Source organism: Cetorhinus maximus, chromosome 21 (assembly GCF_964194155.1).
Source record: "Cetorhinus maximus chromosome 21, sCetMax3.hap1.1, whole genome shotgun sequence".
Lineage (NCBI taxonomy): Eukaryota > Metazoa > Chordata > Chondrichthyes > Lamniformes > Cetorhinidae > Cetorhinus > Cetorhinus maximus.
Window position 1 is genome coordinate 40,605,590 of NC_135899.1, and position 123,358 is coordinate 40,728,947.

Consider the following 123,358-nt stretch of genomic DNA (forward strand, 5'->3'; position numbering starts at 1 on the left):
AGCGTTAAAGTATTGCGGGATAGTCAGAGAACTCAGTGAGCAGGCACAACACTAGTTCTGTAGGCAGGCAGAGGAGCAGCTACTTCACTGTTTTGGAGCTGACCAAAGGACAAGAAGATGAATGAAGTGGCTTTGAGGGCTGGCTAACCTGGCAACCCTAGCCCCTTTGATAGAGGACTGCATGACACAATGTCAGCATGGCCTGTAAAAAATCTCCAAATTCCCCTCTGCAGGCACAGTGAGGCCTTCACGTTCAGCAGCCATCCACCTCCCTGGCTCTGAAAACAGAGTGTGTCAAACCAAACCAATTGACTTGTGGACCTGTGTAAGGGCAGTGCAAGATCCTGTGGAGAAATGGAATAATTTAATCAAGGCCGAATTTGACAAATCCAGAGCATTGATTCATTTACATATTTTTCTACTTGTTCATTGGATGTGGGCATCGCTGGCAAGGCAAGCATTTGTTGCCCATCCCTAATTGCCATTGGGAAGGGGTGATGAACCAGTGTTGTCCATATTCCAGGATTTTGACCCAGTAACAGCGAAGGAATGCCAATATAGTTCCAAGGCAGGATTGTGAGTGCATCTGCTTGCCCTTGTTCCTTTAGGGTGGTAGAGGTTGTGGGCTTGTAAGGTTCTGTGAAAGAACCTTGACGAGTTGTTGCAGTTCATCTTGTAGATGGTGCACACTGCTGCCACTGTGCATCAGTGGCAAAGGGACTGAATATTGAAGATGATGCCAATCAAGCAGGCTGCTTTGTCCTGGGTGTTGTCAAGCTTCATGAGCGTTGTGGGAGCTGCATGCCAGGCAAGTGGGGAGTATTCCATCACACTCCTGATTCTTTCATAGGACATGTCCAACATTTAATGTCCATCCCTAACTGCCCTTGAACTGAGTGGTTTGCTAGGCTATTTCAGAGTGCAGTTAAGAGTCAACCACATTGCTGTGGGCCTGGACTCACATATAGACTTGACCAGGTAAGGATGGCAGGTTTCCTTCCCTAAAGGGCAATAGTGAACCAGATGGGTTTTGACAACAATCAATGATAATTATCATGGTCACCAGTAGTGAGACTAGCTTTATATTGTAGATTTGCTAATTGAATTTAAATTCCACAAGCTGCCATGGTGGGATTTGAACCCTTAGTTGCCAGAGCATTAGCCTGAGCGTCTGGATTACAAGCCCAATGATATTACCACTATGCCACTGTCTCCCTTTAATTAGTTGTGCCTTGTAGAAGGTAGATAGGCTTTGGGGAGCCAGGAGGTGAGTTATTCATCACAGGATTCCCAGCCTCTGATCTGCTCTTGTAGCCACAGTATTTATGTCTAGTCCAGTTCAGTTTCTGGCCAATGGTAACTCTCAGAATGTTCATTGCGGGGGATTCTGCGATGGTAATGTCATTGAATGTCAAGGGCCGAGGGTTAGGTTCTCTCTTGTTGGAGATGGTCGTTGCCTGGCACTTGTGTGATATGAACGTTACTTGCCACTTATCAGCCCAAACTTGGATATTGTCCGGCTCTTGTTGTGTGCGGTGTTATGATCCTTAGCCAGACCCTGGGTTGTGGGGAGATCCGGTTAGGGACCAATAATGTTTTGTTTAAAGTAGACAAAGTTTGAGATTTAAGACACCTGCTAATAGAATAAAGACACAAGATTCCATGAGTTTGGAACAAACAAAAATAAATTTTACTGTACAAGTTTAGAAAGATTAAAAAATGTACAAATCTATTTTATACTCTAACATTCAGGGTAATCCATGTGAATTAACAGGCAAACTGTGATCAGACAACCACACTACAGAATAAATGACAGATGTAACCAAAATGGATTCCAGGGATTTCTCAACAACCCACCCCGATGTTGGTCACACTGTGAGCCAACCAATTTCACTGAAACTTTGCCTCACGGGGGTTTCCAGTCTCCACGTTTGAAGATCTTGCCTTGGAATTCTCTCCAAATGTCACTCCAACTCAGACAGCTTCAATGATGTCCCACCTCACAGGGTTTCATTCTTGCCATCCGAGATTCCATTCCCCTGGATTCCCGAGTACACTCAAACATCAACTTGCAAACGCAAGTCGGATCTTCCGCCATGCCAAGCAGAACACCACTGCTCCAAAGGGGTAACTTTACCCAAAGGCCCTCTTTACTAAAAATCTGCTCCCCGCAATCTTTTCTCTAACTTGGAGCCTGATTCTCTACTGATTTCTTTTTACTTAACTGGGACATGTTGCTGCCCCCTGTCTTTGTTCGTCATCTAGGACACTTGCTGGCTGACAGACTGACTCAAACTGACTGCTCACTGACCCTTGAATTTCTGTGGCCTACCAAAACATACCAACAGGATCCCGCTCTTGTTACTGAACAGGAACAAATATAATAAGCAGTGCAACATCCTGTACCTTAAATGTTACAACCTCCACAGACTACAAGCTTACATAGCACACAGAGCCGCAGAATGAATGGATTTCACAACAGTGGGCACAAACTGCTTCAGTGTCTGAGGAGTCGCAAATGGTGCTGAATATTGTGCAATCATCAGTGAAAATCCCCACTTCTGGCTTTATGATGGAAGGAAGGTCATTGATGAAGCAGCTGAAGATGTTTGGGCCGAGGACACGAGTCTGAGGAACTCCTGCAGTGATGCCCTGGTGCTAAGATGACTGACCTCCAACAACCACAACCTTTGTGCAAGGTATGACTCCAACCAGTGGAGAGTTTTCCCCCTGATCCCCACTGAATCCGGATTTGCCAGCTTGGCTATGGACAAGGCTTGTTCTGGAGCACACATCTGGACTTCTGGAGTACTATTGCTAGAATATTGTCAGGGTCCATAGCCTTTGCAGTATCCAGTGCCTTCAGCTGTCTCTTGATATCACTTGGAGTGAATCGAATTGGCTGAAGACTGGCATCTATGATGCTGAGAGCCTCCGGAGGACGCCGAGATGGATCATCCACTCAGCACTTCTGGCTGAAGACAGTTGTGAATGTTTCAGCCTTATCCTTTGCACTGATGTGCTGGGCTCCCCCACAACTGAGGATGGGGATATTTGTGAAACTTCCTCTGGTTAATTGTTCAATTGTCCATCACCATTCATAATGCAATGTGGCATAGCTGCAGAGCTTAGATTTGGACTCTTGGTGTGGAATCACTTTGCTCTGATTATAGCATGCTGTTTTCACTGTTCAGTATGAACGTAGTCCTGTGTTGTAGCTTTAGCAGGTCGGCACCTCATTTTTGGTTATGCCTGATACTGCACTCCTCATTGAACCAATGCTTACCCCTGGCACACTTGACAGGGTGGACGCTGAAAGGATCCACTTGGAGGCAAGACTAGAACTAGGGGGACACAGTTTAAAAGTAAGGGGCTTCCTATTTAAGTCAGAGATGAGAGTTTTATTCTCAGAGGGTCGTGAGTCTGGAGAACTCTCATCCCCAGAGAGCGGTGGAAGCAGCGTCAATGAATATTTTTAAGGCTGAGTTAGATAGATTCTTGACTAACAAAGGAGTCAAAGGGTGTTGGGAATAGGCAGGAAAGTGGAGTTGAGGCCATAATCAGATCAGCCAAGATCTTATTTAATGGTGGTGCAAGCTTGAGGGGCCAAATGGACTACTCCTGCTCTTAATTCATATGGCTGGATGGTAATGGTAGAGTGGGGCATATGCCTGGCCATGAGGCTACAGATTGTGGTTGAGTACAATTCTGCTGCTGCTGATGGCCCACAGCACCTCATATTGAGCTGCTAGATCTGTTTTGAAGATATCCCATTTAGTAGGGTGGTAGTGCAATACAACGTCATGGAGGGTAGCCTGAGTTGTGAAGATAGGACTGTGTGGTGGTCAATCTTTTCAGCACTGCATTTGCAACAGGTACATTAATGAGGGCAAGTTCAAATAGCTTTTGCCCTTTTATTCATTCCACCTGCCACAAGTCCAGTTTTGCAGTTATGTCCTTCAGGATGCACTGCAGGAGCTCACCAAGGCTCCTTAGACAGCACCTTCCAAACTCACGACCACTACCATCTAGAAGGTCAAGGGCAGCAGATGGATGGGAACACCACCACCTGGAAGTTCCCCTCCAAGTCACTCACCATCCTGACTTGGAAATATATCGCCGTTCCTTCACTGTCGCTGGGTCAAAATCCTGGAACTCTCTCTCTAACAGCACTGTGGGTGTACCTACACCACATGGACTGCAGCAGTTCAAGAAGGCAGCTTACCACCACCTTCTCAAGGGCAATTAGCAATGGGCAATAAATGCTGGCCCAGCCAGCAAAGCCCTGTGAATGAATTTTGAAAAGATGGACTTAGCCAGCTCAGTCAGTAGTGGTGCTACTGAGCCACTCTTGGTGATGGGCACTGAAGTCCCCCACCCAGAGTACATTCTTCACCTCAGTGCTTCCTCCAAGTGGTGTTCAACATGGAGGACCACTGATACATCAGCTGAGGGAGGGCGGTACGTGGTAATCAGCAGGAGGTTTCCTTACCCATGTTTGACCTGATGCATTAAAACTTCACCTGGCCGGGAGTCGATGTTGTGGATTCTTAGGTAACTCCCTCCCGACTGTATACCACTGTGCTGCCACCTCCGCTGGTCCTGTCCTGCCAGTGGGAAAGGACATACCCAAGGATGGTGATGGTGATGTCTAGGCCATTATCTGTAAGATATGATTCCGTGAGGATGACTATGTCAGGCTGTTGCTTGACTGATCTGAGACAGCTCTCCCAATGGTGGCACAAGCTCCCGGATGTTAGTAAGGAGGACTTTGCAGGGTTGACAGGGCCGAGTTTGCTATTGTCTCTGGTCCCTTGATTAAGTCAGATGGTCCATCCAATTTTATTCTTTTTCAAGTTTTCTGTCGTGTTTTGGCACAACTGTGTGGCTTGCTTGGCCATTTCAGAGGGCAGTAAAGAGCCAGTCTCATTGTGGACAGTGTCAGTCAGTCTAACATGTCTCCTAAACTTTGGGATCCATTCTGCAGCTGATTTACACCAACAAGGCAAAATGTCACAGCTAAACATGGTGCCTCTTCATATATGGTCCATAACAGATGAGCTCAAATGTGACACAACAGGGCAACTTTGACAGTTTAGATTCTGTGTGAGATTTGCATTTGATGCAAACTGAGGATACAAGATAAATACTATCAGTGTGATAAGACTGTAAGATCAGTAAACAGTGCATTGCACCATTCAAACTTAAAACATGCTGTAACCTATTGTATTCTAACACACCTTCTCATTCCCTGACCCTTTCACATTGAAACAGGTTTCAAAGTCTGACATAGAGGCAATCAGCATGATATATATTAATGATCTAGAACTTGGTGTGCAGGGGACAATTTCAATGTTTGCGGATGATACGAAGCTTGGGAGTGTTGTGAACTGCAAGGAGGATGGTGTAGAACTTTAAAAGGACATAGACAAGTTGGTGGAGTGGGCAGATAGGTGGCAGATGAAGTTCAATGCAGAGAGGTGTGAGGTGATGTATTTTGGTAGGAAGAACATGGGCAGACAATATAAAATAAGGGGTGAAATTTTGAAGGGTGTACAGGAACAGAAGGATCTGGGTGTATATGTGCATAGATCATTGAAGGTTGCAGGACAGGTGGAGGCAGTTAATAAAGCAAACAGTATCTTGGGCTTTATTAATAGGGGCATAAAGTACAAGAGCAGGGAGGTTATGTTGAATCTGCATAAGACACCTGTTAGTCCTCACCTGGAGTATTGTGTACTGCTCCGGATGTCACACTAAAGGAAAGATGTGAACACATTGGAGAGAGTGCAGAAGAGGTTTACAAGAATTGTTCCAGGGATGAGAAACTTCAGCTATGAGGATAGATTGGAGAGGTTGGGATTGTTTTCCTTGGAAAGGAGAAGTCTAAGACGCGATTTCATAGAGATGTTCAAAATTAAGAGGGGGCTGGACAGAGTAGATAGGGAGAAATTGTTCCCACTTGTAAAAGGATCAAGAGCGAGAGGGCACAGGTTTAAAGTGATTTGCAAAAGAAGCAAATGTGATGTGAGAAAAAACCTTTTCACACAGAGAGTGGTTTGGGTCTGGAATGCACTGATGGAAGTGTGGTGGAGGCAGGTTCAATCGAGGCATTCAAGAGGGCATTAGATGATTATTTAAATAGAAACAAGGTGCAGGGGTACATGGAAAAGGCAGGACAATGGCACTAGGGCATAATGCTCTTTTGAAGAACCAGTGCTGACACGATGGGCTGAATGGCCTCCTCCTGTGCCGTTAAGATTCTGTGATTCTGTGGTTCTGTGATCAGCCGTGCTATTGCCAACACTATCTGAGTATGAGGCTCAGTTCCAATGAGTCACAGAATTGTTTACAGTACAGAAGGGGGCCTCTCGAATCCAGCTCTCTGCAGAGCAATCCAGTGAGTCCCCCTGCCTGCTCTATAAGTTTCTTTCCCTCAAGTGTCCATCCAATTTCCTTCCACTGATCACTGCCACTTCCAGCACCTTCGAGGTGAGTGAGTTCCAGGTTATGAACACTCACTGTTAAAAAAGCTTTTCTGCACATTTCTTGCCCAAAACCTTAAATCAGTGTCCCCTTGTACCACAGCTAATGGGAAGAGTTTGTCCTTGTTTACTTTATACAAACCTATCATAATCTTGTACACTTCTCACAACTCTCCCCTCAAGGTCCTTTGCTCCAAGGAGAACAACCCTAGCTTCTCGAACCTAATCTTGAAACTAAAATCCCCCATCCCTGGAATCATTCTTGTAAATCTCCTCTGCAGCCTCTCAAGAACCCTCGCATCCTTCCTAAAGTGTAGTGACCAGAACTAGACACAATACTCTAGTTGGGATCTGACCAGAGCTTTATAAAGCTTCAGTATAACTTCTCTGTTTTGTACAAAATGCCTCTATTTATGAAACCCAAGATCCCAAATGCTTTGTTAACCGCTCTCTCAGTATGTCCTGCCATTTTCAAAGATCTCTATAAATGAACCCCCAAGTACCTCTATCCCTGGACACACTTTAGAACTGTGCTGTTAAGTCTATATTGCCTCTCTCTTTTCTTTTTGCCAAAATGCTCCTCCTGCATGTTGAACACCACTTGGAGGAAGCACTGAGGGTGGCAGAATGTACTCTGGGTGGGGACTTCAATGTCATCACCAAGAGTGGCTCGGTAGCACCACTACTGACCAAGTTGGCCGAGTCCTAAAGGACATAACTGTTAGACTGGGACAGGTGGTGAGGGAACCAGCGAGAGGGAAAAACATACTTGACCTCATCCTCACCAACCTTCCTGTTGCAGATGCATCTGTCCATGACAGTATCGGTAGCAGTGACCACACACAGTCATTGTGGAGACAAAGTCCCGCCTTCACATTGAGGATACCCTCCATCATGTTGTGTGGCACTACCACAGTGCTAAATGGGATAGATTTCAAACAGATCTAGCAACTCAAGACTGGGAATCCATGAGGCGCTGTGGGCCATCAGCAGCAGCAGAATTGTACTCGAACACAATCTGTAACCTCATGGCCCGGCATATCCCCCACACTACCATTACTATCAAGCCAGGGAATCAATCCTGATTCAATGAAGAGTGCAGGAGGGCACGCCAGGAGCAGCACCAGGCATGCCTAAAAATGAGGTGAAATGGTGAAGCTGCAACACAGGACTACTTGTGTACCAAACAGAATAAGCAGCAAGTGATAGACAGGGCTAGGCGATTCCACAATCAACGGGTCAGATCTAAGCTCTGCAGCCCTCTCACATCCAGTTGTGAATGGTGATGGGCAATTAAACAATTAACTGGAGGAGACTCCACAAAAATCCCCATCCTCAATGATGGAGGAGCCCAGCACGTCAGTGCAAAAGATAAGGCTGAAGCATTTGCTACAATGTTCAGCCAGAAGTGCTGAGTGGATGATCCATCTCAGCCTCCTCTGGAGGTCCCCAGTATCACAGCCTTCAGCCAATTTAATTCACTCCACGTGATATCAAGAAACGGTTGAAGGCATTGGATACTGCAAGGGCTATGGGCCCTGACAATATTCCGGTAATAGTACTGAAGACTTGTGCTCCAGAACTTGCCAAGCCCCTAGCCAAGCTGTTTCAGTACAGCTACAACACTGGCATCTACTCAGCTATGTGGAAAATTGCCCAGGTATGTCCTGTACACAAAAAGCAGGACGAATCCAACCTGGCCAACTACCAGTCTACTCTCAATCATCAGTAAAGTAATGGAAGGGGTCATCAACAGTGCTATCAAGTGGCACTTGCTTAACAATAACCTAGCATAAAGGAATATGGTTGTGGTTGTTGGAGGTCAGTCATCTCAGCTCCAGGACATCACTGCAGGAGTTCCTCAGGATAGTGTCCTCGGCCCAAACATCATCAGCTGCTTCATCAATTATCTTCCTTTCATCATAGGGTCAGAAGTGGGGATGTTTGCTGATGATTGTATAATATTCAGCACCATTTGAGACTTCTCAGATACTGAAGCAGTCTATGTTCAAATGCAGCAAGACTTGGAAATATCCGGGCATGGGCTGATAAGTGGCAAGCAACATTCGTGCCACACAAGTGCCAGGCAATGATCATCTCCAACGAGAGACTATCCAGCCATCATCCCTTGATGTTCAATGGCATTACCATCACTGAATCTCCCACTATCAACATCCTGCGGGTTACCATTGACCAGAAACTGAACTGGACTAGCCATATAAATACAGTAGCTACAAGAGCAGGTCAGAGGCTGGGAATCCTGTGGTGAGTAACTCGCCTCCTGACTCCCCAAAGCCTGCCCACCATCTACAAGGCACAAGTCAGGAGTGTGATGGAATACTCCCCACTTGCCTGGATGAGTGCAGCTCCCACAACACTCAAGAAATTTGACATTGTCCAGGAAAAAGCAGCCCATTTGATTGGCACCACATCCACAGACATTCACCCCCTCCACCACCAACGCACAGTGGCAGCAGTGTGTATCATCTACAAGATGCACTGAAGGAACTCACCAAGGCTCCTTCGACAGAACCTTCCAAACCCACAACCGCCACCATCTAGAAGGACAAGGGCAGCAGATAGTTGGGAACACCACCACCTGGAAGTTCCCCTCCAAGCCACTCACCATCCTGACTTGGAAATACATCACCGTTCCTTCACTGTCGCTGGGTCAAGACCCTGGAACTACCTCCCTAACAGCACTGTGGGTGTACCTACACCACATGGACTGCAGCAGTTCAAGAAGGCAGCTCACCACCACCTTCTCAAGGGCAATTAGGGATGGGCAATAAATGCTGGCAGGGCACCCACATCCCATGAATGAAAAAAAAAACATCTGCGGCTTGTCTGCCCATTCTGCCCTGTTTATGCCCTGTCGCATGATTAGTATCATCCTCACTGTTTGCTACTCCTCCAAGTTTGGTATCGTCATCAAATTTGGAAATTTTACCTTGTATTTCAAGATCCAACTCATTTAGAGAGCAACAAAGAAAGCTCTGACCATGACACTGACCCTTGGGAAACACCCGTGTTTACTATCAATCAATCTGAAAAATAACTTTTTACTCCAACTTCATGTTTTCTGTTCTTACGCCATTTTTTTTTAACCCAGCTATCCATGATAGTAGGCACTCTTTAAATGTTCACTATCCATTTATACTTGTCTTTAATACTGTTTTAGAATTTTACTACCCATAATGCTTGAAGACAAATGACTGTCCAGAAGAAAGTGAGGCACATTCAGCTAAAAAAAGGTCACTGAGCTTGAAATCAAAATTTTTACATTTATATAGCGCCTTTTGCATCCTTAGGATGTCGCAAAGTGCTTATACAGCCAAACAAATGCGTTTTAAAGTGTAGTTGTGAATATAGGAAATACGGCATCCAATTTACACATAGTTTGTCCCACCAGCCTTTGTCCCACCAGTCTTCAACTCCCTTGGGTCTGTGATCCCATCTAAAGATCGATAATCAATACTAAGCCTTCGCCAAATAGAAAATATTCCACTGCGAACTAAATTGCATCCATGGTGTGCTGCTGACCACTGCTCAGATTCAAAGTCAAGATAGTAGAAAGGAAAGGCGAGTGAACTGAGGATCACATTGGAATAAGAGCTCTTTCTCCGAACACAGGAGAGCACGCCTGGTGCGTACACTATGGTAAAACAACTTATTTACTTGTATCATGTAACAGCTCAGCCCAGAAAGTACAGCACAGGCAGCTGTTAGCAGCTAGAAGCTGGGTCTGAGGAAAGAAGACTGAAGCTGAGTGGTTGTTGGTTTTATTGTGCTTCCTGTGGGGTGATTGCAACGGCAAGACTCTGCAGCACACTAAGAGCAGTGTTCAGGGAAAGCAGAGGTATGGAGCAAGCTGGTGGTGTACTGTTTATTCTATACTGCTCACTCTAATGTCCTCTTAACTGTTCATTCTATACTGCTCACTCTAACGTCCTCTTTACTGTCCACTCTATACTACTCACTATAAAGCCCTTTTTACTGTCCACACTGTACTGCTCACTCTAATGTCCTCTTTACAGTCCACTCTATACTACTCACTCTAATCTCCTCTTTACAGTCCACACTATACTGCTCACTCTAATGTCCTCTTTACTTTCTACTATATACTGCTCACTGTAATGTCCCTTTTACTGTTCACTCTATACTTCTCATTTTAATGTCCTCTTTACTGTCCACTCTTTCCTTCTCACTCTTATGTCCACTTTACTGTTCACTCTATACTGCTCGGACTTATGTCCTATTTACTCTCCACTCTATACTGCTGTCATGAAGCTATTAATGTATATAATATTTTGGAAAATATTTTTCTTTTAAAATAGAGGTTTAGTCTGTGGGTGTGTCTTAATTGGATTAAAGCCAGCTAGTCTGGGTGCTTTGATGGGTACTAGTTTTGATATGGAAGAGAGATAGCGTGCATTTTCATTTTTTGAATAGAGCATTCAAGAAGTGGAGTGAAAATTTGATGCCTTTCTAACAGCTACCAAGCAACATGTTTATATTACTAATAAAATTGGTACAATGAATGTGGTTTCATTATTAAAAAGTAAAGTTCAAAGAGGCTGGTGAGACAATGAGAATTTGAATTCAATGGGGCTGGTAGGTATAACTTCAGTAGTTTTCAGGTGTGCAGGCAGAGGCAATATAAGATCAAAAGGCAGCTGCGAGCCTCCAACTGGTTCCACAGTGAAAAGACCCTCATTTTGAATTTGTAAGGTGAAAACACTTTGCCTGGTGTTTTGGTTAAGCCTATGGGTTGCTGTTGTCTTAATGGAGATTAGTTTGGGAATTTATTATAAGTTATGATAGTAGTAATTTGTAGCCATGTGTACATATATTTTAACCTGTATAAATTAATAAAATGTTTCATTTAGTTTAATGTAAAACCTCAAGAACTAGTGATCTGATTCCTGAGTTTAGAGTCGCATCTCAAACATAACACTTAAAATTATAGGTTATGACAGTTGTTTCAAGATTCCCTCTGGGATTTATTAAAATTACACCACTTCACCAACTGCATCAGTCATAACAACTGTTCCCTCTAATGTCCTCCATATTATTCTATAGTATTAGTAGGGAAATGGTGTTGGGGAAATTGATGGGATTGAAGGCCAATAAACCCCGGGGCCTGATAATCTACATCCCGGAGTACTTAAGGAAGTGGCCCTAGAAATAATGGATGCATTAGTGGTAAGCTTCCGAGATTCTATAGACTCTGGAACAGTTCCTACAGATTGGAGGGTAGCTAATGGAACCCCACTATTTAAAAAGGGAGGCAGAGAGAAAACAGGGAATTATAGACCAGTCAGCCTGTTGTCGGTAGTGGGGAAAATTCTAGAGTCCATTATAAAAGATTTAATAGCTGAGCACGTGGAAAACAGTGGCAAAATTGGACAGAGTCAGCATGGATTTATGAAAGGGAAATCATGCTTGACAAATCTGCTGGAATTTTTCAAGGATGTAGCTAGTAGAGTTGATGAGGGGGAGCCAGTGGATGTGGTTTATTTGGACTTTCAGAAGGCTTTTGACAAAGTCCCACATAAGAGATTAGCGTGCAAAATTAAAGCTCATGGGATTGGGGGTAGTGTACTGAGATGGATAGAAAACTGGTTGGCAGACAGGAAACAAAGGGCAGGAATAAACGGGTCTTTTTCCGAATGGCAGGCAGTGACTAGTGGGGTACCGCAGGATCAGTGCTGGGACCTCAGTTATTCACAATATATATTAATAATTTAGATGAGGGAATTAAATGTAATATCTCCACATTTGCAGATGACACAAAGCTGGGTGGGAGGGTGAGCTGTGAGGAGGATGCAGTGATGCTTCGGTGTGATTTGGACAAGCTGTGTGAGTGCGCAAATGCATGGCAGATGCAGTATAATGTGGATAAATGTGAGGATATCCATTTTGGTAGCAAAAACAGGAAGGCAGGTTATTATCTGAATGGCTTTAAATTGAGAGAGGGGAATGTGCAACAAGAGCTGGGTGTCCTTGTACAGCAGTCGCTGAAGGTAAGCATGCATGTGTAGCAAATGGTAAAGAAGGCAAATGGCATGTTGGCCTTCATAGCCAGAGTACAGGAACAGGGATGTCTTGCTTCAATTGTACAGAGCCTTGGTGAGACCACATCTGGAATATTGTGTGCAATTTTGGTCTCCTTATCTGAGGAGGGATGTACTTGCTATAGACGGAGTGCAGTGAAGGTTTACCCGACTGATTTCTGGGATGTCGGACTGACATATGAGGAGAGATTGAGTCAATTAGGATTATATTCGCTGGAGTTTAGAAGAATGAGGTGGGATCTCATAGAAACCTATAAAATTCTAACAGGTCTAGACAGGGTAGATGCAGGAAGGATGTTCCCAATGGTGGGGGAGTCCAGAACCAGGGTCACAGTGAGGATATGGGGTAGACCATTTAGGACTGAGATGAGGAGAAATTTCTTCACCCAGAGAGTGGTGAGCCTGTGGAATTCGTTACCACAGAAAGTAGTTGAGGCCAAAACATTGTATGTTTTCAAGAAGGAGTTAGATATAGCTCTTGGGGTGAAAGGGATCAAAAGATATGGGGAGAAAGCGGGAGCAGGCTATTGAGTTGGATGATCAGCCACAATCATAATGAATAGCGGAGCAGGCTCGAAGGGCCGAATGGCCCACTCCTGCTCCTAGTTTCTATGTTTCTATGTTCACCCTATACTGCTCACTCTAATGTCTAAATTCCTGTTCACTCTATACTGCTCAGTCTAGTGTCCTCTTTACTGTCTAATGCTCACTCTCATGTTTCCTTTACTGTTCAATCTATACTTCTCGCTTTTATGTCCACTTTACTATTCACTCTATAATGCTCACTCTAATGTCCACTTTACAATTTAGACTCTACTGCTCACTCTAATGTCCTCTTTACTGTTCACCCTATACTGCTCACTCTAAAGTCCTCTTGACTTTTCACTCCATACAGCTCGTCCTAAGGACCTCTTTACTTTTCAGTCTAAAGTGCTCACTATAAAACCCTTTTTACTGTCCACATTGTACTGCTCACTCTAATGTCCTCCTTACTGTCCACTCTATACTACTCACTCTAATCTCCACTTTACTTTTCACTCCTTCCTGTACACTCTAATGTCCCCTTTACTGTTCAATCTATACAGGTCACTCTAATGTTCACTTTACTGTTCACCCTACACTGCTCACTCTAATGTCTGCTTTACTGTTCACTTTATAATGCTCGCTCTAATATCCACTTCACAATTTAGACTCTACTGTTCACTCTGATATCCACTTTACTGCTCATCCAAACTGCTCACTCTAATGTCCTCTTTACTGTCCTCTTCACTGTCACACTTACTGCTCACTCCAATGTCCTCTTTAATGTCTACTCTATTCTGCTCGCACTAATGTCCTCTTTACTGTCCACTTCCTGAAGCTCACTGTAATGTTCTCTTTATTGTTCACTATATACTGCTCACTAATTTCCTCTTAATTGTGGACTCTATACTTCTCACTCTAATGTCCTCTTTCCTTGTCACCTTATACTGCTCGCTCTAATGTCCTCTTTATGTTCACTCTATACTGCTCACTCTAATGTCCACTTTACTGCTCACTCTATTGTGCTTTTTATTGTTCACTTATACTGCTCACTCTAATGTCCAATTTAACCTCCACTCTATACTGCTCACTTGTATGTCCACTTTACTGTCCACTCTATACTGTTCACTCTAATGCCCTTATTATTGTCCAGTACCACTGCTCACTTTACAGTTCACTCTTCCTCTCACTCTTCTGTCCACTTTGCTGTTCACTTTATACTATTCACTCCAATGTCCTCCGTATACTGCCCACTCTAATGTCACCTTTAATTTCTACTCTATTCTGCTCATTCTAATGTCAGCTTTACTGTCCACTCTATACTGCTCACTCTAATGTCCTCTTTACTGTTCACTCTACACTGCTCAGTCTAATGTCCTCTTTACTATCCATTCTATACTACTCACTCTAATGTCCAGTTTACTTTTCACTCTGGATGCTTGCACTAACATCTTCTTTACTGTTCACTTTATGCTGCTCACTCTAATGTCCACTTTATGACTCACTATGCTGCTCACTGTAATGTCCACTTCACTGTTCACTCTGTACTGTTCACTCTAATGTCCTCTTTATTGTCCACTCTATACTGCTTATTCTAATTTCCTCTTTATTGTCCACTCTATACCGCTCACTCTAATATCCACTTTCCACTGTAGTTTACCTTTTAATCACTATTGCCCACACCCCTGTTCATTGTATTGTACATTGCATTCTCTATCCTGTATCAGAGTCAGTCCTCGTGCGCACCCATTCTGTCCTGCTGTGTTTTTGGTCCACTTGATTACTTTGTGGGTACATTGGCATAAATTCAACCCCACTGACAGCCTGTGAATGGTCTCATGTGATTGGCAGGTGGTGTATCAGTCAGCACTATGCTGATATCTGCAGGTTCCATCGCTCTGCTGGACTGTCTTGTCTCTCTGCTCAGTCTTCTAACAGGTAAGGGGAATTTATTTTGTATTCCTGTGCTTATGATGAAAGTCATGTCATTGTGTAAGGGTTATGCCAGTAAACATTGTGTAGCTGGGTAACAGAGTGAACTGCAGCCTCCTGTGGGGATAGTGGGGCATTTCAGCTGTGTGTGGTCATTGTTACAGCCTCGTCACTGACCCAGTCTCAGCCCCGTCACTTTTGATTGTATATTAATTGTATTTAATTTTATGCAGGTGCTGGGCCTTATCTGGGGTGTAGTAATTAGATTAGTTGTCCCTCCCCACTGTCAATCAGCCATAGCTCAACACAATGGAGGTTCATCATAGAAACATAGAAACTAGGAGCAGGAGTAGGCCATTCGGCCCTTCGAGCCTGCTCCGCCATTCATTCTGATCATGGCTGATCATCCAACTCAATGATAAAAACAAAAAGCTAAAATCTACTGCGGATGCTGGAAATACAAAACAAAAACAGAATTACCTGGAAAAACTCAGCAAGTCTGGCAGCATCGGCGGAGAAGAAATCAGTTAACGTTTCGAGCCTTCATGGCCCTTCGGCAGAACTGCCGCAGGGCCATGAAGGCATCCAACTCAATAGCTTGCTCCCACTTTCTCCCCATATCCTTTGATACCTTTTGTCCCAAGAGCTATATCTAACTCCTTGAAAACATACAATGTTTTGGTCTCAACTACTTTCTGTGGCAGCGAATTCCACAGGCTCACCACTCTCTGGGTGAAGAAATTTCTCCTCATCTCAGTCCTAAATGGTCTATCCCATATCCTCAGACTGTGACCCCTGGTTCTGGACTTCCCCACCATCGGGTGGATCCTGTGTCCATAGATGCAGTTTATTCTTCCAGTTGTCATCTGGTTCAGAACATCAGAGGGTAATCATATCCCAATAATTTAATCTTGCTTTCTATCATTTCTCACAATGACTAATATGAGTGTCATATTTTATCCTTTTTCCCCTTAATTTCCAACCTTTAGGCAATTAACCTCTACTACAATTTATATTCAAGAATGCCAGCTAGAGACAAATGGAACTAAAACCAGTCTTTCTGTGAGTTTGTATTTAGTTAGTGTTACACATTACAAGCATACCCATCTTGAGCCGACAATAACAGTGTTAGTCTCTGCCCATTTTTATACTCTTTTGAAGTATAACCAGTCAAGTGTTTATTTTAAAGGGGTTCAAGTGAATCCCCCATGAAATAGCTTGAGGGAGGAACAGGTTTAGTGCAGATAAACTTCACTTTTATTGAGGACACGTTTCAATGCTTACATGCTTGTCGCTTTCTCTCTAATGGAAGCATGGCAGATGCAGTATAATGTGGATAAATGTGAGGTTATCCACTTTGGTGGCAAAAAACAGGAAGGCAAATTATTATCTGAATGGCTATAAATTGAGAGAGGGGAACGTGCAACGAGACCTGAGTGTCGTCATACACCAGTCACTGAAAGTAAGCATGCAGGTGCAGCAGGCTGTAAAGAAAGCCAATGTTTGTTGGCCTTCATAGCCAGAGGATTCGAGTACAGGAACAGGGATGTCTTGCTGCAATTGTACAGACCTTGGTGAGACCACACCTGGAATATTGTGTGCAGTTTTGGTCTCCTTATCTGAGGAAGGATGTACTTGCTATAGAGGGAGTGCAGTGAAGGTTTACCTGACTGATTCCTGGGATGGCGGGACTGACATATGAGGAGAGATTGAGTCGATTAGGATTATATTCGCTGGAGTTTAGAAGAATGAAGGGGGATCTCATAGAAACCTATAAAATTCTAACAGGTCTAGACAGGGTAGATGCAGGAAGGATGTTCCCAATGGTGGGGGAGTCCAGAACCAGGGTCACAGTGAGGATATGGGGTAGACCATTTAGGACTGAGATGAGGAGAAATTTCTTCACCCAGAGAGTGATGAGCCTTAGGAATTCGTTACCACAGAAAGTAGTTGAGGCCAAAACATTGTATGTTTTCAAGAAGGAGTTAGATATAGCTCTTGGGGTGAAAGGGATCAAAAGGTATGGGGAGAAAGCAGGAGCAGGCAATTGAGTTGGATGATCAGCCATGATCATAATGAATGGTGGAGCAGGCTCGAAGGGCCAAATGGCCTACTCCTGCTCCTATTTTCTATGTTTCTATGTTTCTACCAAAGAGGAAACATGTTTAGGCCTTGATGCTGTCATTTCCGATCAGGAGTGAAGTAGTTTGTCAGCTGGGTTCTGATGAAGGTTTGGTGTTGAAAGATGATCTATTAAATGCCCATTGAAGCAGTCAGACATTAATACATTTGGAAAACAGATGTCATTCCATGGAATAATATTTCATGGACTTGTCAATCTTTTATACAATTTGTTAAAGATTGACATCTACAAGTCAGGAGTATGATGGAATACGCCCCACTTGCCTGGATGAGTGCAGCTCCCACAACATTCAAGAAGCTGGACACCGTCCAGTACAAAGCAGCCTGCTTGATTGGCACCACATCCACAAACATTCACTCCCTCCATCGACGCACAATAGCAGAGTGTGTACCATCTACAAGGTGCACTGCAGGAACTCACCAAGGCTCCTTAGACAGCTCCTTCCAAACCCATGACCACTACCATCTAGAAGGACCAACGTCTGACAGTTAGATGAAATCGGAAACAAGATGCTAAATCTTTTATTTAATACTACATATGTTTACAGAATGCAACATTACAAATGCCTGTGTCTTCCCTAAACAAACCTCAGTGTCTTCAGCAGTGTCTCTTTACTCAAAAGAGTATAAAATCAATAAACTAATGAACCACTGCTTAAAGGGGCGCTGTAACAAAAAAACATACACTTTAACAGAAACTTATAAAATTAAATGATTATTCCTGGGGCTGACAGTGCACTCCAGCCTCTTGATTAATATTTTGGAACGCCTGAAATTCCTCGCATCTTCTTCAGAAGTTGAAGCCAAATCATTAAAATGGTGGTTTGCTGTGCTCCCTGGTATGTCGTTTCCTCACCATTTCTTGAGGCAGTATACAGTTTATCTTGCCACTCTCTGAAGACTTCGACAGTGTTGGCATTACGGGGGTGATTCTGAGTTTTCCCAAAGGAAAAACTGATTCACCATTGGCTCGCTGTAGACTTTGGTAATCCTGGATGGTGTGGAATCCCTTCCCCAATGTGCTCAGAGCTGCCACGTGAACTATTACTGGAAGCAGAACCAAGGCGCCCCCTGTAATTGTCAAGGGTTGGTGCAAGGGAGCCAGTTGAAGGGATGGATGCTATTGCAATCCTTCAAACTAGTATTTGGATGGTAACCCTTAAACACCAAACAGGAACCCAAGTGTGATGACTGAAGAAAGTAAATGCTAGGAAACAGGGCCCATTTGAAATTGTGAACCCGCACAAAGTGTTCTCAGCAGCAAAAATCAACTCTTTGGATAATATTCATGAGGCGCTCGCTTGCCCCCCATGACAGAGTGAATGTGAAGAGCAGTATATGCTCAATCAATGTTCTCCACCTGTATATCCTTAACTTCAATAGTGCAAAAACATACAATTAACAAGGAGCAGACACATGGGAACACCACCACCTGGAAGTTCCCCTCCAAGTCACCCACCATCCCGATTCGAAAATATATCGCCGTTCCTTCACTGTCGCTGGGTCAAAATCCTGGAACTCCGTCCCTAACAGCGCTGTGGGTGTACCTACACCACCGGACTGCAACGGTTCAAGAAGGCAGCTCACCACCACCTTCTCAAGGGTAACTAGGGATGGGCAATAAATGCTGACCCAGCCAGATTCCCATGAACACATTTTAAAAAAACAAACAAGTGCCGGGAAAAAAGGAAATTTTAAAATTAAATGGATTTATGCAAATCATCAACTGTATGATCGGCTTGCAGAACATATTCAAAGAAACTGCTCAGCGCCCCAGAGGAGGGGGTGTTTGGCAATGTAATGTTTTTCACAAAATGTGGAGGGTTTTGATTTAATTTGTTTTGAAACTGTGGTAATATTAGCTCTAATTTTTATTTAAAGAGATAAAAGACAATATTTTATTATATTTTAATTGCATTTGATTACATGCAGGTGGTGAGCATTAGCCAGAGATTCACTTGAACCCCTATATAAATAGACACAGACTGTAACTGTGGCATTGGGTTCAGAGGTGTATATTTGTAATGTGTAATTCTGTAAGTAAATATAAAAATGTGAATAGATTGGCTCTGTTTATATGCTTCATCAACCAGCTTCATGGAATAGAGAGTCATAGAGTCATTTAAGGCACAGAAGGGAGCCATCTGGCCCAGCAACTCTGTGCTGGCTCTCCACTGAGTTGGTCCCACTCCCCCAAAAAGAACAAATGCTGCTCCTGTCTCGGTCTCATCATCTTTGTAATTGGTGCTAATTGTGAGCAGGATTGTTTGAGAATTAGCCTTTTTTTGGTGACATGATTTTTTAAAAATTGCTTTTCCATAATTAGTAGTTGTCTAATAGGATGACTAGGTTAGATTTGTAGTATTCTGTGGACAGGACATATCTGGTCAACCTTCCCCATTGTCTTTCAGATGTGAGTTTTACAGCACTGGTTTCAAAATGAAAGATACTTGTAATTACTATTTGCTCCTTTTATTTTAACAGGAGCTGTTTTGGAGGCAAATGGATGCATCCATATTTTAGTGAGTGCTAATACAGTGCAGTGGGAATCTCCATTGTCTGCCACTTGTACAATAACAAACACCTCCTGTACTGTGGGCTCCATTGCACATGCCTCTCAGGTATTGTGGCAACTGGACAATGTGGACATTCTCAGGACACAGTACACCATTGTGAACAGCACAGTCTCTCAGATCAACATTCCTACTTTCAATCAAACGGTTGGGCTACTCAGCTGTCAGATCCGCCAAGGACCGGGAGTGACTCTGCAAGATGGAGTGAGAATCCACGCTGGCTGTAAGTATGAACAGTCAGAAACACAACATTCCAGTTACTTTGCAAACCTGATGCTATCTCAGCTTCCCAGCTTGTCTCTAAGTTGCTGCTTTTGTATTTTGTTCTCCTCAACAAGAAACATTTTGTGAAAATTACAACTGACATGGGCAGCATCTGGAAGACAGAGATACCATCTCACTCTGGGCAAGTCTTCATGTAAATCTTTTACTGCTGCCACTTCCTTATTTATCCATTAAAATACCAACTCTAAAGATTTTGTCTGATTTACGGCTGGGCTCCAGACTGTGAGGCAGACATCATTCCAGCTGAGCAGCATTACAGTAAAAATAAAACCAGCAAAGGCCTCAGTGTAGAGAAAGCAATTGTTCTGACTCTAAAATGGACAGTTTACAGTGCTGGAGTAGGCAGAATGCAAATGGGGTTGTTGTTTGAAAAGAATCAAACTCGGCCCTGGCAGAGAGACAGGCAACCAGACGCTGCCCATGGCCGAGAGACAGGCACCCAGACGCTGCCTGTGGCCAAGAGACAGGCACCCAGACGTTGGCCCTGGCTGAGAGACAGGCACCCAGACGCTGCCTGTGGCCAAGAGACAGGCACCCAGATGCTGGTGGCCCTGGCAGAGAGACAGGCATCCAGGTGCTGGCCCTGGCAGAGAGACAGGCACCCAGATGCTGCCTGTGGCCAAGAGACAGGGACCCAGATGTTGGCCCTGGCTGAGAGACAGGCACCCAGATGCTGGCCCTGGTGGAGAGACAGGCATCCAGACGCTGGCCCTGGCAGTGAGATTAGAATACAGGCACTGACCCTGGTAGTGAGACAAGAATCCAGACGCTGGCCCTGGCAGTGAGACTAGCATCCAGATCCTGGCTCTGGGAGAGAGATTGGCATCTAGGCACTAGCCCTCTCAATGAGATTAGCAACCAGAAACTGGTTCTGGCATTTAGACTAGCATCCAGATAATGACACTGTCAGCAAGTCTAGCATCCAGACACTGGCACTGGCAGAGAGACAGGCATCCAGACACTGGCACTTTCAGGGAAACTAGCATCCAGACACAGCTCCTGAGAGTGAGACTAGCACCCAGAGACTGGATCTGGTAGTGAGACTAGCATCCAGACATTGGCCCAAACAGTGTGACTAGCACCCAGACACTGGATCTTGCATGGTGACTAGCATCCACTACTGGCCCCGACAGTGAGACTAGAATCTAGCCCCTGCCCCTGACAGTGAGTCTAGTATCCAGGCATTGGCCCTGGAAGTGAGGCTAGCATCCAGACAGTGAGACTAGCAACCAGACACTGGCTGTGACAGTGAGACTAGCATCCAGACACTGGCTGTGACAGTGAGACTAGCATCCAGACACTGGCTGTGACAGTGAGACTAGCATCCAGACACTGGCTGTGACAGTGAGACTAGCATCCAGACACTGGCTGTGACAGTGAGACTAGCATCCAGACACTGGCTGTGACAGTGAGACTAGCATCCAGACACTGGCTGTGACAGCGAGACTAGCATCCAGACACTGGACTTGACAGCGAGACTAGCATTAAGACACTGACCGTGAAGTTGAGACTAGCATCCAGACGCTAGCCCTGACAGTGAGACTAGCATCCAGGCACTGGACAAGGCAGTGAGATTGGCAACCAGTCCATTGCCCTGTCAGTGAGGCTGGCATCCAGACACTGGCTCTGGCAGACAGACTAGAATCCACACACTGGCCTTGACAGGGAGATTAGCATCTAGACACTGGCCCTCTCAGTGGGATTTGCACACAGACATTGGATCTGGCATTGAGAATGGCATCCAAACACTGGCCCTGACAGTGAGGCTGGCATCCTGGTGCTGGCCTGACATTGAGATAGCATCCAGACTCTAGCTCTGATTGAGAGATTAGTATCGAGACACTGGCGCTGGCAGTTAGACTAGAATGCAGTCACTGGCCCTGACAATGGGTCTAGAATGCAGTCACTGGCCCTGGCACTGTGACTGGCATCCAGGAACTAGCCTGGCAGTGCAACTGGCATCCAGGCACTGGCCCTGGAAGTATGACTGGCATCCAGGCACTGGCCCTGGCAATGAGACTAGAATGAGGTCGCTGGTCCTGAGAGTGAGACTAGAATGCAGACACTGACCCTGACAATTAGACTAGAATGCAGTCACTACCCCTGGCAGTGTGACTGGCATCCAGGCACTGGCCCTGGCAATGAGACCAGAATGCAGTCACTGGCCCTGACAGTGAGACTAGCATCTAGACACTGACCCTGACAATTAGACTAGAATGCAGTCACTACCCCTGACAATGAGACTAGCATCCAGGCATTTGCCCCGGCAGTGCGACTGGCATCCAGGCATTTGCCCCGGCAGTGCGACTGGCATCCGGGCACAGGCCCTGGCAATGAGACTAGAATGAGGTCACTGGTCCTGAGAGTGAGACTAGAATGCAGACACTGACCCTGACAATTAGACTAGAATGCAGTCACTACCCCTGGCAGTGTGACTGGCATCCAGGCACTGGCCCTGGCAATGAGACAAGAATGCAGTCACTGGCCCTGGCAGTGTGACTGGCATACAGTTGCTGACCTGGCAGAATGACTGGCATCCAGGCACTGGCCCTGGCAATGAGACCAGAAAGCAGACACTGGCCCTGGCAGTGAGACTGGAATGCATTCACTGGCCCCGGCAGTGAGACTGGCATCTGGGCACTGGCACTGGCAGTGAGACTGGCATACAGTTACTGGCACAAAGACTGGTATCCAGAGACTGGCACAGGCAATGAGACTACAACACAGTCACTGGCCCTGGCAGTTAGACTGACATCCAGATGCTGGCCCTGACAATGAGACTAGCATCCAGGCATTTGCCCCGGCAGTGCGACTGGCATCCAGGCACTGGCCCTGGCAGTGCGACTGCCATCCAGGCACAGGCCCTGGCAATGAGACTAGAATGAGGTCGCTGGTCCTGAGAGTGAGACTAGAATGCAGGCACTGGCCCTGGCAATGAGACAAGAATGCAGTCACTAGCCCTGGCAGTGTGACTGGCATAAAGTTGTTGACCTGGCAGAATGACTGGCATTCATGCACTGGCCCTGGAAATGAAACCAGAAAGCAGTCAATGGCCCTGGCTGTGAGACTAGCATCCAGACACTGGACCTGAGAATGAGACAAGAATTCAGTCACTGGACCTGGCATGAGACTAGAATCCAGACCCTGGCCCTGGTGAGACAGTCATGCAGACTATGGCCATGGCAGCGAGACAAGCATGCAGTCACTGGCCCTGGCAGCGAGACTGCCATGCAGTCACTGGCCCTGGCAGTGAGACTGGCATGCAGTCACTGGCCCTGGCAGTGAGACTGGCATCCAGGCACTGGCCCTGGCAGTGAGACTGGCATCCAGGCACTGGCCCTCGCAGTGAGACTGGCATCCAGGCACTGGCCCTGGCAGTGAGACTGGCATCCAGGCACTGGCCCTGGCAGTGAGACTGGCATCCAGGCCCTGGCCCTGGCAGTGAAACTGGCATCCAGGCACTGGCCCTGGCAGTGAGACTGGCATCCAGGCACTGGCCCTGGCAGTGAGACTGGCATCCAGGCACTGGCCCTGGAAGTGAGACTGGCATCCAGGCACTGGCCCTGGCAGTGAGACTGGCATCCAGGCACTGGCCCTGGAAGTGAGACTGGCATCCAGGCACTGGCCCTGGAAGTGAGACTGGCATCCAGGCACTGGCCCTAGAAGTGAGACTGGCATCCAGGCACTTGCCTTGGAAGTGAGACTGGCATGCAAACATTGGCCCTGGCAGTGAGACTGTCATATAGGCACTGGCCCCGGCAGTGAGACTGGCATCCAGTCAATGGCCCTGGCAGTGAGACTGTATCCAGGCACTGTCCCTGGCAATGAGACTGGAATCTGGGCACTGGCCATGGAAGTGAGGTTGGAATGTAGTCACTGGCCCCGTCAGTGTGCCTGGCTTGCAGGCACGGGCCTCGGCAGTGCGACTGTTATCCAGGCACTGGCCCTGGAAGTGCGACTGGCATCCAGGCACTAGCCCTGGCAATAAGACTAGAATGCAGTTGATGGTCCTGGCAGTGAGACTAACATCCAGACACTGGCCCTGGCAGTGAGACTAGAATTCAGTCACTGGACCTGGCATGAGACTAGAATCCAGATCCTGGCCCTGGCACAGAGACAGGCATGCAGACACTTGCCTTGGGAGTGAGACAGGCATGCAGACACTGGCCCTGGCAGTGAGACTGGAATCCAGGCACTTGCCCTGGCAGTGAGACTGGAATGCATTCACTGGCCCCGGCAGTGTGACTGGCATCCAGGCACTGACCCTGGCAGTTCAACTGGTATCTGGGCACTGGCACTGGCAGTGAGACTGGCATCTGGACACTGGCACCAGCAGTGAGACTGGCATACAGTTACTGGCACAAAGACTGGTATCCAGAGACTGGCACAGGCAATGAGACTACAACACAGTCACTGGCCCTGGCAGTTAGACTGGCATCCAGGTGCTGGCCCTGACAATGAGACTAGCATCCAATCATTTGCCCCGGCAGTGCGACTGCCATCCAGGCACAGGCCCTGGCAATGAGACCAGAATGAGGTCGCTGGTCCTGAGAGTGAGACTAGAATGCAGTCATTACCCTTAAAGTGAGACTAGCATCCAGGCATTTGCCCCGGCAGTGCGACTGGCATCCAGGCATTTGCCCCGGCAGTGCGACTGGCATCCAGGCATTTGCCCCGGCAATGCGACTGGCATCCGGGCACAGGCCCTGGCAATGAGACTAGAATGAGGTTGCTGGTCCTGAGAGTGATACTAGAATGCAGACACTGACCCTGACAATTGGACTAGAATGCAGTCACTACCCCTGGCAGTGTGACTGGCATCCAGGCACTGGCCCTGGCAATGAGACAAGAATGCAGTCACTGGCCCTGGCAGTGTGACTGGCATACAGTTGCTGACCTGGCAGAATGACTGGCATCCAGGCACTGGCCCTGGCAATGAAACCAGAAAGCAGTCAATGGCCCTGGCTGTGAGACTAGCATCCAGACACTGGACCTGAGAATGAGACAAGAAATCAGTCACTGGACCTGGCATGAGACTAGAATCCAGACCCTGGCCCTGGCACAGAGACAGGCATGCAGACACTTGCCTTGAAAGTGAGACAGTCATGCAGACTATAGCCCTGGCAGTGAGACTAGCATGCAGTCACTGGCCCTTGCAGTGAGACTAGCATGCAGTCACTGGCCCTGGCAGTGAGACTAGCATGCAGTCACTGGCCCTGGCAGTGAGACTAGCATGCAGTCACTGGCCCTGGCAGTGAGACTAGCACGCAGTCACTGGCCCTGGCAGTGAGACTAGCACGCAGTCACTGGCCCTGGCAGTGAGACTAGCACGCAGTCACTGGCCCTGGCAGTGAGACTAGCACGCAGTCACTGGCCCTGGCAGTGAGACTAGCACGCAGTCACTGGCCCTGGCAGTGAGACTAGCACGCAGTCACTGGCCCTGGCAGTGAGACTAGCATGCAGTCACTGGCCCTGGCAGTGAGACTAGCACACAGTCACTGGCCCTGGCAGTGAGACTAGCACACAGTCACTGGCCCTGGCAGTGAGACTAGCACGCAGTCACTGGCCCTGGCAGTGAAACTAGCACGCAGTCACTGGCCCTGGCAGTGAGACTAGCACGCAGTCACTGGCCCTGGCAGTGAGACTAGCATGCAGTCACTGGCCCTGGCAGTGAGACTAGCATGCAGTCACTGGCCCTTACAGTGAGACTAGCATGCAGTCACTGGCCCTTGCAGTGAGACTAGCATGCAGTCACTGGCCCTGGCAGTGAGACTGGCATCCAGCCACTGGCCCTGGGAGTGAGACTGGCATCCAGTCACTGGCCCTGGCACAGAGACAGGCATGCAGACACTCGCCTTGGAAGTGAGACAGGCATGCAAACATTGGCCCTGGCAGTGAGACAGTCATCCAGGCCCTGGCCCTGGCAGTGAGACTGGCATCCAGGCCCTGGCCCTGGCAGTGAGACTGGCATCCAGGCCCTGGCCCTGGCAGTGAGACTGGCATCCAGGCCCTGGCCCTGGCAGTGAGACTAGAATCCCAACGTTGGCCCTGTCAGTGAGACTAGAATTCAGCCACTGGCCCTGGCAGTGAGAATAGAAGCCAGACACAGGCCCTTGCACAGAGACAGGTATGCAGACACTGGCCCCGGCAGTGAGACTGGCATGCCGACACTGTCCCTGGCTGTGAGACTAGAATGCAGACACTTGCCTTGAGAGTGAGACAGTCATGCAGACTATGGCCCTGGCAGTGAGACTAGCATGCAGTCACTGGCCCTGGCAGTGAGACTAGCATGCAGTCACTGGCCCTGGCAGTGAGACTGGCATTCAGTCACTGGCCCTGGGAGTGAGACTGGCATCCAGCCACTGGCCATGGGAGTGTGACTGGCACCCAGGCACTGGCCCTGGCAGTGAGACTGGCATCCAGTCAATGGCCCTGGCAGTGAGACTGTCATCCAGGAGCTGTCCCTGGCAATGAGACTGGCATCCAGGCACTGGCCCTGGCAGTGAGGCTGGAATGTAGTCACTGGCCCCGTCAGTGTGCCTGGCATGCAGGCACGGGCCTTGGCAGTGCAACTGTCATCCCGGCACTGGCCCAGGAAGTGTGACTGGTATCCAGGCACTGGCCCCGGCAGTGTGACTGGCATCCAGGCACTAGCCCTGGAATGAGACTAGAATGCAGTCGATGGTCCTGGCAGTGAGACTAACATCCAGACACTGGCCCTGACAATGAGACTATAATTCAGTCCCTGGCCCTGGCATAAGACTAGAATCCAGACGCTGGCCATGGCACACAGACAGGAATGCAGACACTGGCCCTGGCAGTGAGACTAGCATGCAGGCCCTGGCCCTGGCAGTGATACTGGCATCCAGACACTTGCCATGGCAGTGAGACTGGCATCCAGGCCCTTGCCCTGGCAGTGAGACTGGCATCCAGGCCCTCGCCCTGGCAGTGAGACTGGCATCCAGTCACTGGCTCTGGCAGTGAGACTGGCATCCAGCCACTGGATCTGGCAGTGAGACTGGCATCCAGGCACTGGCCCTGGCAGTGAGACTGGAATGTAGTCACTGGCCCTGGCAGTGAGACTAGAATCCAGGCGCTGGCCCTGGCAGTGAGACTAGAATCCCAACGTTGGCCCTGTCAGTGAGACTAGAATTCAGCCAATGGCCCTGGTAGTGAGAATAGAAGCCAGACACAGGCCCTTGCACAGAGACAGGTATGCAGACACTGGCCCCGGCAGTGAGACTGGCATGCCGACACTGGCCCTGGCTGTGAGACTAGAATGCAGTCACTGGCCTTGACAGTGAGACGAGAATGCAGTCACTGGCCCTGACGATGAGACTAGAATGCAGTCACTGGCCCTGGCAGTGTGACTGGCATCCAGGAACTGACCTGGCAGTGAGACTAGAATTCAGTCACTGGTCCTGGCATGAGACTAGAATCCCAACGTTGGCCCTGTCAGTGAGACTAGAATTCAGCCACTGGCCCTGGCAGTGAGAATCGAAGCCAGACACAGGCCCTTGCACAGAGACAGGTATGCAGACACTGGCCCCGGCAGTGAGACTGTCATGCCGACACTGGTCCTGGCATGAGACAAGAATCCAGACACTGGCCCTGGCACAGAGACAGGCATGCAGACACTTGCCTTGGGAGTGAGGCAGGCATGCAAACATTGGCCCTGGCAGTGAGACTAACATGCAGACATTGGCCCTGGCAGTGAGACTGGCATCCAGTCACTGGCTACTGGCAGTGAGACTGGCATTCTGGCACTGACCCTGGCAGTGAGACTGGCATCCAGGCACTGGCTACTGGCAGTGCAACTGGCATCCAGGCACTGGCCCTGGCAATGAGACTAGAATCCAATCACTGGCCCTGACAGTAAGACTAGAAAGCAGCCACTGGCCCTGACAATCAGGCTAGAATGCAGTCACTGGCTCTGGCAGTGCGGCTGGCATACAGGTGCTGGCCTGGCAGTGCGACTGGCATCCAGACACTGGCCCCAGCAGTTAGCATGTCGTCCAGGCACTGGCCCTCACAGTGACACTGGCATCCAGGCACTGACCCGGAAGTGAGAGTGGCATCCAGCCACTGGCCCTAGCACTGAGACTGGAATGCAGTCACTGGCCCTGGCACAGAGACAGGCATGCTGACACTTGCCTTGGGAGTGAAACAGGCATGCAGACATTGGCCCTGGCAGTGCCACTGGCATTAGGACACTGACCCCAGCAGCGCAACTGGCATCCAGGCACTGGGCCCGGCAGTGCGACCGGCATGCAGACACTGGCCATGTCAGTGGGATTGGCATCCAGGCAAAGGCACCAGCAGTGAGACTGGCATCTGGGCACTGGAAACATCAGTGAGGCTGGCATACAGGCACAGGCACCAGCAGTGAGATTGGCATCTGGGCACGGGCTCAGGCAGTGAAACTGGCATCCAGGCACTGGCGACATCAGTGAGATTGGCATACAGGCACTGGCACCAGGATTGGTATCCAGAGACTTGCGCAGGCAATGAGACAGGAATCCAGACACTGGCCCTGGCAGTGAGACTGGCATGCAGACGCTGGCCCTGACATTGAAACTACAACATAATTACAGGCCCTGGCAATTAGATGGACATCCAGATGCTGGCCCTGACATTGAGAGTAGCAACCAGGCATTGGCCCTGGCAGTGAGATTAGCATCCAGACACTGTCCCTGGCATAGATACAGGCATCCATACACTGGCCTTGGGAGGGAGACTAGCATCCAGGCACTGGATCTGGCAGTGAGACTACAACCCATACAGTGGCCCAGACAGTGAGACTAGCATCCAGACACTGGCGCTGACAATGTGACTAGCATCCAAACACTGGACCTGACAGTGAGACTAGCATACATACACTGGCCCTGACAGTGATACTGACAGCCAGGCGCTGGCCTGTCATTGAGATAGCATCCAGACCCTTGCTCTGGATGAGAGGTTAGTATTCAGACACTGGGACTGACAGAGAGACTAGCATCCTGGCACTGGCTTTGGCAGAAAATCGAGCATCCAGACACTGACCTTGGCAGAGATAAAAACATCAACACGCTGGCCCAGGCAGTGAGAATGGAATTCCGATACTGGCCCTGGCAGTGAGACTAGCATCCAGGCACTGGCTCTGGCAGTGGGTGTGGAATAAAGTTGTTGGGCCTGGCAGTGAGACTAGCATCCGGGCACAACCTTTGGCAGTGAAACTAGAATCCAGGCACTGGCCCTGGCGACCAGGTCAGCATCTTGGCACTGGACCTGAAAGTGAGACTAGCATCCAGGCACTGGATCTGGCACTGAGACCAGCATTCATACAGTGGCCCTGACTGTGAGACTAGCACCCAGTCACTGGCCATGAAGGAGGGACTAGAACACAGTCACTGCTACTGGCAGTGAGACTGGCATCCAGGCACTGACCCTGTCACTGAGATTTGCACCCAGACACTGGCCCTGGCAGTGAGACTATAATCCATGTGCTGGCCCTGGCAGTGAGACTATAATCCAGACGATGGCACTGGCAGTGAGACTATAATTCAATCACTGGCCCTGACAGTGAGAATAAAAGCCAGACACAGGCCCTGGAAGAGAGACAGGCATGCAGACACTGGCCCCGGCAATGAGACTGGTATGCAGACACTAGCCCTGGCAGTGAGACTTGAAATCAGTCACTGGCCCTGACAGTGAGACTAGAATGCAGTCACTGGCCCTGACAATGAGACTAGAATGCAGTCACTGGCCCTGACAATGAGACTAGAATGCAGTCACTGGCCCTGGCAGTGCAATAGGCATCCACGCACTGGCCTGGGACTGTGAATGGCATCCAGGCACTGGACCTGTGAGTGCAACTGCCATCCAAGCACTGGCCCTGGCAATGAGACTAGAATGCTGACTCTGGTACTGACTGTGAGACTAGAATGCAGTCACTGGCCTTGACAAATAGACTAGAATGCAGTCACAGGCACTGGCAGTGCGACTGGCATACATGCACTGGGCTGGCAGTGGGACTGGCATCCAGGCATTGGTCCAGGCAGTGCAACTGGCATCCAGGCACTGGCCCTGGCAGTGCAACTGGCATCCATGCACTAGCTCCGGCAGTGCAACTGGCTTCCAGGCACTGGCCCCGGCAGTGCAACTGACTTCCAGGCACTGGCCCCGGCGGTGCAACTGGCTTCCAGTCACTGGCCCCGGCGGTGCAACTGGCTTCCAGTCACTGGCCCCGGCGGTGCAACTGGCTTCCAGTCACTGGCCCCGGCGGTGCAACTGGCTTCCAGTCACTGGCCCCGGCGGTGCAACAGGCTTCCCGGCACTGGCCCCGGCAGTGTAACTGGCTTCCAGGCACTAGCCTTGGCAATGAGACTAGAATGCATTCAGTGGTCCTGGCAGTGAGCCTAGAACCAGACGCTGGCCCTGGCACAGAGACAGGCATGCAGATAATTGCCTTGACAGTGAGGCAGGCATGCAGACATTGGCCCTGTCAGTGAGACTAGCATACAGACAATGGCCCTGGCAGTGAGACTGACACCCAGGCACTGGCTCTGGAAGTGAGACTGGCATCCAGCCACTTGCCCTGGAAGTGAGACTGGCATCCAGGCACTGGCCCTCGCAGTGAGACTGGAATGCATTCACTGGCCCTGGCAGTATTAATGGCATCCAGGCACTGACCATGGCAGTTGGACTGGCTTGCAGACACTGGCCCTGCCAGTGAGACTGGCATCTGAGCACAATCACTGGCAGTGATGCTGGCATCTGGGCACTGGCACCAGCAGTGAGACTGGCATACAGGTATTGGATCTGGCAATGAGACTAGAATGCAGTTACTGGTCCTGACACTGAGACTTGCACGCAGACTCTGGCCCTGGATGTGAGACAAGAATCCAAGTGCAGGACCTGGCACTAAGACTAGAATTCATTCACTGCCCCTGGCAGTAAGAATAGAAGTGAGGCACAGGCCCCGGAAATGTGACTAGAATGCAGTCAATGGCCTTGGCAGTGTGTTTGGCATTCAGGCACTGGCCCCTGCAGTGAGACTATAATCCATGCGCTGGCCCTGGCAGTGAGACTAGAATTCAATAACTGGCCCTGTCAGTGAGAATAGAAGCCAGACACAGGCCCTGGAGGAGAGACAGGCATGCAGACACTGGCCCCGGCAATGAGACTGGTATGCAGACACTGGCCTTGGCAGTGAGACTTGAATGCAGTCACTGGCCCTGACAATGAGACTAGAATGCAGCCACTGGTCCTGACAATTAGACTAGAATGCAGCCACTGGTCCTGACAATTAGACTAGAATGCAGTCACTGGCCCTGACAATTACACTAGAATGCAGTCACTGGCCCGCTCAGTGAGACTGGCATCCAGACTCTGGCCCTGGCAGTGAGGCTGGCATCAAGACACTGGCCCTGGCAGTGAGACTAGCATATAGACACTGGCTTTGGCAGTGATAGTGGAACAATGTTGCTGGGCCTGGCAGTGAGACTAGCATCCGGGCACAAGCTTTGGCAGAGACCCTAGAATCCAGGCAGTGGCCCTGGCAACTAGGTCAACATTCTGGCACTTGAAATGAAAGAGACTAGCATCCATGCACTGGATCTGGCACTGAGACCAGCATTCATACAGTGGCCCTGACTGTGAGACTAGCATTCATTCACTGGCCATGAAGGTGAGACTAGAACACAGTCACTGCCACTGGCAGTGAGACTGACATCCTGGCACTGACCATGTCACTGAGATTTGCACCCAGACACTGGCCCTGACAGTGAGACTATAATCCATGCGCTGGCCCTGGCAATGAGACTAGAATTCAATCATTGGTGCTGACAGTGAGAATAGAAGCCAGGCACAGGCCCTGGAAGGGAGACAGGCATGCAGACAATGGCCCGGGCAATGAGGCTGGCATGCAGACACTGGCCCTGGCAGTGAGACTTGAATGCAGTCACTGGCCCTGACAGTGAGACTAGACACTGGCTTGTGAGTGTGAATGGCATCCAGGCACTGAATCTGGTAGTGCAACTGGCATCCAGGCACTGGCCCTGGCAATGACACTAGAATGCAGACACTGGTAATGACAGTAAGACTAGAATGCAGTCACTGGCCCTGCCAATTAGACTACTATACAGTCACGGGCCCTAGCAGTGTGACAGTCACCCAGGCACTGGCCCTGAGATTGAGACTAGAATGCAGTCACTGGCCCTGGCAGTGTGACTGGCATACAGGAGCTGGCCTGGCAGTGCAACTGGCACCCAGGCACTGGCCATGGCAGTGCAACTGGCATCCATGCACTGGCCCCAGCATTGCAACTGGCATCCAGGCACTGGCCCCAGCATTGCAACTGGCATCCAGGCACTGGCCCCAGCATTGCAACTGGCATCCAGGCACTGGCCCCAGCATTGCAACAGGCTTCCAGGCACTTTCCCCGGCAGTGCAACTGGCTTCCAGACGCTGGCCTTGGCAATGAGACTAGAATGCATTCAATGTTCCTGGTAGTGAGACTAGCATGCCGATGCTGGCACTGGCACAGAGACAGGCATGCAGACAATTGCCTTCACAGTGAGGAAAGCATGCAGACATTGGCCATGGCAGTGAGACTAGCATGTAGACACTGGCCCTGGCAGTGAGACTGCCATCCAGGCACTGGCTCTGGCAGTGAGACTGCGATCCAGGCATTGGTTCTGGCAGTGAGACTGGCATCCAGCCACCGGCCCTGGCAGTGAGACTGGCATCCAGGCACTGGCCCTCGCAGTGAGGCTGGAATGCATTCACTGGCCCCGGCAGTATGACTGACATCCAGGCACTGACCATGGCAGTTCGACTAGCATGCAGACACTGGCCCCGCCAGTGAGGCGGGCATCTGAGCACTATTTCAGGCACTGATGCTGGCATGTGGGCACTGGATCTGGCAATGAGACTAGCATGCAGTCACTGGTCCCGACAATGAGACTTGAATGCAGACACTGGCCCTGGCAGTGAGAAAAGAATCCAGGTGCTGGCCCTGGCAGTGAGACTAGAATTAATTCCCTGGCCCTGGCAGTAAGAATAGAAGCCAGGCACAGGCCCCGGAAATGTGACTAGAATGCAGTCACTGGCCCTGGCAGTGCATCTGGCATCCAGGCACCGGCCTGGCAGTGTGACTGGCATCCAGGCACTGGACCTGGCAATGAGACTAGAATGCAGTCCCTGGTCCTGACAATTAAACTAGAATGCAGTCACTGGCCCGGGCAGTGAGACTGGCATCCCGACACTGGCACTGGCAGTCAGGCTGGCATCCAGACACTGGTCCTGGCAGTGAGACTAGCATCCAGGCACTGGTTTAGGCAGTGATATTGGAACAATGTTGCTGGGCCTGGCAGTGAGATTAGCATCTGGGCAGTGGCCCCGGCAACCAAATCTGCATTCTGGCACTGGAACTCAAAGTGAGACTAGCATCCAGGCAATGGATCTGGCACTGATACCAGCATTCATACAGTGGCCCTGACTGTGAGACTAGCATCCAGTCACTGGACATGAAGGTGAGACTATAACACAGTCACTGCCACTGGCAGTGAGACTGGCATCCAGGCACTGAACCTGACACTGAGACTTGAATGCAGACACTGGCCCTGGTAATGAGACTAAAATCCAGGCGCTGGCTCTGGCAGTAAGACTAGATTTCAGTCACTGGCCTTGGCAGTGAGAATAGAAGCCAGAAATAGGCACTGGAACAGAGACAGGCATGCAGACACTGGCCCCTGCAATGAGAGTGGCATCCAGCCACTGGCCCTGGCAGTGAGACTTGAATGCAGTTACTGGCCCTGACAGTGAGACTAGAATGCAGTTACTGGCCCTGACAGTGAGACTAGAATGCAGTAACTGGCCCTGACAATGAGACTAGGTTGCAGTCACTTGCTCTGGCAGTGCGACAGCCATCCATGCACTGGCCCTGGCAATGTGACTAGCACCCAGGCACTGACACTGGCAATGAGACTAGAATGCAGTCACTGGCCCTGACAGTGAGACCAGAATGCAGCCTTGACAGTGGTACTATAATTCAGTCACTGGCACTGGCATGAGACTAGAATCCAGATGCTGTCCCTTGTACAGAGAAAGGCATGCAGGTACTGGCCCTGGCAGTGAGACTAGAATCCAGACATTGGCCCTGGCAGTGAAAATAGAATTCATTCACTGGCCGTGGCAATGAGAATAAAAGCCAGACACAGGCCCCGGCACAGAGATTGGCATCCAGACACTGGCCCCGGCAGTGAGACTGGTATGCAGACAATGGCCCTGGCAGTGAGACTAGAATGAAGTCACTGGCCATGACAAGGAGACTAGAATGCAGTCACTGGCCCTGGCAGTGCGACTGGTATCCTGACACTGGCCTCGCCTGGCAGTGTGACTGCCATCCAGCCACCGGCCCTGGCAGTGAGATTGGCATCAAGGCACTGGCCCTGGCAGTGAGACTGGAATGCATTCACTGGCCCCGGCAGTGTGACTGGAATCCAGGCTCTGACTCTGGTAGTTCGACTGGCATGCAGACGCTGGACCCGCCAGTGAGACTGGCATCTGGGCACTGGCACAGGCAATGATGCTGGCATCTGGGCACTGGCACCGGCAATGAGACTGGAGTACAGGTACTGGATCTATCAATAAGACTAGAATGCTGTCACTGGTCCTGACACTGAGACTTGCACCCAGACATTGGCCATGGCAGTGAGACAAGAATCCAGGCACTGGCCCCGGCAGTGAGACTAGAATTCATTCACTGGCCCTGGCATTAAGAATAGAAGCCGGACACAGGCCCTGGAATTGTGACTAGAATGCAGTCACGGGCCCTGGCAGTGCAACTCGCATCCAGGCACTGGCCTGGCATTTTGACTGGCATGCAGGCATTGGCCCTGGCAGTGCGACTGGTATCCAGGCACTGGCCCTGGCAATGAGACTAGAATGCAGTCACTGCTCTTGACAATGAGACTAAATTTCAGTCACTGGTCCTGGCAGTGGGACAGGCATCCACGCACTGACCTGGCAGTGTGACTGGCATCCAGGCACTGGCCCCGACAAAGAGACTAGAATGCAGTCACTTCCCCTGGCAGTGCGACTGGCATACATCGCTGGCCTGGCAGTGCAACTGGAATCCAAGCACTGGCCCTGACAATGGGACTAGAATTCAGTCACTGGCCCTGGCATGAGACTATAATTCAGACGCTGACCCTGGCACAGAGACAGGGATGCAGCCACTTGCCTTGACAGTAAAACGGGCATGCAGACAATGGCCCTAGCAGTGAGACTGGCGTCCAGCCACTGACTCCGGCAGTTCGACTGGCATGCAAACATTGAGACTAGATTGCAGTCACTGAGACTGGCACCTGGGCACTGGATCTGGCACTGAGTCCAGCATCCATACAGTGGCCCTGACAGTGAGACTAGCATCCAGTCACTGGCCGTGAAAGTGGGACTAGAACACAGTCGCTGCCAGTGGCAGTGAGACTGGCATCCAGGAGCTGCCCTGGCAGTGAGACTAGAACCCAGACATTGGCCCTGACAGTGAGACTAGAATTAATTCACTGGCCTTGGCATTGAGAATAAAAGCTAGACACACACCCTGGCACAGAGATTGGCATCCAGACACTGGCCCCGGCAGTGAGAATAGGAGCCAGACACAGGCCCTGGAACAGAGACAGGCATGCAAACATTGGCCCCGGCAATGAGACTGGCATGCAGACACTGGCCCTGGCAGTGAGACTAGATTGCAGTCACTGGACCTGGCAGTGTGACTGGCATCCAGGCACTGGCCTTGGCAGTGTGACTGGCACCCACGCACTGGCCCTGACAATGAGACTAGGATGCAGTCACTGGCCCTGACAGTGAGAGCAGAATTCATCCATTGGCCTTGACAATGGGACTATAATTCAGTCACTGGCACTGGCATGATACTAGAATCCAGACGCTGGCTCATGTACAGAGAAAGGCATGCAGGCACTGGCCCTGATATTGAGACTAGCATCCAGGCACTGGCTTGGCAGTGAGACTGGCATCCAGCCACTGGCCCTGGCAGTGAGACTGGCATCCATTCACTGGCCCTGGCAGTGATATTGGCATCCATTCACTGGCCCTGGCAGTGAGACTGGCATCCATTCACTGGCCCTGGCAGTGAGACTGGCATCCATTCACTGGCCCTGGCAGTGAGACTGGCATCCATTCACTGGCCCTGGCAGTGAGACTGGCATCCATTCACTGGCCCTGGCAGTGAGACTGGCATCCATTCACTGGCCCCGGCAGTGAGACTGGCATCCATTCACTGGCCCCGGCAGTGAGACTGGAATGCATTCACTGGCCCCGGCAGTGAGACTGGAATGCATTCACTGGCCCCGGCAGTGAGACTGGCATCCATTCACTGGCCCTGGCAGTGAGACTGGCATCCATTCACTGGCCCCGGCAGTGAGACTGGAATGCATTCACTGGCCCCAGCAGCGTGACTGGCATCCAGGCACTGGCCCTGGAAGTGAGACTGGCATCCAGGAACTGACCCCAGCAGTTCGACTAGCATGAAGACACTGGCCCCGTCAGTGAGACTGGCATCCAGGCACTGACTCTGGCACTGAGACTTTGACCCAGACACTGGCCCTGACAGTGAGACTATAATCCAGGCACGGGCCTTGGCAGTGAGACTAGAATCCAGACATTGGCCCTGGCAGTGAGACTAGAACTCATTCTCTGGCCTTGGCAATGAGAATAAAAGCTGGACACAGGCCCTGGCACAGAGACTGGCATCCAGACACTGGCCCCGGCAGTAAGACTGGTATGCAGACAATGGCCCTGGCAGTGAGACTAGAATGCAGTCACTGGCACTGACAGTGAGACTGGCATCCAGTCACTGACCCAATCACTGAGATTTGCACCCAGACACTGGCCCTGGCAGTGAGACTACAATCCAGATGATGACACTGGCAGTGAGACTAGAATTCAGTCACTGGCCCTGGCAGTGAGAATAGAAGCCAGACACAGGCCCTGGAACAGAGACAGGCATGCAAACATTGGCCCCAGCAATGAGACTGGCATGCAGACACTGGCCCTGGCAGTGAGAGTAGATTGCAGTCACTGGACCTGGCAGTGTGACTGGCATCCAGCACTGGCCCTGGCAGTGAGACATGAATGCAGTCACTGGCCCTTACAGTGAGACTAGAATGCAGTCACTGGCCCTGACAATGAGACTAGATTGCAATCACTGGCCCTGACAATGAGACTGGCATCCAGGCACTGGCACTGGCAGTGTGACTTGCACCCACACACTGGCCCTGGCAATGAGACTAGAATAAAGTCACTGGCCCTGACAGTGAGAGCAGAATGCAGCCACTGGCCCTGACAATGGGACTATAATTCAGTAACTGGCACTGGCATGAGACTAGAATCCAGACGCTGGCTCATGTACAGAGAAAGGCATGCAGGCACTGGCCCTGGAATTGAGACTAGCATCCAGGCACTGGCCCGGCAGTGAGACTGGCATCCAGCCACTGGCCCTGGCAGTGAGACTGGCATCCAGGCACTGACCCTGGCACTGAGACTTTGACCCAGACACTGGCCCTGACAGTGAGACTATAATCCAGGTACTGGCCTTGGCAGTGAGACTAGAATCCAGACATTGGCCCTGGCAGTGAGACTAGAACTCATTCTCTGGCCTTGGCAATGAGAATAAAAGCCAGACACAGGCCCTGGCACAGAGATTGGCATCCAGACACTGGCCCCGGCAGTGAGACTGGTATGCAGACAATGGCCCTGGCAGTGAGACTGGTATGCAGTCACTGGCACTGACAGTGAGACTAAAATGCAGTCACTGTCCCTGAAAATGAGATTAGAATGCAGTCACTGGCCCTGTCAGTCCGACTGGCATCCAGACACTGGCCTGGCCTGGCAGTGTGACTGGCATCCAGGCACTGGCCCTGGCAATGAGACTAGAATGCAGTCACTGGCCTTGGCAGTGCGACTGACATCCAGACACTGGCCTGGCCTGGCAGTGTGACTGGCATCCAGCCACCGGCCCTGGCAGATGGATTGGCATCTGGGCACTGGCACCGGCAGTCAGACTGGAATACAGGTACTGGAGCTGGCAATGAGACTGGATTACTGTCTCTGGTCCTGACACTGAGACTTGCACCCAGACACTGGCCCTGGCAGTGAGACTAGAATTCGTTCACTGGCCCTGGCAGTAAGAATAGAAGCCAGACACAGGCCCTGGAAATGAGACTAGAATGCAGTCACTGGTCCTGACAATGAGACTAGATTGCAGTCACTGGTCCCGGCAGTGGGACAGGCATCCAGGTACTGGCCTGGCAGTGTGACTGGCATCCAGGCACTGGCCCTGGCAATGAGACTAGAATGCAGTCACTGCCCCTGGCAGTGCGACTGGCATACATCGCTGGCCTGGCAGTGTGATTGGCATCCAGTCACTGGCCCTGACAATGGGACTAGAATTCAGTCACTGGCCCTGGCATGAGACTATAATTCAGACGCTGAACCTGGGACAGAGACAGGCATGCAGCCACTTGCCTTGACAGTGAAACAGGCATGCAGACAATGGCCCTAGTAGTGAGACTGGCATCCAGCCACTGACCCCGGCAGTTCGACTGGCATGCAGACACCGAGACTAGATTGCAGTCACTGAGACTGGCACCTGGGCACTGGATCTGGCACTGAGTCCAGAATCCCAACAGTGGCCCTGACAGTGAGACCAGCATCCAGTCACTGGCCATGAAGGTGGGACTAGAACACAGTCGCTGCCAGTGGCAGTGAGACTGGCATCCAGGAGCTGCCCTGGCAGTGAGACTAGAATTAATTCACTGGCCTTGGCATTGAGAATAAAAGCCAGACACATGCCCTGGCACAGAGATTTGCATCCAGACAATGGCCCTGGCAGTGAGACTAGAATGCAGTCACTGACACTGACAGTGAGACTGGCATCCAGTCACTGACCCAGTCACTGAGATTGGCACCCAGACACTGGCCCTGGCAGTGAGCCTATAATCCAGACGATGGCACTGGCAGTGAGGCTAGAATTCAGTCACTGGCCCTGGCAGTGAGAATAGAAGCCAGACACAGGCCCTGGAACAGAGACAGGCATGCAAACATTGGCCCCGGCAATGAGACTGGCATGCAGTCACTGGCACTGACAGTGAGACTGGCATCCAGTCACTGACCCAGTCACTGAGATTGGCACCCAGACACTGGCCCTGGCAGTGAGCCTATAATCCAGACGATGGCACTGGCAGTGAGGCTAGAATTCAGTCACTGGCCCTGGCAGTGAGAATAGAAGCCAGACACAGGCCCTGGAACAGAGACAGGCATGCAAACATCGGCCCCGGCAATGAGACTGGCATGCAGACACTGGCCCTGGCAGTGAGACTAGAATGCAGTCACTGGCCCTGACAGTGAGACTAGATTGCAGTCACTGGCCCTGACAGTGAGACTAGATTGCAGTCACTGGCCCTGACAGTGAGACTTGCACCCAGGCACTGGCCCCGGCAATGAGACTAGAATGCAATCACTGGCCCTGACAGTGAGAGCAGAATACAGCTACTGGCCTTGACAATGGGACTATAATTCAGTCACTGGCAGTGGCATGAGACTAGAATCCAGACGCTGGCTCTTGTACAGAGAAAGGCATGCAGGCACTGGCCCTGGTAGTGAGACTAGCATCCACGCACTGGCCCGGCAGTGAGACTGGCATCCATCCACTGGCCCTTGCAGTGAGACTGGCATCCATTGACTGGCCCTGGCAGTTATACTCGAATGCATTCACTGGCCCCAGCAGTGTGACTGGCATCCAGGCACTGACCCCAGCAGTTCAACTAGCATGAAGACACTGGCCCCGTCAGTAAGACTGGCATCCAGGCACTGACCCTGGCACTGAGACTTTGACCCAGACACTGGCCCTGGCAGTGAGATTATAATCCAGGCACTGGCCCTGGCAGTGAGACTAGAGCCCAGACATTGGCCCTGGCAGTGAGACTAGAAATCATTCACTGGCCTTGGCAATGAGAATAAAAGCCAGACACAGGTCCTGGCATAGAGATTGGCATCCAGACACTGGTCCCGGCAGTGAGACTGGTATGCAGACAATGGCCCTGGCAGTGAGACTAGAATGCAGTCACTGGCACTGACAGTGAGACGAAAATGCAGTCACTGGCCCTGAAAATGAGACTAAAATGCAGTCACTGGCCCTGTCAGTCCGACTGGCATCCAGACACTGGCCTGGCCTGGCAGTGTGACTGCAATCCAGCCACCGGACTTGGCAGTGAGATTGGCATCCAGGCAGTGGCCCTGGCAGTGAAACTGGAATGCATTCACTGGCTCCAGAAGTGTAACTGGCATCCAGGCACTGACCACGGCAGTTTGACTGGCATGCAGACACTGGTCCTGCCAGTGAGACTGGCATCTGGGCACTGGCACCAGCAGTGAGACTGGAATACAGGTACGGGAGCTGGCAATGAGACTGGGATGCTGTCTCTGGTCCTGACACTGAGAATTGCACCCAGACACTGACCCTGGCAGTGAGACAAGAATCCAGGTGCTGGCCCTGGCAGTGAGACTAGAATTCATTCACTGGCCCTGGCAGTGCAACTGACACCCAGACACTGGCCTGGCCTGGCAGTGAGACTGCCATCCAGCCACCGGCCCTGGCAGTGAGATTGGCATCCAGGCAGTGGCCCTGGCAGTGAGACTGGAATGCATTCACTGGCCCCGGCAGTGTGACTGGCATCCAGGCACTGACCCCGGCAGTTCAACTGGCATCTGGGCACTGGCACCGGCAGTGAGACTGGAATACAGGTACTGGATCTGGCAATGAGACTGGAATGCTGTCTCTGGTCCTGACACTGAGACTTGCACCCAGACACTGACCCTGGCAGTGAGACAAGAATCCAGGTGCTGGCCCTGGCAATGAGACTAGAATTCATTCACTGGCCCTGGCAGTAAGAATAGAAGCCAGACACAGGCCCTGGAAATGTGACTAGAATGCAGTCACTGGTCCTGACAATGAGACGAGATTGCAGTCACTGGTCCTGGCAGTGGGACAGGCATCCACGCCCTGCCTGGCAGTGTGACTGGTATCCAGGCACTGTCCCTGGCAATGAGAGTAGAATGCAGTCTCTGCCCTTGGCAGTGCGACTGGCATACATCGCTGGCCTGGCAGTGCAACTGGCAACCCGGAACTGGCCCTGACAATGGGACTAGAATTCAGTCACTGGCCCTGGCAAGAGACTATAATTCAGATGCTGGCCCTGGCACAGAGACAGGCATGCAGCCACTTGCCTTGACAGTGAAACAGGCATGCAGACAATGGCCCTAGCAGTGTGACTGGCATCCAGGCACTGGCCCTGGAAGTGAGACTGGCATCCAGGCACTGACCCCAGCAGTTCAACTAGCATGAAGACACTGGCCCCGTCAGTGAGACTAGAATTCATTCACTGACCCTGGCAGTGAGACTAGAACCCAGACATTGGCCCTGGCAGTGAGAATAGAATTCATTCACTGGCCTTGGCAATGAGAATAAAAGCCAGACACACGCCCTGGCACAGAGATTGGCATCCAGACACTGGCCCCGGCAGTGATATTAGAATGCAGTCAGTGGCACTGACAGAGAGACTGGCATCCAGGCACTGGTCCTGACAATTAGACTAGAATGCAGTCACTGGCCCTGACAATTAGACTAGAATGCAGTTACTGTCCTGGGCAGTGATACTGGCATCCCAACGCTGGCCCAGGCAGTGATACTAGAATCCAGGCACTGGCTTTGGCAGTAAGAGTGTAATAATGTTGCTGGGCCTGGCAGTGAGACGAGCATCCGGGCAAAAGCTTTGGCAATGAGACCACAACCCAGGCACTGCCCCTGGCAAGCAGGTCAGCATCCTGGCACTGGACCTGACTGTGAGACTAGCATCCAGGCACTGGCCATGAAGGTGAGACTAGAACACAGTGACTGGCACGGGCAGAGAGACTGGCATCCAGGCACTGACCCTGGCAGTGAGACTAGAATCCAGGCTCTGGCCCTGGAATGAGACTAGAATCCACATGTTGGCCCTGGCAGTGAGACTAGAATTGAGTCACTGGCCCTGGCAGTGCGACTGTCATCCAGACACTGGCCTGGCCTGGCAGAGTGACTGCCATCCAGCCACCAGCCCTGACAGTGAGATTGGCATCCAGGCAGTGGCCCTGGCAGTGATACTGGGATGTATTCACTGGCCCCGGCAGTGTGACTGGCATCCAGGCACTGACCACGGCAGTTCGACTAGAATGCAGACACTGGCCCCGCCAGTGAGACTGGCACCTGGGCACTGGCGCAGGCAGTGATGCTGGCATCTGGGCACTGGCACTGGCAGTGAGACTGGAATACAGGTACTGGATCTGGCAATGAGACTGGAATGCTGTCTCTGGTCCTGACACTGAGACTTGCACCCAGACACTGACCCTGGCTGTGAGACAAGAATCCAGGTGCTGGCCCTGGCAATGAGACTAGAATTAAGTCACTGGCCCTGGCAGTGAGAATCGAAGCCAGACAAGCCCTGGAACAGAGACAATCATGCAGACACTGGCCCCGGCAATGAGTCTAGAATGCAGACACTGGCCCCGGCAATGAGTCTAGAATGCAGTCACTGGCCCTGACAGTGAGACTAGAATGCAGTCACTGGCCCTGACAGTGAGACTAGAATGCAGTCACTGGCCCTGACAATGAGACTTGATTGCAGACACTGGCCCTGGCAGTGGGACAGGCATCCACGCACTGGCCTGGCAGTGTGACTGGCATCCAGGCACTGGCCCCATCAGTTGCAACTGGCATCCAGGCACTGGCATGGCAGTATGAATGGTTTCCAGGCACTGGCCCTGGCAATGACACTAGAATGCAGCTGGTGGTCCTGGCAGTGAGACTAGCATCCAGACAGTGGCCCTGACAATGGGACTAGAATTCAGTCACTGGCCCTGGCATGAGACTATAATCCAGATGCTGGCCCTGGCACAGAAACAGGCATGCAGACAATGGCCCTGGCAGTGAGACTGGCATCCAGCCACTGGCCCTGGCAGTGAGACTGGCATCCAGCCACTGGCCCTGGCAGTGAGACTGGCATCCAGCCACTGGCCCTGGCAGTGAGACTGGCATCCAGCCACTGGCCCTGGCAGTGAGACTGGCATCCAGCCACTGGCCCTGGCAGTGAGACTGGCATCCAGCCACTGGCCCTGGCAGTGAGACTGGCATCCAGCCACTGGCCCTGGCAGTGAGACTGGCATCCAGCCACTGGCCCTGGCAGTGAGACTGGCATCCAGCCACTGGCCCTGGCAGTGAGACTGGCATCCAGCCACTGGCCCTGGCAGTGAGACTGGCATCCAGCCACTGGCCCTGGCAGTGAGACTGGCATCCAGCCACTGGCCCTGGCAGTGAGACTGGCATCCGGCCACTGGCCCTGGCAGTGAGACTGGCATCCAGCCACTGGCCCTGGCAGTGAGACTGGCATCCGGCCACTGGCCCTGGCAGTGAGACTGGCATCCGGCCACTGGCCCTGGCAGTGAGACTGGCATCCGGCCACTGGCCCTGGCAGTGAGACTGGCATCCGGCCACTGGCCCTGGCAGTGAGACTGGCATCCGGCCACTGGCCCTGGCAGTGAGACTGGCATCCGGCCACTGGCCCTGGCAGTGAGACTGGCATCCGGCCACTGGCCCTGGCAGTGAGACTGGCATCCGGCCACTGGCCCTGGCAGTGAGACTGGCATCCGGCCACTGGCCCTGGCAGTGAGACTGGCATCCGGCCACTGGCCCTGGCAGTGAGACTGGCATCCGGCCACTGGCCCTGGCAGTGAGACTGGCATCCGGCCACTGGCCCTGGCAGTGAGACTGGCATCCGGCCACTGGCCCTGGCAGTGAGACTGGCATCCGGCCACTGGCCCTGACAGTGAGAATAGAGGCCAGACACAGGCCCTGGAAGAGAGACTGGCATGCAGACACTGGCCCTGGCAGTGAGACTGGCATGCAGAGACTGGCCCTGGCAGTGAGACTGGCATGAAGAGACTGGCCCTGGCAGTGAGACTTGAATGCAGTCACTGGCCCTGACAGTGAGACTAGAAAGCAGTCACTGGCCCTGGCAGTGCAACAAGCATTCATGCACTGGCCTGGGAGTGTGACTGGCATCCAGGCACTGGACTTGGCAGTGCAACTGGCTTCCAGGCACTGGCCCTGGCAATGAGACTAGAATGCAGACACTGGTACTGACAGTGAGACTAGAATGCAGTCGCTGGCAATGACAATTAGACTACAATCCGGGCACGGGCCCCGGCAGTGCGACTGGCTTCCGGGCACGGGCCCCGGCAGTGCGATTGGCTTCCGGGCACGGGCCCCGGCAGTGCGACTGGCTTCCGGGCACGGGCCCCGGCAGTGCGACTGGCTTCCGGGCACGGGCCCCGGCAGTGCGACTGGCTTCCGGGCACGGGCCCCGGCAGTGCGACTGGCTTCCGGGCACGGGCCCCGGCAGTGCGACTGGCTTCCGGGCACGGGCCCCGGCAGTGCGACTGGCTTCCGGGCACGGGCCCCGGCAGTGCGACTGGCTTCCGGGCACGGGCCCCGGCAGTGCGACTGGCTTCCGGGCACTGGCCCCGGCAGTGCGACTGGCTTCCGGGCACTGGCCCCGGCAGTGCGACTGGCTTCCGGGCACTGGCCCCGGCAGTGCGACTGGCTTCCGGGCACTGGCCCTGGCAATGAGACAAGAATGCATTCAACAGTCCTGGCAGTGAGACAGGCATGCAAACAATTGCCTTGACAGTGAGACTGACATCCAACCACTGGCCCTGGCAGTGCGACTGGCATCCAGGCACTGGCCCTGGCAATGAGACTAGAATGCAGCCACTGGTCCTGACAATTAGACTAGAATGCAGTCACTGGCCCGGATACTTGCCTAGACAGTGAGACAGGCATAAAGACACTGGCCCTGGCAGAGAGAATGACATCCAGGCACTGCTGCTGGTAGAGAGACTGACATCCAGGCACTGGCCCAGCAGTGATACATGCATCCAGCCACTGGCCCTGGCAGTGTGACTGGCATCCAGGCGCTGACTCTGGCAGTTCGACTAGCATGCAGACACGGGCCCCATCAGTGAGACTGGCATCTGGGCACGGGCACAGGCAGTGATGCTGGCATCTGGACACTGGCACCAGCAGTGAGACTGGCATACAGGTACTGAATCTGGCAATGAGAATAGAATGCAGTCACTGGTCCTGACACTGAGACTTGCACGCAGACACTGGCCCTGGCAGTGAGACAAGAATCCAGGTGCTGGCCCTAGCAGTGAGACTAGAATTCATTCACTGGCCCTGGCAGTAAGAATAGAAGCCAGACAAAGGCCCCGGCAGCGCGACTGGCATCCAGGCACTGGCCCCGGCAGTGAGACAAGAATGCATTCAACAGTCCTGGCAGTGAGACAGGCATGCAGACAATTGCCTTGACAGTGAGACTGACATCCAACCACTGGCCCTGGCAGTGCGACTGGCATCCAGGCACTGGCCCTGGCAATGAGACTAGAATGCAGCGCGACTGGCATCCAGGCACTGGCCCCGGCAGCGCGACTGGCATCCAGGCACTGGCCCCGGCAGCGCGACTGGCATCCAGGCACTGGCCCCGGCAGCGCGACTGGCATCCAGGCACTGGCCCCGGCAGCGCGACTGGCATCCAGGCACTGGCCCCGGCAGCGCGACTGGCATCCAGGCACTGGCCCCGGCAGCGCGACTGGCATCCAGGCACTGGCCCCGGCAGCGCGACTGGCATCCAGGCACTGGCCCCGGCAGCGCGACTGGCATCCAGGCACTGGCCCCGGCAGCGCGACTGGCATCCAGGCACTGGCCCCGGCAGCGCGACTGGCATCCAGGCACTGGCCCCGGCAGCGCGACTGGCATCCAGGCACTGGCCCCGGCAGCGCGACTGGCATCCAGGCACTGGCCCCGGCAGCGCGACTGGCATCCAGGCACTGGCCCCGGCAGCGCGACTGGCACCCAGGCACTGGCCCCGGCAGCGCGACTGGCACCCAGGCACTGGCCCCGGCAGCGCGACTGGCACCCAGGCACTGGCCCCGGCAGCGCGACTGGCACCCAGGCACTGGCCCCGGCAGCGCGACTGGCACCCAGGCACTGGCCCCGGCAGCGCGACTGGCACCCAGGCACTGGCCCCGGCAGCGCGACTGGCACCCAGGCACTGGCCCCGGCAGCGCGACTGGCACCCAGGCACTGGCCCCGGCAGCGCGACTGGCACCCAGGCACTGGCCCCGGCAGCGCGACTGGCACCCAGGCACTGGCCCCGGCAGCGCGACTGGCACCCAGGCACTGGCCCCGGCAGCGCGACTGGCACCCAGGCACTGGCCCCGGCAGCGCGACTGGCACCCAGGCACTGGCCCCGGCAGCGCGACTGGCACCCAGGCACTGGCCCCGGCAGCGCGACTGGCACCCAGGCACTGGCCCCGGCAGCGCGACTGGCACCCAGGCACTGGCCCCGGCAGCGCGACTGGCACCCAGGCACTGGCCCCGGCAGCGCGACTGGCATCCAGGCACTGGCCCCGGCAGCGCGACATGAGACAGGCATGCAGACACTTGCCTTGGGAGTGAGACAGGAACGAAGACATTGGCCCTGGCAGTGAGGCTAGCAAGCAGACGCTGGCCCTGGCAGTGAGACTAGCAAGCAGACGCTGGCCCTGGCAGTGAGACTAGCAAGCAGACGCTGGCCCTGGCAGTGAGACTAGCAAGCAGACGCTGGCCCTGGCAGTGATATTATCATCCAGTACTGGCCCTGGCATCGATACAGGCATCCAGACACTGGCCTTGGGAGGGAGACTAGCATCCAGGCACTGGATCTGGCAGTGAGACTACCACCCATACAGTGGCCCAGACAGTGAGACTAGCATCAAGACACTGGCGCTGACAATGAGACAAGCATCCAGACACTGGACCTGACAGTGAGGCTAGCATCCTGGCACTGGCTTTGGCAGAGATAAAAACATCAAGACGCTGGCACAGGCAGTGAGAATGGCATTCCGTTACTGGCCCTGACAGCGAGACTGGCATCCAGGTGCTGGCCTGACTTTGAGATAGCATCCAGACCCTGGCTGTGGATGAGAGGTTAGTTTCCAGACACTGGCCCAGACAGCGAGACTAGCATCATGGAACTGCATTTGGCAGAGAAGCGGGCATCCAGACACAGGCGCTGGCAGAGATAAAAACATAAAGACGCTGGCAGTAGACTGGCATCCTGATACTGGCCCCACCAGTGCGACTGGCATCTAGGCACTGGCACCAAGGCTGGTATCCAGGCACTGGCACAGGTAGTGAGACTGGTATCCAGACACTGGTATGGGCAATGAGACTGGCAACCATATGCTGGGCCTGGCAGTGAGCCAAGCATCCAGGCACTGGCTTTGGCAGTGAAACTAGCATCCGATCACTGGCCCTGGCAACCAGATCAGCATCTCAGCACTGGACCTGAAGTTGAGACTAACATCCAGGCACTGGCCCCGACAGTGACACTAGCATCCAGGCACTGGCCCCGACAGTGAGACTAGCATCCAGGCACTGGCCCCGACAGTGAGACTAGCATCCAGGCACTGGCCCCGACAGTGAGACTAGCATCCAGGCACTGGCCCCGACAGTGAGACTAGCATCCAGGCACTGGCCCCGACAGTGAGACTAGCATCCAGGCACTGGCCCCGACAGTGAGACTAGCATCCAGGCACTGGCCCCGACAGTGAGACTGTCATCCAGGCACTGGCCCCGACAGTGAGACTGTCATCCAGGCACTGGCCCCGACAGTGAGACTGTCATCCAGGCACTGGCCCCGGCAGTGCGACTGTCATCCAGGCACTGGCCCCGGCAGTGCGACTGTCATCCAGGCACTGGCCCCGGCAGTGCGACTGTCATCCAGGCACTGGCCCCGGCAGTGCGACTGTCATCCAGGCACTGGCCCCGGCAGTGCGACTGTCATCCAGGCACTGGCCCCGGCAGTGCGACTGTCATCCAGGCACTGGCCCCGGCAGTGCGACTGTCATCCAGGCACTGGCCCCGGCAGTGCGACTGTCATCCAGGCACTGGCCCCGGCAGTGCGACTGTCATCCAGGCACTGGCCCCGGCAGTGATGGCCCTAACTGGATGTAAAAAAACTATATACGTTGAAACAGTAGAGGGTACAGGTATTGAGATGACTCCATCCTGGGTCTTTACACATCTGTCATCTCTAGACTCACCCTGGCTCTGGTCATGTGCCTTCTTACATCACAGTGTGGGTGGTACTGCACTCATTCCTATGTTAACCCTGTATGTGCCAGACCCTACTACACAGGTCTGTTTCTGAGCACTATTATTTTCACAAGTGCTTCAAGTTGCAATCTGGAAAATATGTCTGTTTCAGTACCTCCAGATAAACCAAGAAATTTAACATGTGTAACAAGTTTGAAGAAGAAGCTCAGCATGAATTGCACCTGGGACCCAGGAAGAGACCCACGCATACCAACAAACTACACACTACGCAGAATAAAGTGAGTTACCTTGGAAATTGCCACAAAACCCCTGCCTTTTGAAATTAATTTACTGATTGGAATTAATACCATCAACATTCTGTGTAGGTGTGTGTGTGTATATGTGTATGTGTGTGTGTGTGTGTGGGTAGGTGTGTGTGCGTGTCGGTAGGTGTGTGTGTAGGTAAATGTGTGTATATAGGTAGGGGTGTGTGTAGGCAGGGGTGTGTGTAGGCAGGGGTGTGTGTGTGTAGGTAGGGGTGTGTGTGGGAAAGTGTGTGGGGGGAGGTGTGTGTAGGTAGGTGTGTATGGGTAGATGTGTGTAGGTAATGGTGTGTGTGTGTGTAGGTAGGTGTATGTGCAGGTCTGAAATAAGATTGAACGAACACGTCTGTGACATCTTTTGGTTATCTCCACCTATCACTGGCCCTCTATCCAGCTCTACTTGTCCCACCCCGCTGCCCCACCCCCCCTTAAACCAGCTTATATTTCATCTCTCCTCTATTTTTACTTAGTTCTGTTGAAGGGTCATTCGGACTCGAAACGTTAACTGTGTTCCTCTCCGTAGATGCTGCCAGACCTGCTGAGATTTTCCAGGTGTTTTTGTTTTTGTTTTGGATTTCCAGCATCTGCAGTTTTTTTGCTTTTATCTTTGTTTTCCTCAACTGCCTATCTAATTCCCTTTTTAAAATCATTGATAGCCTCTAGGCAATGAATTCCAGGTCATTACCACTCACTGCGTAATAAAGTTCTTCCTCACATTGCCTCTTTATCTTGTGTGCAAAACCTTAAAACTGTGATCTCAAAGTCCTTATTCCATCATCTAACAGGATCAGCTTGTCCTTGTCTGAAACTAAATCTGTCATAATCCTGTACATCTCTAACAAATGTCACCCCTTTTGCTCTAAAGAGAACAACCCAGTGTTTCTAACCTAACCTTGTAGATATATTCCCTCATCCTTTGCAACCAACCTGGTAAATGTCCTCGTGCCCATTTAAGGACCCTCACACCTGTCCTAAAGATTGGTGTGCAGGACTGGACACAATGCTCTAGTTGGGGCCTAACCAGAGCTTTATAAAGGTTCAGCATTACTTCCCTGCTTTTGTACTCAATGCCTCTATTTATGAAACCCAAGACCCCATATGCTTTGCTAATTGCTCTGTCAGTGTGTCCTGCCACCTTCAAAGATTTATGCAAATGAAGCCCATGTCCCTCAGTCTCTGTGCAACTTTTCAACTTGAGAATTGCTGAAAAAAGAGACATGTTGAAGCTTTTCATCTTGCACTCATCAGGACACCGCAAGAATACCAATACAAGGGGAAAACAACAATTTATACTGTATGTGAAGAGAGTGCTGATTGGTTAGCAAGTGGAATTGCCATGAAGGATGCACCAATGATGGTCTACTGCAAGGTTACCTTCACTGGTCAATATGCACGTTAGGATTCTTACATTTCCACATACTACAAGATTGGTCTTGTCGGCAACCTTGTAAATAGGGCCCGAGCTATTTGCTCACCATGCAAGCTTGATGTGAAATAGGGGCATCAAAGGCCTCCTGCGGGGTAATGGCTACCCTGGTCAGATCATTTCAAGCTGTATATCATGCAAACTCAAAGTGCCCAGTCCACCTCAGATTACCCTGGAAGGCCAAGGTATCTTAAAAATTTGAGCAACAGGTGAAGCTAGCTGTTTCACGCTGCTACTATGCAGTAGCAACATGAGTGATATCTGCCACTAACAGGATGCCACTGCCAAGTCAAAAAGATATTCTGCCTATCACACAAATGAGTAATGTAGTATATGAATTTCAGAGCCAATGTGATGCTGGGTACATACCGTACATCCCAAAGACTGGCAGATCATATGAAATAGCTGCTGTTCACAACGGGCAGGGTACAGACCGTACCCAACCAGCCTCTGCTTGCAAAACTCAAAACAGTGTCCAACATTAGATGTGATTCAGTGATTGGACAACAATTGCAAAATAATCCTCAATTTAGGATTGCCAGTGAGGCTCACAGTGTGGCATGTGTGTGTGTGTACTGGAGGCTACATATATCATTGCACACAGTCCTGTTCTTTACAGACAGAAAGAACATGTACACACATTGTGCCTGTTTCAGATAAACAAAATGAGTTACAACCATTTGCTGACTCATTCCTCAGGGCAATGCCTTGACCAATCAGGGTCAAGCTGCCTGGTTTAAATTTCAAACAATGCTTGGCAGTTAACTGTCTGTCACCATCAGTGGCGCATTCTCCATGGCAATGCCACTTGCCAACCAATCAGCACTTTCTTCACAGACAATATAAACTGTTGTTTTCCCCCTATAATGGTATTCTTGCGAAGTGTCCTGATGAGTGCAAGACGAAAGGTTCTTTTTTCAGCAATATTCAAGTTCTGTACTACCAAACCACTATTTGTGCACTTTATAACTGTACCACTAAGTCTATATTGCCTTTCCACAACCCTTCTACCAAAATGTAGCACCTCACTTCTCTGTATTATCTGCCCATTTTGCTGGCCTATCAATACATGCCTGTTTCCTCACCACTTTTAGGAATCTGGCTAAGTGCCATAATCATGACATTAATGCACAGAGGATTGACTGCTTGTCTCAGGATTCCCGCTCCTGTACAGTCCCTCGTGACAAGCTGCGTCTCTTCTCCACTTATGACATCTCTGTGATTGCTAAGAATGTACTCGGATCTACAGAGTCGGAGGTCCGGTGCCTCGATGCAATGGATGTAGGTGAGTCTTGAGAATGTGAGAACATTTCTCTCCAATACTCCATAAACAGCGGATTCCCCATTTGTCACTTTCTATCACTCTGCCTGTGCCAATGATTCCCTTCATGTGTACCTCACTTTGTTTTTGCTGATCCATCAGATGCCACTCAGCCCCAGGGCGTTGAAATTTTGGATGGATTCCAATTGGAATCAATCCAGTTCACTGGTAATTAATTTTAACTATCAGCTTTTGAACAAGGCTTTAAGGTGAGATTGTTCGAATAGTGAACTCAAAGAAGTTTTTTTTTAAAGAAAAATGTAAATTAGTACAGAGTTTAATATAGAATTAGAATCACCCAAAAGAACTCATAAGCATACTCATCTCATCTAAAAGACTCCTCTGACTTTCGATGGGTGCTCAGTTCCATGAAAGTGGGCAACTTCTTCCTTTTGGATAAGTACCTTCAGTCAGAATATGGGTAGTATCTTCTCTTCAGTCTAAATGCAGCTATCTAACAGTGTCTCTGGAGATGGGATTTTTAAACCTTAGAGAAGGTTCAAGACCCTCCCTCTCCACATATTAATGGAGTCTTGTCACCCATTGATTGGCTGACAGATTCTTTAATTTATTTTAATTGGTCTTGGCCTTTGTGCGCAATTAATCTTGATAAGAGAACAATGAACTTGTTCAATGTGTTCGTTCAATCTTATTTCAGACATGCAACTTTATATTTTGTATAACTTTGGTTTCTAAGCTTTCTTTTATTTAAATAGATTCTTTTGTAGTCATTTTGTGCCTATATTTTAACTTAAGTTTTATGAGAAGACTTTATATCAAACATAAAATCTCTTTAGGAACATACCTATTATTAACCCGTGTAAGTGAAAAGACCAATCTTATGATAAAATTATTAATTAATTAATAGTTATTTAATCATAGCTGAGACGCAATCTTGTTATTTAATCAAAACTGAGACTCGGTCTTAGTTTGTGGGCTGGGATCCAACCATCCTTATGAGTTGGTCTCCTCCAGTGTTCCTTATCTGTTGTTAGCATAGCTACATACATTCTAATAATGCAGATTTGTTTTAAACTAAGAAAATAATTCTAGTGAGTTAATTTAAATGTAAAGACAAAAGTGACAGAATACAGCTAAGGCTACATACCTATAAAAGGCGAACTAATAATGCCAGTTCTCTTAATGATCCAGAGTTAACTCTTTGATTGTTATTAAAAGACAAACTGCTTACAATTTTGATATTACTGGCTCACGTTTCTATATGTTTTAATATATTGTATCACTGTAGAGTACAAAAGTTTTCAAAATTGCAATGTCATGTATTTTGTTAAAAGGCTTCTTTTAAGAGGTTCTTAGTATAATGAAGCCTTTTAAAAATAACTTGATTCTTTCAAATGTTCTTCAAAATTAAGGTTATCTTAAAATCGTCAGTTGCCGGCTTGTCTAATTCATTGTCAGCATAACAATATATAAAGTCAAGGAATCACATGACTTCCTTTGGCCCTGTTAGTTTATTCAGTGAGTTTAGTCTGAGAATGATTGATTTTTAATAAAAATCAACATCTAAGCTTACCTACATGGGATCCAGACATCACAATATATAAGACCCTGACACCAAAGTGCCTGGGACCCTGACACCAGGTGAGGTGAGAGTGACTGCCCTTGACATCAGGACAGCATTTGAACGAGTGTGGCATCGAGGAGCCCTAGCAAAACTGGAGTCAGGGGGAAAACTCTCCGCTGGTTGGAGTCATATCAAGCACAAAGGAAGATGGTTGTGGTTGTTGGAGGTCAGTCATCTCAGCTCCAGGACATCACTGCAGGAGTTCCTCAGGGTAGTGTCCTAGGCCCAACCATCTTCAGCTGCTTCATCAATGACCTTCCTTCCATCATAAGGTCAGAAGTGTGGATGTTCGCTGATGATTGCACAATGTTCAGTACCATTCGTGACTCTTCAAATACTGAAGCAGTCCATGTCCAAATGCAACAAGACCTGGACAATATCCAGGCTTGGGCTGACAAGTGGCAAGTAATATATGCAATACACAAGTGCCAGGCAATGACCATCTCCAACAATAGAGAATCTAACCATTGGCCCTTGATGTCCAATGGCATTGCCATCGCTGAATCCCCCACCATCAACATCCCGGGGGTTACCATTGACCAGAAACTGAACTAGACTAGCCATATAAATACCGTGGCTACAAAAGCAGTTCAGAGGCTAGGAATCCTGTGGTGAGATTTTTTTGAGGTGACCAGGTGTGTAGATGAGGGTAGTGCAGTTGAGGTAGTTTATATAGATTTCAGCAAAGCCTTTGACAAGGTCCCACATGGGAGACTTATAAAGTAGGCAAAGGTACATGAGATACAGGGTAATTTGATAAGGTGGATTCAAAATTGGCTTAGTTGTAGGAGGCAGAGGGTGATGACAGAAGGGTGATTTAGTGACTGGGAGCCAATGTCCAGTGGGATCTGTGCTCGGTCCCCTATTATTTGTCATTTATATAAATGACATAGATGACTATGTGGGAGGTAGGATTAGTAAGTTTGCGGATGACACAAAGATTGGCAGGCTGGTTAACAGTGATGTTTGAGTGTCTTGGGCTACAGGAAGATATAGACGGGATGTTCAAATGGGCAAATAAGTGGCAGATGGAATTTAACCCTGAAAAGTGTGAGGTGATACACTTTGGAAGGAGTAATTTGACAAGGAAGTATTCAATGAACAGCATGACACTTGGAAGTTCTGAGGAACAAAGGGATCTTGGTGTGTGTGTCCGTAGATCTCTGAAGGCGGAGGGGAATGTTAGTGGGGTGGTGAAAAAGGCATATGGGACACTTGCCTTTATCAATCGAGGCATAGATTACAAAAGTAGGGAGGTCATGTTGGAGTTGTATAGAACCTTGGTGAGGCCACAGCTGGAGTACTGTGTGCAGTTCTGGTCACCACATTATAGGAAGGATGTGATTGCACTGGAAGGGGTGGAGAGGAGATTCACCAGGATGTTGCCTGGGATGAAACATTTAAGTTATGAAGAGAGGTTGGATAGACTTGGGTTGTTTTCGTTGGAGCAGAGAAGACTGAGGGGCGACCTGATCGAGGTGTACAAGATTATGAGGGGCATGGACAGGGTGGATAGGGAGCAGCTGTTCCCCTTAGTTGAAGGATCAGTCACAAGGGGGCATAAGTTCAAGGTGAGGGGCAGGAGGTTTAGGGGGGATATGAGGAAAAACTTTTTTACCCAGAGGATGGTGACGGTCTGGAATGCGCTGCCTGGGAGGGTGGTGGAGGCGGGTTGCCTCACATCCTTTAAAAAGTACCTGGATGAGCACTTGTCACGTCATAACATTCAAGACCATGGGCCAAATGCTGGTAAATGGGATTAGGTAGGTAGGTCAGGTGTTTCTCACGTGTCGGTGCAGACTTGATGGGCCAAACTGTGGGTTTTCTGCACTGTGATTCTGTGATTCTGTGAGTAACTCACCTCCTGACTCCCTAAAGCCTGTCCACCATCTCCAGGCACAAGTCAGCAGTGTGATGGAATACTCCCCACTTGCCTGGATGAGTGCAGCTCCCACAACACTCAAGAAGCTCGACACCATCCAGGACAAAGCAGCCCACTTGATTGGCACCACATCCACAAACATTCACTCCCTCCACCACCGACGCAGAGTAGCAGCAGCGTGTACCATATGATGCACTGTAGGAATTCACTAAGGCTCCTTCCACAGCAACTTCCAAACCCACAACCACTACCACATAGAAGGACAAGAGCAACAGACACATGGGAACACCACCACCTGGAAGTTCCCCTCCAAGTCACTCACTATCCTGACTTGGAAATATATCGCCGTTACTTCACTGTTGCTGGGTCAAAATCCTGGAGCTCCCTCCCTAACAGCACTGTGGGTGTACCTACACCACCGGACTGCAGCGGTTGAAGAAGGCAGCTCATCACCACCTTCTCAAGGCAGTTAGGGATGGGCAATAAATGCTGGCCTAGCCAACGAAGCCCCAATCCCCAGACTGCATCAATATACACAGTACATGGGACCCAAACACCATTGTAGATGGACCACAACACTGCAGTAACTGGGGCACTGACATCACAGTAACTGGGACCCCAACTGTACAGTAATTGGGACCACAACATTACAGTAACTGGGACCCTGACACTACAGTAACTGGGACCCTGACACTACAGTGATTGGGACCCCAACACTACAGTAATTGGGACCCCAACACTACAGTAATTGGGACCCCTACACCAAAGTAACTGGGACACTAATACCACAGTAACGGGGACCCTGACGCTACAGCAATTGGGACTCTGACACTTGAGTAACTATGACACTGACACCACTGTAATTTGGAACCCCACACTACAGTTACTTGGACCCTGATACTGAAGTAATTGGGATCCCGACACGACAGTAACTGGGACACTGACACCACAGTAACTGAGAACCCAACACCAATGTAATTGGGAACTGACACCACAGTAACTGCCACTACAGAAATTGGGATGCTGACACTACAGTAATTGTGACCCCGACACTACAGTAATTTGGACTCTGAAACCAAAGTAACTGGGACCCTAACACTACAGTAAAAGGGTCCCAACACCAAAATAACTGGGACCCTGGCACCACAGTAACTGGGACACTGACAATGCAGTAATTGGGACCTTGACACTACAGTACCGGGGACCCGATACTACAGCAATTGGGACTCTGACACTTGAGTAACTATGACATTGACACCACTGTAATTTGGAACCATGACTCTACAGTAACTGGGACCCTGACACCCCAGTAACTGGGACCCCAACACCAAAGTATTTGGGACCCTAACACTACTGTAACAAGGGTCCCAACACCAAAGTAATTGGGACCCTGACTACACAGTAACTGGGATCCGGACACCACAGTAACTGGGACCCCAACACTACAGCAATTATGACCGTGACACTAAAGCAATTGGGACACTGACAATACAGCAACTCTAACCATGACACTACAGTAATTGGGAACTCCACACTACAGTAACTGGGACCCTGACACCAGAGTAATTGGGACCCTGACACTACAGTAATTGGAACACCAACACTACAGTAACTTGGACCCCAACACTACAGTGAGTGTGACTCTGGCACTACAAAAATTGGAACCCTTACACTACAGTAACGAGGACACTGAATCTACAGTAATTGGGACTTCGACACTACAGTAGCTAGGACACTGAATCTACAGTAATTGGGACTTCGACACTACAGTAAATGAGCCTCTGACATTACAGTAATTGGGACCCTGACACTACAATAACTGGGACCCCAACACTACATTAAAACTGGGACACTGACCCCGCAGTAACTGGGATCCCAGCACCAGTGTAATCCGGACCCAGACAGTACAGTAATTAGGATTCTAACACTGCATTAACTGGGACCCTGACACTACAGTAACTGGCATCCTGAAACCAAAGTAACTGGGACCCTGACAGCACAGTAACTGGGACCCTGACATCGCAGTAAAAGGAACTCTGAGACTACAGTAACTGGGATGCTGACATTACAGTATCTGGGACCCTGACATTATAGTAATTGGGAACCCCATGCTTTAGTAACTGGGACCCCAAAATTACAGTAATTGGGACCCTGACACCAAATTAATTGGGACCCTAACACCACAGTAACTATGACACTGACCCTACAGTACTTTGGACACTACAGCACACTACAGTTACTTGGACCCTGATGCTAGGGTAATTGGGAACACAACACCAATGTGAATGGATCCCTGGCACTACAGAAGCTAGGAACATGACACTAAAGTAGCTGAGACCCTGACGCTACAGTAACTGAAACCCCAACACAGCAGTGACTAGGACCCTGATACTACAGTAATTGGAACCCAACACTACAGTAACTGGGACCCTGACACTAAAGTAATTGGGACCCCAACACTACAGTAACTGGGACTCGGGCACTACAGTAAATGGGATGCTGACACCACAGTAACTGGAACCCTAATGATACAGTAATTGGGACAATGACTCTACAGTAACTGGGACCCCAATACCAAATTAGTTGGGAACCTGACACTAAAGTAACTTGGACCCTGATACAACAGAAATTGGGGCACTGACAATATAGTAATATGACCCTGAAACTATAGTATTTGGCACCCCGACACTACAGTAACTGGGACCCTGACACTACAGTAACTAGGACCCTGAAGCTACAGTAATTGGGGCTTGGACACAACAATAAATGAGCCCCTGACACTGCAGGAAGTGTGCCCTGACACTACAGTAAGTGGGACCCTGAAACCACAGTAATTGGGAGCCTGACACTACCATAACTGGGACCCTGACAATACAGTGACTGTGAATCTGACACTACAGTAATTGGAACCCAACACTACAGTAACTGGGACCCTGAAACTAAAGTAATTGGGACCCTAACACTACAGTAACTGGGACTCGGGCACTACAGTAAATGGGATGCTGACACCACAGTAACTGGGACCCTGATGCTACAGTAATTGGGACCACGACTCTACAGTAACTGGGACCCCAACACCAAATTAATTGGGAACCTGACACTAAAGTAACTTGGACCCTGATACAACAGAAATTGGGGTACTGGCAATATAGTAATATGACCCTGACACTACAGTAATTGGGACCCCCACATTACAGTAACTGGGACCCTGACACTACTGTAAATAAGACCCCAACACTACAGTAACTAGGACCCTGAATCTACAGTAATTGGGACTTGGACACAACAATGAATGAACCCCTGACACTGCAGGAAGTGTGACCTGACACTATAGTAAGTGGGACCCTGAAACCAAAGTAATTGGGAACCCGACAATACAGTGACTGTGAATCTGACACTACAGTAATTGGGACCCTGACACTACAGTAACTAGGACACTGAATCTACAGTAATTGGGACTTGGACACTACAGTAAATGAGCCCCTGACACTACAATATTTGTGACCTGACACTACAGTAAATGGGACCCTAAGACTACGTAACTAAGACCCCGACACTACAGTGACTGTGACTCTGACACTACAGTAATTGGGACACTGACACTACAGTAACTAGGAACATGACAGCAAAGACATTGTGACCCTTACACTACAGTAACTGAGACCCCAACACTACAGTAACTAGGACCCTGACACTAAAGTAATTGGAATTTGATACTACAGTAACTGGGACACTGACAACACAGTAATTGAGACCCGGGCACCACAGTAACCGGGATGCTGACACCACAATAACTGGGACCCTGACACTGCAGAATTTGGGACCATGACTCTACAGTAACTAGGACCCTGACACTACAGTAACTGGGACCCCAACACCAAAGTATTTGGGACCCTAACACTACTGTAACAAGGGTCCCAACACCAAAGTAATTGGGACCCTGACTACACAGTAACTGGGATCCGGACACCACAGTAACTGGGACCCCAACACTACAGCAATTATGACCGTGACACTAAAGCAATTGGGACACTGACAATACAGCAACTATGACCATGACACTACAGTAATTGGGAACTCCACACTACAGTAACTGGGACCCTGACACTACAGTAATTGGAACACCAACACTACAGTAACTGTGACCCTGATACAACAGTAATTGGGACCCCGACACTACAGTAACTTGGATCCCGACACTACAGTGACTGTGACTCTGACACTACAATAATTGGGACCCTGACACTACAGTAATGAGGACACTGAATCTACAGTAATTGGGACTTCGACACTACGGTAAATGAGCCTTTGACACTACACTAATTGGGACCCTGACACTACAGTAACTAGAACCCTAACACTACATTAAAACTGGGACACTGACCCCTCCAGTAACTGGGATCACAGCACCAGTGTAATTCGGACCCAGACACTACAGTAATTGGGATTCTAACACTGCATTAACTGGGACCCTGACACTACAGTAACTGGCATCCTAAAACTGAAGTAATTGGGACCCTGACATCGCAGTAAAAGGAACTCTGAGACTACAGTAACTGAGATGCTGACATTACAGTATCTGGGACCCTGACATTATAGTAATTGGGACCCCCATGCCATAGTAACTGGGCCCCCAAAATTACAGTAATTGGGACCCCGACACCAAAGTAATTGGGACCCTAACACCACAGTAACTATGACACTGATCCTACAGTACTTTGGACACTACAGCACACTACAGTTACTTGGACCCTGATGCTAGAGTAATTGGGAACACGACACCAATGTGATTGGATCCCTGGCACTATAGAAGCTAGGAACATGACACTAAAGTAACTGAGACCCTGACGCTACAGTAATAGCGAGGTCCACACTACAGTAATTTGGACCCTGACACCACAGTAACTGGGACCCTGACACTACAGTAAAAGGAACTCTGACACAACAGAAACCGGGACCACGACGCTACAGTGATTGGGACCCCGACACTTCAATAACTGGGACACTGACACTACAGTAACTAGGAACTTGACACCAAAGACATTGTGACCCTGACACTACAGTAACTGGGACCCTAACATTACAGTAACTGAGACCCCGACACTACAGTGACTGTGACTCTGACACTACAATAATTGGGACACTGACACTACAGTAACTAGGAACTTGACACCAAAGACATTGTGACCCTGACACTACAGTAACTGAAACCCCAACACAGCAGTAACTAGGACCCTAAAACTACAGTAATTGGAACCCAACACTACAGTAACTGGGACCCTGAAACTAAAGTAATTGGGACCCCAACACTACAGTAACTGGGACTCGGGCATTACAGTAAATGGGATGCTAACACCACAGTAACTGGGACACTGATGCTACAGTAATTGGGACCATGACTCTACAGTAACTGGGACCCCAACACCAAATTAATTGGGAACCTGACACTAAAGTAACTTGGACCCTGATACAACAGAAATTGGGGCACTGGCAATATAGTAATATGACCCTGACACTACAGTAATTGGGACTCCCACATTACAGTAACTGGGACCCTGACACTACCGTAAATAAGACCCCAACACTACAGTAACTAGGACCCTGAATCTACAGTAATTGGGACTTGGACACTACAATGAATGAACCCCTGACACTGCAGGAAGTGTGACCTGACACTATAGTAAGTGGGACCCTGAAACCAAAGTAATTGGGAACCCGACACTACCGTAACTGGGACCCCGACAATACAGTGACTGTGAATCTGACACTAAAGGTAATTGGGACCCTGACACTACAGTAACTAAGACACTGAATCTACAGTAATTGGGACTTGGACACTACAGTAAATGAGCCCCTGACACTACAATATTTGTGACCTGACACTACAGTAAATGGGACCCTAAGACTACGTAACTAAGACCCCGACACTACAGTGACTGTGACTCTGACACTACAGTAATTGGGACACTGACACTACAGTAACTAGGAACATGACACCAAAGACATTGTGACCCTTACACTACAGTAACTGAGACCCTGACACTACAGTAACTAGGACCCTAACACTAAAGTTATTTGAATTTGACACTACAGTAACTGGGACACTGACACTACAGTAATTGAGACCCGGGCACCATAGTAACCGGGATGCTGACACCACAGTAACTGGGACCCTGACACTGCAGAATTTTGGACCCTGATTTTACAGTAACTATGACCCTGACACCACAGTAACTGGGAACCCAACACCAAAGTATTTGGGACCCTAACACTACTGTAACAAGTGTCCCAACACCAAAGTAATTGGGACCCTGACTCCACAGTAACTGGGATCTGGACACCACAGTAACTGGGACCCGAACACTACCATAATTATGATTGTGACACTAAAGCAATTGGGACACTGACAATACAGCAACTATGACCATGACACTACAGTAATTGGGACCTCCACACTACAGGAACTGGGCCTCTGACACCACAGTATTTGGGACCCTGACGCTACAGTAATTGGGATGCCAACACTACAGTAACTGGAATCCTGACACTATAGAAATTGGGACACCAAGACAACAGTAACTGTGACCATAACACTACAGTAATTGGGACCCCAACACTACAGTAACTGGGACCCCAACACTACAGTGACTGTGACTCTGACACTACAGTAATTGGGAGCCTAACACGACAGTAAAACTGGGACACTGACCCCACAGTAACTGGGATCCCAACACCGATGTAATTGGGATCCAGACACTACAGTACTTGGGATTCTAACACTGCATTAACTGGGACCCTGACACTTCAGTAACTGGTATCCTGAAACCAAAGTAATTGGGACCCTGACAGCACAGTAACTGGGACCCTGGCGTCGCAGTAAAAGGAACTATGATACTACAGTAACTGGGATGCTGACATTACAGTAACTGGGGCCCTGACACTATAGTAATTGGGACCCCCACACTATAATAACTGGGACCCCAAAATTACAGTAATTGGAACCCCGACACCAAAATAATTGCGACTCTATCACCACAGTAACTATGACACTGACCCTACAGTACTTTGGAACTGCACACTACAGTTACTTGGACCCTGATGCTAGAGTGATTGGGAACCCCACTACAGTAACTAGGAATTTGACACCAAAGACATTGTGACCCTGGCACCACAGTAACTAGGACCCCGACACTACAGTAATTGGGACTCCGCCACTACAGTAATTGGGAACCCGACACTACAGTAACTGGGACACTGACACTACAGTAACTAGGAACTTGACACCAAAGACATTGTGACCCTGACACTACAGTAACTATGACCCTGACACCACAGTAATTGGAACCCAACAGTACAGTAACTGGGACCCTAATACTAAAGTAATTGGGACCACAACACTACAGTAACTGGGGCTCGGGCACTACAGTAACTGGGATGCTGACACCACAGTAACTGGGATCCTGACACTACAGTAATTGGGACCCCAACACCAAATTAATTGGGAACCTGACACTAAAGTAACTTGGACCCTGACACAACAGAAATTGGGGCACTGACAATGTAGTAATATGACCCTGACACTACAGTAATTGGGGCCCCACACTACAGTAACTGTGATCCTGACACTACAGTAATTGGGACCCCGACACTACAGCAGCTAGGACCCTGAATCTACAGTAATTGGGACTTGGACTCTACAGTAAATTAGCCCTTGACACTAAATAAATTGGGACCCCAACACTACAGTAACTGGGATCCTGAAACAAAAGTAATTGGGACCCCGACGCTACAGTAACTGGGACACTGACACCATAGTAGCTGGGATCTCAACACCAATGTAATTGGGAACCTGACACTACAGTAACTGGGACACTGACACTACAGTAATTGGGATACCACACTACAGTAATTGGCATCGCTGACACTACAGTAACTGGGATCCCGACACCACAGTAAATGGGGCCCAGGCACTATGGTAATTGGGATTCTAATACTACATTATCTGTGACTCTGAGACTACAGTAACTGGGATGCATGATATTATAGTAACTGGGACCCTGACACTATAATAATTAGGACCCCCACACTATAGTAACTTGGACCCCAAAATACAGTAATTGGGACCCCGACACCAAAGTAATTGGGACCCTAACACCACAGCAATGGGGACCCTGGCACTACAGCAATTGGGATTCTGACACTACAGTAACTATGACACTGACACCACAGTAACTGGGACCCTGACACTGCAGTAACTTGGACCCTGACACTACAGCAATTGGCACCCTGACACTATAGTAACTATGATCCTGACAGTACAGTAATTTGGAACCCCACACTACAGTTCTTTGGATCTTGATGCTAGAGTAATTGGGAACCCCACACTACAGTAATTGGGACACCGACATGACGGTAATTGGGACCCCGACACTACAGTAATTGGGACCCCGACACTACAGTAACTGGGACCCTGAAACCAAAGTAATTGGGACCCTAACACTAGGGGTAACTATGACCCTGACACCAAAGTAATTGGGAGCCCGACACTACAGTAACTGGGACCCCAACACCATAGTATTTTGGACCCTGACACTACAGTAATTGGGACCCCGACACTACAGTAACTGGGACCATGACACTACAGTAATTGGGACCCCGACACTCCAGTAATTGGGGCTCGGCCACTACAGTATCTGGGATGCTGACACTAAGTAGCTGGTACCCTGACATAACAGTAAGTGGGACACAGACACTACAGTAACTTGTACCCTGACACTACAACAATTGGGATCCTGACTCCACAATAACTGGGACCCTTATGCTATAGTAACTATGACCCTAACACTACACAATCGGGAGCACCACAATACATCAACAGGGACACTGAAACTACAGTAACTGGGACCCTGACAGTGCAGCAATTTGTACCCCGACACTACAGTAACTATGACCGTGACACTACAGCAGCAATTGGGACCGCCACACTACATGAACTGGGACCCTGACACTACAATAACTTGGACCATGCCACTACAGCAATTGGGACATTGACACCACAGTAACTATGACCCTGACACTACAGTAATTGGGACCCTGACACTACTGTAACTGGGACCCTGAAACCAATGTTATTGGGAACCCAACACCACAGTAACTGGGACCCCGACACCACAGTATTTGGTACCCTGACGCTACAGTAATTGGGACCCCAACACTACAGTAACTGGGACCCTGAATCTATAGTAATTGGGACTTGGGCACTACAGTAAATGAGCCCCTGACACTGCAGGAATTGTGACCTGACACTACAGTAAGTGGGACCCTGAAACCAAAGTAATTGGGATCCTAACACTACAGTAACTATGACCCCGACACCATAGTATTTTGGACCCTGACATTACAGTACTTGGGACCCCGACACTACAGTAACTGGAACCCTGAAACCAAAGTAACTAGGGCCCTAACACTACAGTTACAAGGGTCCCAACACCAAAGTAATTGGGACCCCAGCACCAAAATAATTGGGAACCTGACACCACAGTATCTGGGGACCTCAACACTACACTAATTGGCACCCTGACATTACAGTAATTGGGACCTTGAAACTACGGTAATTAGGACACCAACACTACAGTAACTGGGACCCTGACACTACAGTAATTGGCACCCCGACAGTACAGTAATAGGGACCCGACACTACAGTAACTGGTTCCCCGACACTATAGTAACTGGGTCCCTGACACTAAAGTAACTGGGACCCTGACACTACAGTAATTGGGATCCCGACACTACTCTGAAATCTACAGTAATCTATGACTCAGAGTCTACACTAATTGGGATTTGGACATTACAGTAAATTACCCCCTGACACTACAGGTATTGGGACCCCGACACTACAGAAACTGGAACCTTGAAACCAAAGTTATTGTGACCCCAACACCACAGTAACTGGGACACCGACACCACAGTAACTGGGACCCTGACACCTCAGTAATTGGGACCCCCAAACTAGAGTAACTGGGACCCCGACACTACAGTATCTGGGACACCAACACCACAGTAACACGGACCCCGACACTACAAAGTTGGGACCCTGACACTACAGTACCTACGACCCCAACACTACAGTACTTGGACCATGGCATTACCATAACTGGGACCATGAAACTACAGTAACTGTGACCCTGACACTACAGTAATTGGGACCATGGCACTACAGTAACTGTGACCCTGAAACCACAGTAACTGGTACCCTGACATTAGTGGAGTAACTGGGACCCCGACAGCACATCACTTTGACCCTGACAGTACGGTAACTGAGATCCTGACGCGACAGTACCTGAGACTGCGACACTATAGTAACTGAGAATGCAACACTACAGTAAGTGGGACCCTGACACCACAGTAACTGGGACCCCAACACCAAAGTAATTGGGACCCCCGACACCACGGTAACTGAGACTGCGGCATCGCAAAACCTGGGACTGCGGCATTACAGTAACTAGGACCCTGACACTTTGGTAAATGAAACTGCGACACCATAATAACTGAGACTGATACTACATAACTGGGACCCTGAAACTACAGTAACTGGGACTGTAACACTATAGTAACTAGGACTCTGAAGTCTGAGATCTGAGCATCACAGAATGTGGGTCACTGGTGAATCTCTCAATATTGACTGGATCCAGATCCTTCTCTGATTTTTTTATGTTTCCATAATTGAAAAAAGTATTGTACCACAGCCAGTAGTGCTAGGCTGTGTTCCTGTAATTTTTGTCCTGACTATTGTTTCTCATTTACCTTTGGATTAGTGAAGCTGGAGAGGCCTGTGATTCGCACTGTACTAGCAGATCCTTTGAGCAGCCACTGTTTGATTATACACTGGGTGCTGGACATTAACTTGAGAATTGAATGCGAGTTGCAATACAGAGAACATCACAAACCTGCCTGGAGACAGGTTGGTACTTACTACTTTCATGCCTTGTCCTGCTAGGAGAATTTGAGATGCAAAGCAGCTCCTAACAACAGTTATGGAAAGTCCTGCATTTGGCTGAATGGATTCTGAACAGTGCTTTATTCAATTTCCACAGGTGAAGGTTACAATCACTGCAATGCATAGAGAGCAGCATCTGTGCCAGTTGTCAGCGGCGACTGAATACCGAGTCCAGCTTCGTTGCATATTACTTGGTAAGATGAGATACTGGAGTGACTGGAGCCTGGAGCACACTGGACGCACTTCAGAGAGCCGTATGTACTGCAAGCATCACTGGTAGGGCTGTTTCGTCAATACCAACAGTGGACACTCATTGATCAACCAAAGATGCTGCTGAGATTTTTGAGTTTGCTTTTTGGGCGGGAATGTAAACTTTTGTAAAAGAAATGGGTTTCTTAAAAATCTTTAGAAAACTATGGTTAAGCCTCAACAAGAGCATTGTGTCAGATCTGGCAGGGTGTTCAGGTCTTGGGGAGGGTGCAGAGGGGATTTTGGGAATAGTACCTGGGATGAGGTAGTCTGGTTATGTGAGGAGACTGCATAAAGTAGGATTTACCCCTTAGAGCAATGTAGCTTCATTTTGACAGTTTAATGAAGGAGAAGTTCTTCCCAGTGGCAGAGGAGCTGTGGCCAGAGAACACAGATTCCATGGAATTGTCTAAACAACTAAAGGTGAGATGAGAACTTTTTTTCACAGCAAGTCATTTGGAATCTGGAATGCACTGCCTGAACAAACAGTGAAGCAGATTTCAAAACTTTCAAAATAGAATTGGATAAATATTTGAAAGACTGAAATGTGCAGTGGTGTTGGGAAAGAGCAGACACTGGTCAGATAACCCTTTCAAAGAGCTTGCAGAGGCACAATAGGGCTGAACATTCTGTGTTAAAAGATTCTAGAATTCGTTCCTACAACCCACAGAAAATGGACATCTAGAGGTTCATTTGAATGTACAGATATCCCAGAGTGTTGGTGTCACTGACAGGCAGGGCTCTACACCTGATGTATTTGCTGAGAATCTGAAGACAGATTGAGCAGAAGAAACAGGATGAAGCTCGCTATACATTCTCCTTCACAATGTCCAGCAAACACTGCTGTCCTACACTCAGTCTACACAGTTGAGATTCTCTGCCCCTGCAAGCAGACTTTCAGCACTATCCCCACCACAAACTCCCAGGGCAGGTACAGCACGGGGTTAGATACAGAGTAAAGCTCCCTCTACATCGTCCCCATCAAGCACTCCCAGGACAGGTACAGCACATTAGTACTCTGTCCAAAATTTACTGTGGGTAAATTTAACAAGAAACTTTGAAGCCAACTTCTCCAAACCTTCCAAGGTTTCCTTCCTTCTTTTCTCTCTTCTAGTTAAAAAATGACATCAATCTTACATTGTTCTGGTTTATTCTTCCTTTATTTTAAGTGTTTTACTTCCTGCTTACTACAACCCTTGTCTTATCCAATAACCAATTTGCTTGCAAGTTAGGACATCGACAGTAGAATTTTGGATGATCTCAAGTTTAGGCCAGCCAGAATAGTATTAGAATAGTGAAGTCCACAGGTGGCAAAAGCAAGGAAGGGAACTTCATCAGCAGATTGCCTGATTCTGCCTCTCCCTCAGACTATCTCACAGAGATGAAAATCATTGACCTTACATAGTGTGGATGTGTGGTCAGAATCTCATCTTAGAGTCAAAAATGGCCACCAGTGGTAATAAAGTGGGTCATTTTGCATCTCCACCAACCACCTTCTTACCCAATAAACATAGCAGCTTCTTCATATTCTCTTAGAGGATAGAATACAAGGGGGTAGAAGTCATGCCTCAGCCATGCAGAGCCCTGGTTAGACCAGTGCTGTGAGCAGTTTTGGGCTCGAAATCTTAGGAAGAATATATTAGCCTTGGAAGGAATGCAGTGTAGATTTACCAGAATAGTACCTGGACTCTAAGGGTTAACTTATGAGGTGAGATTACACAAACTGGGGCTGTATTCCATGGAATTTAGAAGGTTTAGAAGGAAGACATAGGTAGGGTTCTAAATGAATACTTTGTGTCGGTGTTCACAAGTGAGAGGTACGACGTGGGTATGGAAATCAGGCAGAAGGACTGTGATATAATGAAAGAAATTAGCTTAGAAAGGGAGAGGGTTCTAAGTGGTCTGGCAGGCTTAAGAGTACATAAATTTCCAGGCCCGGATGAAATGTATCCCAGGCTCTTAAGTGAGACAAGGGAGGAGATAGCAGGGGCACTGGCAATAATTTTCAATACCTCTCTGGCCACAGGAGAGGTGCCAGAGGACTGGAGGACAGCCAATGTGGTATCGTTATTCAAGAAGGGAGGAAGGGATAAACCAGGGAACTACAGGCCAGTCAGTCCAACCTCAGTGGTGGGGAAACTATTGGGAGCAATTCTGAGGGATAGAATTAATCTACACTTGGAGAGGCAGGGATTAATCAAGGACAGTCAGCATGGTTTTGTTAAGGGGAGGTCATGTCTGACCAATTTGATTGAATTTTTCAAAAAAGTGACCAGGTGTGTAGATGAGGGCAATGCATTTGACGTAGTCTACTTGGACTTCAGCAAGGCTTTTGATAAGGTCCCGCATGGGAGACTGATAATGAAGGTAAGAGCCCATCGGTTCCAAGGCAATTTGGCAAATTGGATCCGGAATTGGCTGAGTGGCAGGAAGCAGAGGGTGATGGTCGAGGGGTGTTTTTGTGACTGGATGCCTGTGTCCAGTGGGGTTCCACAGGGATCGGTGTTGGGTCCCTTGCTGTTTGTGGTATATATAAACAATTTAGACTTGAATTCAGGAGGGTTGATCAGTAAGTTCGCGGATGTCACGAAAATTTGTGGGGTGGTATGTAGTGAGGAGGATTGCCTTAAGTTACAGGAGGAAAAAGACGGGCTGGTTAGATGGGCTAATCAGTGGCAAATGGAATTTAATCCAGATAAGTGTGAGGTGATGCACTTGGCCAGGACAAACAAGGCACGGGAATACCCGATGAATGATAGGACCCTGGGAAGTACCAAGGATCAGAGGGACCTTGGTGTGCATGTCCGTCGGTCCCTTAAGGTAGCAGGACAGGTGGATAAGGTGATTAAGAAGGCATATGGGATACTTGCCTTTATTAGCCGAGGCATAGGATATAGGAACAGAGAGGTTATGCTGGAACTGTATAAAACGCTGGTTAGGCCACAGTTACAGTATTGCGTGCAGTTCTGGAACCCGCATTATAGGAAAGATGTGATTGCACTAGAGAGAGTGCAGAGGAAATTTACCAGGATGTTGCCTGGGCTGGTGAGTTTTAGTTATGAGAGAGATTGGATAGACTGAGGTTATTTTCCCTGGAGCAGAGGAGATTGAGGAGGGACATGATTGAGGTGTATAAAATTAAGAGGGGCATAGATAGGGTAGACAGGAAGGAACTTTTCCCCTTGGTGGAGGGATCAATAACCAGGGGGCATAGATTTAAAGTAAGGGGCAGGAGGTTTAGAGGGGATGTGAGGAAAAACTTTTCACCCAGAGGGTGGTGGGAATCTGGAACTCACTGCCTGAAAGGGTGGTAGAGGCAGAAACCCTCATAACATTTAAGAAGTATTTGGATGTGCACTTACGATGCCATGGCATACAAGGCTATGGGCCTAGTGCTGGAAAATGGGATTAGAATAGTTAGGTACTTGTTTGATCGCTGCAGACTCGATGGGCCTTTTTCTATGCTGTAAACCTCTATGACTCTATGTTAAGATCAAAGTTTTCAAGGTATGAAGGGGAATAGATAGGCCAGCTGGGAGAAACTATTTCCGCTGCTTGGGAAGCCTAGAACCAGGAGGCAGAGCATTAAAAATTAGAGTCAAACCTTTCCAGAGTGAAATTTGGAAAGACTTGTTTATACAGAGCTGTCAAAGATTGGAATTCTGTTCCACAGACTCGATCAATGGTAAATTTTAAAACTAAGATTGCTAGATTTTTGTTAACCAAAGATATTAAGGGATATGGGGAAAAGTTTGGTATATGGATTTAGATCACAAATCAGCCATGACCTCAGTAAATACCAGAACAGGCTCGAGGGCTAAATGGCTGACTCTTGTTTCTATCTTCCTCACAGCTTAATTTCCTTCTTAGCTCTACATCTTGAGCAAACTTTGATACCTTAGGGAAGCTCCTAGAAATGATAATTTGGATGAAGTGAACCTACATTTGTCCAAGTGACTGTTAATTAAGGATTTGTGAAACAAAACAGGAAATAAAGCAGCACAGTAACAATCAGTCTGTAATTATTAAAGTTTGCAAATTATGGATCAACATATAAAACATCATATAATACGAAAATCTACATTGTAAAAATGTTATTATTTCATGTGCACATGTAGGTTTGAGTCAAGCTCTCCATAGTCCCCAGTGATAGAAGACTCAGCAAAGGCCACCTCTTCCTTTTTCCTGGCCCAGGATGGCTCAACAAGTTGCACTTTGCCCTCTATAAATATGGTGGCCATTAAACTAGGCCTGTCACAGAGAGAAGCTCTGCAGCTGCCATCCTGCTCAGTGCAAACACAGGCCTAGTAGCCTCATATTTGGGGTTTGTGGCCTAGACAAGATATTTACAAAGAACAAAGAACAAAGAAAAGTACAGCACAGGAACAGGCCCTTTGGCCCCCCAAGCCTGCGCCAATCATATTGCCCGTCAACTAAAACATTCCGGGGTCCGTATCCCTCTATTCCCATCCTATTCATGTATTCAAGCTGCCTCTTAAACACCACTATCGTACCTGCTTCCACCACCTCTTCTGGCAGCGAATTCCAGACACTCACTACCCTCTGCATAAAAAACTTGCCCCGCACATCTCCTCTATAGTTTTCTCCTCTCACCTTAAATCTATGTCCCCTAGTAATTCCACCCTGGGAAATAGCTTCTGGCTATCTACTCTGTCCATGCCACTCATAATTTTGTAAACTTCTATCAAGTCGCCCTTCAATCTCCGTCGCTCTAATGAGAACAATCCATGTTTCTCCAACCTCTCCTCATAGCTAATAACCTCCGGACCAGTCAGCATCCTGGTAAACCTCTTCTGCACCCTCTCCAATGCCTCCATATCCTTCTGGTAATGTGGCGACCAGAATTGCATGCAATATTCCAAGTGTGGCCTAACCAAGGTTCTATACAGCTGCAGCAGGACTTCCCAGCTTTTATACTCAATACCCCTGCCAATGAAGGCAAGCATGTCATATGCCTTCCTGACTACCTTATCCACCTGCGTTGCCACTTTCAGTGACCTGTGGACCTGTACACCCAGATCCCTCTGCCCGTCAATGCACTTAAGGGTTCTGCCATTTACTGTATAATTCCTACCTGTATTAGACCTTCCAAAATGCATTACCTCGCATTTGACCGGATGAAACTCCATCTGCCATTTCTCCGCCCAAGTCTCCAGCCGATCTATATCCCGTTGTATCCTTTGACAATCCTCTTCACTATCTGCAACTCCTCCAACCTTAGTGTCATCTGCAAACTTACTAATTAGCCCAGTTACATTTTCCTCCAAATCATTTATGTATACTACAAACAGCAAAGGTCCCAGCACTGATCCCTGAGGAACTCCACTAGTCACAGCTCTCCATTCAGAAAAGCACCCTTCCCCTGCTACCCTCTGTCTTCTATGACCAAGCCAATTCTGTATCCATCTTGCCAGCTCACCTCTGATCCCATGCGACTTTACCTTCTGTACCAGTCTGCCATGAGGGACCTTGTCAAAGGCCTTACTGAAATCCATGTATATAACATACACTGCCCTTCCGTGGTCAATCATCTTTGTCACTTCCTCGAAAAACTCGATCAAGTTAGTGAGACACGACCTCCCCTTCACAAAACCATGCTGCCTCTCACTAATACGCCCATTTGCTTCCAAATGGTAGTAAATCCTGTCACGAAGAATCTTCTCCAATAATTTCCCTACCACTAACGTAAGGTTCACCGAGCTGTAATTTCCTGGATTATCCCTGCTACCCTTCTTAAACAATGGAACAACATTGGCCATTCTCCAGTCCTCTGGGACCTCACCCATAGCTAGTGAGGATACAAAGATTTCTGTCAAGGCCCCAGCAATCTCCTCCGTTGCCTCCCTCAGTACTCTGGGGTAGATCCCATCTGGCCCTGGGGACTTATCCACCTTAATGTTCTTCAAGACGCCCAACACCTCTTTTTTGATCTCAACATGATCCAGGCTATCTACACACTCTTCCCTAGACAAATCGACTGCTAGTTCCTTCTCTTTGGTGAATACTGATGAGAAGTATTCATTTAGTATCTCTCCCATTTCTTCTGGCTCCACACACAGATTCCCACCTCTGTCCCTGAGTGGGCCTACCCTTTCCCTGGCTACCCTCTTGCTTTTTACATATGTATAAAAGGCCTTGGGATTTTCCTTAATCCTGGTTGCCAGTGACTTTCCATAACCCCTTTTAGCCCTCCTGACTCCTTGCTTAAGTTTCTTCCTACTTTCTTTATATTCTCCACAGGCTTCATCTGTTCCCAGCCTTCTAGCCCTTACAAATACTTCCCTTTTCTTTTTGACTAATCTCACAATATCCTTCATTATCCAAGGTTCCTGAAACTTGCCATGCTTATCCTTCATCCTAGCAGGAACATGCCGGTTCTGAATTCTTATCAACTGACGTTTGAAAGCCCCCCACATGTCAGTTGTTCATTTGCCCTCAAACATCCGCCTCCAGTCTATATTCCTCAGTTCCTGCCTAATATTGTTATAATTAGCCTTCCCCCAATTAAGCACCTTATCCCAAGGACTGCTGTTATTCTTATCCACCAGTACCTTGAAACTTACTGAATTATGGTCACTTTTCCCCTACTGAAACTTCGACCACCTGGCCGGGTTCATTCCCTAATACCAGGTCCAGTATTGCCCCTTCCCTAGTTGGACTATCTACATATTGTCTCAGGAAGCCCTCCTGGATACACCTTACAAATTCTGCACCATCCAAACCCCTAGCACTAAGTGATTCCCAGTCAATATAGGGAAAGTTAAAATCACCCACCACAACAACCCTATTGCTTTTACATTTTTCCAAAATCTGCCTACATAACTGTTCCTCAATCTCCCGCCGGCAATTGGGAGGCCTATAGCAAACCCCCAACATTGTGACTGCACCCTTCCTATTCCGGAGCTCTACCCATATTGCCTTGCTGCATGAGCCCACAGAGGTGTCCTCCTGTCATACAGCTGTGATATTTCCCTTAACCAGCAATGCAACTCCCCCACCTCTTCTACATCCCTCTCTATCTTGCCTGAAACATCTAAATCCTGGAACATTTATCTGCCAATCCTGTCCATCCTTCAACCAAGTCTCTGTAATAGCAATAACATCATAGTCCCAAGTACTAATCCAAGCTCTAAGCTCATCTGCCTTACCTGTTATACTTCTCGCATTGAAACAAATGCATTTCAGACCCCCAGTCCCACTGTGTTCAGTAATTTCTCCCTGTCTGCCCTTCCTCTTAGTCCTACTGGCCATATTCACTGGTTCCCAGTCATTTATTTCACCTGCTGACCTTTTGCTCTGGTTCCCACCCCCTGCCATACTAGTTTAGACCCTCCCGAGTGACACTAGCATGAAGCCTCCTCACCCACTTGACAGGTCCAATCGCTCTCCTCTGCCACAACCCGGAGAGAGATCAAGAGAAAAGCAGGGCAATGGAAGTGCCAGATGTCATCTGGGCCTCAGTGGTATTGTGGGGCACAGTCTCAAAGGAGAGGGAGTTTGTGAATCATTCTCCAGAATATTTCCACAGGCCAGGGTAGCATGCTGTCTTAACACATCACTCCTATGGGTCAATATGGTTTCCTTCAGAGCACAAACTTTCATGTCTGGTACAATCTTTGTGCCTTCATTCTAGGTAAGATATTAGGGACCCTCTCCATATTGTTTTAAAATTCTTACCCTTGTTTTCAAATTCCTCCATGATCACGCCCCTCCCAATCTCTGCATTCTCCTCCAGCCCCAAAAGTCCCCAAGATACCATTGATCTTCCATTCTCTCTCTCCTCTTAATCTGATCAAACTCAGTGTGGTGCTTGAAAGGGAGAAATGCAAAACAGCTATATAATAGATTTATATGAGTCTGACTTCAGAGCAATAAAACAGAAACTGTCCACAGTAAAGTAAATTAGCAGGGGCTTGGGCACTAGCTGATAGAAGCAGAAAAGAGGGATATGGTACATAAGGTGAGAGCATTGAAAAATGCTGGTAGTACACTGTCAGATAGATGCAGATTAAGAAGGACTACAGGCATACAAGGATAGGTTTACAATGCATGTAAGCAAACAAAGTATGATGAATGAGGTTGATAAACAACAAACACAAATAGCTGTGTGGGAATCTGATGTAGTGGTAATAACAGAAAAGTTGCTTAAAAATGGTGAGGACAGGGTGTTTAATATATGCAATGATGCAAAGGGCCATATTTTCAGGGAGGGCAGGCAGGAAGGTTGAGTTGGGAAACTTCCTGACCCTGCAGACCCATCTCATTTAAATTGGTCCCCACCCACCATATTGTGGTTCCGGAGAGGTGGGGTGTGATGGGGTCAGGTCCACCACATCCAGAGTCAGGCCCGAGGTGGCGGATAGCCAGGCTGGCAGGCTACAATGACCGCTTCCATTTACTGGGACATCATTTGGTTTTAATGATGAATGTCAGCTTCTCAAATCCTCAACCTTCAGCCCCAATCCACCCCCCTTTTCCCCTTCATATTTTCCATAACTCCCTCCATGCCGCCATGTATCCTCAATGACACCCTCCATGCCTCCTGATATCCTGCATGCCCCATCCGTACCCCACATATCCTCCATAACTGTTCACTTAATGTCCACCATGGATAGTCCTTACGGTAACTTTGAAACGAACATTGAAAATTAAACATCTAACAGTCGAATGGAAGTGTCATTCTAACACGCCGTACTGAAAAAACTCTCCTTTAAAAAAAGCCATTCAAAAAAACAATTAAGCCCCCTCAAGCGGCCAATATGTTATAAAAATGAATAAACATCTATTTCACTAACCACATCAAAGACAGAAAATTATTTAATAACCTCGTAAAATTATTTATCAAACTTTCTGCACAGCCACCTGCTGAAATAAGTGTTTCTCGAGTTTTTGAGACTCAACCAAACATTTATAATTGGCTTAGCTGTAACAAACAATTCCAGCCTTTTGAAATTGCAAAAACAGGTGGCTATGGTTTTTTTCTAAGCTACATCAGATGGCCTGTCGATCAATGCACTCCAGCAGCAGCTGTTTATTTTTACTTCTCTAACTGAAATCTGCTTAAGGCTTTTCACTTTTAAGGGAATGGGGATTTTAATCACTTCAGAGTTCCCAAGCAGTGATCTCTTCAGTTTTGAACACATCTCAACACTTACACAGTGCTGCTAAATGTAATGGTCAACTTACCTTTATAGGACAGAAAGCTATAATCAATAACTTCAGTAAAATATATATCTACCTTACAATACAGCATTGAAACTGACAGAACAGAGTTTTTGTTTATATATTTCAAAGCCTGTCAGTGAAAGAATTCTAGGAGCATATGGCTGTGTTCTGTTTTTCGGTTCTCCACTTGCCACTGGGGCTCCCCCATGGCTCACAACTTCTTTCAGCTGTCATGCACCACGTCTTCTTATAGAAGGGGCCGACTCCAAGATAGTTGTGCAGAGGGTGGGGGAGGGGATGGACTGCCCGCTCCTTCAATGGAGCTGGCAAGGGTGGGAGTGCTGCATGCGGGCAGGCTGCCCGCACCTTAGCCCTTGCCAGCAAAAATTGTCTGAAACAGGAATCCTGTAATTGGGTCCCACCCACCCACCCACCCTTTTTAAAGGGCTCCTGAGTCAGCTGCAATTCAGTGAAAATCCATGTAAAAGAAAAGATAGAGTTGGAATAAAAGGAGGGTGGGTGGCAGTAATGATCAGAGAAATATTGCAGTGTTAGAAAGAGAAAATGTCCTCGAGGGGATAGGGACAGAATCCTAAATCTTTGAACCCCTCTTTCAAATCTCTTCTTAGCGTTCTTTTCTCCAAGGAGAACAGTCCCAACCTTTCCAATCTGTCCTCATAACTGAAGTTTCTCATCCCTGGAACCATTCTTGTAAACCTCTCCTGCACTCTCTCCAATATGTTCACATCCTTCCTAAAGTGTGGTGTCCAGAACTGCACACAATACTCCAGCTGAGGTTTAAATAGTGTCATATACAAGTTCAGCATAACCTCCTTCCCCGGTTCCACCCGGTTCTGATGGCTCAGATCCTAGGAATCTTAAATAGTAAATATTAAGTGAATAGTAAGAACTGGTATGAATCCTATTAGGGACAAAGAAGATAACATGCTTAGGGGAGTGGTGCATGACCAGAACACTAAATGAGTAAGAAAAAGGAAGCTGATAAAATATCAGTAGAAGCAGAGATGGTAGAGGCATAAGTCATTAAAGTTGACAGGATAGGTTGAGGGAGCAGTTAATAAAGCATACAGTATCCTGGGCTTTATTCATAGGGGCAGAGAATACAAGAGGAAGGAAGTTATGCTGAACTTGTATATGACACTATTTAAACCTCAGCTGGAGTATTGTGTGCAGTTCTGGACACCACACTTTAGGAAGGATGTGAACATATTGGAGAGAGTGCAGGAGAGGTTTACAAGAATGGTTCCAGGGATGAGAAACTTTAGTTATGAGGACAGATTGGAAAGGTTGGGACTGTTCTCCTTGGAGAAAAGAACGCTAAGAAGAGATTTGAAAGAGGTGTTCAAAATCATGAGGGGGCTAGACAGAGAAGATAGGGAGGAACTGTTACTGTTTGTGAAAGGATCAAGAACGAGAGAGCACAGATTTAAACTGATTTGCAGAAGAAGCAAATGTGACGTGAAAAAAAACTTTTTCACACAACGAGTGGTTCGGGTCTGGATTGCACTGTCTGGAAGTGTGGTGGAGGCATTCAAGAGGGCATTGGATGATTATTTAAATAGAAACAATGTGCAGGGGTACGGGGTAAAAGCAGGAGAATGGCACTGAGTCATAATGCTCATTCGGAGAGCCGGTGCAGACATGATGGGTTAAATGGCCGCCTTCTATGCCATAACATTCCGTGATTCTGTGAGGTAATGGATGGGGTGAAAATGTATAGAAAGGACGTACAGGAAATGCTGGCTACGCTAAAAGTGATAAGTCACCCGGTTCTGATGGCTCAGATCTTAGGTTGCTAAAGGAAGTGCACATGGAAATGATGGAAGGGATTTCCATAATCTTCCAAACTTAACTAGGTAAGCATGCATAATAAGGCTTGGCTGAAAGCCCAGACTCCCATAAAAGGATTAAAATTGTTGATGCAGTTGTAGAGAAGTCAAAACTTTGTTTGATTGACAATGTTATGATGTTATAATGAGCTTTCTTTTCTATTTGTTTTGTCAATGGCTCAATGTTTATTTGCATAAGATAATGCAATATCGAATGCTTACAGCTTCTGTTATTGATACTTTAAAGATCTGAGTGACATTTTTATAGGGTTGTAAGAACAGCATTTTTTTTAAAAGAAAATTATAAATGGGTGGTTTTTAAGCAGTCCCACACTGCCATTGTTACTATAGGGTTCATTGGTTCTGTACAGTGAAGACTGAGTGAATGGGCATGTAGGGGACAAGGGACCATTTGGGATGGGTGGGTGCATGAGTTGGCATGGAGGGTATGAGGGGCTATTGGGGTGGAACGTAGGACTTAGGAGCAGAAGTAGGCCATTCAGCCCTTCGAGCCTGCTCCACCATTCAATAAGATCATGGCTGATCTAATTGTGGTTTCAACTCCACTTTCCTGTCTGTCCCCCATAACCCTAGACCCCCTTGTCAACCTGGTATTTGTCTAACTCAGCCTTGAATAAATGCAATGACTCAGCCTCCAGTGCTCTCTGGGAACAGAATTGCACAAAAACTTTTCTCTGAGAGAAAAATATTTTCTTCATCTCTGTCTTAAAAGGCATATCTCTTATTTTTAAACTATGCAGCCTAGTTCTGGTCTCTCCCACAGAGGAAACATCCTCCTGGGATCCATCCGTACAAGCCCCCTTATGATCTTATATGTTCCAGTAAGATCACATCTCATTCTTCTAAACTCAAATGGGTATAGGCCCAACCTGTTCAACCTTTCCTCATCCCAGGAATGAGTCAAGTGAACCTTTTCTGAACTGCTTCTAGCGCAATTATTTCCTTTTTCGAGTAAGGGCCAGATTCTTGCATTCTGAAGTCGAAGTTTGATGGTGGGAGTGAAAGTGGGAGTGATTTCCACTGGGGAAAATGTGATCTCGCGCTGGTGACCTCATTACCTATCCACCCATGTGGAGCATGGTGAATCTCATGGCGGGAGAGGGCAGGCAGTCGCTGTCCCTGACATCATCTCATGGGGTCAAAGGTCTGGTGCCATATTTAAAGCACCTGGAAAACCATTTACTCACTGAAGGCCAGGAGCTTCAGTTTGGCTATTCTGTCCCAGAGAAGAAAGCAACGTGTGGCCCCACAATTCAGCGAAGCCTCCCTGAAGATTCATCAGGAAAGGCGAGAGGTGCTGTTTCTCAGTAGTGGTAACTGGAGGCCATCCCATTGGTGGCCTGGACAGAGGTCACAGTGGAGGTTAGCACACATGGGGCCTGCCAAAGCAGTACCCAGTAGTGCAGGAAGAGGATGATCTGCTGCAGGGTAAATACACCGTCTACTCTCTCTGCAAACTCATAATGGCATCACGTAGTATGAGTGCATAGGGATGCCAGACAGGAGTTTGGGGTGCAGCACTCACCAGCAGATGGGGCATGTGCACCGAATGTGAGCCAGCCACTTCATGTGCTCAATCTTGTATCAATTGCAGGACAAATTGCTTCTTAATCACTTAATGGGAACATTCAGGAGCTGCAATAGGCATGCTGCTCCCAAACTGCTCATGTACCCATTGTGATGACACTCAATCCTTCTGTCTTTCTGCAAGAGAAGAATGGACACAACAGGCAGGAGCGCTCAAGACCAGAGGCGACATCCCAGACATTCAAGTCCTCACCCCTTTGGAGGAGGAGGCTGCTCAGCTAACCAGGGAGGAGCAGGACTCTGCCTGTGCTGAGAACAGATAGAAATCTGCCAGGAAGCCAATGAGGATGCAGTTGTCGGCTATGGCCACAGAGTTTTTTAAAAATTCATTCACAGGATGTGGGCTACTCTGGCTGGGCCAGCATTTATTGCCCATCCCTAATTGCCCTTGAGAAGGTGGTGGTGAGCTGCCTTCTTGAACTGCTGCAGTCCATGTGGTGTAGGTATACCCACAGTGCTGTTAGGAAGGGAGTTCCAGGATTTTGACCCAGTGACAGTGAAGGAACGGCGATATATTTCCAAGTCAGGATGGGGAGTGACTTGGAGGGGAACTTCCAGGTGGTGGTGTTCCCATGTGTCTGCTGCCCTTGTCCTTCTAGATGATAGTGGTCGTGTGTTTGGAAGGTGCTGTCTAAGGAACTTTAATTAAGGAGCCTGCTTAGACATCCACTAAATCTTTATTTTCTTCATTCCAGCTACCAGTGAGAAAAGGGAATACCCACCACAGGTACCAGCCACAGCACCATCATCATCCTCACCTCTGAGGAGTATGCCTCAGAAACCCCAGAGGATGCACCATCATGGCCTTCACCTGCACCCTCCACCAGCTCAGAGACCTTCGCCTTGGCGGGCGCACATTCTAGAGTAGGCTTGGGGTCACAATCTGGTGAGCACATCACTGACACATGGCGGTGGAAGTGACTGCCGAGGTCTTTGACACTTGGAAGACTGCTGGAGACCGGGTCCCTGTTCAGCCCCATGCAGATGACGAGCCTCTGGACTCAGCTTTAAGATACCCAAAGGCTGGAGAAGTCCGTCCAAGTTCTGTCTGACATTGTGGCTTCAGCATGTGAGCATTTGGCTGCCTCCATTAAAAGGGTGGCGGCCGCCTTGGAGACCCACATCCAGCAGTACGCACAGTGGCTGCCGGACTTGCGCTCGGACCTGCACTCCGCTGCCCTAGCCATGGGTGCAGTGCAGAAATAGCTGGGTGAGAGGGGGATGGGCACGTTCACCTCCCTCCAGGTTCCCCTTCTCCTCAAGGAAAGAGGGAGGTGCCATCGGGAACCCACAAGGAGAAGGATTGCCAGCCAGACACCCAGGGGGCTACATCCCAGGACACTCCAAAGGTGTCCGGTCGCCCCACCCCTCCTCTGCCAGTGACCCCATCACCTCAGCAGATCAGGCTGAGGAAGGTACACCTGTACCTGAGCTAGAGACCCTTGCAGGCTGGGGCTCTCTAGGCCTCTGGCCATCAAAGGATGCCTGCAAAGTCATCGCAGTCAACAGGCACAGCAGTCAGCAGGCTGCCTCCACCTCAGTTGTGGATGTCGGAGCTGCACCTAGACGTAGTAATAGGAAAAGAAAGGTAAAGAAGCTTTGAAGGCACACAGATGGCACAGGTATACAACCATTGTATATACTTTGGCACTTGTAAATATATGTTCACTTGCACAGTTGGGAAGTCTCCTGGGAAACAGGTCAGTGTGCAGGTGCAATCGGTGGGCCCAGGAGCAGCCTGGGAACGGGCCACTGCCTGTGAACGGCCCCCAACCGCGATTTCACGTTGGCTGGACAATTAATGGCCAGCAGCCTGAAGCATGCGCTGACATGCTCAGCGATGCCGGCGTGGGGGCAGGAGGAGGGTGGGTGCTGATGTAAGCGCGGGCATGGGCGAGCGTGGAGTGAAAGCTCCCTGAAGGCAGAGAGCAGCCTCAGGGAGCTGAAGACTTCAAAATAGTTAAATAAAGATTGTAAAATCAGAACAAAAATGTCCAAGCATCACAAACAGTTACCTGAACATATACATTATAAAAATTCTGTCTATAGATTTTTATTATTTTTATTTAATAATGGAAACCTCATTCCCCCCTTGGATGAGGTTTCATCAGAAATGTGAAGTCCGCCTGGCGGATTCGCCTGTCCGCCAACCGTGAAGTTGGACAGATGATGAAAAATTGGGGACACTTGGAACTTTAATGAGTTTAATTGCCTTCTTCATTGTCGGCAGGCGTGCTTCCAACTTTTGTGTGTGCCCACCGACTAAAACATCGTGCGAGTACGGGGTGATGTTGGGACACTCGCCTGATGTCAACACACGTAATTTTATGCTTGAGCGGGTTGGGCACGTGTACAGACGCTGACCTGAAAATCCCGCCCCTGGATTCCATCTTGCTGCTAGTTGCTTCAATGGTCGCAGGCATTTAAGGGTCTAGAATGTGGGCCCCCATCAGAGTCTGATAATAAACTCCTATGCATTCAGTTCTCTCACGTTATCAACATCGTCATTACTCAATAATCCCATAATTAAGCACCAGCTATCATTTTGAGTGTGCAACCTGGGCAAACATCATACAAGCCATTACTTGCAGCTCACCATGTTCTGAGATCTGAGAATGTGTTCAGCGAAGTCATTGCATCTCCTGCTTCTGTTGCCCCGATGTGAGATGTGGGTGGATACGAGGAGTACTCAGGGGAGTTAAACACGTTTTGTGAGTGGCAAGGAACACTGTAGGTGCAATTTCAGGCTTGGAAGAGTGAAGCTCTGCACTTAGTAGTAGTAGAAAGCCAGAGGCTGCCCTACATGTCAGCAGAAAGCTGTCGTGGGCATGTCCAATCATTAATGGCCTTGGTTATTTGTCTTTTTGAGCTAACATGTAGGTGAAGGTTGCAAGTAAGGAGGCAACGGGCATGTTAGCCTTGACTGAAAGAGGGATTAAAGAGATGTGTGTGCAGTTGACTGAAGTCTTTGTCAGACCGCACATGGAGATTTGTGTTGCCTATTTGCCTCCTTATCAAGGGTTGCAGTAGAGTTTGTATAAAGAGTTGCAACTAAAGTGCATCAGATCTCAGGACTGGGATCTTAGTCCATGAGGTGAGAGAGAGAGTAGAATGGGCCTGTGTGCTGGACCGTACCGAGGACTGTGAGGCTATCCATGTGAACCATCAGCAGCTCTAACAGGGCTCTACAGGGTCCATGCAGGAAAGACGTTTACCTTGACTGTGTGGTCCAGAATGATGGATCACAGTCTCACGCTAATGCTAAGGCCATCTAGGATTGAGACTTGTAGGAGCCCAGAATGCTTGCTACTCAGCAAGGCACAGTGCAGGTGAGGCACTCTCAGTGAGTGGACTCAAAAGTAGCCTCAAAACCTTTTGGCAAGATAAAGATGTCAAAGAATATGGGTTTACTACAGGTTAATAGCGATCAGGGGACAGGAACACGATATTCCCTGGTCAATCTGTGGAGGAGTGATCTCGAGGGGCCAAATGGTCTCTCATGCTACTTTTCCCTGTGGACCCATCTGTCTGGTTCCATCTGAAAGATGTCTGCCAGGTCTGCCCCCACAGGGGAAAGGGTGACATAACTGCAACCTTGCCAAGGTAAAATTTGATATTGCTTCCAAGTTGCCATGCACATGGACTTTGTGAGGACGTGGGAAAGATCTCAATTTTACTTACGGGTGCCCAAGATCACAAGGGAACAAAGTGTTTTGCAGGTCCTAATGCGCGCATTTAGTGCCAGGGCCCTGTACGTCAGCACAGTTTGGTGCATGCAAAGGATCAAACCCCCAGCAGAGCAGATGGTAACTGGTACAATTTAATTCATCAATCATAAATCAAGGTACACTAGAGCAAAGTATAAAATCTGAAACCAAAAAGGAGCTGGGGTCTTCCAGCCAGCAGATGATAGAAAACCAGATATTAAAGGAAATATCTCGGCAGCTTACCCTGTCTGGAATCTGTTAGCTATCAAATTGTTTCGGGCCTGTCTGCCACGTCATACCCTTGCAATGGCCTCTGCATGTGGCTCAGCAACATCCTGGCCCTCAACAGCACCATTCCCTTCACCATTCTCATCGTCAGAGGAGACATCTCAGTCCTTCATGTCTCCCCCAGCCAAGACATTCCCCCCCTTTGCAGGGCGAAGTTGTGCAGGGTGCTGCAGACAACAATGATCCAGGACACTCTGTGGTAAGTATTGGAGAGCCCCATCTGAGCAGTCCAAACATCTGAATCTCATATTCAGGAAGACTATCGTCCGCCCAATCGCGTGTGGAGGCATGTGCGGTATTATACCTCTCCTCAGCAGCACTCTATGGATGGCGAACTGGTGGCATCAGCTAGGTCTTTTGGGGTGTATCCCTTGCCCCCAAGGAGCCAGCCCTAAAATAGCTGATGCCCCTAAAAGACCTCTGGCACCTTGGATTGAGTCATGAGAGGTTCCTGGGAACCGAGCATAAACATGCAGCATTTGCCTTCTGTGATCATATATCAGCTGTTCATTCAAAGAGTTGAAATCTTTCCTATTGATGAATGTGACTAGCTGTTGCCAGGGAGCTCTGAAGGCCACACGTATGCAGTCAATAGCTCCTTATACTTGTGGGTACCTGAGATTGCTGCAAAACCCAACAGTGTTTTGGGATCCAGGTGGAATTGGACAAATTGATGCACTCTCCTGAATAGGGCATCTGCAACCTTCCAAATGCACTTGTGTGTTGCTGACTGGGAGGTGCTGCACAGGTCCCCAGTGGAGCCCTCGAAGTTTAGGGCAGCGGTAACCTTTAATGCCACTGGCATAGGATTGTCTCCAAGTCCTTGCAGCCGCAGGTCATTGTGGACAAGCTGGCAGGTGTGTGCAACTACATTCCAGAACCTTCTAATGCATCCCTGTCATTGTCTTTCACTCATCTGTAGATAGCTGCACCACCTAAGATATACCCATGGTCGGGCCAGTACTCGAGGTCGCACTGGCACCTGGTCGCCAGCATCCTTAACCTCTTGAGGCTCCGCTGTGTCTTCCTGTTCAGGCCGTTACTCCTCCTGGCCTGTGCCAACCTGTGCCTGTCCCCCCTCCTCCTCATATAGTTGAGAGCCGGTAGAAAGGCAAGGTTGCCTGGAGCCTGCATGATCCAGGCCTCAGTGGATCTCCGAATGAATTGTAGTAGTCAATCTAGTGAGCATATTCTATTCAGATTTGCCTCCACCTCAGAGCCACCAGGCCAGTGCTAAGACCTGTGCTTGGCTTCCGTCCAGACATGGCATCCCCATACCATTCCTTCCAGGTGAAGGATATCCTGGAGGAACAGAGATGAGTGTTCCTACCATTCATACATGACTGTGCATGGAGACATTGCTTCTTGACCAGGGTGATAAGAGCCATGTGCGAGATCTCTCCCCCTAACATTATTCAGCTTGCCTCCATTACCCTCGAAACTCTATAGAGAGACCATTGCCTTGGCAGCGTAGAAAGACTTACCACATGAATCCTTGTCAGTCATGACCCTGGAGGTTGGAGCATCTACCAGCCATGCCCCTTGGAGGCATCCATCTCCCTCCCACCCTTTACCCCTGACTCTGACAGCATTTGGCAAATTGCATTGAATGACCAGGAGATGGCAAACTGCACAGAATGAACAGCAGCTCCTGACCTTGCTGGGATCTCAATGTAATGAGACCCATGCATCAGGGAGCAAAGCTGCTGCCTTGTGGGATTCACCATGGAGAAAAGAACACAATTGAGCACGGTTCTCATCAAGTTGCTTCATGATTGTGCTCAACTTGAACTTGGCCGACCCAAAAATACCCTCATCACACTTTGAGGTATCACAGTTTTACATCGACTGTGTTGCATTGTTGAGAATCAAAAGACAGTGCGTGTTACCTTTGAGATTCGCTCCACCAATCTCCACTCATCCCCTCAACCAACAACTTCCCCCCATCACCCATGACACACCCAATATAACCATTCCACTCCCCTCTGTCACCATTAAACTGCCCCACCAATACCCTTATACCTATTACTATCACCCTCCACATGCCTTCCCTCCCCTGCACCTATTACCATCACCCTCCACATGCCTTCCCTCCCCTCTGAGCCTACACCCATGACCGTCACTATTTCCACTCTGACCCTGACCCACCCCGTTATCCAAGCCACCTGTTTCGTCTGCTTCCGTGGCCCTTCCCCCATTCCCATGAAATCTTCAGCTACCCAAATATCACCCTGACCTGCCACCCTACCGCATCCCACTCCATCATCTCACTGTGACTGTTCCCTCCGCTGACCAATACCCTCAGTTCAACCCCCAGAAGCCAATTGTGGACAGTACCAACTCCACCCTCTCGGACCATTTCTCTCCCACCATCCTTGCCTGGAAACCCAGCCAGCCACAGGAACCCCAGACCAACAATCAAGGGTTTTCCCTCCATCCCACGTTGCTGCACCCTCACATTATCTCTATGCCTCCCTTCCCGCCCTGGACAGTCTCTTCCTTCCCCGGACAGCCTCCCCCTTTGCTCCACCCCCCTTTGCCTGCCTGCCTGCCTTGTCCAGCCTTCACACAGCTTGTCCTACCAGCCCCTGATATGAGTCAAGTTGTGAGTGGTCCACAAGAAACCTGAAGCAGCATCTACTCTCCTCAAAGTTGTGAAAGAAGTCAAGCTCAGCAGGTGTACGCCACTTATATACATTTGTAAACGTGAATGTGAATGTTTTAATTTCTGACCTAATTTGGACAGGGAACTTAATTTTTGATAAGGTGGCCCTTTAATGAGCATGCATGACATGCTAATACATGCAAAAGGGCTTCCCAACATTGTTCATCAGAAGCTCAACCCATCTTTAACCTGCCTTTTTCATCCTGAGAACAGAATTCGTAAAGTTCATCCTAACATTGGGAAACTCATTTTTGGCCTCACACCAAATTAAGTTTCTCCTACGAATGAAAACTGTACACAGTACTCTAGGTGTGGCCTCACCAAGGCCTTGTGCAGATGCAGTAAAACATCCCTACTTTTATAAAAGCAAAAAACTGCGGATGCTGGAAATCCAAAACAAAAACAAAAATAAAAATACCTGGAAAAACTCAGCAAGTCTCACAGCATCTGCGGAATAATACAGTTAACGTTTCGAGTCCATAGGACTCTTCAACACTTCTGTTGAAGAGTCATACGGACTCGAAATATTAACTGTATTCCTCTCCGCAGATGCTGTCAGGCCTGCTGAGTTTTTCCAGGTATTTTTATCCCTACTTTTATATTCCATTCTCCTCGCAATAAACAACAACATTCCATTTGCCTTCCTAATTGCTGCATTTGCAGACTAACTTCATGTGATCCATGTTCTAGCACACCCAGATCCCTCTGTACCACTAAGTAAAAAGGGAGCAAGGGATAGACTGAATAGCCAGTCAGTCTGACCTCAGTGGTCAGCATAATTATTGGAATCAATTCTGAGGATAAGCTGTCACTTAGAAAGGCATGGATTAATCATGGACAGTCAGCATGGATTTGTTAAGGGAAGGTTGTGTCCGACAAATGTTAGAACCATATCCCTCAAGACTGAATGTTTTGTTTACAAAATAGAAGGACATGGCTTTTGGATGCTATCCTAGGAATTTTTTTTTAAAAAGGTTCACCTTGGAACTTTCAACAAGCTGGCCTCTTCCAAGAAATCAGCTGGCCTTTCTGGTACTTGAGGAAGATCCGGTTGTTTGTTTTGAACAGCGATCACTTTAATTTACGGGGAAAAAGATTGGAAAGGCAAAGGTTGGTAACTTGCTGGAAATCACATGGGAGAGAGAAAAAAGCTGTGAACCTGCTGGTTTCAAAGGCATTCTTGTTGAGGAACAAGCTGGGAAGGAAGGCTACCCTAACTGGCTCCATCTCTCTCTCTACCTTGCCTAAATTGAGTGTGGCTATCAACCTGCAACCAGAGAGCCTCCATCTAAGTGTGATGAGTCTGCATTCGGTGAGAATTTTCAGACGTCCACTGGGACCAGCAGCCTGTCTTCACACAAGGGAACTCCAGGCCAACAGCATTGAGATCCACAGAATGGTTACGATGCAGAAGGAGGCCACTCGGCCCATCATGTTTGCACCAGCTCTCTGAGCATTTTAACTTAGTACCAATCTCCTGCATTTTCCCTGTAACCCTGAACATTGTTTCTATTTAAATAATCATCCAATGCCCTCTTGAATGCCTCAATCAAACCTGCCTCCTCCACACTTCCAGGTAGTGCATTCCAAACCCCAACTACTCGCTGTATGAAAAAGTTTTTTCTCACCTCACATTTGCTTCTTTTGCAAAACACTTTAAAACTGTGCCTTCTGGTTCTCAATCCGTTTACAAGTAGGAACAGTTTCTCCCTATCTACTCTGTCTAGACCCCTCATGAATTTGAAGACTCCTGTGAAGTCTCCTCTTAGCCTTGTCCTCTCCAAGAAAAACAGTCCCAACTTCTCCAATCTTTCCTCATAATTGAAGTTTCTGATCGCTGGAACGATGTAAACGTCTTCGGCACTGTCTTCAACGTGTTCACATCCTTCCTATAGTGTGGTGCCCGGAATTGTACACAATATTCCAGCTGAGGTCTAACCAGTGTCTTACATAAGTTCAGCATAATCTCCCTGCCTTTATACTCTATGCCCCTATTAATGAAGCCGAGAATACTGTATGCTTTAGAAACAGCTCTCACTACCTGCCCTGCCGCTTGTGGACTTTATCCTTTATTTTATAATACCCACCCTCTAAAGCCAATCTCTGCAGAGAGATTCTGTTTGTTAGTCCTTTGTTTGCCTGTGTGTGTGCTGGGGGAATTCTTTAGTTTTATTCCCCAAATACAACTGTCTGCTAACCAGTACTTGCAACTTGTTAAAAAGAAGTTTTGTTTTATAATAAACAATCATTCTGAATTTTTTGAATGATACCTTTTATTCTGGGCACCAGTAGGGGAAATAGACAATTGTCCATTTTGGTGAGAAAATTAAACTTTTAAATGAATATGGCCTGCGGAGTAGTGGGGCTGGATCATACGCGCACTCTTCCCATCCCGGTTGTAACACTAGTTTGATTAAATTTTTTGAGGCAGTAACAAGGAAGATTGATGAGGGTAGTACAGTTGATGTAGTCTACATGGATTCTAGCGAGGTTTTTGACAAGTCCCACGTGGCAGACTGGTTAAAAAAACAAAAAGGATCCAGGGGAATGTAGCAGGATGGATACAAAATTAGCTCAGTGGCAGGAAACAAAGGGTAATTGTTGACGGGTGTTTTTGAGACTGGACGGCTGTTTCCAGTGGGGTTCCACAGGGCTCAGTACTCGGTCTCCTGCTTTTTGTGATTTATATCAATGATTTGCATGTAAATGTAGGAGGAATGATCAAGAAGTTTGCAGACCACACAAAGAATTGACCATGCAGTAGGTAGCGAGGAGGATAGCTGTAGACGGCAGGAAGAGGTCAATGGAGTGGTCAGGTGGGCAGAAAAGTGGCAAACGGAATTCAACCCAGAGAAGTGTGAGGTGATGCATTTGGGGAGGTTCACAAGGAAAAGGATTATAAAATAAATGGGAGGTACTGAGAGGTGTAGAGGAAGTGAGAGACCTTGGAGTGAATATCTATGGATCCCTGAAGGTAGCAGGAGATGCTGATAAGGTGGTTAAGAAGGCAAATGGAATCATTTCCTTTATTAGCTGAGGCATAGAATATAAGAGCAGGGAGGTTATGCTGGAACTGTATAAAACATTAGTTAGGCCACAACTTGAGCATTGTGTGCAGTTCTGGTCACCTCACTAAAGGATGTAATTGTATTAGAGAGGGCACAGAGGAGATTTACGAGGATGTTACCAGGAGCATGAGGCGTGAGTGCTAGAAGGCCTAAAATGTAAGCAAACGATGGGATGCCGTCCCAGGGAACCGAGGCTGGCCTTTTAAATACCCCGCCTCAACACTTGGCCACCACTGTGGCTGCGTCCAATCTGCCTCCAGGGAGGCATGCCACGCCACCCCATCTCTCCAGAGCAAAAATTGGGTCCACCGAGGCGGGCCTGCTGAGTTGGGAAATCTCCTGACTTGAGCTTCCACCTCATTATTGAAAATCTGGCCTGTTAAGTACAAAAGCAGGGAAATTATGCTGAACTTTTTAAAAAGCTCTGGTTAGGCCCCAACTAGAGTATTGCATTCAGTTCTGGTCACCACACTTTAGGAAGGATGTGAGGGTCCTTGAGAGGGTGCAGAGGAGATTTACCAGAATGGTTCCACGGTTGGGGAATGAGAGATTTAGCTACAAATTAAGTTGGAGCAACTTGGATTTTTCTCCTTGGATAAAAGGGAATTGAGGCAAGATTTGAATGGGGTGTACAATATTATGACAGGTTTGGATAAAGTTGACATGGAAAAAAATGTTTCCGTTAGCTGATGGTACAATGATTAGTGGTCGCAGATTTAAAGATTTGGGCAAGGTCCGCAGGAGGGATGTGAGGAAATATATTTTTATGTAGGAAGTTGTAATGTCCTGGAACTCGCTGCCCACGAGGGTGGTGGAGGCAGAGACACTGAATGATTTCAAAAGGAAATTGGATGGGCACTTGAATTGCTATGGGATAGAACGGGACAATGGGTCTGACTGGATTACTCTAGGGAATGTTGGACTGAATGGTTTCCTTTTATGATCAGGGTGGGAGGGTGTGCCTGTTGTTTCCTGACTTCCACTGATTAAGTCTGGGCCAATTAAGGTTCCACATACAGACTTTATCCATCGCTACTGGTATTCTATCACTGGCTGGGAGGCCTGGGTGGGCCTTCTGCTTGGTCATTCTGCACCTAATGGAGGGCAGAACTGCGGGAGTAACCCCCTACCATCCAAACTGACGCATCTCACCCACCTTGCTTGGACCTGTCCCACTGGCCCTGGCAAGGCCACCCATGTTCTGGGGCCTCTATGGCTGTTGCCTTTTCCAGGCCCTCTGCACTACCAGCTGTGGCCCACACTCCCAGTGGCGCTGCTGGTACAGAATAGCCGCCTGCTTCTGATTGGCTGGCATATCTTGGAGGCGGGATCTTTGCCCAGGAAACCCAATGGCGGGCAGCTATGTGCCTGATTGGGATTAAATCCTATTGTGGGGTCCCAGGTATGGTTGTGGCTGGGTTGCTGCCAACTCTTTGACCAGTGGACAGGGCCACGTCCTCGGCCATTAAATCCAGCTCTATGGCTCAAAACTTGGAAATTGGTTAATGAATAAAACAACAGAAAGTCAGTGGGAAGTGTTCGAAAAACAAGTTAATGTACTGAACCAGAAACCTGTTGCCAAATAGGAACATCCCTGGGCAACTAAAGAGGTAAGCGACAGCATAAAACTAAAAGGGAAAAAAAACATACAAAAATGCAAAATTTAATACAGATCCTGGCAACTGGGAGAGCTACAAAGTTCAGCAACGGGGGTCTGGAAAGAAACTTGCAACTGATATCAAAATCAACAGAATAGTCATTTTATGGTCATTTTTTGAAAAAAAAGGATAGTCAGGAGAAATGTGGGCCCCTTAACCGCTAAATGTGATATTGTCAGTGAAAATAAGGAAATGATGAACATTTTGAATGATTATTTTTCATCAGCATTTACAACTGAGGAACAGGATGTCAGACATCCCAAGGAAACAAACATTGAATCAGGGACATGAACTCTCAACATTAACTTCATCAAAATTACAGTAATACAGAAAATAATGGCACTCATGGCAAATCCCCAGGAGCAGGTAGTTTTCAGCCAATGGTTTTAAAGAGTTGGAACATTGCAGATATCCAAAATATAATCTTCCAAAGTCCTCTCGATTCAGGAACGTTCCTTCAGTTCAGAACACAAAAGCTAACAATGAAATATTTTATAGGCACATCACTAAAAAGAAGGACCGTGTGGAAATAGGACCATTAAGCCATAGATAGGAAATTAACACAGGTAGTGACAGAGAGGTGGAAGAAATAGTTATTAGCGCCGGTGTTTACAGGGAGATAGAACAGCTAGATATGTTATTGTATGATGAGAAGGGCAATAAGTGCATCTGAAATAAAAAAGGGTATGTACTGAATAAGCTGGACAAACTTAAAGAGCATAAAGCATCCTCTATTTTAAATGAAACTAGGGAAGAAATAGCAGAGGCATTACTACTCACATTTAATAATCCATTAGAAAAAAGTGTACTGCGAGAGGACTGGTCGATAGCTGATGTAATTCCTATATTTAAAAAAGGGGTCGACCAGTCAGCTTAACATCTGTGGTAGGAAGAGTAATGGAATCTGGACAAAAGGAGAGAATAGAACATCTAGAAATGAGAAATATGATAATGAATAGTCAGCATGGATTTCAAAGAGAAAATCTTTCTTGACAAACCTTATTGAATTTTTGAGGTTACTGAGAGAGTTGACAATAGTAATGTTGTAGATGTAATTTATCTGGATTTTCAAAAGGTCTTTGATAAAATGCCCCATAATCAACTAATGAATAAGGTCACAGAATGTAGTGTCAGGGGACAAGTGACAGAATAGATTGCTAGCTGGCTTCAATACAGGAAGCAGAGAGTGGGAGTAAAGGGTCGTTATTCAGAATGGCAGAAGGTGGGAATTGGTGTTCCACAAGGATCAGTGCTTGGATCACTGCCATTCACAATTTACTTTAACCATTTGAACTTTGGAATGAAAAATGCAATTTCTAAATTTGCGGATGACATTGAATTGGAGGATGGTCAATACTGAGCAGGATTGTAACAAGTTACAGGAGAACATTAATAGATGGACAGAGTGGACAAATAATTGGCAAATGAAGTTCAAAACAGATAAATGTGAGGTAGTACAGTTTGGTGGGAAAAATAGGGAGGTCTCTTATTACTTGGAAGGTGTGACTCTATGTGGGGGTAGAGAAACAGAGGGATGGCAGAGTACAAATACATCAATCACTAAAAGTTGCCCCACAGGCTGACAGGGCCATAAAACTAGCAAGCACTAGTTTTTATTTCTAGAGATAGAATTGAAAAGTAGAGAAGTTAGGGGATCTGTATTGAACCTTCGTTAGGTCACATTCAGAGTACTTCTTGCAGTTCTGGTCACCATATTATAAAGGGAAGATTTACAAGGATGATACCAGAAATGCCTCGGTATACACATCAGGAAGGGATTGACAAGTTGTATCTTGTGAAGAAAGGATGCTGAGGGATGACCTCATTCTGAAAGGTTTTGATGGAGTGGATACAGAGAGAATGTTTCCTCTTGTGGGGAAGAGCAGGACTAGAGGCCATCAATGTAAGATAATCACCAAGAAATCCAATAAGGAATACAGAAGAAACTTCTTTACACAGAGAGTGGTGAGAATGTGGTTGAAATGAATAGTTCAGATGCATTTAAGGGGATGCTAGACAAGCAGATGAGGGAGAAGGGAATGGAGGGTTACAATGGTAGATTTAGATTGAGAAAAGGTGGGAGGAAGCATAAACATAACATGGACATGGACATCCAATGTAATCCTGTGAAAATTGGGCATGTCACTCCGTCACATAAGAATGGTGACAGAGGGAGACCAGGGAATTATAGCCCAGTCAGCCTAAGATCTGTTGCCATGAAATTATTAGGCTGTATAGTTAAACATAGGATGACAGAGCATAAATTGAGTAATCGAGTACAAAATGCAGGAAGTTATTCTATACTGAGATAATGCGAAAATGTTTCCAATTTTAGGCACTACAGTTTATGAAGGATTTGAATACATTACTGAAACGATTTACTAGAATAGTTCCAGAGATGAGGGATGACAGTTACATGGATAGATTGGAAAAATTGGGGCTGTCCTCTTGAGAACAGAGCAGGGTAAGGGGATGGAGCTGTATAAAATCATGAACCACTTCATAGAGTAAATAAATAGAAACCATTTCCAGTGGATGTAAGGTCAATAATCAGAGGACATCATTTAACATGTTTGATCATCTATGGAGAAGCTTTTTTATGCATCAAGTAGTTCAGATTGTGATACATTTCCTTATAGGGTGATAAAGACAGTAGTAACTTTCAAAAAGAAATTGGATAAATGAGGGAGAAAAAAATGCAAGTAAAAAGGAAAAGAATTGGGGAGTGGGATAAACTGGATTGTTTACAAGTAGCAGTCAATGCACCAAATGGTCTCCTTCAGTGCTGCACTATTTTAGAATCTGAGAGTGTGCCATGAAACATGCTCAGTGCTGCTACATCATAGGTTAGATACAGAGTAAAGCTCCCTCTACACTGTCCCCATCAAACACTCCCAGGACAGGTACAGCACGGGGTTAGATACAGAGTAAAGCTCCCTCTATACTGTCCCCATCAAACACTCCCAGGACAGGTACAGCATGGGGATAGATGCAGAGTAAAGCTCCCTCTACACTGTCCCCATCAAACACTCCCAGGACAGGTACAGCACGGGGTTAGATACAGAGTAAAGCTCCATCTACACTGTCCCCATCAAACACTCCCAGGACAGGTACAGCACGGGGTTAGATACAGAGTAAAGCTCCCTTTACACTGTCCCCATCAAACACTTCCAGGACAGTACAGCACAGAGTTAGATACAGAGTAAAGCTCCCTCTACACTGTCCCCATCAAACACTCGCAGGACAGATACAGCACGGGGTTAGATACAGAGTAAATCTCTCTTTACATGTTCCCATCAAAAAATCCCAGAGTAGGTACAGCACAGATTAACTACACAGTAGAACTCTCATTACAAAAATAAAAATAGCTGGAAAAACTCAGCAGGTCTGACAGCATCTGCAGAGAGGAACACAGTTAACGTTTCAAGTCCGTATGACTCTTCAACAGAACTAAGGAAAAATAGAAAATAGGTGAAATATAAGCTGGTTTAAGGGGGTATGGGACAGGTAGAGCTGGATAGAGGGCCAGTGATAGGTGGAGATTGCCAAGAGATGTCATAGACAAAAGGACAAAGAGTTGTTGAAGGTGGTGATATTATCTAAGGAATGTGCTAATAGGTGACATTAAGGGTAGAAAGCAGGACGAGCAAGGTACAGATAGCCCTAGTGGGGGTGGGGTGGGGGGAAGGGATTGAAATAGGCTAAAAGGTAGAGATAAAACAATGGCTGGAAATATATTTAAAAATAATGGAAATAGGTGGGAAAAGAAAAATCTATATAAATTATTGGAAAAAAAGGGGATCGGAAAGGGGGTGGGGATGTTCATTAAACTCTCATTAAACTCCCTTTCTTCTGTTGCAGCTCCTGTGGGGTTCCCTGATGTCTGGTGGCACATTGAAGATTCTGCTCAAGATGAAAATATGTACATTCGGCTTTTTTGGAAGGTGAGTATATTTGTGAGATAGTTTATTCATGTTTTGCAGCTGTAGGGTCTGTGTGGTTTGTAGGGACCAAAGTTATATTTTTAAAATTCATTCCTGTGTAACTAACCTGGCAGTGCCAGCATTTGTTGCCCATCCCTAATTGCCCTTGAGAAGGTGGTGGTGAGCTGCCTTCTTGAACCGCTGCAGTCCATGTGGTGTAGGTAGACCCACAGTGCTATTAGGAAGGGAGTTCCAGGATTTGGATCTAGAGACAGTGAAGGAACGGCGATGTAGTTAACTTGCTGGTAAAGGTGTTCCAAAGCATCTGCTCCCCTTGTTCTAGGTGGTAGAGATTGTGGATTTACAAGATACTGCGAAATGACACATGGCAAGTTATTGCAGTGCATTTTTTACATAGTACACAGTGCATCAGTGGTGGAGGGAGTGAATATTTAAGAAACTGGATGGGGTGCCAATCAAGCAGGCATCTTTGTGCGAGATGTTGTCGAGCTTCTTGAGTGTTGTTGGAGCTGCACTCATCCAGCCAAGTAGAGAGTATTCCATCTCACTCCTGCCACATGCCTTAAAGATAGTAGACAGGCTTTGAGGAATCAGGAAGTGAGTTACTCTCCACAGAATTGCCAGCCTCTGACCTGCTCTTGTAGTCACAGTATTTATGTGGCTAGTCCAGTTAAGTGAAGTTAAACTAAATAGCTGCTGAAATCGTTGATGCATTGGTTGTAATTTTTCAAAATTCCCTGGATTCTGGAAAGGTCCCATCAGATTGGAAAGTAGTGAATGTAAATCAGAAGACAGAAAGCAGGAAACTATGGGCCAGTTAGTTTAACATCTAGGGGAATAGGGAAATTGTGAGAATCCATTATGGAGGAGGTTATGGCAGAACACTTGGAAAATCAGAATGCAATCAGTCAACATGGTTTTGTGAAAGGGAACTCATGTTTGACTAATTTATTTTTGACTAATTTATTAAAGTTCTTTGAGAAAGTAATAAGTAACATGGATAAAGGGGAACTTGTAGATGTGGTGTACTTGGACTTCCAGAGGGCATTTTAGGTGCCACATCAAAGCTTACTACACAAAATAGGAGCCTGTGGTATCATGCAGAGAGGATTAGTTAGCTGACAGGAAGCAGAGAGTAAGGGAAATGGGTTTTTTTAGGTTGGCAAGAGGTAACTAGTGAAGTGCCCCGGGGTTCAGTGCTGGGGCATCAATGATTTATAATCTATATAAATGACTAGGGTGAAGGGACTGAAACCTTAAAACTATTCAATGACCTAGCCTCCATCACACTCTGGGGAAGAGAATTCCACGCATTAGCAACCCTTAGAGGAAAAATATCTCCTCATCTCCATCTTGAGACCCTGTATTTTTAAATTATGTCCCCTAGTTCCAGCCACTCTAAAACATCCTTTCAGCATCCACCCTGTTAGTCCCCTCAGGATTGTATCTGTTTCAATAAGATCACCTCTCATTCTTCCAAACTCCAATGGATACAGGCCCAACCTGTCCAACCTTTCTTTATAAGATAACTCCTTCATCCCAGGAACCAGTTGAGTGAACCTTCTCTGAACTGCTTCCAATGCAAATATATCCTTCCTTAAGTAAGGAGACCAAAACTGTACACATACTCCAGGTGTGGTCTCACTAATGCCCTGTACAACTGTAGCCAAATCTCCCTACTTTTATATTCCATTCCCCTAGCAATAAACAACAGCATTCCCTAATCGTTTGCTGCACCTGCATACTAAATTTTTATGATTCATATACCAGGACACCCAGGTCCCTCTGTATTCTTCTCTATATATATGTTTAAATAATGTCCTGCTTTTCTTTTCTTCCTTCCAAAGTGTACAAGTTCACTTTTTCCTACATTGTACTGCATCTGACAAATTCATGCCCAATTGTTTAACTTATCTAAATTGCAGACTCTTTATGTCCTCCTCATAACTTACTTTCTTACCTATCTTGATGTCATTAACAAATTTAGCAACCATGCATTCAGTATGGTATCAGGATTAGACAGTCTTATGTATTGTCTTATGATTGAACAACTCCATGAATGGGTTGCCCGACTGAGGCCTGATGCTGATGTAGAAACAACAGTGGCAGGTTGGACAGATGCAAATTAGCTGGGCAGGTTTGGTCAAGGTCACTTTGCTTTCTCCACTGAGGTCTTGAATACATTTTTGATATCTCAACAGGAACTGAAAGATTCAGAAGCGAATGGGAAGATCAGAGGCTACAGGGTGACACACAGACCTGAACCTGAGACCAATCATCCTGAGATCACTTTGTGCAACACAACTAGTCTGAGCTGCAGGATCTCAGTGCCAAAAGGAGATGGCAACATCTGTGTCCGTGCTTACAACAGTGCTGGGGAATCACCTCCAGCACAGCTGGCAGTGAAGGCTCTGCATCAGACAGGCAAGTTTCATACAGGACCCTGCAGCACCTCAATCAGCAAGGGAATAGATACATTGCAGCATCTGGATTCCAGACTAGTCGAGTAAAATAGCAGCCACCACAAAATAGAGAGCCTGGGCCTAGCAAAGAGAATAGTGGAGAGGGAGAAAGAGATGGAGAGAGCAAGAGGGTGAGAGAGGGGGCGATATCAAGGGTGTTCCTTTTCAATGAACAGTCTAATTGCCTTTTGAAAGCCTCAATTGAACCTGCCTCCACCACACTCTCAGGCAGTGCATTCCAGACCTGAAGCATGCACTGTATGAAAAAGTTTTTTTCTTAGATCACTTTCACTTCTTTTACTAATTACTTTAAATCTGTGCCCTCTCATTCTCGATTCTTTCACAAATGGAAACAGTTTCTCCCTATCTACTCTGTCCAAACCCCTCATGGTTTTGAACACCTTCATTGAACCTCCTCTCAACCTTCTTTCCTCTCAGGAGAACAGCCACAACTTCTCCAATCTATCCTCGTAACCAAAGTTTTTCATCCCTGAAACCATTCTAGTGATTTTTTCTGCACTTTCTCCAATGCCTTCACATCCTCCCTAAAGTGTGGTGCCCAAACTCATATGCTTTCAACATAACCTCCTTACTCTTGTACTCTATGCCCCTATTAATAAGGCCCAGGATACTGTATGCTTTATTTAGCCTTCTCTCAACCTGTGCTGATTCCTTCAATGATTTATGCACATACTCCCAGGTCCCTCTGCTCCTGCACCCCCTGCAGAATTGTGTCTTTTATTTTATATTGTCTCTCCATGTTCTTCCTACCAAAAAGAATCACTTCAAATTTCTCCAGATTGCACTTCATCTGCCACCTGTTCACCCATTCCACCAACTCGTCTGTGTCCCTTTACACTATCCTCCTCACAGTTCACAATGCTTTCAAGTTTAGTATCATCCACAAACTTTGAAATTGTGCCCTGTACACCAATGTCAATGTCATTAATATATATCAGGAAAAGCAAGAGTGCCAACACTAAGCAAGAGTGCCAACACAAACCTTCCACCAGCATGAAAATCATCCATTAACCACTACTCTGTGTCCTGTCGTTCAGTTAATTCCATATCCATGTCCCTTTTATTCCATGTGCGCTAACTTATCTCACAAGTCTGTTGTGTAGCACTGTGTCAAAATCTTTTTGAAGTCCATGTTAGGGATAGATGGTGGTGTCGTGATTTTGCCTCTGGACTGATAATCCATAATGCTCTGGGGGTCACTGATTCAAATCCCACCATGAAAGCTTGTGGAATTTAATTTCAATAAATAAATCTGGAATATAAAGCTAGTCTCAGCACTGGTGACCATGACAACTATCATCAATTGTCGTAAAAAAACCATCTAGTTCACTAATGTCCTTTAGGGAAGGAAATCTGCCATCCAGACCTGGTCGAACCTACATGTGACTCCAGACTCACAGCAATGTGGTTGACTCTTAATTGCCCTCTGAAATGGCCCAGCAAGCAGTTCAAGGGCAATTAGGGATGGGCAACAAATGCTGGCCTTGGCAGTGATGCCCACATCACATGAAATAATAAACAAAAAAACGTACACCACATCAACAGCATTGTCTTCATCAGCTTCTCCGATACCCCTTAAAAAAAACTCCAGCATGATCGTTAAATATGATTTTCCGTTAAGAAATCCACATTGGCTTTCCTTAATTAACCCACATTTGTCCATGTGACTCTTAATTTTGTCCCAAATTATCATTTCTAGAACCTTCTCCTTCACCAAAGTTAAACTGACTGGCCTGTAGTTTCTGAGCTTATCTTTACACCCTTTTTTGAACAAGGGCATAACGTTTACAATTTTCCAGTCCTCTGGCAACCCTGAATCTAAGGAAGACTGAAAACTTATGGCCAGTGCCTCTGCAATTTCCACTCTCACTTCCCTCAGTATCCTTGGATGCATCTCATCTGGTCCTGGTGTCTTATCACTTTGAAGTATGGACAGTCTATCCAATATCACATCCTAATCAATTTTAAACCTATCAAGTGTCTGAACTACCTCCTCTTTCACAATGGACTGGGTAGCATCTTCTTCCTTGATAAAGACAGATGCAAAGTATTAATTTAATACCTCAGCTATGCTCCCTGCTTCCATGCACAAATCCCCTTTTTATCCCAAAGCAGCCCCATTCCTTCTTTTACCACTCTTTTACTATTTATATGCCTGTAGGAGACTTTGGGATTCCTTTTATATTGGCCTAAACTCTTCTAAACCCTTCTAGTTCTTCTAAGCTCCAGAGAATACAAGGCCAATTTATTCAGCCTCCCATCATAGAACCATACCCTCATCCCGGAGACCAATTGAGTAATCCTTTGCTATATGCCTCCAGGGCTAGCATATCCTTCCTTAAATGCGGAGACCAAAACTGCACACAGTGCATAGAAACACGGAAAGTAGGAGGAGATGGCCATTTGGCCCTTTGAGCCTGCTCTGCCATTCATTATGATCATGGCTGATCACCCAACTCAACAGCCTACTCCCACTTTCTCCCCTTATCCTTTGATCCCTTTCGCCCCAAGAGCTATATCTAACTCCTTCTTGAAAATTACAATGTTTTGGCCTCAACTACTTTCTCTGATAGCAAATTCCACAGGCTCACCGTTCTCTGGGTGAAGAAATTTCTCCTCATCTCAGTCCTAAATGGTCTATCCCGTATCCTCAGACTGTGACCCCTGGTTCTGGACTCCCTCACCATCGGGAATATCCTTCCTGCAACTACCCTGTCTAGTCCTGTTAGAATTTTATAGGTTTCTATGAGATCCCCCTCATTCTTCTGAACTCCAGCGAATATAATCCTAACCGACTCAGTCTCTCCTCTTATGTCAATCCCGCCATCCCAGGAGTCAGTCTGCTAAACCTTCACTGCACTACCTCTATAGCAAGAACATCCTTCCTCAGATAAGGAGACCAAACCTGCACACAATATTCCAGGTGTGGTCTCACCAAGGCCCGGTATAATTGCAGCAAGACATCCCTGCTCCTGTACTTGAATCCTCTCGCTATGAAGGCCAACATACCATTTGCCTTCTTTACTGTCTGCTGCACCTGCATGCTTACCTTCAGCGACTGGTGTACGAGGACACCCAGGTCTCGTTGCACATCCCCCTCTCTCAATTTATAGCCATTCTGATAATAATCTGCCTTCCTGTTTTTGCCACCAAAGTGGATAACCTCACATTTATTCACATTATACTGCGTCTGCCATGCATTTGCCCACTCACTCAGCTTGTCCAAATCACACTGAAGCATCTCTGCATCCTCCTCACAGCTCACCCTCCCACCCAGCTTTGTTTCATCTGCAAATTTGGAGATATTACATTTAATTCCCTCATCTAAATCATTAATATATATTGTGAATAGTTGGGGTCCCAGCACCGATCCCTGCGGCACCCCACTAGTCAGTGCCTGCCATTCGGAAAAAGACCCGTTTATGTTTCCTGTCTGCCAAGCAGTTTTCTATCCATCTCAATACACTACCCCCAATCCCATGCGCTTTAATTTTACACGCTAATCTCTTATGTGAGACTTTGTCGAAAGCCTTCTGGAAGTCCAAATAAACCACATCCACTGGCTCCCCCTCATCAACTCTACTAGTTGCATCCTCGAAAAATTGCAGTAGATTTGTCAAGCATGATTTCCCTTTCATAAATCCATGCTGACTCTGTCCGATTCTGCCATTGTTGTCCAAGTGCTCAGCTATTAAATCTTTTATAATGGACTCTTTTTAAATAGTGGGGTTACATTAGCTACCCTCCAATCTGTAGGAACTGTTCCAGAATCTATACAATCTCAGAAGATGACCACCAATGCATCCACTGTTTCTGGGGCCACTTCCTTAAGTACTCTGGGATGTAGATTATCAGACCCTGGGGATTTATCGGTCTTCAATCCCATCAATTTCCCCAACACCATTTCCCTACTTATACTGATTTCTTTCAGCTCCTCCCTCTCACTAAACCCTGTGTTCCCCAACATTTCTGGTATGCTATTTGTGTCCTCCTTTGTGAAGACAGGACCAAAGTATGTATTTAGTTGGTCAGCCATTTCTTTGTTCCCCATTATAAGTTCCCCTGTTTCTGACTGTAAGGGACCTACCTTACAAGTAGGTCCCTTACCAATTTGTCTTCACCAATCTTTTTCTCTTCGCACACCTATAGAAACTTCTACAGTCAGTTTTTATGTTCCCCGCAAGCTTACTCTTGTACTCTATTTTCTCCTTCTTAATCAATCCCTTGGTCCTCCTTTACTGAATTCCAAACTGCTACCAATCCTCAGGTCTGTGGTTTTTTTCTGGCCAATTTGTATGCTTCTTCCTTGGATCTAATACTATCTCTAACTTCCCTTGTAAACCATGGTTTGGCCATCTTTCCTGTTTTACTTTTGTGCCAGACAGGAATAAACAATTGGTGCAGTTCAACCATGCGCTCTTTGAATGTTTGCCGTTGCCTATCCACCGATATCCCTTTAAGTAACGTTTCCCAATCCATCATAGCCAACTTGCGCCTCATACCATTGTAGTCTCCTTTATTAAAATTCAGGACCTGAGTCTCAGAATCAACTACGTCACTCTCCATCTTGTTGAAGAATTCTATCATATTATGGTCGCTCATCCCCAAGGGGCCTCGCACAACTAGATTGCCAATTATTCCTTTCTCATTACACAATACACAGTCTAGGATGGTCTGTTCTCTAGTTGGTTCCTCAACTTATTGGTCCAGAAAACCATCCTGTATACACTCCAGGAATTCCTCCTCTACGGTATTGTTACTAATTTGATTTGCCCAATCTATATGCATATTAAAGTCACCCATAATTACAGATGTTCCTTTATTACATACATCTCTAATTTCCTGTTTAATGCCATTTCCAACATCACCACTGCAGTTCGGGGGTCTATATACAACCCCCACTAACATTTTTTGCCCCTTTGTGTTTCTCAGCTCTACCCATACAGATTCCACATCGTTGGAGCTAATATCTTTCCCCACTATTGCGTTAATTTCCTCTTTAATGAGCAATGCAACTCCACCACTTTTTCCTTTTTGTTTGTCCTTCCTAAATACTGTATACCCCGGATGTTCAGTTCCCATTCCTGGTCACCCTGCAGCCATGTCTCCGTAATCCCGACTATATCATACTTGTTTACATCTATTTGCACGGTTAATTCGTCCACTTTATTGCGAATGCTCCTCGCATTAAGGCACAAAGCCTTAAGGCGTGTCTTTTTAACATTACTTGTCCCATTCCCACTATTTTTCACTGAGACTCTGTTTGATTCTTGCCCTTGATTTCTCTGCCTATCATTTTCTTATTCCTCTTTCCATCTTTTGTTCTTGTCCTTGATTCTCCCTCCTCTGACTCCTTGCATAGGTTCCCATCCCCCTGACATTTTAGTTTAAACCCTCCCCAACCACTCTAGCAAATGTTCCCCCCAGGACATCAGTCCCAGTCCTGCCCAGGTGTAATCCGTCCAGTTTGTACTAGTCACACCTCCCCCAGAACCGATCCCAATGCCCCAGGAATCTGAAACCCTCCCCCTCACACCATCTCTTCAGCCACATATTCATCCGATATAGCCTGCTATTTCTACTTTGACTAGCATATGGCACTGGTAGTAATCCTGGGATCACTACCTCTGAGGTCCTATTTTTTAAACTCCCTACTTTCCCTTACTTCCTAACTCCCTATATTCTGCTTTTAGGACCTCATCCCTTTTTTTAACCTATGTTGTTTGTACCAATGTGTACCACGACCACTGGCTGTTCACCCTCCCACTTCAGAATGTCCTGTAGCCATTCTGAGACACCCTTGACCTTAGTACTCTAGCTGTGGCCTCACCAATACCCTGTACAATTGCAACTGGACTTCTTTATTCTTGTACTCCAATTCCCTTGGAGGAACGAAAAACTCACCAACTACTAAAAGGTTTTTAAGCTTTAGAAAAACTCACCAGAGCTTACCACATAAACCAAATTCCCAACTCCACACTCTGTCTACGCCTCACTCAGGCGTAGTCTCCTGTCCCCTCCTGCGCTTCTTACTGTTTGATTTGTAAAAGGCAGATTGTGGTTAACAAATCCAATTGAATTTTGTGTTGGAGTTACAGAGAAGGTTGATGAAGGGAATGCAGTGGATGTTGTTTATATGGATTTTAAGAAAGCAGTTGACAAAGTGGCACATAAAAGGCTGGTTAACAAAATTGAGGGTTATCGTGCAACTGGATAAAATTGGCTTAAGAGCAGAAAACAGTGTGTCATGAATGGTTAATGTTTCAAGTCCATATGACTCTTCAGAGCTCTGAAGAAGAGTCATACAGACTGGAAACGTTAACTCTGTCTTTCTCTCCACAGATGCTGTCAGACCTGCTGAGTTTTTCCAGCATTTTCTGTTTTTGTTTCAGATTTCCAGCAACAACAGTATTTTGCTTTTATCTTAGTGCCATGCATGGTAACTGGTTATTTTTAAGACTGAGGTGTTCCCCAGTAGTCAGAGCTAGAGCTGCTGCATTTTCTGCTACATGTAAATGACTTTGATATTGGAAAACAGAGTAGAATTTCAAGATTTGCCCCTAATACCAAAACTTGGATGAGTTGCAAACTGTGAGGATTACACAAATTGTCTACAACATGACATATAGGCTAGCAAATGGGCAGGCAGGTGGCAAATAGAATTTAACATAGATAAGTGTGAGGTGATATTTTTGGCAGAAGGGATGGGAAGAGGCAATCTAGATTCGGTGTCAGAGTTCTAAAGCGTGCACAGGGACAGACAGAGCTGAAGGTGCATGAGCATTGATCATTGAGGGTGGGAGAGTGGTTAGAGCAGCATATAGGATGCTTTGCATACTTGTCTCTCTTTGAATATAGGCCATCTGCAGAGGTTTAATTATCCCTGGAAAACGGAGCTAGGATTACATTTGTGATTACATAATTCAGACCAAACAGCTTGAAATTTGTGCAGTATTATTTTAAAAGCCAGGCCAGAGCTACAGTTAATCCTCAGCAGCCGTATGCATGTACAGCAAGGAGCAGAGCATTGAGGAGCATTGGTGCAGGGAGAGGGAAAGTGTAGCTGCAGAAATTGCACAGGCACATGGGAACTTGAGTTCTCTTGTGCCTACAAACTGGTGCTGCTATTGTGCTATGCCAATTGAATTCATTGAAGTGAAAGGTAGAGACAGGTCAAACAATGGAAACAAATAAGGGACACTTGGTCGTGTGATGCTGCCAACAGTGACCAGGTGGACTGAGCATTTGGGAAATCAGCCAGACCCCTCAACCCACATACCCAGGCTGGCTGGACCCACCACTACTGCACCCCAGCCTGCCAGACATGCCGCTTCTCCAGGTCTGCCAGACACCCCGCTCCTCTAGGCCTGCCACAACCCCCCCACACCCCTGCCTGCCAGACACCCCACTCCTCTGGGCCTGGTGAAACGACCCCCCTTCGCCATGTTCCCACCCACTCACCCTTATCGCTGCTGTCTGGAACTTGCAGCAGGAACACAAGTTCCGGGACAATCCTGTAAAATACAGGGCAATTGTTCACCCTGGGTGGAGGCTCAGGAAAGAGTTTTTGCAATCTGATAAAGCAAAACCTGGCAAAATGTGATAACTAGAGCATGGGTAATAGTATAAAAACCTATCCCATGAGAATGGGGAACACTAGTCTGACATCAGGCATATGTGACAATGCAGAGGACCATACAGAGAATAAGTGTCTAGACTTTAGCCAGTCGGGTCAGTCAACTGATATTTGGTTAGATTTCCCAGTTGTTCTAGTTGCTTCCGCTGCACATGCGTTATCCTGGTTAGACACAGGTTGCAGTTTTTGACTGATTTGTTTTTCTTCTGGGGCTTGGGCTGCACAATTCAGGCCTCATGAACAAAAGCAGGGAAGTTATGCTGAACCTTTCTTTAGCTTTGGTTTGACCATGACAAGAGTAGTGTGTTCAGTTCTGATCATCACACTTTAGGAAGGATTTGAGGGTCCTAGGGAAGGTGAAGAGGAGATTTATCAGAATGGTTCCAGGGTTGGGGGATGTTACAAATCTAGGCTGGAAAAGTTGTTCTCCTTGGAGGAGAGGAGATATTGAGGAGAGATCTTCCAGAACTGTGCAAGATTATGACAGGTTTGGATCAGGTAAGGAGAGGCTCGATGTTTTATCACAAAAGTAATAGAATATCAAGCCAAATGGTATTTATAAGTTGTTATAAACTGAAAAAAGTCCTTGGTTAGAATACTCAGCACTTTTGGAAAGATATTATGGCTTCAGAAAGGTTCCAAGATACTAGAAACTTCCTGCTGTGAGTCCAGCCCAATGTTTGAGCTTTGCTTTGATTTGTTGAAGAGAGAAATTGTTAAAATCTCTCTCTACTGATCATGGTGTCAGACTCATCTAATCATTACATGCAGGAGACTATTCAGCCCATAAGCCCATACTAACTCTCTGTAGACCAATCCAGTCAGTCCGGATTCCCCATAGCCCTACAAGTTCATTTCATTCAAATTCCCATCCAGTTTCCTTTTGAAATCTTTCATTGTATCCACTTCCACCAACCCCCTAAGCAGCAAGTTCCAGGTCATTACCACATGCTGCATTACAAGGCTCTTATTACTTGCACAAAAACCTTAAATCTTCAAACCTTAAATCCCTCGATCTTGTACCATCAGCTAATGAGAACAGCTTTTCTTTGTCCAAACCTGTCAATGTAAATATCAAACCCAATCTCTACTCCAATTTTATTCTTTCATGGGATGTGGGTGTCACTGGCAAGGCCAGCATTTGTTGCCTGCCCCTAACTGCCCTTGAACTGAGTGGCTTGCTAGGCCATTTCAGAGGGAAGTCAAGAGTCAACCATATTGCTGTGGGTCTGGAGTCACATGTAGGCCAGACCAGGTAAGAACTGCAGATTTCTTCCCTAAAGGACATTAGGCATTAAAAGGTAAAATTAAACAGTTCTCAACTGAACCTTTTAACTTTAAATATCCACAATCTGTACAACTGGAATCTAATTATAATCTAACATATTTCTTGCAGTAGGCAGTTAATAATTCGAGTTGGTCTATTGCTTATTAATGTCTATTGTGGGTTGTTCGCTTTTTCTCTTTTTTCAGACATTGCCCTTCTTCCTCCAAGCTTAAGAATTATTCCAATTACTGAGCACAGTCTCCAAATGAATTGGACTTCCCCGAGCACTGAGGTTATTGGTTATGTGATAGAATGGTGTGACATTTCCACAGCATTTTCTTGTGAAATCAACTGGAAGAAGGTTTCAGCTGACAGCACCAGCCGCATTCTACAAGGTAAGAAATCATTATCTCTCATTATAGACTCAAACTGAACTGAAGCAGGCCATTCATTCCACCAGGCCTGGTCCACATCTTTGCAAGAGTTTTCAATTTGTAGCACTCTCCTTTTCTGCCCCCAAAGCCCTTGAAATATTATCCTTTTCAACTATTTCTCCAATTCTTGTTCAGGCTGTGCATTCCAGGTCATAACATCTCACTCAACAACTCTTGTTCTGCTCATCTCCCCTGTTTTATTTCGCAATTATCTTAAATCTGCACCATCTGGCTACTGTCCCTCCTGCTAATGGAAACAGCTTCTCACTACCTGCTTTATCAAAAACCATGAGGCGTTGAATCTTTATTACACCACCTCTTGACATTTACTTAGCTGAAGTGAGAATCTCAGCATCTTCAATCACTGTGGTTCAATTCCCCCAGCCCTGGTGCCATTCTAGTAAATCTACTTTGCACCCCCTCTAAGACTTTCACATCCTTCCCAAAGTGTGCTTCACAGAATTGGATGCAATATTCCAGCTGAGATGTAACCAGTGATTTATAAGGTTTAGCATAACTTCCTTGGCTCCGATTATAACTTAGATGCATGTCAGGAGCAGAGGGGATGCGATATCAATAGCATTTTTAATGTATTTTTTACATTTGTTCATGGGATGTGGGCTTCGCTGGTTGGGCCAGCATTTATTCCCATCCCTAGTTGCCCTTGAGAAGGTGGTGGTGAGCTGCCTTCTTGAACCGCTGCAGTCCATGTGGTGTAGGTACACCCACAGTGCTGTTAGGAGGGAGTTCTAAGATTTTGATTCAGCGACAGTGAAGGAACGGCAAGATAGTACTGAAGACTTGTGCTCCAGAACTTGCCACGCCGCTAGCCAAGCTATTCCAGTACAGCTACAATACTGGTAACTACCTGCCTATGTGGGAAATTGCCCAGGTATATCCTGTACACAAAAAGCAGGACAAATCCAACCCGGCCAACTACCGCCCCATCAGTCTACTCTCCATCATCAGTAAAGTAATGGAAGGGGTCATCAACAGTGCTATCAAGCAGCACTTGCTTAGCAATAACCTGTTCACTGATGCCCAGTTTGGGTTCTGCCAGGGTCACTCAGCTCCTGACCTCATTACAGCCTTGGTTCAAACATGAACAAAAGAGCTGAACTCCCGAGGTGAGGTGAGAGTGATTGCCCTTGACATCAAGGCAGCATTTGGCCAAGTGTGGCCTCAAGGAGCCCTAGCAAAACAGGAGTCAATGGAAAAAAGGGGGGGAGAAATGTCCACTAGTTGGAGTCATACTCAGCACAAGGAAGATGGTTGTGGTTTTACATTATTTAATTAATTAAATCACGAGATGGGGGAGATCTTAAACAGTTTTTTTGCATCAGTATTTACTCAGGAAACTGGAATAGTGTATATGGAAGGAAGGGAAACAAGCAGTAGTGTCATGGAACATATAGAGATTAAAGAGGAGGAGGTGCTTGCTGCCTTACAGCGAATAAAGGTAGATAAATCCCCGGGGCCTGACATGATATTCCCTCAGGCCTTGAGGGAGACTAGTGTAGAAATTGCAGGGGCCCTGGCAGAAATATTTAAAATGTCCTTAGCCACGGGTGAGGTGCCGAAGGATTGGAGGGTAGCTCATGTTGTTCAAAAAAGGCTCCAAAAATAAACCAGGTAATTACAGGCCAGTGAGCCTGACGTCAGTAGTAGGTAAATTATTGGAAGGTGTTCTGAGAGATCGGATATACAATTATTTGGACAGCCAAGGGCTGATTAAGGATAGTCAGCATGGCTTTGTGCGTGGTAGGTCGTGTTTAACGAACCTTGTAGAGTTTTTCAAGGAGGTTACCAAGAAAGTAGATGAAGGAAAGCCTGTGGATGTTGTCTACATGGACTTTAGTAAGGCCTTTGACAAGGTCCCACATGGGAGGTTAGTTCAGAAGGTTCAGACACTTGGTATCCATGGAGAGGTTGTAAACTGGATTCGAAATTGGTTGTGTGGGAGAAGACAGAGAGTGATAATGGATGATTGCTTCTCAGACTGGAGGTCTGTGACTAGTGGTGTGCCTCAGGGATCTGTGCTGGGACCATTGTTGTTTGTTGTCTATATCAATGATTTGGATGATAATGTGGTAAATTGGATCAGCAAGTTTGCTGATGACACTAAGATTGGAGGCATTGTGGACAGCGAGGGAGGCTTTCAAAGCTTGCAGAGGGATCTGGACCAACTGGAAAAATGGGCCAAAAAATGGCAGATGGAATTTAATGCAGAAAAGTGTGAGGTGTTGCATTTTGGAAGGACAAACCAAGGTAGGACATACACAGTAAATGGTAGGGCACTGAGGAGTGCGGAGGAACAAAGGGATCTGGAGTTCAGATACATAATTCCCTGAAAGTGGTGTCACAGGTAGAAAGGGTTGTAAAGGAAGCTTTTGGCATACTGGCCTTCATAAATCAAAGTATTGAGTATAGGAGTTGGGATGTTATGGTGAAGTTGTATAAGACATTGGTGAGGCCAACTTTGGAGTATTGTGTGCAGTTCTGGTCGCCTAACTACAGGAAGGATATCAGTAAGATTGAAAGAGTGCAGAGAAGATTTACTACGATGTTGCCGGGTCTTAAGGAGTTGAGTTACAGGGAAAGATTAAACAGGTTAGGACTTTATTCCTTGGAGCGTAGAAGGATGAGGGGAGATTTGATAGAAGTTTACAAAATTATGAGGGGTATAGACAGAGTAAATGCGAGTAGGCTCTTTCCACTTAGATTAGGAGAGATAAACACGAGAGGACATGGCTTTAGGGTGAAAGGGGAAAGGTTTAGGGGGAACATTAGGGGGAACTTCTTCACTCAGAGAGTGGTGAGAGTGTGGAACGAGCTGCCATCTGACATGGTAATTGCGGGCTCACTCTTAAGTTTTAAGAATAAATTGGATAGATACATGGATGGGAGAGGTCTGGAGGGTTATGGACTGGGTGCAGGTCAATGGGATTAGCGGAATAATATTTCGGCACAGACTAGAAGGGCCGAATGGCCTGTTTTCTGTGCTGTAGTGTTCTATGGTTATACGGTTGTGGGAGGTCAGTCATCTCAGTTCCAGGACATCACTGCAGGAGTTCCTCAGGGTAGTATCCAATCATCTTCAGCTGCTTCATCAATGACCTTCCTTCCATCATTGGGTCAGAAGTGGGGATGTTCGCTCATGATTCTACAATGTTCAGCACCATTTATGACTCCTCAAAAACTGAAGCAGTCCATGTCCAAATGCAGCAAGATCTGGACAATATCCAGGCTTGGGCTGACAAGTGACAAGTAATATTCACGCCACACAAGTGCCAGGCAATGACTATCCCCAACAAGAGAGAATCTAACCATCACCCCATGACATTTAATGGCATTACCATCACTGAATCCCTCAAAATCAACATCCTGGGGGTTACCATTGACCAGGAACTGAACTGGACTAGCTATATAAATACTGTGGCTACAAGCAGGTCAGAGGCTAGGAATCTTGCAGCGAGTAACTCACCTTCTGACTCCCCAAAGCCTGTCCACCATAAGGCACTGGACAGGGGTTTGATGGAATACTCCCCACTTGCCTGGATGAGTGCAGCTCCAACAACACTCAAGAAGCTTGACACCATCCAGGACAAAGAAGCCTTCTTGATTGGCACCACATCCACAAATATTCGTTCCCTCCATCACCAACACACCGCAGCAGCAGTGTGTACCATCTACAAGATGCACTGCAGAAACAAAATCCTGGAACTCCCTCCCTAAATGCTGTGTGTGTGTACCTACACCACATGGACTGCAGCGGTTCAGGAAGGCAGCTCACCATCGCCTTCTTAAGGGCAATTAGAGATGGGCAAGAAATGCTGGCCCAGCCAGCGAAGCCCATTCCCCATAGAAGAATGAAAAAAAGATCATTCTGTACTGCATCAGCAGTCACATCTTCATCTTCTCTGTTTTCTGAATTAACTACTTGTGACATCTTTTTCAATGTTCTAACTACTTCCTGCATTTGGATGGTTATTATCTGATCCTCCCTTAACCCATCTGTTTCAGGTGTAATGCTTTGCTTGAACATTTCCTTCAGCCTAATTTTAAGGTAATTAAGTTGTACCTGTAGCTGGACATTATCAAAACTGTTAACTATCGAAGTGCCTGAATTAAAAACAGTGGCTGCATCAGTTATTACACCTCATTTCTCCCTGTCATGTTCCATGGTGTTCCCATTATCCTTACTTTCCCCATACCAATTCTCAGGGAATTGCATAAAGACTTGCTGCAATAATTTCTCATACAATTGTTCAGTTTGAGGTTTACACATTGCAGGCAAATGTACTCTGGTAAGGTTCAGCATTACCAGTACCGCTTCATAATATACCCCATAATACAATTGTGGTCTAATGGGAATCATTACTAATTCGTTAGGTGGTATGGGAATTTGCTTTGCCCTGTGTAACTGAGACGATTTTGGAGGAGGTTTGCCTTAACTCTTAGTTCTATTCCCTTCAAGCTCCCAGGCGGTCTGGTTGTTATACATGAGTCACCTGAAGTGGCCCAATTAATACCATTCCCTTCACTATCCTGCCACCATTGTTTTATGGTTATGGCAGTAGTGGTAGTACATCAGGCATTACTTCCCTTAATATACAAATATGTCCCTTCCTTTCCCTTCCACCCCTTTGTTCAACAAAACTTATTCCATTCTGCTCTTGTGTTATTGGTATTCCTCACCCATTCCCATGGTGAAGTATAATTCAATTTCGCATCAACCCCTTTCATCAGCCAGATATGATGACCAATATCTTCAGGACTATTGGAGCATTGAATACATACTCCATTCCCTTCCTCTACGTTGAATGTGACGGCTACTATGGTAATGTTGGTATCACAGTTCACACTTACATCTGAGACTATTAGTTGTTTTTGACTACTTTTACTGCCCACCCATCCCTGCCACTCACCCTGATGTACATATTTGGTGGTCCCATTACCCATCAAAGATTTTCCCATTTGGCTTACTTGAGGTGTACTGTGACCATAGCAGGGATATACTTTAAGCTCTTCAGTATTTTTCGGTGTTGCCTGGGTAACTAATACATTACTCCAAAGTCCAATTGTCCAGAGTGGCTTCATTCTTCCATCCTAATTGATCCTGCAAGAGAAACATAATGACTCTGTGAGGCTTCCCATCACAGGTTGAGTGATTCATTTTCAAGCATTTTCTTCTTGGCTAGTCAACTGTATGGGTGAGGGCGTGGTGCTAGGAGCTGCTGTTTTCCACACAGGAATACCCATAGGTGGTGTATTCCTTGGTGGTCATCCCAGAGGGATGGTGAGATAGAAAGCGCTTTGGCCTTGCAATGTCTTTTACTCCTCCTGACATCATTATCATCCCAGACACAAGGCATCGCCCACCCATTCACAAGAACTTCCAATAGTACCCTCCATTTTGTTCTGTTTCAACTGAATATTCTTCTGGTACAATTTTGCGTTGATGAATGTGGAACCATTTTACCTTCTTTTCCATCTGCACAGCTTACACCTAGAGGGCTGTGGTGTAGGGCCCCCATACAGTGGTTCAAACATACCCAGCTAGGCATAGCTCCTCACCATTACTTGGTCTCACATATCTCACCTTAAATTTTCAGAGGTTCCAACCTCAGTTTGTTGTCGCTATGCCTCTTTCCCATCTGGCCCGCGGCTGCTAAATGCCACTGCTGCAAGTGTTTGTGCAATTCCTTAACAAACCTGTCTTTTTCACACACGCCCCCACATCCCACCGCCTCCCCCCCCCCCCCTCCCCCCCCCCCCCCCCCCCACCCCCCCCACCCCATCCCCCCCACCCCATCCACCCTCCGTTCCCTCATCCTGGGCACCACCAAATGTGTAGTAGTTTTCGTTGGTTGACTGGTGACCAGCTCATGTGGGGAATATCCTGTAGCCTTTGATTCTGTGACTCTAATATTCATTTGGATTAGGGGTGGGGCTCATCCCATTTTTTTTTGATGGGCCTCCCCTTGCTCCTTCCACAATCATTCCTTTAATGTCCTGTTCATTCTTTCCACAATCCCAGAGGATTGAGGATGATGGGCCATGTGCCATTTCCCTTTGATTCCAAACAATCTTCACATTTTTTGCATGGTTTGCCCCATGAAGTGGGGCCCCTGAACTGATTCCATTATGGCTGCTAATCCCCATCTTGAGAACACCTCCGTGACTAAGGTTCTTGCTGAAAATAAAGCTGTTGCAGCTTTACGAGGAAAGGCTTCTACCCATTTTGTAAAATTGTGTACCAGTACTAGGCAGTACTTGTTACTTCTTAATAGTGAGGAGGGGTCCTATAAAGTCTATATGAGTATTCCGCCAGAGTCCCTCCACCCGACCTGTGTGCCTATTGATACCTTTCCTCAATGTGGATCAGGATTATTCATAACACACACAAGACAGTTCTTAACTGGGCAATAAATGCTGGCCTAGCCAGCGAAGCTCACATCCCATGAATGAATAAAAAACAATGCCCCTCCATGTCCTTCTGTAATGTGGGCCACCAGGCTGAACCCTCTATCCTCTCAACTGTCATGTTGATCCTAGGGTGTCCAGACCCTGGTTCTCTTTGGGCTAGTTGGATAAATTCCTTTTGGCATCTCATAGGAACTATCTATTTATCCCCTTTCCACAGTATGTACTCCTTTACCGTTATATCACCTGCTCCTTCAATAGGAAACCTAGAATTCTGCAGTTTATTTTGTATTTCTGTTTTGAGTGTTACATCCCCATGTTGGCAGTTTCTAGGTCAAGAGAGAGTGGCTCTGCTTCTGCTGCCACATGCGTGTGTGTCTGTACAATTCCTGATTCACAAGTGTTCCATGGGTCTCCTTCCCTTGCCCCATCTTTAGTGAGTTCATCTGCCTTTTTGTTACCTTCCCACAGGACTTTAAACTAGAAAGTGGAGGGGGGAGAGGGAAGGGTAAAACTCCAAGAAGTATGAATAATGGGAAACAAAGCAGCAGGTTAGCACGTGGAGTGGTGGATTCAACTTCATGGAAAATTATGAAAAAACTGAAAAGAAAGGAGAGCCCAGGAGAGGCTATTATAATCCCCAGAACACAAAATAGGACAGAGTGTTTGGAAAGGGCTAGGAATCTAACTTCAAGCACATCAGATAAAGGGACGACAATGAGAAAGGGGATGGGAAATACAGGACTGAAGGTGTTGTATCTGAATGCATGCAGTATACGAAGAAAGGTAAATGAGCTTGTGGTGCAGATTGAAATTGGCAGATATGATGTGGTGGGCATCACGGAGACATGGCTGCAAGGGGATCAGGACTGGGAGCTAAATATCCAAGGATATATATCCTATCGAAAAGATAGGCAGGTTGGCAGTGGGAGTGGAGTTGCTTTGTTAGTAAGAAATGAAATTAAATCGATAACTAGAAATGACGTAGGGTCAGATGATGTAGAATCTGTGTGGGTAGAGTTGAGGAACCGCAAAGGTAAAAAAACCATAATGGGAGTTATGTACAGGCCTCCGAACAGTAGTCAGGATGTGGGGCACAAGATACACCAGGAGCTAGAAAAGGCGTGTAAGAAAGGCAAGGTTACAGTGATCATGGGGGATTTCAACATGCAGGTAGACTGGGAAAATCAGGTTGGTAGTGGAACCCAAGAAAAGGAATTTATAGAATGTCTACGAGATGGCTTTTTTGGAGCAGCTTGTGGTGGAGCCCACTAGGGAACAGGCAATTCTTGATTTAGTGATGTGTAATGAGGCAGATTTGATAAGGGAGCTTACGGTGAAGGAACCTTTAGGAGGAAGTGACCATAATTTGATAGAATTGATGCAATTTGAGAGGAAAAAGCTGGAATCAGATGTAACGGTATTACAGTTGAATAAAGGCAACTACAGAGGCATGAGGGAGAAGCTGGCCAGAATTGACTGGGAGATGAGCCTAGCAGGAAAGACAGTGGAACAGCAATGGCAGGAGTTTCTGGGAGTAATTTGGGAGACACAGCAAAAATTCATCCCTAGGAAGAAGAAACATACTAAAGGGAGGACGAGGCAACCATGGCTGACAAAGGAAGTCAGGGACAGCATAAAAGCTAAAGAGAAAGCATACAATGCGGCGAAGAACAGCGGGAAACCAGGGGATTGGGAAGCCTACAAAGACCAACAGAGGACAACTAAAAAAGAAATAAGGAGGGAGAAGATTAAATATGAGGGTAAACTAGCCAGTAATATAAAAGAAGATTGCAAGAGTTTTTTTAGATATATAAAGGGTAAGAGAGAGGCAAAAGTGGACATTGGGCCGCTGGAAAATGACGCTGGAGAAGTAGTAGTGGGGAACAAAGAAATGGCGGAGGAACTGAATAGGTACTTTGCGTCAGTCTTCACGGTGGAAGACATGAATAACATCCCTAAAGTTCAAGAAAGTCGGGGGTCAGAGGTGAGTATGGTGGCCATTACCAAGAAGAAGGTGCTAGGAAAACTGAAGGGTCTGAAGGTGGATAAATCACCTGGGCCAGATGGATTACACCCCAGAGTTCTGAAAGAGATAGCTGAAGAGATAGTGGAGGCGTTAGTGGTGATCTTTCAGGAATCAGTGGAATCAGGGAGGGTCCCAGAGGATTGGAAAATCGCTAATGTAACCCCCCTGTTTAAGAAGGGAGTGAGGCAAAAGACAGGAAATTACAGGCCAATTAGCCTGACCTCGGTCGTTGGTTAGATTTTAGAGTCCATTATAAAGGATGAGATTTCAGAATACTTGGAAGTGCATGGTAAAATAGGGCAAAGTCAGCATGGTTTCATCAAGGGGAGGTCATGCTTGACAAATCTGTTAGAATTCTTTGAGGAGATAACGAGTAGGTTAGACAAAGGAGAGCCAATGGATGTTATCTACTTGGACTTCCAGAAGGCCTTTGACAAGGTGCCGCACAGGAGGCTGCTCAGTAAGATAAGAGCCCATGGTGTTAGAGGCAAGGTACCAGCATGGATAGAAGATTGGCTGTCTGGCAGGAGGCAGAGAGTAGGGATAAGGGGGTCCTTCTCAGGATGGCGGCCGGTGACTAGTGGAGTTCCACAGGAGTCAGTGTTGGAACCACAACTTTTCACTTTATACATTAATGATCTAGATGAAGGAACTGAGGGCATCCTGGCTAAGTTTGCAGATGATACAAAGATAGGTGGAGGGACAGGTAGTATTGAGGAGGCAGGGAGGCTGCAGAAGTATTTGGACAGGTTAGGAGAATGGGCAAAGAAGTGGCAGATGGAATATAACGTGGGGAAATGTGAGTTCATGCACTTTGGTAGGAAGAATAGAGGCATAGACTATTTTCTAAATGGGGAGAGAATTCAGAAATCTCGAGTGCAAAGGGACTTGGGAGTCCTAGTTCAGGATTCTCTTAAGGTTAACTTGCAGGTTGAGTCGGTAGTTAGGAAGGCAAATGCAATGTTGGCATTTATTTCAAGAGGACTAGAATATAAAAGCAGGGATGTGCTGCTGAGGCTTTATAAGGCTCTGGTCAGACCACATTTAGAATATTGTGAGCAATTTTGGGCCCTGTATCTCAGGGAGGATGTGCTGGCCCTGGAGAGGGTCCAGAGGAGGTTCACGAGAATGATCCCAGGAATGAAAGGCTTAACATATGAGGAACGTTTGAGGACTCTGGGTCTATCCTCGATGGAGTTTAGAAGGATGAGGGGGTATCTGATTGAAACTTACAGAATACTGAAAGGCCTGGATAGAGTGGACGTGGGGAAGATGTTTCCATTAGTAGGAGAGACTAGGACCCCAGGGCACTGCCTCAGAGTAAAGGGAAGACCTTTTAGAACAGAGATGGGAAGAAACTTCTTTAGCCAGAGAGTGGTGAATCTATGGAATTCATTGCCACAGAAGGCTGTGGAGGCCAGGTCATTGAGTGTATTTAAGACCGAGATAGATAGATTCTTGATTGGTAGGGGGATCAAAGGTTACGGGGAGAAGGCGGGAGAATGGGGTTGATATCAGCCATGAATGAATGGTGGAGCAGACTCGATGGGCCGAATGGCCTAATTTCTGCTCCTATGTCTTATGATATGGGATTCACTTTTAGCGTTTGCTCTGACCTTGCGGCTGTAGTACCCTTGATTAGTCTCTTCAGCTACTCATAGTATAGTTTACAACAGGAGCGCTATCCTCAGAGGCTTACAATCTGCCCAGGTAAATCCCCGCCTGGTCCAGATGGCCAGCTACTCAGTGTGGGAATTACAGGTGAAAAATGCAATCTGAACATTGGTGCCTGGCCCTGGAAACTCTAAGAAGTACGCAACTACATCTGCTATTTCAGTCTGCTCAGCGGCCAGTTGGGTGAACTCACAGGAAAAGCCACGGTTCCCAGGACTCCCTGTTCCAGCAAGGAATTTAGCAGCCCCTCAACATCCTGGTCTGCTTCGCAGCTATATTGATACTGTTTTTGTGGTTCACTCACGGGCTCTCTCTCTCTATTTGCATTTCTACTCCTTCCATTCCCCCACAGATACGTTTATGCTCAGCATGAGCTTCCGTCCGTGCCTCCCTTACTGACCCAAAATGATCCGGTACCTGTTGTGACTCAGTATGGCTCAGTCATACTTCCCATATTGCCGGGAATAACTACCACATCTTCCGTTTCTCCCGCTGCCTGCAGAAGTCCGCAATGGTCTGAATGCCGCGTGAATCTGCCCCTGAACCCCTTGTCCCAGAGCCCCGGCATTGGACAGCTCCCCACTCTCAGCTTCCCCTGTCAGCCCTTCAAGCTCTCTGCTTTCTTGCTTGACCATGATGATCAATGGGGATCCTTCACATGGATGACTGTCCGGGAGGTTCCCGTATCTGCCAACACTGTCAAGTCTATCCCGCTAATACTGAGGGCAACACACGGTCTGCCCCAATGGGAGCACAGGTACTGGGCGTGGGTGCGGCTCTGTCAGATTGTGAATCCTCCCTTTTGGAGGCTCACTCATCTCTCTCTCCCTCTCCCATATTCATGGGCCCTCTTTCTGCTCTAGTTTCCCTCATTATTTCGGAAAAGACATATTTCACTTCAGCTTTTAGCTCACCCCATGTTATCCCCACTGACTGATTCTTTCCTCTGACTCCCAATTCATCAGGTCCTTCTATGGGGCTTTAGAATCATAGGCAACATGCCCTGCCTTACCGTAGTTATAACAACCCTTCTCCTTTTCTTTCTTTACCCCTGTATTAGTATCCTTGGGTTTTGCCCCTTCATGCCTCCATGTTGGTGGTCCCTTTACCTGTGGGCATCCTCCAGGTTGATAAGAATGGACCCTTCCTGACTCTCCCCTATTTTCTGTTCTGGTGGATGTTAGTTGCTTTCCTTCACACCTGTTGTTCTATAGTGCTGTATTCCTCAACATCACACCACTCTTCCATCCTTTCCCTAAATCCTGTTCATCGCCCTGATAGCAAATACCTTATCCACCAGAATTTGGCTGTAAACCCATTCTCAATGTTCTTTATTGAGTACAAATACAATAGACAATATTTCCAGACAGTGTACGGGTATGCTCCGTATCACCTGCCTGGTCAGTCTCCCGTCAGTGAAGTGGGTTCTCCAGCAAATTTCCTCTTCCTGCACCCGTCTGCAGATCAGCTGTTTTCTTGCTTCTTCCTCTCTTCTCCTGTTTTTGGCTTAAAGCTGTGATGATTTTAGACCCTTCCTTGCTGCAGGGTTCCTTTCTTCATGTAGCAGGACTTCCAGTGACCACAGTGATCAGATCAGTTGGTGGGTGACTTCGTGCATTGTGGCCACAGTTCACTGTGATCTCATTAGTTCCTTACTTCTTGGCCACAATTTACTGTGATCTAATTAATTCAGCACCTTATGCCCTCGCCTTTGTTGATTGTTTTGGTTTTTTAAAATTCATTCACGGGATGTGGGCTTTGCTGGCTAGGCCAGCATTTATTGCCCATCCCTAATTGCCCCTTGAGAAGGTGGTGGTGAGCTGCCTTCTTGAACCGCTGCAGTCCATGTGGTGTAGGTATATCCACAGTGCTGTTAGGGAGAGAGTTCCAGGATTTTGACCCAGCGACCGTGAAGGAATGATGAAATATTTCCAAGTCAGAATGGTGAATGACTTGGAGGGGAACTTCCAGGTGGTGGTGTTCCCATGTGTCTGCTGCCCTTGTCCTTCTAGATGGTAATGGTCGCGGGTTGGGAAGGAGCTGTTGACGGAGCCTTGCTGAATTCCCGCTGTGCATCTTGTAGATGGTGCACACAACTGCTACTGTGTGTCGGTGGTGGAGGGAGTGAATGTTTGTGGATGGGGTGACAATCAAGCGGACTGCTTTGTCCTGAACAGTGTCCAGCTTCTTGAGTGTTGTGGGAGCTGCACTCATCCAGGCAAGCGGGGAGTATTCTATCACGCTCCTGACTTGTGCCTTGTAGATGGTGGACAGGCTTTGGGGAATCAGGAGGTGAGTTACTCGCTGCAGGATTCCTAGCCTCTGATCTCTTGTAGCCACAGTATTTATATGGCTAGTCCAGTTCATATTCTGGTCAATGGTAACCCCCAGGATGTTGATTTTGGGGGATTCAGTGATGGTAATGCCATTGAACATCAAGGGGCGATGGTTAGATTCTCTCTTGTTGGAGATGGTCATTGCCTGACACTTGTGTGACACGAATGTTACTTGCCACCTGTCAGCCCAAACCTGGATATTGTCCAGTTCTTGCTGCATTTGAACATGGACTGCTTCAATATCTGAGGAGTTGCGAATGGTGCTGAACATTGTGCAATCATCAGTGAACATCCCCACTTCTGACCTTATGATTCAAGGAAGGTTATTGATGAAGCAGCTGAAGATGGTTGGGCCGAGGACACTACCCTGAGGATCTCCTACAGTGATGTCCTGGAGCTGAGATGACTGACCTCCAACAACCACAACCATTTTCCATTGTGCTGGGTATGACTCAAACCAGTGGAGAGCTTTCCCTCTGATTCCCATTGACTCCAGTTTTGCTAGGGCTTCTTGAAGCCACACTTGGTCAAATGCAACCTTGATGCCAAGGGCAGTCACTCTCATCTCACCTCGGGAGTTCAGCTCTTTTGTCCGTGTTTGAACCAAGGCTGTAATGAGGTCAGGAGCTCAGTGCCACTAGCTGAACCCAAACTGAGCGTCAGTGAGTAGGTTATTGCTGAGCAAGTGCTGCTTGATAGCACTGTTGATGACCCCTTCCATTACTTTATTGATGATCGGGAGTCGACTGATGGGGCGGAAATTGGCCAGGTTGGATTTATCCTGCTTTTTTGTGTACAGGATATACCTGGGCAATTTTCCACATAACTGGGTAGATGTCAATGTTGTAGCTATACTGAAACAGCTTGACTAGGGGCGCAGCAAGTTCTGGAGCACAAGCCTTCAGTATTATTGCTGGGATATTTAACTTATGTAGAGAGGTTGGATAGACTTGGGTTGTTTTCATTGGAGCAGAGAAGACTCAGGGGTGACCTGATCGAGGTGTACAAGATTATGAGGGGCGTGGACAGGGTGGATAGGGAGCAGCTGTTCCCCTTCGTTGAAGGGTCAGCCACAAGGGGACATAAATTCAAGGTGAGGGGTAGGAGATTTAGGGGGGATGTGAGGAAAAACTTTTTTACCTAGAGGGTGGTGACGGTTTGGAATGCACTGCCTGGGAGGGTGGTGGAGGCGGGTTGCCTCACATCCTTTAAAAAGTACCTGGATGAGCACTTGGCACGTCATAACATTCAAGGCTATGGGCCAAGTGCTGGTAAACGGGATTAGGTAGGTAGGTCAGGTGTTTCTCACATGTCGGTGCAGACTCGATGGGCCGAAGGGCCTCTTCTGCACTGTGTGATTCTGTGATATTGTCAGGGCCCATAGACTTTGCAGTACCCAGTGCTTCAGCCGTTGCTTGATATCACGTGGATGAAGACTGGCATCTGTGATTCTGGGGACCTCCGGAGGAGGCCGAGATGGATCATCCACTCGGCACTTCCGGCTGAAGATTGTAGCAAATGCTTCAGCCTTATCTTTTGCACTGATGCACGGGGCCCCTCCATTGTTGAGGATGGGGATATTGTGGAGTCTCCTCCTCCAGTGAGTTGTTTAATTGTCCACCACCATTCACGACTGGATATGGCAGGACTGCAGAGCTTCGATCTGATCTGTTAGCTCTGGGATTGCTTAGCTCTGTCTATCACTTGCTGCTTATGCTGTTTGACACGCAAGTAGTCCTGTGTTATAACTTCACCAGGTTGACAGCAAATTTTTAGGTATGCCTGGTGCTGCTCCTAGCATGCCCTCCTGCACTCCTCATTGAACCAGTGTTGATCCCCCTGGCTTGATGTTAATGGTAGATTGGGGGGTACGCTGGGCCATGAGGTTACAGATTGTGGTTGAGTAAAATTCTGCTGCTGATGATGGCCCACAGCACCTCATGGATGCCTAGTCTTCAGATGAAGAACAAAGAACAAAGAGAAGTGCAGCACAGGAACAGGCCCTTCGGCCCTCCAAGCCTACGCTGATCATATTGCCTGTCAAACTAAAATATTTTGCACTTCTGGGGTCTGTATCCCTCTATTTCCATCCTATTCATGTATTTGTCAAGCTGTCTCTTAAACACCACTATTGTACCTGTTTCCACCAGCTCCTCTGGCAGCGAATTCCAGACACTCACTACCCTCTGCATAAAAAACTTGCCCCGCACATCTCCTCTATAGTTTTCTCCTCTCACCTTAAATCTATGTCCCCTAGTAATTGACTCTTCCACCCTGGGAAAAAGCTTCTGACTATCTACTCTGTACATGCCATTCATAATTTTGTAAACTTCTATCAAGTCGCCCCTCAATCTCCATCGCTCTAGTGAGGACAATCCGACTTTCTCCAACCTCTCCTCATAGCCACTAACCTCCAGACCAGGCAGCATCCTGGTAAACCTCCTCTGCACCCTCTCCAACACCTCCATATCCTTTTGGTAATGTGGCAACCAGAATTGCATGCAATATCCCAAGTGTGGCATAACCAATGTTCTATACAGCTGCAGCAGGACTTCCCAGCTTTTATACTCAATACCCCTGCCGATGAAGGTAAGCATGTCATATGTCTTCCTGACTACCTTATCCATCTGCGTTGCCACTTTCAGTGTCCTGTGGACCTGTACACCCAGATCCCTCTGCCCGTTGATGCACTTAAGTGTTCTGCCATTTACTGTATAATTCCTACCTGTATTAGACCTTCCAAAATGCATTACCTCGCATTTGTCCGGATTAAACTCCATCTGCCATTTCTCCGCCCAAGTCTCCAACCAATCTATATCCCATTGTATCCTTTGACAATCCTCTTCACTATCTGAAACTCCTCCAACCTTAGTGTCGTCTGCAACCTTACTAATTAGCCCAGTTACATTTTCCTCCAAATCATTTACGTATACTACAAACAGCAAGGGTCCCAGCACTGATCCCTGCAGAACACCACTAGTCACAGCTCTCCATTCAGAAAAGTGCCCTTCCACTGCTACCCTCTGTCTCCTAAGACCAAGCCAATTCTGTATCCATCTTGCCAGCTCACCTCTGATCCCGTGCGATTTTACCTTCTGTACCAGTCTGCCATGAGGGACCTTGTCAAAGGCCTTACTGAAATCCATGTAGATTTCATCCACTGCCCTTCCATCATCAATCATCTTTGTCACTTCCTCGAAAAACTCGATCAAGTTAGTGAGACATGACCTCCCCTTCACAAAACCATGCTGCCGCACACTAATACGCCCATTTGGTTCCAAATGGTAGTAAATCCTGTCACGAAGAATCTTCTCCAATAATTTCCCTACCACTGACGTAAGGCTCACCGACCTGTAATTTCCTGGATTATCCCTGCTACTCTTCTTAAACAATGGAACAACATTGGCCATTCTCCAGTCCTCTGGAACCTCACCCGTAGCCAGTGAGGATACAAAGATTTCTGTCAAGGCCCCAGCAATCTCCTCCCTTGCCTCCCTCAGTACTCTAGGGTAGATCCCAACTGGCCCTGGGGACTTATCCACCTTAATACTCTTCAAGACGCCTAACACCTCCTCTTTTTTGATCTCAACATGATCCAGGCTATCTACACACTCTTCCCTAGACAAATCGACCGCTAAGACCTTCTCTTTGGTGAATACTGATGAGAAGTACTCATTTAGTATCTCTCCCATTTCTTCTGGCTCCACACACAGATTCCCACCTCTGTCCCTGAGTGGGCCTACCCTTTCCCTGGCTACCCTCTTGCTTTTTACATATGTATAAAAGGCCTTGGGATTTTCCTTAATCCTGGTTGCCAGTGACTTTTCATGACCCCTTTTAGCCCACCTGACTCCTTGCTTAAGTTTCTTCCTACTTTCTTTATATTCTCCATGGGCTTCATGTGTTCCCAGCCTTCTAGCCCTTACGAATGCTTCCATTTTCATTTTGACTAATCTCACAATATCCTTCATTATCCAAGGTTCCTGAAACTTGCCATACTCATCCTTCATCCTAGCAGGAACATGCCGGTCCTGAATTCTTATCAACTGACGTTTGAAAGCCCCCGACATGTCAGTTGTTGATTTGCCCTCAAACATCCACCTCCAGTCTAGATTCCTCAGTTCCTGCTAGATCTGTTCGAAATCTATCCCATTTAGTATGGTGGTAGTGCCACACAACATGATGGAGGATATCTTCAATGTGAAGGCAGGATTTCGTCTCCACAATGACTGTGCGGTGGTCACTCCTACCGATACTGTCATGGACAGATGCATCTGTGGCAGGCAAGTTGGTGAGGATGAGGTCAAGTATGTTTTTCCCTCTTGTTGGTTCCCTCACCAATTACCACAGACCCAGTCTAGCAGTTATGTCCTTTAGGACTCAGCCAGCTCGGTCAATAGTGGTGCTTCGGAGCTACTCTTGTTGATGGACATTGAAGTCCCCCACCCAGAGTACATTCTACACCCTTGCCACATTCAGTGCTTCCTCCAAGTGATGCTCAACATGGAGGAGCGCTGATTCATCATCTGAGGGAGGGCGGTACGTGATAATCAGCAAGAGATTTCCTTCGACCTGATGATATGGGACCTCATGGGGTTGGGAGACGATGTTGAGGACTCCCAGGGCAACTCCCTCCTGACTGTATACCACTGTGCTGGGTCCTCTGCTGGGCCCGTCCTGCCAGTGGGATAGGACATACCCAGGATAGTGATGGTGGCGTCTGGGGCATTATCTGTAAGGTATGATTCCGTGTGGATGACTATTTCAGGCTGTTGCTTGACTAGTCTGTGACACAGCTCTCCCAATTTTGACACTAGCCGCCAGATGTTAGTAAGGAGGATTTTGCAGGGTCAACAGGGCTGAGATTGCCGTTCTGATACCTAGGTCGATGCCAGGTGGTCCATCCGGTTTCTTCCTTTTTTGTGACTTTGTAGCGGTTTGTTACAACTGAGTGGCTTGCTAGGTCATTTCAGAGGGCATTTAAGAGTCAACCACATTGCTGTGGGTCTGGAGTCACAAGTAGGCCAGACCAGGTAAGGATGGCAGATTTCCTTCCTTAAAGGACATTAG

General features: G+C 47.7%; 1 protein-coding gene across 1 annotated transcript; it reads left to right on the forward strand.

Annotated features, from left to right (window-relative positions):
- The first annotated feature begins 10,275 nt into the window (after positions 1-10,275).
- Positions 10,276-110,698, forward strand: LOC144695174 (granulocyte colony-stimulating factor receptor-like). Its single transcript, XM_078566060.1, has 11 exons — positions 10,276-10,344; positions 14,936-15,022; positions 19,643-19,954; positions 48,420-48,546; positions 51,091-51,281; positions 65,599-65,744; positions 65,878-66,034; positions 93,921-94,003; positions 96,205-96,427; positions 105,596-105,784; positions 110,577-110,698. Exons 2-11 carry the CDS (start codon positions 14,956-14,958, stop codon positions 110,696-110,698), a joined length of 1,617 nt encoding a protein of 538 aa, XP_078422186.1. The 5' UTR covers positions 10,276-10,344; positions 14,936-14,955.
- Positions 110,699-123,358: the final 12,660 nt, after the last annotated feature.

What these genes read in the sequence shown, in the direction of transcription:
- LOC144695174 (XM_078566060.1), top strand. Translation starts at nt 14,956, where the DNA reads ATGCTGATATCTGCAGGTTCCATCGCTCTGCTGGACTGTCTTGTCTCT. An exon ending in TCTGCTCAGTCTTCTAACAG is followed by an intron (nt 15,023 to 19,642) that starts GTAAGGGGAATT and finishes TTATTTTAACAG; the next exon opens with GAGCTGTTTTGGAGGCAAAT. An exon ending in ACATTCGGCTTTTTTGGAAG is followed by an intron (nt 94,004 to 96,204) that starts GTGAGTATATTT and finishes ATATCTCAACAG; the next exon opens with GAACTGAAAGATTCAGAAGC.